Source organism: Panulirus ornatus, chromosome 5 (genome assembly GCF_036320965.1).
Source record: "Panulirus ornatus isolate Po-2019 chromosome 5, ASM3632096v1, whole genome shotgun sequence".
Taxonomy (NCBI): Eukaryota; Metazoa; Arthropoda; class Malacostraca; order Decapoda; family Palinuridae; genus Panulirus; species Panulirus ornatus.
The window spans coordinates 13,070,134-13,192,029 of record NC_092228.1 but is presented as its reverse complement, the minus strand read 5'-3'; the positions used below and the strand labels follow the sequence as shown (position 1 = coordinate 13,192,029).

The 121,896-nt window shown below is 37.1% G+C and overlaps 4 protein-coding genes and 1 long non-coding RNA gene across 8 annotated transcripts in view; 2 read left to right on the top strand and 3 right to left on the bottom strand.

The window, feature by feature from the left end:
* The first annotated feature begins 291 nt into the window (after window positions 1-291).
* Non1 (nucleolar GTP-binding protein 1) lies at window positions 292-35,767 on the top strand. Of its 2 annotated transcripts, none has more exons than XM_071661619.1 (11): window positions 292-365; window positions 1,288-1,362; window positions 1,548-1,718; window positions 24,366-24,684; window positions 24,856-24,971; window positions 25,142-25,333; window positions 27,941-28,105; window positions 29,474-29,606; window positions 30,809-31,017; window positions 33,828-34,238; window positions 35,447-35,767. In XM_071661619.1, exons 2-11 carry the CDS (start codon window positions 1,315-1,317, stop codon window positions 35,597-35,599), a joined length of 1,917 nt encoding a protein of 638 aa, XP_071517720.1. In that variant the 5' UTR covers window positions 292-365; window positions 1,288-1,314; the 3' UTR covers window positions 35,600-35,767. The 2 variants fall into 2 exon arrangements, with proteins under 2 accessions (XP_071517720.1, XP_071517719.1); XM_071661618.1 differs by lacking the exon at window positions 292-365 and adding an exon at window positions 1,104-1,130.
* LOC139748577 (uncharacterized) lies at window positions 29,613-52,156 on the bottom strand. Of its 3 annotated transcripts, XR_011712773.1 has the most exons (5): window positions 49,315-52,154; window positions 47,645-47,776; window positions 42,952-43,288; window positions 36,875-37,164; window positions 29,613-30,740 (listed from the first exon to the last, which is right to left on the bottom strand). It is a non-coding gene; the product is annotated as an uncharacterized lncRNA (long non-coding RNA). The 3 variants fall into 3 exon arrangements; XR_011712774.1 differs by lacking the exon at window positions 29,613-30,740 and having other exon boundaries at window positions 35,895-37,164; window positions 42,952-43,315; window positions 49,315-52,156; XR_011712772.1 differs by lacking the exon at window positions 29,613-30,740 and having other exon boundaries at window positions 35,895-37,164; window positions 49,315-52,152.
* On the top strand, window positions 44,288-62,057 carry LOC139748576 (alpha-(1,3)-fucosyltransferase C-like). The gene is made up of 6 exons (XM_071661620.1): window positions 44,288-44,838; window positions 45,778-46,969; window positions 49,978-50,084; window positions 56,668-56,758; window positions 60,403-60,544; window positions 61,238-62,057. The coding sequence occupies exons 2-6, from the start codon at window positions 46,905-46,907 to the stop codon at window positions 61,958-61,960; spliced, it is 1,128 nt and encodes a 375-aa protein (XP_071517721.1). The 5' UTR covers window positions 44,288-44,838; window positions 45,778-46,904; the 3' UTR covers window positions 61,961-62,057.
* A 12,380-nt stretch (window positions 62,058-74,437) lies between these two features.
* LOC139748574 (protein Spindly-B-like) lies at window positions 74,438-99,328 on the bottom strand. Its single transcript, XM_071661617.1, has 12 exons — window positions 99,277-99,328; window positions 97,204-97,380; window positions 91,038-91,214; window positions 88,951-89,118; window positions 87,672-87,851; window positions 86,881-87,090; window positions 85,543-85,704; window positions 84,681-84,745; window positions 82,042-82,232; window positions 81,222-81,410; window positions 80,893-81,041; window positions 74,438-74,721 (listed from the first exon to the last, which is right to left on the bottom strand). The coding sequence occupies exons 2-12, from the start codon at window positions 97,369-97,371 to the stop codon at window positions 74,590-74,592; spliced, it is 1,791 nt and encodes a 596-aa protein (XP_071517718.1). The 5' UTR covers window positions 97,372-97,380; window positions 99,277-99,328; the 3' UTR covers window positions 74,438-74,589.
* Window positions 99,329-119,975: 20,647 nt separating this feature from the next.
* LOC139748573 (endothelin-converting enzyme 2-like) overlaps window positions 119,976-121,896 on the bottom strand; it is a 665,699-nt gene continuing 663,778 nt past the window's right edge. Inside the window, exon 17 of the mRNA XM_071661616.1 lies at window positions 119,976-120,996. Coding sequence (XP_071517717.1) covers window positions 120,894-120,996 — 103 coding nt within the window. The 3' untranslated portion in view covers window positions 119,976-120,893. The remainder of the gene's footprint in view (window positions 120,997-121,896) is intronic.

Sequence of the window (121,896 nt, the reverse complement as noted above, 5' to 3'; positions counted from 1 at the left end):
TACATTGTCCTCTTACATACCATTTTTATTTTGCGTGTATCATTCTCTCACCGAGTTGGTAGTTCACTTCCCCTGAAAGTTCGTAATCCCCCCACCCCCCTCCTTTTCCCCTTGGAAAGTTTTGAATTTTCCCTTCTCCCTCCCTTGACCAAAATTTTGATATTTGCATGTGCATGGAAAGATGATAATTTAGAGAGAGAGAGGATGGGGGTATTGATTTTTCGAGGGAGAGGGTGGGCGGGTGTGTTTGTTGTCGTCATTTGTTCGCTGTCAGACTTAACCGCTGACGAGCCTGTACGCTGGGACTGTTTGCTACCCAGTAATCTTGCAAGTTCCACGAGGTAGTAACATACATGGATAGATAGGTAAGTTTTGATCGCAAACGTGGCTATTTACACATTTAGGTCAGTCATTACATTATTTCTGGCTTAGACATGAGACTCTAGTTCTCTTTATACCTGATCAGACGTAGGGAGGTCTGTTTGTATGTGTGTATCGAGTACTTTTAACAGCTTTTTGGTATCATGGAATTCTCGTAAGGGGTTTTGTAAGACATTAAGTGCCAAAGGAAGTTTAACACCTGAATCAGTGTAGGATGGTTATTTACTTACCTTCAACATCCTTATTGTTCGAATTTTGGATTTGTTTTTACTATCGTCACGAGACTGAGAGATACAATACTTAACATATGGAAGTGTTAGTATGGTAGATAGAGACGGTAAATGCCATGGGAACGTGATTACTATCCTTTTTTTTTATCTTGAAATCTAATTCTTTTGTAGGCAGGGCTGTGAAAGTAATTATGGGATTATTTGTGAAAAAGTTAGTGCTTTACTGGTGGAACCTGGTCTTCCAAAACACAGCACATATTGCACAACACAATCTACGTATAACTGCCCATTGCACTATAGTTACACTTAGGCCACCCCGAGCACACATACCCAACGTGTGCCAATAATGGTACACCTGAGGACAGATTGTCATTGATGAGAGCCTGTGACAAGCTTAATTTGGGGGAATCTTCACACCAGTATGCTTAAGTGCAAGAACTTCTTAATACCACTATAAACTAAGAAAATGTAATAATGTAACTACACATCTTTATAAGTAATGGAGACATGTGGAACAAGGTTAGTTTGTTTAGGAAGCTGCTACTAAGTAGTTGGTTGGGTTTGTGCTTATATTGACCTCTTGGTGATTGTGAAAAGGTGCTTCCTAAAAATATATAATGCACCTTTTTTGCACGTATATTATGATTCTATTACAATTTTGATATTTTTGTTACAGATTCAGCTCCTAGAACAACATTTAAAGATGTCACACTACAACTTCAAAAAGATTACATGTGTTCCAACAGCTAAGGTGATTTGATGTTTGAATTGTATATTGTATTGAAGTGAAATGTGAATAACCAGTTTTGTTATATATGTGTACACATATATTTATAATACTTCATCGTCCATATTTTTATTGGAATGCAATGTATTTCAGTATTCAAGTATGTTGAAATTTCTGAATGACATCATCAGGTATAATGTATGTTTCAGGACTTTACAGACATCATACTCTCCAAGACACAACGAAAGACGCCTACAGTTATTCACAGGCACTTTAAGATATCTCGCATACGTGCTTTTTACATGAGAAAAGTAAAATACACTCAGCAGAATTTCCACGACAGGTTATCAGCAATTCTAACTGAATTCCCCAAATTAGAGGTAAGTCTGGTTGTACTATAACTGCTAAAATTTTTCTATTGAGGAATTGATTCTTTGGAAAGCTTTAAGAGAATCTTTATGACTTCCAGGAGTTAGAAACCTCTAACCTCTACTTTCCAGTAAGGTTCTTGCCTCCTGCTTGCTACTCAGCCATTCTTAGATAGTGACATTAGGTTGCCCTGAATATGATTTCTTTCCAATTTATTTTTTCTGAACTGAAGCAGGGCATATGAAACGTCAGGGGTAAGCTATGGAAATGTCTGTGGGGCCTGAATGTGGATAGGGAGCTGAGGTTTTGGTACATTACACATGACAGCTAGAGAATGAGTGTGAGTGGATGTGGCCTTTTTTGTCTGTTTCCTGGCACTACCTTGCTGATGCAGGGGGTGGCGTTGCTGTTTCCAGCAGCGCCGGGAATGGATAAAGTCGAGCAAGTATGAATATGTCAACATGTGTATATATTTTTTTTTTTTTTTTTTTATACTTTGTCGCTGTCTCCCGCGTTTGCGAGGTAGCGCAAGGAAACAGACGAAAGAAATGGCCCAACCCCCCCCCCCCATACACATGTATATACATACGTCCACACACGCAAATATACATACCTACACAGCTTTCCATGGTTTACCCCAGACGCTTCACATGCCTTGATTCAATCCACTGACAGCACGTCAACCCCGGTATACCACATCGCTCCAATTCACTCTATTCCTTGCCCTCCTTTCACCCTCCTGCATGTTCAGGCCCCGATCACACAAAATCTTTTTCACTCCATCTTTCCACCTCCAATTTGGTCTCCCTCTTCTCCTCGTTCCCTCCACCTCCGACACATATATCCTCTTGGTCAATCTTTCCTCACTCATTCTCTCCATGGGGATAGGGGAGAAAGAATACTTCCCACGTATTCCCTGCATGTCGTAGAAGGCGACTAAAAGGGAAGGGAGCGGGGGGCTGGAAATCCTCCCCTCTCGTTTTTTTTTTTTTTTTTTTTTTTTTTTTTCCAAAAGAAGGAACAGAGAAGGGGGCCAGGTGAGGATATTCCCTCAAAGGCCCAGTCCTCTGTTCTTAGCGCTACCTCGCTAATGCGGGAAATGGCGAATAGTATGAAAAAAAAAAAAAAAAAATATATATATATATATATCTATGTGTGATTTTTTTGAAAAATAGATTTTCTTGAAATTTTCAGCATAGATACTTTTATGTATGCTGAATACGAATCTGTTATCAAAATCTCAAAATTTAGATAATCAGTCAAGTAATTAGCATTTAAATTTTATAATTAGTCCAGGTGCTAATTAAACGGTTAATGTTATGAATTACAGTCTTTTGACACCAAATACTGAAATACCATATGAAATAACTTCTATACACAGATTTTCATTAAAATCTGAGTAAGTTGAAAATCTGAGCAAAAAATCCAAGACTATATAGCCTAGGATTTTTCTTGATTTTTTTGAAAAAATAGATTTTCTTGAAATTTTTAGCATAGATACTTCTGTATATGCTAAATACGAATCTGCGGTTAAAATCTAAAAATTCTTGTAATTAGTCGAGTAATTAGCATTTAAATTATATCATAATTAGTCCAGCTGCTAATTAAACGGTTAATATAATGAATTACAGTCTTTTGACACCAAATACTTAAATACCATATAGAATAACCTCTGTACACAGATTTTCATTAAAATCTGAGGAAGTTGAAAATCTGAGCAAAAAAATCCAAGGCATATATATATATATATATATATATATATATATATATATATATATATATAGCCTTGGATTTTTCTTGATTTTTTTGAAAAAATAGATTTTCTTTAAATTTTCAGCATAGACACTTGTGTATGCTGAATACGAACCTGTGGTCAAAATCTAAAAATTCGTATAATTAGTCAAGTAATTAGCATTTAAATTTATAATTAGTCCAGGTGCTAATTTAAAGGGTTAATATTATGAATCAATCTTTTGACTCCAAAAACTTAAATACCATATAAAATAACATCTATACACAGATTTTCATTAAAATCTGAGGAAGTTGAAAATCTGAGCAAAAAAAATCCAAGGCCTTGGACTTCTCTTGATTTATTTGAAAAATAGATTTTCTTGAAATTTTTAGCATAGATACTTCTGTATATGCTGAATACGAATCTGTGGTGAAAATCTAAAAATTCGTATAATTTGTCGAGTATTTAGCATTTAAATTTTATCATAATTAGTCCAGCTGCTAATTAAACGGTTAATATTATGAATTACAGTCTTTTGACACCAAATACTTAAATGCCATATAAATTAATATCTATACACATATTTTTATAAAAATCTGAGAAAGTTGAAAATCTGAACAAAAAGAATCCAAGGCTATAGTCTACTTTTTTTTTATGAAAAAAATATATTTTCTTGAAATTTTCAGCACAGATAGGGTTAATATTATGATTCACAGTCTTTTGACTCCAAATACTTAAATGCCGTATAAAATAATATCTATACACATATTTTTTATAAAAATCTGAACAAGTTGAAAATCTGAACAAAAAAAATCCAAGGTTATACCCTTGGATTTTTTTTTATGGAAAAATAGATTTTCTTGAAATTTTCTTCATAGATACGTTTGTGTATGCTGAATACGAATCTCTGGTCAAATCTAAAAATTCTTATAATTAATCGAGTAATTAGCATTTAAACTTTATTATAATTAGTCCAGGTGCTAATTAAACAGTTAATATTATGAATTAGTCTTTTGACACCAAATACTGAAATACCATATAAAATAACATCTATACACAGATTTTCATTAAAATCTGAGGAAGTTGAAAATCGGCAAAAAAGATCCAAGCCTAGGATTTTTCTTTATTTTTTTGAAAAAATATATTTTCTTGAAATTTTTAGCATAGATACTTCTGTATATGCTGAATACGAATCTGTGGTTAAAACCTAAAAATTCTTATAATTAGTCGAGTAATTAGCATTTAAATTTTATTATGACTAGTCGAGGTGCTAATTAAACGGTTAATATTATGAATTAAAGTCTTTTGACTTGAAATTCTTAAATACCATATAGAATAACATATATACACAGATTTTCAATAAAATCTGAGGAAGTTGAAAATCTGAGGGAAACAAATCCAAGGCTATATCCATGGATTTTCCTTGATTTTTTGAAAAATAGATTTTCTTTAGATTTTCAGCATAGATACTTTTATGTATGCTTAATAAGAAACTGTGGTCAAAATCTAAAAATTCAGATAATCAGTCGAGTAATTAGCATTTACATTTTATCATAATTAGTGCAGGTGCTAATTAAGGTTAATATTATGAATCACAGTCTTTTGACTCGAAATACCTAAATACCATATAAAGTAACATCTATACACAGATTTTTATTAAAATCTGAGGAAGTTGAAAATCTGAGCAAAAAAAATGCCAGGCTATATCCTTGGATTTTTCTTGATTTTTTTGAAAAAATAGATTTTTTAAAAATTTTCGCATAAATACTTTTGTATATGCTGAATACGAATCTGTAGTTCAAATCTAAAAATTCGTGTATTTAGTCGAGTAATTAGCATTTAAATTTTTAATTAGTCCAGGTGCTTATTACAAGGGTTAATATTATGAATAATTGTCTATTGACTGCAAATACTTAAATGCCATATAAAGTAACATCTGTAAACAAATTTTCATTAAAATCTGAGGAAGTTGAAAATCTGAGCAAAAAAAAAATCCAAGGCATGGATTTTTCTCGATTTTTTTTTTGAAAAAATAGATTTTCTTTAAATTTTCAGCATAGACACTTTTGTATATGCTGAATACGGATCTTTAGTCAAAATATAAAGATTCGTATAAGTAGTCGAGTAATTAGCATTTCCATTTTATCATAATTAGTCCAGATGCTAATTAAAAGGTTTAATATTATGAATTACAGTCTTGTGACACCAAATACTGAAATACCATATAAAATAACATCTATACACAGATTGTCATTAAAATCTGAGGAAGTTGAAAATCTGAGCAAAAAAATCTTGGATTTTTCTTGATATTTTTGAAAAAATAGATTTTACTGAAATTTTTACAATAGATACTTCTGTATATGCTGAAAAGCAATCTCTGGTCAAAATCTAAAAATTCGTATAATTAGTCGAGTAATTAGCATTTAAATTTTATAGTCCAGGTGCTAATTACAAGGGTTAATATTATGAATCAGTCTTTTGCTTCCAAATACTTAAATACCATATAAAATAACATCTGTACACAGATTTTCATTAAAATCTGAGGAAGTTGAAAATCAGAAAAAAATCCAAGGCTTGGATTTTTTTTATTTGAAAAAATAGATTTTCTTGAAATTTTAAGCATAGATGCTTTTGTGTATGCTGAATACGAATCTGTGGTCAAAATCTAAAATTTCATATTATTAGTCGAGTAATTAGCATTTACATTTTATTATTAGTCCAGGTGCTAATTAAGAGTTAATATTATGAATCATTGTCTTTTGACTGCAGATACTTAAATACCATATAAAATGTTATCTATACACAGGTTATCATTAAAATCTGAGGAAGTTGAAAATCTGAGCAAAAAAAATCCAAGGCTATAGCCTTGGATTTTTATTTTTATTAAAAATATATTATTTTGAAATTTTCAACATATATACTTTTGTGTATGCTGAATACGAATCTGTGGTCAAAATCTAAAAATTCGTATATTTATTCGATTAATTAGCATTTACATTTTATTATAGTGCAGGTGCTAATTAAAGGGATAATATTATGAATCACAGTCTTTTGACTCCAAATACCTAAATACCTTATAAAGTAACATCTATACACTGATTTGTATTAAAACCTGAGGAAGTTGAAAATCTGAGCAAAAAAAATGCCAGGCTATATAGCCTTGGATTTTTCTTGATTTTTTTTTTAGAAAATAGATTTTATTTAAAATTTTAGCATAGATACTTCTGTATATGCTCAATACGAATCTGTGGTAAAAATCTAAAAAATCGTATATTTAGTCAAGTAATTAGCATTTAAATTTAATAATCAGTTCAGGTGCTAATTACAAGGGTTAATATTATGAATCACTGTCTCTTGACTGGAAATACTTAAATCCCATATAAAATAACATCTGTACACAAATTGTCCTTAAAATCTGAGGAAGTTGAAATTCTGAGAAAAAAAATCCAAGGGTATCCTTTTATTTTTCTTGATTTTTTGAAAAAATAGATTTTCTTTAAATTTTCAGAATAGACACTTTTGTGTATGCTGAATACGAATCTTTAGTCGAAATCTAAAAACTCGTATAATTAGTCGAGTAATTAGCATTTACATTTTATTATAATTAGTCCAGGTGCTAATTAAAAGGGTTAATATTATGAATCACTGTCTTTTGACTGCAAATACTTAAATGCCATATAAAATAATTTCTGTACACCGATTTTCATTAAAATCTGAAGAAGTTTTAAATCTGAGGGGAAAAAAGATCCAAGGCTATAGCCTTGGATTTTTCTTGATTTTGTTGAAAAAATAGATTTTCTTAAAATTTTTAGAATAGATACTTTTGTATATGCTGAATACGAATCTGTGGTTATAATCTAAAAATTCGTATAATTAGTCTAGTAATTAGCATTTAAATTTATAATTAGTCCAGGTGCTAATTACAAGGGTTAATATTATGAATTACAGTCTTTTGACTCCTAAACTTGAATACCATATAAAATAACATTTGTACACAGATTTTCATTAAAATCTGAGGAAGTTGAGAATCTAAGCAAAAAAAAAAAAAAAAGATTCCAAGGATCCTTGGATTTTTCTTGATTTATTTGAAAAAATAGATTTTTTGAAATGTTCAGCATAGATACTTTTGTGTATGCTGAATACGAATCTGTGGTCAAAATCTAAAAATTCGTATAATTAGTCGAGTAATTAGCATTTAAATTTGATAATTAGTCCAGGTGCTAATTACGAGGGTTAACATTATGAATCACTGTCTTTTGACTGCAAATACTTAAATACCATATAGAATAACATCTGTACACAAATTTTCATTAAAATTTGAGGAAGTTGAAAATCGAGTAAAAAAAAATCTAAGCCTTGGAATTTTCTTGATTTTTTTTGAAAAAATAGATTTTCTTGAAATTTTCATCATAGACACTTTTGTGTATGCTGAATACGAATCTTTGGTCAAAATCTAAAATTTCGTATATTTAGTCGGGTAATTAGCATTTAAAATTTATAATTAGTCCAGGTGCTAATTAAAAGGGTTAATATTATGAATCACAGTTTTTTGACTCCAAATACTTAAATTCCATATAAAATAACATCTATACACAGATTTACATTAAAATCTGAGGAAGTTGAAAATCTGAGCCAAAAAAAAAAATCCAAGGCCTTTCATTTTTCTTGATTTTTTTGAAAAAATAGATTTTCTTGAGATCTTTAGAATAGATACTTCTGTATATGCTGAATACGAATCTGTGGTTAAAATCTAAAAATTCGTATAATTAGTCGAGTAATTAGCATTTAAATTTTATAATTAGTCCAGGTGCTAATTACAAGGGTTGATATTATGAATTACAGTCTTTTGACTCCAAATACTGAAATACCATATGAAATAACATCTATACACAGATTTTCATTAAAATATGAGTAAGTTGAACATCTGAGCACAAAAAAACAAAAAAATCCAAGGGTATATCCTTGGATTTTTCTTGATTTATTTTGAAAAATTAGATTTTCTTGACCTCTTTAGCATAGATACTTCTGTATATGCTAAATACGAATGTGTGGTTAAAATCTAAATATTCGTATATTTAGTCGAGTAATTAGCATTTAAATTTTATCATAATTAGTCTAGGTGGTAATTACAAGGGTTAGTATTATGAATCACTGTCTTTTGACTGCAAATCCTTAAATACCATATAAAATAACATGTGCCCAGATTTTCATTAAAATCTGAGGAAGTTGAAAATCTGAGCAAAAAAAGATCGAAGGCTATAGCCTTGGATTTTTCTTGATTTTTTTTGAAAAAATAGATTTTCTTTAAATTTTAATAATAGATACTTCTGTATATGCTGAATACGAATCTGTGGTTAAAATCTAAAAATTCGTATAATTAGTCGAGTAATTAGCATTTAAATTTTATAATTAGTCCAGGTGCTAATTACAAGGGTTGATATTATGAATTACAGTCTTTTGACTCCAAATACTGAAATACCATATGAAATAACATCTATACACAGATTTTCATTAAAATATGAGTAAGTTGAACATCTGAGCACAAAAAAACAAAAAAATCCAAGGGTATATCCTTGGATTTTTCTTGATTTATTTTGAAAAATTAGATTTTCTTGACCTCTTTAGCATAGATACTTCTGTATATGCTAAATACGAATGTGTGGTTAAAATCTAAATATTCGTATATTTAGTCGAGTAATTAGCATTTAAATTTTATCATAATTAGAAAAAAAAAAAAAAAAAAAAAAAAAAAAAAAAAAAAAAAAAAAAAAAAAAAAAAAAAAAAAAAAAAAAAAAAAAAAAAAAAAAAAAAAAAAAAAAAAAAAAAAAAAAAAAAAAAAAAAAAAAAAAAAAAAAAAAAAAAAAAAAAAAAAAAAAAAAAAAAAAAAAAAAAAAAAAAAAAAAAAAAAAAAAAAAAAAAAAAAAAAAAAAAAAAAAAAAAAAAAAAAAAAAAAAAAAAAAAAAAAAAAAAAAAAAAAAAAAAAAAAAAAAAAAAAAAAAAAAAAAAAAAAAAAAAAAAAAAAAAAAAAAAAAAAAAAAAAAAAAAAAAAAAAAAAAAAAAAAAAAAAAAAAAAAAAAAAAAAAAAAAAAAAAAAAAAAAAAAAAAAAAAAAAAAAAAAAAAAAAAAAAAAAAAAAAAAAAAAAAAAAAAAAAAAAAAAAAAAAAAAAAAAAAAAAAAAAAAAAAAAAAAAAAAAAAAAAAAAAAAAAAAAAAAAAAAAAAAAAAAAAAAAAAAAAAAAAAAAAAAAAAAAAAAAAAAAAAAAAAAAAAAAAAAAAAAAAAAAAAAAAAAAAAAAAAAAAAAAAAAAAAAAAAAAAAAAAAAAAAAAAAAAAAAAAAAAAAAAAAAAAAAAAAAAAAAAAAAAAAAAAAAAAAAAAAAAAAAAAAAAAAAAAAAAAAAAAAAAAAAAAAAAAAAAAAAAAAAAAAAAAAAAAAAAAAAAAAAAAAAAAAAAAAAAAAAAAAAAAAAAAAAAAAAAAAAAAAAAAAAAAAAGTAATTAGCATTTACATTTTATTATGATTAGTGTAGGTGCTACTTATAAGGGCTAATATTATGAATTATAGTCTTTTGACACCAAATACTGAAATACCATATAAAATAACATCTATACACAGATTGTCATTAAAATCTGAGGAAGTTGAAAATCTTAGCAAAAAGATTTACACTTTCATTAAATGTGAGAGTGTAAAATCTTAGCAAATAAAAAAATCCAAGGCTTTAGCCTTGGATTTTTCTTGATTTTTTTGAAAAATTTTCTTGAAATAATCAGCATAGACACTTTTTTGTATGCCGAATACGAATCTGTGGTCAAAATCTAAAAATTCCTATAATTAGTCAAGTAATTAGCATTTAAATTTAATAATTAGATTTGGTCCTAATTAAAATGGTTAATATGAATCACAGTCTTTTGACTCCAAGTACTTAAATACCATATATAATAACATCTATACACAGATTTTTCATTAAAATCTGAGGAAGTTGAAAATCTGAGCAAAAAAAAAATCCAAGGCAATAGCCTTGGATTTTTCCTGTTTTTGTTTTTTTGAAAAATTAGATTCTCTTGACATCTTTAGCATAGATACTTCTGTATATGCTAAATACCAATGTGTGGTTAAAATCTAAATATTCATATATTTAGTCGAGTAATTAGCATTTAAATTTTATAATTAGTCCAGGTGGTAATTACAAGGGTTAATATTATGAATCACTGTCTTTTGACTGGAAATCCTTAAATACCATATAAAATAACATCTGTACAAAGATTTTCATTAAAATCTGAGGAAGTTGAAAATCTGAGGGAAAAAAATCCAAGGCTATAGCCTTGGATTTTTCTTGATTTTTTTGAAAAAATAGATTTCTTGAAATTTTTAAAATTGATACTTCTGTATATGCTGAATACGAATCTGTGGTTATAATCTAAAAATTCGTATAATTAGTCGAATAATTAGCATTTGAATTTTATCATGATTAGTCCAGGTGCTAATTACAATGGTTAATATTATGAATTACAGTCTTTTGACTCCAAATACTTAAATACCTTATAAAATAACATATGTACGCAGATTTTCATTAAAATCTGAGGAAGTTGAAAATTTGAGCAAATAATGCTCAGATTTTTATTGATTTTTTTTGAAAAAATAGATTTTCTTTAAATTTTCAGCATAGACACTTTTGAGTATGCTGAATACGAATCTTTACTCAAAATCTAAAAATTCGTATAATTAATCGAGTAATTAGCATTTACATTTTATTATAATTAGTCCAGGTGCTAATTATAAGGGTTAATATTATGAATCACTGTCTTTTGACTGCAAATCCTTAAATACCATATAAAATAACATCTGTACACAGATTTTCATTAAAATCTGAGGAAGTTGAAAATCTGAGGAAAAAAAATCGAAGGCTATAGCCTTGGATTTTTCTTGATTTTTTTGAAAAAATAGATTTTCTTGAAATTTTTAGAATTGATACTTCTGTATATGCTGAATACGAATCTGTGGTTATAATCTTAAAATTCGTATAATTAGTCGAGTAATTAGCATTTAAATTTATCATAATTAGTCCAGGTGCTAATTACAAGGGTTAATATTATGAATTACAGTCTTTTGACTCCAAATACTTAAATACCATATAAAATAACATATGTACGCAGATTTTCATTAAAATCTGAGAAGTTGAAAATCTGAGCAAAAAATGCTCAGATTTTTAAATTGATTTTTTTGAAAAAATAGATTTTCTTTAAATTTTCAGCATAGACACTTTTTTGTATGCTGAATACGAATCTTTAGTCAAAATCTGAAAATTCGTAAAATTAGTCGATTAATTAGCATTTACATTCTATCATAATTAGTCCAGGTGCTAATTAAAAGGGTTAATATTATGAATCACTGTCTTTTGACTGCAAATCCTTAAATACCATATAAAATAACATCTGTACACAGATTTTCATTAAAATCTGAGGAAGTTGAAAATCTGAGGGAAAAAAATCCAAGGCTATACTATAGCTTTGGATTTTTCTTGATTTTTTGAAAAAATAGATTTTTTTTGAAATTTTTAGAATTGATGCTTCTGTATATGCTGAATACGAATCTGTGGTTATAATCTAAAAATTCGTATAATTAGTCGAGTAATTAGCATTTGAATTTTATAATTAGTCCAGGTGTTAATTACAAGGGTTAATATTATGAATTACAGTCTTTTACTCCAAATACTTAAATACCATATACAATAACATATGTACGTAGATTTTCATTAAAATCTGAGGAAGTTGAAGATTAGGGCAAAAAATGCTCAGATTTTTATATATTTTTTTAAATTTAAATAGATTTTTTTAAATTTTCAGCATAGACACTTTCGTGTATGCTGAATACGAATCTTTAGTCAAAATCTAAAAATTCGTATAATTAATCGAGTAATTAGCATTTACCTTTTATTATGATTACTCCAGGTGCTAATTAAAAGGGTTAATATTATGAATCACTTTCTTTTTACTGGAAATACTTAAATGCCATATAAACTAACATCTGTACACAGATTTTCATTAAAATCTGAGATAGTTGAAAATCTGTGCAAAAAAAAAATCGAAGGCTATAGCCTTGGATTTTTCTTGATTTTTTTGAAAAAATAGATTTTCTTGAAATTTTTAGAATTGATACTTCTGGATATGGTGAATACGAATCTGTGGTTATAATGTAAAACTTCGTATAATTAGTCGAGTAATTAGCATTTAAATTTTATAATTATTCCAGGTGCTAATTACAAGGGTTAATATTATGAATTACAGTGTTTTGACTCCAAATACTTAAATACCATATAAAATAACATGTACGTAGGTTTTCATTAAAATCTGAGAAAGTTGAAAATCTTAGCAAAAATTCTCAGATTTTTAATGATTTTTTTAAGTAGATTTTCTTCAAAATTTTAGCATAGATACTTCTGTATATGCTGAAATTCGTATAAGTAGTCGAGTAATTAGTATTTACATTTTATAATTAGTCCATGTGCTACTTAAAAGGTTTAATATTATGAATCTTTGTCTTTTAACATCTGTACACAGATTTTCATTAAAATCTGAGATAGTTGAAAATCTAAACAAAAAATCGAAAGCTATAGCATTGGATTTTTCTTGATTTTTTTGAAAAATTAGATTTTCTTGAAATTTTTAGAATAGATAATTCTGTATATGCTGAATACGAATCTGTGGTTTTAATCTAAAAATTCGTATAATTAGTCGAGTAATTAGTATTTAAATTGTATCATAATTAGTCCAGGTGCTTATTACAAGGGTTAATATTATGAATTACAGTCTTTTGACTCGGTTTATATTATGAATTACAGTCTTTTGACTCCAAATACTTAAATACCATATAAAATAACATATATACAGAGATTTTCATTAAGATATAAGTTGGAAATCTGAGTAAAAAAGAAATCCAAGCATATAGCCTTGGATTTTTCTTGATTTATTTCTGAAGAAATAGATTTTCTTGACCTCTTTAGCATAGATACTTCTGTATATGCTAAATATGAATGTGTGGTTAAAATCTAAATGTTCGCATATTTAGTCGAATAATTAGCATTTAAATTTTACCATAATTAGTCCAGGTTGTAATTACAAGGGTTAGTATTATGAATCACTCTCTTTTGACTGCAAATCCTTAAATACCATATAAAATGACATCTGTACACATATTTTCATTAAAATCTGAGGAAGTTGAAAATCTTAGGGAAAAAAAATCCAAGGGTATAGCCTTGGATTTTTCTTGATTTTTTTGAAAAAATAGATTTTCTTGAAATTTTTAGAATTGATACTTCTGTATATGCTGAATACGAATCTGTGGTTATAATCTAAAAAATCGTATAATTAGTTGAATAATTAGCATTTGAATTTTATAATTAGTCTAGGTGCTAATTACAGTGGTTAATATTATGAATTACAGTCTTTTGACTCCAAATACTTAAATACCTTATAAAATAACATATGTACGCAGATTTTCATTAAAATTTGAGGAAGTTGAAAATCTGAGCAAAGAATGCTGAGATTTTTATTGATTTTTTTGAAAAGATAGATTTTCTTTAAATTTTCAGCATAGACACTTTTGAGTATGCTGAATACGAATCTTTAGTCAAAATCTAAAAATTCGTATAATTAGTCGAGTAATTAGCATTTACATTTTATAATTAGTCCAGGTGCTAATTAAAAGGGTTAATATTATGAATCACTGTCTTTTTACTGCAAATACTTAAATGCCATATAAAATAACATCTGTACACAGATTTTCATTAAAATCTGAGATAGTTGAAAATCTGAGGGAAAAAAAATCCATTTTTGAAAAAATAGATTTTCTTGAATTTTTTAGAATTGATACTTCTGTATATGCTGAATACGAATCTGTGGTTATAATCTAAAAATTCGTATAATTAGTCGAGTAATTAGCATTTAAATTTTATCATAATTAGTCCAGGTGCTAATTACAAGGGTTAATATTATGAATTACAGTCTTTTGACTCCAAATACTTAAATACCATATAAAATAACATATTTACGCAGATTTTCATTAAAATCTGAGAAAGTTGAAAATCTGAGCAAAAAATGCTCAGATTTGTATTGATTTTTTTTAAAAAGTAGATTTTCTTTAGAATTTTAGCATAGATACTTCTGTATATGCTGAATACGAATGTGTGGTTAAAATCTAAAAATTCGTATAAGTAGTCGAGTAATTAGCATTTACATTTTATAATTAGTCCAGGTGCTAATTAAAAGGGTTAATATTATGAATCACTGTCTTTTTACTTCAAATACTTAAATGCCATATAAAATAACATCTGTACACAGATTTTCATTAAAATCTGAGATAGTCGAAAATCTGAGCAAAAAAATCGAAGGCTATATAATGCCATATAAAATAACATCTGTACACAGATTTTCATTAAAATCTGAGATAGTCGAAAATCTGAGCAAAAAAAAATCGAAGGCTATAGCCTTGGATTTTTCTTGATTTTTTTGAAAAAATAGATTTTCTTCAAATTTTAATAATAGATACTTCTGTATATGCTGAATACGAATCTGTGGTTAAAATCTAAAAATTCGTATAATTAGTCGAGTAATTAGCATTCAAATTTTATAATTAGTCCAGGTGCTAATTACAAGGGTTGATATTATTAATTACAGTCTTTTGACTCCAAATACTTAAATACCATAGAAAATAACATCTATACACAGATTTTCATTAAAATATAAGTAAGTTGAAAATCTGAGCTAAAAAAAAAAAAAAAAATCCAAAGGTATATCCTTGGATTTTTCTTGATTTATTTTGAAAAATTAGATTTTCTTGACCTCTTTAGCATAGATACTTCTGTATATGCTAAATACGAATGTGTGGTTAAAATCTAAATATTCGTATATTTAGTCGAGTAATTAGCATTTAAATTTTATCATAATTAGTCCAGGTGCTAATTACAAGGGTTAATATAATGAATTACAGTCTTTTGACTCCAAATACTTAAATACCATACAAAATAACATATGTACGCAGATTTTCATTAAAATCTGAGGAAGTTGAAAATTGAACAAAAAAGGCTCAGATTTTTATTGATTTTTTTGAAAAAATAGATTTTCTTTAAATTTTCAGGTGGTAATTACAAGGGTTAGTATTATGAATCACTGTCTTTTGAATGCAAATCCTTAAATACCATATAAAATAACATCTGTGCACAGATTTTCATTAAAATCTGAGGAAGTTGAAAATCTGAGGGAAAAAAATTTAAGGCTATAGCCTTGGATTTTTCTTTATTTTTTTGAAAAAATAGATTTTCTTGAAATTTTTAGAATTGATACTTCTGTATATGCTGAATACGAATCTGTGGTTATAATCTTAAAATTCGTATAATTAGTCGAGTAATTAGCATTTGAATTTTATCATAATTAGTCCAGGTGCTAATTACAATGGTTAATATTATGAATTACAGTCTTTTGACTCCAAATACTTAAATACCTTATAAAATAACATATGTACGCAGATTTTCATTAAAATCTGAGGAAGTTGAAAATCTGAGCAAAGAATGCTCAGATTTTTATTGATTTTTTTGAAAAAATAGATTTTCTTTAAATTTTCAGCATAGACACTTTTGAGTATGCTGAATACGAATCTTTAGTCAAAATCTAAAAATTCGTATAATTAGTCGAGTAATTAGCATTTACATTTTATTATAATTAGTCCAGGTGCTAATTATAAGGGTTAATATTATGAATCACTGTCTTTTTACTGCAAATACTTAAATGCCATATAAAATAACATCTGTACACAGATTTTCATTAAAATCTGAGATAGTTGAAAATCTGAGCAAAAAAAAATCGAAGGCTATAGCCTTGGATTTTTCTTGATTTTTTTGAAAAAATAGATTTTCTTGAATTTTTTAGAATTGATACTTCTGTATATGCTGAATACGAATCTGTGGTTATAATCTAAAAAATCGTATAATTAGTCGAGTAATTAGCATTTAAATTTTATCATAATTAGTCCAGGTGCTAATTACAAGGGTTAATACTATGAATTACAGTCTTTTGACTCCAAATACTTAAATACCATATAAAATAACATATTTACGCAGATTTTCATTAAAATCTGAGAAAGTTGAAAATCTGAGCAAAAAATGCTCAGATTTGTATTGATTTTTTTTAAAAAGTAGATTTTCTTTAGAATTTTAGCATAGATACTTCTGTATATGCTGAATACGAATGTGTGGTTAAAATCTAAAAATTCGTATAAGTAGTCGAGTAATTAGCATTTACATTTTATTATAATTCGTCCAGGTGCTAATTAAAAGGGTTAATGGTATGAATCACTGTATTTTTACTTCAAATACTTAAATGCCATATAAAATAACATCTGTACACAGATTTTCATTAAAATCTGAGATAGTCGAAAATCTGAGCAAAAAAAAATCGAAGGCTATATAATGCCATATAAAATAACATCTGTACACAGATTTTCATTAAAATCTGAGATAGTCGAAAATCTGAGCAAAAAAAAATAGAAGGCTATAGCCTTCGATATTTTTTAATTTTTTTGAAAAAATAGATTTTCTTCAAATTTTAATAATAGATACTTCTGTATATGCTGAATACGAATCTGTGGTTAAAATCTAAAAATTCGTATAATTAGTCGAGTAATTAGCATTTAGATTTTATAATTAGTCCAGGTGCTAATTACAAGGGTTGATATTATTAATTACAGTCTTTTGACTCCAAATACTTAAATACCATATAAAATAACATCTATACACAGATTTTCATTAAAGTATGAGTATGTTGAAAATCTGAGCAAAAAAAAAAAAATCCAAGTGTATATCCTTGGATTTTTCTTGATTTATTTTGAAAAATTAGATTTTCTTGACCTCTTTAGCATAGATACTTCTGTATATGCTAAATACGAATGTGTGGTTAAAATCTAAATATTCGTATATTTAGTCGAGTAATTAGCATTTAGATTTTATCATAATTAGTCCAGGTGGTAATTACAAGGGTTAGTATTATGAATCACTGTCTTTTGCCTGTAAATCCTTAAATACCATATAAGATAACATCTGTTTACAGATTTTCATTAAAATCTAAGGAAGTTGAAAATCTGAGGGAAAAAAAAAGGCTATAGCCTTGGATTTTTCTTGATTTTATTTGAAAAAATAGATTTTCTTGAAATTTTTAGAATTGATACTTCTGTATATGCTGAACACGAATCTTTGGTTATAATCTTAAAATTCGTATAATTAGTCGAGTAATTAGCATTTAAATTTTATAATTAGTCCAGATGCTAATTACAAGGGTTAATATTATGAATTACAGTCTTTTGACTCCAAATACTTAAATACCATATAAAATAACATATGTACGCAGATTTTCATTAAAATCTGAGGAAGTTGAAAATTGAACAAAAAATGCTCAGATTTTTATTGATTTTTTTGAAAAAATAGATTTTCTTTAAATTTTCAGCATAGACACTTTTGAGTATGCTGAATACGAATCTTTAGTCAAAATCTAAAAATTCATATCATTAGTCGAGTAATTAGCATTTACATTCTATTATAATTAGTCCAGGTGCTAATTAAAAGGGTTAATATTATGAATCACTGTCTTTTGACTGCAAATACTTAAATGCCATATAAAATAACATATGTTCACAGATTTTCATTAAAATCTGAAATAGTCGAAAGTCTGAGCAAAAAAAATCGACTGCAAATACTTAACACTTGGATTTTTCTTGATTTTTTTGAAAAAATAAATTTTCTTGAATTTTTTAGAATTGATACTTCTGCATATGCTGAATACGAATCTGTGGTTAAAATCTAAAAATTCGTATAATTAGTCGAGTAATTAGCATTTAAATTTTATAATTAGTCCAGGTGCTAATTAAAAGGGTTAATATTATGAATCACAGTCTTTTGACTCCAAATACTTTAAGTAAATACCATATAAAATAACATCTATCCATAGATTTTCATTAAAATCTGAGGAAGTTGAAAATCTGACAAAAAAAATCCCTTGGATTCTTCTTGATGTTTTTGAAAAAATAGATTTTCTTGAAATTCTTAGCATAGACACTTCTGTATACGCTGAATACGAATCTGTGGTTAAAATCTAAAAATTTGTATATTTAGTCGAGTAATTAGCATTTAAATTTTATCATGATTAATCCAGGTGCTAATTACAAGAGTTAATATTATGAATCACAGTCTTTTGACTCCAAATACTTAAATACCATATAAAATAACATCTGTACACAGATTTTCGTTAAAATCTGAGGAAGTTGAAAATCTGAGCAAAAATCTGTTTCGTGGTGCTACTTTGCTAATGTGTGAAACAGTGACCATCTATAATGAACAAATGAACGAGTATGAAGAGAGGAAAGTGATTGGTTCCCATCAAATGGTGGTCTGGGCAGGGGTGTGTGATGTCCCCATGGTTATTTAATTTGTTTATGGATGGGGTTGTTAGGGAGGTAAATGCAAGAGTTTTGGAGAGAGGAGTGAGTATGCAGTCTGTTGGGGATGAGAGGGCCTGGGAAGCGAGTCAGTTGTTTTTCGCTGATGGTACGACTCTTGTGGCTGATTCGAGTGTGAAACTGTGGAAGTTGGTGACTGAGTTTGGAAAAGTGTGCGAAAGGAGAAAGTCAAGAGTGAATGTGAATAAGAGCAAGGTTATTTAGGTTCAGTAGGGTTGAGGGACGAGTTAATTGGGATTTAAGTTTGAATAGAGAAAAACTGGAGGAAGTCAAGTGTTTTTGATATCTGGGAATGGACTTAGCATGGAAGTGAAAGTGTTACAGGGTGAGAGAGGGGTCGAAGGTTCTGGGAGTGATGAAGAATGTGTGGAAGGAGAGAACGTTATCTTGGAGAGTAAAAATGGGTATGTTTGAAGGAATAGTAGTTCCAGTAGTTTTATATAGTTGCAAGGTATGGGCTGTAGATAGGGTTGTATGGAGGAGGATGGATGTGTTGGAAATGAAATGTTTGAGGACAATATGTGCTGTGAGATGGTTTGATCGAGTAAGTAATAAAAGGGTAAGAGAGATATGTGGAAATTAAGAGGCTGTGGTTGAGAGAGCGGAAGAGGATGTGTTGAAATGGTTTGGACATATGGAAAGAATGAGGAAAGGTTGACAAAGAGGATATATGTATCAGAGGTGAAGGGAATAAGAAACTGGAGACCAAATTGGAGGTGGAAGGATGGAGTGAAAAAGATTTTGAACGATCGGAGCCTGAACATACAGGACGAAAAGAGGCGTAGAAGGAATAGAGTGAATTGGAACTATGTGGTATACTGGGGTTGAAGTGCTGTCAGTGAACTGAACCATATATGTGTGAAACGTCTGGGATAAACCATGGAAAGGTTTGTGGGGCTTGGATGTGAATAGGGAACTATGGTTTCACTGCATTACACATGACAGCTAGAGACTGAGTGTGAATGAATGTGGCGATTTTTGTCTGTTTTCATGGCGCTACCTTGCTGAAGCTGGAGGTAGTAATGCTGTTCCCTGTAGGGCAAGGTAGCGACAGGAATGGATGAATGCAAGCAAGTATGAATATGTACATGTATATATATGTATATGTCTGTATGGGTATGTATATGTGTGTATATGGGTATTTATGCCCACGTATTCCCTGCGTGTCGTAGAAGGCGACTAAAAGGGGAAGGAGCGGGTGGCTGGAAATCCTCCCCTCTCGTTTTTTTTAATTTTCCAAAAGAAGGAACAGAGAAGGGGGCCAGGTAAGGATATTCCCTCTAAGGCCCAGTCCTCTGTTCTTAACGCTACCTCGCTAATGCGGGAAATGGCGAATAGTATGAAAAAAAAAAAATATAAGCATATGAGAGGATGGGCCATTCTTCATTTGTTTCCTGGCGCTACCTTGCTGACGCGGGGGACAGTGATTATGTATAATAGAAATATAATACGTATGTATATATATATATATATATATATATATATATATATATATATATATATATATATATATATATATGTATGTATATATATATGTGTATATTATTTATTTATTTATTTTATTTTGCTTTGTTGCTGTCTCCCGCGTTAGCGAGGTAGCGCAAGGAAACAGACGAAAGGATGGCCCAACCCACCCACATACACGTCCACCCACGCAAATATACATACCTATACATCTCAACGTATACATATATATACACACACAGACATATACATATATACACATGTACATAATTCATACTGTCTGGCCTTATTAATTCCCATCGCCACCCCACCACACATGAAATAACAACCCCCTCCCCCACATGTGCGAGAGGTAGCGCTAGGAAAAGACAATAAAGGCCACATTCGTTCACACTCAGTCTCTAGCTGTCATGTAATAATGCACCGAAACCACAGCTCCCTTTCCACATCCAGGCCCCACACAACTTTCCATGGTTTACCCCAGACACTTCACATGCCCTGATTCAATCCATTGACAGCACGTCGACTCCGGTATACCACGTCGTTCCAGTTCACTCTATTCCTTGCACGCCTTTCACCCTCCTGCATTTCAGGCCCCGATCACTCAAAATCATTTTCACTCCATCCTTCCACCGCCAATTTGGTCTCCCACTTCCCATTCCCATTCCTTCCACCTCTGACACATATATCCTCTCTGTCAATCTTTCCTCATGCATTCTCTCCATTTGGCCAAACCATTTCAAAACACTCTCTTCTTCTCTCTCAACCACACTCTTTTTATTACCACACATCCCTCTTACCCTTTTATTACTTACTCGATCAAACCAACTCACACCACATATTGTCCTCAAACACCTCATTTCCAGCACATCCACCCTCCTCCGCACAACTCTATCTATAGCCCATGCCTCACAACCATATAACATTATTGGAACCACTATTCCTTCAAACATACCCATTTTTGCTTTCCAAGATAACATTCTTGACTTCCACACATTTTTCAACGCTCCCAGAACTTTTGCCCCCTACCTCACCCTAGGATTCACTTCCGCTTCCATGGTTCCATCTGCTGCCAAATCCACTCCCAGATATCTAAAACACTTAATTTCCTCCAGTTTTCTCCATTCAAACTTACCTCCCAATTGACTTGTCCCTCAACCCTACTGTACCTAATAACCTTGCTCTTATTCACATTTACACTCAACTTTCTTCTTTCACACACTGTACCAAACTCAGTCACCAGCTTCTGCAGTTTCTCACATGAATCAGCCACCAGCGCTGTATCATCAGCGAACAACAACTGACTCACTTCCAAAGCTCTCTCATCCACAACAGACTGCATACTTGCCTCTCTTTCCAAAACTCTTGCATTCACCTCCCTAACAACCCCATCCATAAACAAATTAAACAACCATGGAGACATCATGCATCGTTGCCGCAAACCACCATTCACTGAGAACCAATCACTTTCCCCTCTTTCTACTCATGCACATGCCTTACATCCTTGATAAAAACTTTTCACTGCTTCACAACTTACCTCCCACACCATATATTCTTGATACCTTCCACAGAGCATCTCTATCAACTCTATCATATGCCTTCTCCAGATCCATAAATGCTACATACAAATCCATTTGCTTTTCTAAGTATGTCTCACATACATTCTTCAAAGCAAACACCTGGTCCACACATCCTCTACCACTTCTGAAACTACACTGCTCTTCCCCAATCTGATGCTCTGTACATGCCTTCACCCTCTCAATCAATACCCTCCCATTTAATATCCGAGGAATACTCAACAAACTTACACCTTTGTAATTTGAGCACTCACTCTTATCCCCTTTGCCTTTGTACATTGGCACTATGCAAGCATTCTCCCAATCCTCAGGCACCTCACCATGAGTCATACATACATTAAATAACCTTACAAACCAGTCAATAATACAGTCACCCCCTTTTTGATAAATTCCACTGCAATACCCTCCAAACCCGCTGCCTTGCCGGCTTTCAGTGTACTTTATCGCTTTCTCCCGCATTAACGAGGTAGCGCAATGAAACAGACGAAAAAATGGCCCAACCCACCCACATACACATGTATATACATACACGCCCACACATGCACATATACATACCTATACATTTCAATGTATACATACATACATACACAGATGTACATATATACACATGTACATATTCATATTTGCTGCCTTTGTCCATTCCCGTTGCCACCCTGCCACACATGAAATTGCATCCTCCTTCCCCCAGCGAGGTAGAGCTAGGAAAAGACAAAAGGCCACATTCGTTCTCACTCAGTCTCTAGCTGTCATGTGTAATGCACCGAAACCACAGCTTCCTCTCCACATCCAGGCCCCACAAAACTTTCCATGGTTCACCCCAGACGCTTCACGTGCCTTGGTTCAATCCATTGGCAGCACGTCAACCCCAGTATACCACATCGTTCCAATTTACTCTTTTCTTTGCACGCCTTTCACCCTCCTGTGTGTTCAGGCCCCACTCGCTCAAAATCTTTTTCACTCCATCCATCCACCTCCAATTTGGTCTCCCACTTCTCCTCGTTCCCTCCACCTCTGACACATATATCCTCTTTGTCAATCTTTCCTCACTCATTCTCTCCATGTGACCAAACTATTTCAATACACCCTCTTCTGCTCTCTCAACCACACTCTTTTTATTACCACACATCCCTCTTACCCTTTAATTACTTACTTGATCAAACCCTCTCACACCACATATTGTCCTCAAACATCTCATTTCCAACACATCCCCCCTCCTCTGTACAACCCTATCTACATCCTTTGCCTTGCAACCATATAACATTGTTGGAATCACTGTTCCTTCAAACATACCCATTTTTGCTCTCTCGGATAATGTTGTCGCCTGCCACACATTCTTCACCGCTCCCAGAACCCTCGCCCCCTTCTCCATCCTGTGACTCGCTTCTACTTCCATGGTTCCATCCACTGCTAAGTCCTCTCCCAGATATCTGAAACACTTCACTTCCTCCAGTTTTTCTCCATTCAGATATCCATCCCAATTAACTTGTCTGTCAGCCTTACTGAACCTGTTAACCTTGCTCTTATTCACATTTACTCTAAACTTTCTCCTTTCACACACTTCACCAAACTCAGTCACCAACCTCTGCAGTTTCTCACCCGAACCAGCCACCAGCGCTGTATCATCAGCGAACTGACTCACTTCCAAGCCCTCTCATCCACAACAGACTTCATACTTGCCCTTCTTTCTAAAATTCTTGCATTCACCTGCCTAACCACAGATGGACTGCTGGCATTCTGCCAACAAAACATGCAACTCATCTTTTGTAACACTAGATTTATCTGCTGTATGCACTAGCCTTGCCTTACAGGTAAATAGTTGGATCATTAGACCGAAGTAGTAGGAAGGATGGGAGCATTAGGTAGAAGTGGTAGCTTGGGAACATTTGGCAGGAGAAATAGGTGGAAGTAGTTGGTAGGAACATAAGGTAGGAGCCTCTGAAAACGCTGCATTGTCCTCTGCCAGTGGCCTTTTAAGGGTTAGGCAGTAAAGGCTGTTAAGTAGTTCACCAGTAATGGAGACTTCTGCCTTAGCCACCCCCTTGAGGGAGTTCACGAAGGGAATAGGCATCAGACATATAGGTAGATAGATAGCTTTGACATTTACTTTGCCATGTTTTATGAGACTGTGCATAAATAACTTAACATGGTTTAGAAGTACAATAATGACGTCTTGAGTGACAGTGTTTGTATGATTATTAGAACTTTTGGAAGTTTATTAACAGTTGGTACATGAGATAACAAAGAAAGAAATTATGAATTGAAATGCATTGTAGTGGACAATTTTATAAAAAAAGATTTATGACATCATGCTTGTCTAAGATTTGGGTGTTTTGTTTGGTGGATTGAGGGACTTCATGTGAGGAGTTTCATATTGCCATTATTTTTTGCAGGATCTACATCCTTTCTATGCTGATTTGTTGAACACACTCTACAATAAAGACCATTACAAGCTTTCCCTTGGTCAGTTAAACATAGCCAGGCATCTCATAGACAAAGTTGCAAGTGATTATGTGAAGCTTCTTAAGTATGGTGACTCACTCTACAGATGCAAACAGTTAAAGATAAGTGCTATGGGACGTATGGCCACCATAATTAAGAAACAGGGGCCACCATTAAAGTATCTTGAGGATGTTCGGCAGCACATTTCAAGGCTGCCTTCAATTGACCCCAATACGAGAACACTGCTCTTGTGTGGCTGTCCAAATGCAGGTGAGACTTTAAGAATTGAAGCTGATAATCTTTTGATTGTATAATGCTGATGGAGCATTTTAGATTTTGAAATACATGTTATAAGAAGGATATTAAGAATGGTTGTATTTTTTTTGTGACTAGGAAAATAATTTTATCAGAAAACTTGTCAGGTTGGTATCTTTTTAACAGGTAAATCATCTTTCATCAATCTTGTAACTCGTGCTGATGTGGAAGTTCAGCCTTATGCCTTTACCACCAAATCTTTGTATGTGGGCCACACGGACTATGAGTACCTTAGATGGCAGGTTTGTAGTATTTAATAAACAGGTTTTTTATTGATGTAAATTTTAGTTAGGTTTGTTATACTGTTGAAATTTGATACTTTACCTGTAATATTAGTATGAAACTTATTTAGTTAAATGATAATGCATCATAGCTCAAGTATATCTTATCTTGTATGCTTTATCAATTACAGGTTATTGATACCCCAGGAATATTAGATCGTCCTTTTGATGAGATGAACACCATAGAGTTGCAGGCCATCACAGCACTGGCACACATTCGTGCATCTGTTATCTTCTTTTTAGATATATCCGAAACATGTGCTGTAGAGATAGAGCAGCAGATGAAAATTTTTGAGAGTATAAGACCACTGTTTTCTAATAAGGTGAGTTCTAAAACTCCCAGAACCTTCACTCCCTCCCCAGCCCTGTGACTCTTTTCCACTTCCATGGTTCCATTCACTGCCAAATCCACTCCCAGATATCTAAAATGCTTCACTTCCTTCAGTTTTTTTCATTCAAACTTACATCCCAATTAACTTGTCCCTCTACCCTATTGAATGTAATAACCCTGTTCTTATTCACATTTACTCTCAACTTTCTCCAATCTCACACTTTTCCAATCTGTGTCACCAACGTCTGCAATTTCTCACTCAAATCAGCCATTAGAGCTGTATCATCAGCGAACAACAACTGACTCACTTCCCAGGTCCTCTCATCCCCAACAGACTGCATACTTGCCCCTCTCTCCAAAACTCTTGCATTTACATCCCTAACCACCCCATCCATAAACAAATTAAACAACCATGGGGACATCACACACCCCTGCCGCAAACCAGCATTCACTGGGAACCAATAACTCCTCTCTTCCTACCCGTACACATGCCTTACATACTCGGTGAAAACTTTTCACTGCTTCTACTAACTTACCTACCACACCATATACTCTTAAAATCTTCCACAAAGTATCTCTCATCAACCCTATCATGTGCCTTCTCCAGATCCATAAATGCTACATACAAATCCATCTGTTTTTCTAAGTATTTCTCACATACATTCTTCAAAGCAAACACCTGATCCACACATCCTCTACCACTTCTGAAACCACACTGCTCTTCCCCAATCTGATGCTCTGTGCATGCGTTCACCCCTCTCAATCAGTACCCCTCCATATAATTTCCCAGGAATACTTAACAAACTTATGCCTCTGCAGTTTGAACACTCACCTTTATCCCCTTTGCCTTTGTATAATGGCACTATGCAAGCATTCCACCAATCCTCAGGCACGTCACCATGATCCATACATACATTGAATATCTGTACCCACCAATCAACAACACAGTCACCCCCTTTCTTGATAAATTTTACTGCAATACCATCCAAATCCACCGCCTTGCCGGATTTCATCTTCTGCAAAGCTTTCAATACCTCTCCCAGACCCTCTCACTTTGCCCACCACCCTGACCAAAACACCCTATATCTGCCACTCTGTCATCATACACATTCAACAAACCTTCAAAATACTCACTTCTCACTTTATCACTACCTGTAATTACCTCCCCACTTGCCCCCTTCACCAATGCTTCCATTTGTTCTCTTATACACGTTTTTTACCTCCTTCCAAAACTTCTTTTAATTCTCCCTAAAGTTTAATGATACTCTCTCACCCCAACTCTCATTTGCCCTCTTTTTCAACCCTTGCACCTTTCTCTTGACTTCCTGCCACTTTTTTTATATACATCTCCCAGTCATTTGCACAACTTCCTTGCAATTATTGTCCAAATGCCTCTCTTTTGTATTTCATTAACAACTTTACTTCTTCATCCCACCACTCACTGCTAATCACTTACTAATCTGCCCACCTTTCTCATACCTCATGCATCTTTTGCACATGCCAACACTGCTTCCCTAAATACATCCCATTCCTCATCCACCCATCTCACGTCAGGTGCTCTCACCTTTTGCCTTTCTACACTCAATCTCTCCTGGTACTTCCTCTTAAGAAGTCTCCTTTCCAAGCTCACATTCACCACTATCTTCTCCCAACATTCTCTTCTTTTTTGAAAACCTCTCAGCACATTAACATCCAAAAGTTTTTCTTTTACACGCTTATCAGTTAACACGTAATCCAATAATGTCCTTTGACCATCTCTCCTCCTCACATATGTATATCTTTCCTGTTAAACCAGGTATTCCCAATCACCAGCCTTTTTTCAGCACACAAATCCAGAAGCTCTTCACCATTTCCATTTACAACAGTGAACACCCCATGTACACCAATTATACCCTCAACTGCCACATTACTCACCTATGCATTTGATAAGTTTCAAAAATATCCAAAAATCAGGTGCAGACATTAGATTCATTCTGTTCTAAGATTCTTTTAAACTTAACAGTGTTCCAAATGCTGTAAGCTTTCTTAAATGCATCAGTATCTGTTTTGGTCTCGATCGTGTTTTCATGAGGGTGGTTGGGGACATCAAAAGCATATCCATTTGCTTGCAATTTGGGTACTCAGTATATAAGGCCTGAAAAATACCTAAGGTCATACATGCATTCTTATGGTCCTTGTAATTACTGACGTAAATAATATTGAATGAAAAAGCGATTGTAGAATTTTTTATTTTAAAACCAGTAGAATTGCAAATTAGACTTGAGAGGATTTTGTCAATAAGCATGAATTAATTGATATTACCTAAGTATTTTATGCATTTTACATGGGATCTAGAGAGTGGGTGTGTTCAATTGAGGCTAATGTTCTGTTCCTGATTTTACCTCACCAAGGTGGGAGAAGCAGTTGTTTATACAAAAGTTACAAGGACACTACCATATTGAAGAATATTTTCTTAGTAAACATTTGATCATTTTCAATCAAAGATGTTATGCAGATTGGAGTAGATTATTTTGAAGAGGACATAAGTTGATTGCAGTAAAATGAATATGCATTAGTAGAGGAAGCAATGAATGTAATTTTATCCTGTTTTATGTTTCAGCCTTTGATAGTAGCATGCAACAAGATAGATGTAATGACCTTGGAGGATCTGGCCGAGAAGTTTCCTGAAAAGCGAGAGATGGTTGCTGAATTAGAGCGTGATGGTATCCCAGTTTTGGAGATGTCTACCTTCACACAGCAGGGTGTTATGGAGGTTAAGAAGGAGGTGAGCATGAGTATCTGTTTAAGAATGATGGGAATGAGAAGTACTGATTTTGAGGCAAATGTGAAAATTGTATTTAAGGATATTGTGAATTTTAAGAATGCAGTAGGTAAAGAACATGGTGAGTTTTAAGGAATGAAAGAGGATGTATTGATTGGAGTTCTAGGGAAAAAGATGTGTGCATGTAATATTGTTTTAGGAAAGTCTAATGATAAAAGAAGTTTGGATTTAAGAGAAGGCATATAATAATGTAATAAGAAAGCATTTTAGGAAGTTTTGACTCTGTATGGTGTACATGGAAGAATTTTAAAAGCTATGATGCTATAATAGAAGTTGTACATTTGTGATAGTGAGTGGTGGTTTAACTGAATGCTTTCAAATTAATGTGGGAATGCATCTTTGTTGTGTAATGACACTATATTTATTTAATGTCAGAGGATAAGGTATTCATGAGGTGAGAGTTAAGTGGGGATGATTGACCATGGAGAAAAGATTGGAGTTTTATATGCAGATGCTACTTTGTTGTTAGCTAAATCAGAAGATATGGAAGGAGTTGGGTTCTGTTTCAGTCATATATGTAGGAGGTGCATGCATGCTGAAAGTGAATGCAAATAATTGTAAGAAGGGATGGGAGATGTGAGTGTAGTATTGGTGTGTATGATTAAAAACTAGTTCTGGTAATCATGTTTAACAAGAATGGTAATAGAGGAGTTGAAAGTAGAGTGATGCAAGTAAAAAATTTGGAGGTACAATGAAAGCACATATGATTGGGAAGAATTTAAATGTAAATCATGTACGAAGCTTGCATGAAGGAGTAATTTTCTTAGCAATGACATAAGGATGTGAAACCCAACTATTTGTAGATCACAATAGGCTAAAAGTAAGACAAGTATAGATAGATAACTTACATTCTGTCATTTGGATATATAAGGATTAGTAAGAATGGGAGTAAGGATCAGAAGGATATTCAGATTGAAGTAATAATTAGAAAATTTTGGCCATGGTAGAATGTATGGGAAATGATGTATTTATCAAGAAGATATACATATAATGTGCAAAGTACAAGATGTAGGCTGTTGAATAGGTGGATAATTACTGTCAGAAAATTGTTTAGGGCTAAAGATATTTCAGATAAAGATGCTAGAGAAATTACTGGGGATTAGATACCGTGGAAGTCCATTATTTATTATTACACTCTGGACATGGGTTGAGGATGTATATGATGATTTTTTTGGAGGCCTTATGTACTTGTTCCTACCCATCAAAGTGGGCTTGCAGTAATGGCAATAGGGAGATAGATAGATAGGTACAAAGATGATTTTGTAAATATTGTCAAGTTACTGTGAATCACACACTCTACATTCTTATTAGGCTTGTGACCTCCTGTTGGCACAGCGTGTAGATACAAAGATGCGTACAAGGAGAGCAGATTCTATACTAAACCGTGTTCATGTAGCAATGCCTGCACCACGAGATTGGAAACAACGCAAACCTTGCATTCCTGGTAAGTCATTAGCTATATTGAGTTGTTTTTGATATATTAAGGTATATAATATTTGTGCTTAATGTTACCAATTTGGGACTTTTTTCACCAGCTCTTGACTTTTTGTGATAATATTACCCCACATCAGCTAGTTTAATAGTTTCTCTTAAGTTTGTATAATGTCCTGTCTTTAGACTCCTTGAAACTGCTACATATCATGCAAAAGATTTGATCATCGGGTTGGCTATCTATTATTCAGTAAGCTCTTTCCTTCATTTAACTCAGGAAGATGCTCATGAATAAATTATCTTGGATTGCTGTACATATCTTCACATTTTAGTGTAACAACATCCAGTACCTTTGTAAAGATATCTTTTCAGTATGACTGAATCATTTAGTTTTCTTTACATTGTTAGGGATCATAATGATAATAGTATTCATGATAATCATCATCTATCTCTATCTTTGATGCCCATTACATCTGGGAACTCCTTTCAAAAGGGTGGCCACAGCAAAAGAGTCTCCACATACCATTAACATGATGATAGTGATAATGATGAAAGCTTATTTGCCATTGTAAAACTATGCAGAAATTTAGGCTCTGGTGTGCTGTACAACAGTTTGGCTCTTCTTTCCTCTGGGTTTACATGTTTAAATGGTCTAGGATATCATAATTTTTGCTTAACCACTTCCCACACAATCTTCAGTGCTCTTAGAACCTTCGTCCCCTCACCCACCTTATGGCTTGCTTCTGCTTCCATGGTTCCATTTGCTTCTTTATTTGTTGAGATAACTTAGATGTACAGCAACTTTGTAATTCATTATGTAATATTTTCTGAAATATTAACTTTTGAAACAAAATATTTTGGGTGTTGCTTTTTCTGTCTCTATACATTTCAAGTTACATTGAAAAAAATAATTTTTTTGAGACATGTTCTGAAAGAAAAATGGAAAGGACTTGAATTAAATGATATGTAAATATTGGTTATAACAACAGTTTTATTAGCACAAATAGATGTTCTTGGCCAGACGGCATGGTAATGGGGCTCATGATGGTTCATGTATGAGCCAGATACTGCTGCTTCCTTATGCTAATCCTCATACAGGTATATTGGCTAAGATGCTGTTCTTTGTTCCTTCCTTATGCTTCCCCATCTGTTATGTATGAAAAACATGTATCTATTTAGTTGCAATAGTAAACTCAGAATCAGTATTGTTGTCAGAATCTGTTCTAAAACATCGTCAAGAGATGCAAGAAGGCCACAAATCCAAGAAACTCGAGCGACATATAGAAGAGGAGTTGATGGATGACTACAGTCTTGACCTCAACAAAAATAAAGATCTGGAGAATGATGAATGGAAGTATGACAAAATTCCACATTTCTGGAATGGATACAACGTGGCTGATTTTGTTGATCCTGATGTCGTAACGGTAAATAAATCCATTGTCATATATATTCCCTTTTTGTATTTGGGTTGAATTTATAATTCTGAAATCTATGATTTGGTGGATGGTTAGAGGGGATAAACTGCAGGTTGTTGTAGTTTTGTCTTAGAAAAATACAAGGATTTCCAAATAAGTAAAGGCCTAGAGTTCTGGTTGAGTATCTTTTGTAATTCATCTCTTACCTGCCATCCTTTTTTATTTTTTACATACCATACATTGAGATAGAAGCTATGGAACTATTTCATAGGAAGAGTGTTGAGTCAAATTATAGAGAGGAGTTTGTTGTCCTGGACATCCACCATCTGCTTAGTCATAGATTTTTTGTTTTTTTTAAAGATCATACCCTAGTTAATGTGTCAGTATTACGAAATATATGTATGACTTTACTTGCTCCACTTTTATGATTTTTTTAATTAAAGAACCCCACAACCTATTTTAATGGGGCTCTTGCAGTTTCAAGCACGACAGTCTGCACCAGGAAAATGATGGACTCAATTGTAGTGAGAAGTTCCTTAACAAGATTGTACTCCTTGTCCATTGATATAATGTCACTGAAGATGATTTTCCATGTGTGGTGTAACTTCATGCTGGCAGACTCTGGCAGCACGTTCTACATTTATTGTGAGTGAAGAGTCACCTTCAGCAGGGATTTGCCTTTGTCAGAAGATGAAAAGGAGTACAGTCTCATCTGGGACCTTCCCACTTCAGATGAGTCCACCATTTCCTACCTTCTCATAGGAGGACAGCCCTGAAGCTGCAGGAGCCCTATAAAAGGGGTCCCAATTTTGTATGATAAGTATTTTCATATTTGTTTAGTTTCCTGCATAATAAAGTAGTGCCATGAACAGATTAAGAATGGCCTCATAGTTGTTCTCTAATTCTCATGTATAATTACTGAAATCAAAGCCCTCTATCCATAGACAAACACCACAAACTTCTTTGGTTTTGCCTGACCACTTCGTATGCCCTAGTTCATTGCCTATATTCCACATACCAGGCTTCACACCCCTTTGCTTTTTCAGACCCTGATTACTGAAACTTTCCTCACTATCCTACCATCTTCAGCACCCCCTGGCCTCTCTATTTCTGAAGTATATACCCTCTTCATCAACCTACCACACTCATCCTCTCCATTTGACTTGCCTTTCCCACTCCAAAAATCTTGCATTCACTTCCCTCACTACCTTATCAAATTAAACAGCCATAGTGACATCATACACCCCTGCCGCAGACCCACCTTAATTTGAAACCATTCGCCTTCATCTCTGCCTACTTGTGCACATGCTCTACTGTCTTGAGAAAAACTCCTCACTCCTTCTAATAGCTTTCTTCCCTCTCGCTATATATTTGTAACACCTTTCACAAGGCATCTCTATCAGCCGTGTCATGTGTTTTCTCCAGATCCATTAAGTGCCAAATCTATTTCAGAATCCTTCTCTCTATATCTCACACTCATTATTCAAAGCAGAACCTGAAACCACATTGTTTTTCCCCAGTCTGATGCTTTGTTCATGCTACCACCTTCTAAGTCACCACCCTTCCATACAGTGTACCAGCTACTCTCCAATAGACTTGAACACTCACTTTTATACCTCTTGCTTTCTATACAGGCATTTTAACAATCCTCAACAACCTCAGCATGATGCTTAGACACAAAAATCTTAATTAACCAATCAGTAACATGGTTACCTCCTTACTTAACAAATTTAAATGCAGTATCATCTCTTCCTGCCACATGTCATCTTATGATGTATGACTTTCACCATCTTTTCTCTGCACTAAACCATTTGCCATGACTCTCCCACTTTGCATACCACCCTGACTTAAACTCCGTACATCTACCTCCCAGTCGTCAAGACAAATTCAGCAATCATTCAAACTATTTACTCCATCTCCTCTTTGCCACATCTTTGCTTGTTACTTCCAATTTGCCACCTTCACTGATGTCCCCCTTTTTTTTTTATTCTCATTCCAAAACATTCTTATTTTCCCGATAAGCTTATTTGTTCATCTCATTTTCCTCATAAGTTTGTTGTTATATGCTCATCCCAGCTGTCATTTGTCTTCTTTGTAAGCTCCTGGTAGATAGCAGTTATTAAACAGCCATTGACCAGGGAGGCATTTTACTAGTACAACTCACCTGGATATCAGAAGGGTTAGTGACAGCTTCATAGTGAGCCAGCACTTTAGTGGTTGTCAAGTTGCACTCATCTGACCCAGGTAGTTGTCTATATTCTTTCTGCCTCACCCATACATGGTCTGACTGCATTCCATTGACAAACATACAATCTCTATTTCACATATTTGGTAGCACTTAACTTACACTACTGTACATGCATAGTTATGTATCTCTCTTTTTAAACCTTGTACTCCCAATCACCAGTGTTTTTAAGCACACATCCCCACAAGCTGTTCACCATTTCCATTCATATTATTGAATACCTCATTCAAATCACCCATCATAATGTTTGTTCATTTTCCACATTAGCAAAGTTGAACCAGGAGCTGATGAAGAAATAGTGTCATGCACTCTCTAGCTGTCATGTATAATGCATTGAAACCAGAGCCTGCAGATCTTTCTCTAGTTTTCCCTGATTGTTTCAAATGCCCAGGTTCAGCACTTCAAGTTGTCCCCTTTATACAACATCACTCAATTTGCTCTGTCCTCTGCATGTCTCACATCCATTTGCAGGTTCAGAACCCTTAACCAGTTGATAGTAATGATGATGAATACCACTGTGTTACTGCAAAAGAGTGTGTCTTTTAATGTAATGTACTATTATATCTTCCAACAGAAATTAGAGGAACTTAAAGCAGAGGAAGAGGCTCGTGAAAAGGCTGGTTTTTATGATTTTAACATAGAGGAAGAAAGTGAGGAAGTTAAAGAAGTACGTAGACTAGCCAAGAAGATTCGGGAGAAGAAAATCATCAATGCTATTAAAGCCAGAATTAATACTCCTAAAGGGGGTGCTGCTGTGTCACGTGTCACAAAGAAGCGTGAACGTGAAAGATCTGTATCTCGACTGAGATCAGAGTTTGAGGAATTAGGAGTAGACATGTCTGATGTGAGGGGATGTGGCTTTACACGTACTAGGAGTACATCAAGGTCACGTCCTCCTCTGAAAAAAGCACGGTTAGACTCGGAAGGTAGAGTGCGATCAAGTTCCAAGACTCCCCGTGATCAATCTGGAGTGAGAGATTCCAAGGTATGCAGTTCTCAATGTTCCTTCTTTGTTGCTATTTTTAATCAGGTTACTACGTGGTGTAGGAGGCAAGTTGCTAGAAGCAGTGAAAAGTTTTTACCAAGGATAGAAGGCATGTGTATGAGTAGGAAGAGAGGAGAGTTCACAGTGAATGTTGGTTTGTGGCAGGGGCGTGTGATATCCCCATGGTAAATTCAAGAGTTTTGGAGAGTATTCTGTGTGTTGGGGATGAGAGGTCCTGGGAAGTGAGTCAGTTGTTCACCAATGGTACAGCTCTAGTGGCAGATTCAAGTGAGAAACTGTTGAAGTTGGTGACTGAGTTTGGAAAAGTGTGTGAAAGGAGAATGGTGAGATTAAATGTAAGAGCAAGGTTATTCATTTCACTAGGGTTGAGGGACAAGTTAATTGTGATGTAAGTTTGAATGGAAAAAAATTGGAGGAACTGAGGGGTTTTAGATATCTGAGAGTGGAATTAGCATTAGATAGAGCAGAAGAGGGTGTGCTGTCAGTGGATTGAATCAAGGCATGTGAAGCGTCTGGGGTAAACCATGGAAAGCTGTGTAGGTATGTATATTTGCGTATGTGGACGTATGTATATACATGTGTATGGGGGGGGGGGTTGGGCCATTTCTTTCGTCTGTTTCCTTGCGCTACCTCGCAAACGCGGGAGACAGCGACAAAGTATAATGAAAAATAAATATAAATATGGAGAAAATATTGACAAAGAGGGTATTAGTTTCAGAGGTACAGGGAAAAGTGGGAGACCAAATTGGAGGTGAAAGGATTAAGTGAAAAAGATTTTTAGCGATCGGGGGCCTGAACATGCAGGAAGACGAAAGCCATGCCAAGAATAGAGTGAATTGGAATGATGTGGTATACTGGGGTTGACATGCTGTTAATGGATCGAACCAGAGCATGTGAATCATCTGGGGTAAACCATGGAAAGTGAGTTGTGGTTTTGATGCATTACACATGACGGCTAGAGACTGTGTGAATGATGTGGCCTTTTTTTTTAGGAATGGATGAGGGCATCAAATATGAATATTTACATATGTATGTGGGTGGGCTGGGCCATTCTTTTGTCTATTTCATATCTGTAAGACCCTCTGAAATACTGGAGATATCCTTTTTTCAATATTTATGAAGATTGAGATTCCTATGTACCAAAAGTGATGTATGTTTATGATTTTTTTTTTTTTTTTTTTTTGCAGATGGCAAACAAGATGAAGAAGATTGGCAGGAAGGCACAATCTCAACTTAAGAGAACAGGTCACACAGGTGAAGCTGATCGGCGCATCTTTAACGTTAAACCAAAACATCTCTTAACTGGAAAGCGAGGCCTTGGCACAACTAATAAAAGATAATTTGTGAAAGGAATTTTTGTACATGTTGCAGAAAATTGCCTGAGAAGCTTTGGCTATTGTTTGATTACAATGTGCTGGATCTTTCCTATACTTATATGTAGGTAAATGATTAGTTACATAATTAAAGCAGGAGACAGCAACAAAGTGTAATAAAATAATAGTCATAAATTTTGTATCATTTTCATAATTCCTTTTTATATACACCCTCCTCAAATCATAGTTTGAGGAATATTTTTTTTTTATATTTAACCTTAATTCCCAAAATCTATTCATGGGTAATAACATTAGAAAATTGTATGAACAATGATTCCCAACTCAACACGTTAGTTTTTATATTTCACACATAAATGGAAATGCCTGAAGCTCCTTAATTCTTATAATGAAAAAATTTAGTTCCAAACTCCTAGCATGTTTATTAAATGCAAGTTTTTCACCAGAAACTATGGATTACTTTCCTTTAACCAAACACTATTATTAAACAGTAGTTATTAGGCAGAATAAGAATGGGGGCTTAGTGATTGCTTTATAGTAACCCAGGGCTTCAATGGCTAAGTTGCACTCTGTCCAGAAACATAAAATCTCTCCTTGTTACACTTTAACTCGTATAGCTCATTCTTTGTAGTTAAATTTTCCTGCATTGAGCAATATGTGCTAGCCCTGCCTCTTAGCAAAGTGATATGAGGTTAGGTAGACACATTAGGTTGTAGTAGTCAGTAGGAGCCTCTGCAAACACTGCACAGGAGTTGCCCTTTTCCAGTGGCCTATTAAGGGGTGAGGCAATAAAGACTATGAAGCAGCTTGGAGTTCAATAGTTATGGAGACTTTTAGCCATGGCCACCCCCTTTAGGGAGTTCCCAGAGGGAATAGGAATCATAGATAGATTAAATAAAGTAAATCACATCTACAATTCACATTATATATGGTAAAATAAATATATAATCAACACAATACGGTGGCCACAACTAGTCTCCATAACTTGAACACCAGTGATGTGTCTTATCCTTTAGTGACTCGTCCTTAAAAGGTCACTACCAGAGGCAACTCTAGAGCAGGCTTTAAAGAAATGTTTCTACCAACTACTACCTAAAGTTCCAACCTACTAATACTACTACCTGATGCCAATGTCTAATATACCTATCACACAGCACTCACTGCAGGAAAATGTAGAGTAGCAAAGAATGAGTTATGCAAATTAAATGTCAACTGTTATGTGTGACAAGGTGAGATTTTATGTTTGTGGACAGTATTCATTCTTTAAGTGACAAATCATCACACCTGGTTCCAAGTATTCCAAGCTAATTTTCATTGCTGCATCTAGAATTGTAAAATCTTAATTTTCTGGATGATCGTTGCTCCCACTATGATCTCAAACAGCTGAAAAACTCGAATCCAAAGTGATCCACACTGACTTCGAACTGGAGCTTTGAGTATCCAAAAGTATTAAGCCCTGCAGCAACAGATTTTGTCATCCTGTATCTTGAGCAGGAAGAGTTAAATAAGTGCCACAATTAATTTTTTCACTCCTTATTCACAATCTTTTGATATCTTCACCTCATTATCAGAATCTGCAATGACAAATATAATTAATTAGCTGATTACAGCAAAATCACATGTACATTTTACTTCAATGTTTAATACAAATATAAACAATCACAATACTTCATCCTCATCCGCTTTTTCCCACATCAGCGAAGTAGTTCTTGGAACAAAGAAAAGGTATTATTATTTATATCCATCCTCTTGTGTAATCAACCAAAACCACAAACAGGACCCAAAGGGAAACAGGAGTCAAGCGGGGAGTGCTCATCCTCCTCGAAGATTATGACTGGAGTGTCTGAATGCGTGTGGATGTAACCAAGATGAGAACAAAGGAGAGATAGGTAGTGTTTGAGGAAAGAAACCTGAATGTTCTAACTCGGAGTGAAACGATGCTCAAGGGTAAAGGGGAAGAGTGGTTTGGGAAAGTCGTGGGAGTGTAAGAAAGTAAATTTTAGGTTGATTTAGGTAAAACAGTGGATGGAGAGAGATGGGTGATTATTGGTGCCTAAGCAACTGGTCATTAGAGGCAAGTGTTTTGGGAACAGCTTGAGTGAGTATATTAACAGCTTTGATGCACAAGACTGAGTTATAGCGATGGGTAATTTAAATACGAAGGTGAGAAATGTGGCACTTGAGGGTATAATTGGTGAGCATGGAGCGTTCAGCACTGTAAATAGAAATGGTGAAAAGCTTGTGGATTTGTGTGCTGAAAAAGGACTGGTGATTGAGATTACCTGGTTTGTTTAAAGAGATACACATAAGAATATCATTAAGTTTTAGGGAGAATAAAAAGATGTTTTGGAAGGAGGTAAATAAAGTGCGTAAGACAAGGGAGCAAACGGGAACTTCAGTGAAGGGCGTAAATGGGGAGGTGATAACAAGTAGCGGTGATGTGAGAAGGAGATGGAATGAGTATTTTGAAGGTTTGTTGAATGTGTCTGATGACAGAGTGGCAGATATAGGGTGTTTTGGTCGAGGTGGTGTGCAAAGTGAGAGGGTTAGGGAAAATGATTTGGTAAACAGAGAAGAGGTAGTAAAAGCTTTGCGGAAGATGAAAGCCGGCAAGGCAGCAGGTTTGGATGGTATTGCAGTGGAATTTATTAAAAAAGGGGGTGACTGTATTGTTGACTGGTTGGTAAGGTTATTTAATGTATGTATGACTCATGGTGAGGTGCCTGAGGATTGGCGGAATGCGTGCATAGTGCCATTGTACAAAGGCAAAGGGGATAAGAGTGAGTGCTCAAATTACAGAGGTATAAGTTTGTTGAGTATTCCTGGTAAATTATATGGGAGGGTATTGATTGAGAGGGTGAAGGCATGTACAGAGCATCAGATTGGGGAAGAGCAGTGCGGTTTCAGAAGTGGTAGAGGATGTGTGGATCAGGTGTTTGCTTTGAAGAATGTATGTGAGAAATACTTAGAAAAGCAAATGGATTTGTATGTAGCATTTATGGATCTGGAGAAGGCATATGATAGAGTTGATAGAGATGCTCTGTGGAAGGTATTAAGAATATATGGTGTGGGAGGCAAGTTGTTAGAAGCAGTGAAAAGTTTTTATCGAGGATGTAAGGCATGTGTACGTGTAGGAAGAGAGGAAAGTGATTGGTTCTCAGTGAATGTAGGTTTGCGGCAGGGGTGTGTGATGTCTCCATGGTTGTTTAATTTGTTTATGGATGGGGTTGTAAGGGAGGTAAATGCAAGAGTCCTGGAAAGAGGGGCAAGTATGAAGTCTGTTGGGGATGAGAGAGCTTGGGAAGTGAGTCAGTTGTTGTTCGCTGATGATACAGCGCTGGTGGCTGATTCATGTGAGAAACTGCAGAAGCTGGTGACTGAGTTTGGTAAAGTGTGTGGAAGAAGAAAGTTGAGAGTAAATGTGAATAAGAGCAAGGTTATTAGGTACAGTAGGGGTGAGGGTCAAGTCAATTGGGAGGTGAGTTTGAATGGAGAAAAACTGGAGGAAGTGAAGTGTTTTAGATATCTGGGAGTGGATCTGTCAGCGGATGGAACCATGGAAGCGGAAGTGGATCATAGGGTGGGGGAGGGGGCGAAAATTTTGGGAGCCTTGAAAAATGTGTGGAAGTCGAGAACATTATCTCGGAAAGCAAAAATGGGTATGTTTGAGGGAATAGTGGTTCCAACAATGTTGTATGGTTGCGAGGCGTGGGCTATGGATAGAGATGTGCGCAGGAGGATGGATGTGCTGGAAATGAGATGTTTGAGGACAATGTGTGGTGTGAGGTGGTTTGATCGAGTAAGTAACGTAAGGGTAAGAGAGATGTGTGGAAATAAAAAGAGCGTGGTTGAGAGAGCAGAAGAGGGTGTTTTGAAATGGTTTGGGCACATGGAGAGAATGAGTGAGGAGAGATTGACCAAGAGGATATATGTGTCGGAGGTGGAGGGAACGAGGAGAAGAGGGAGACCAAATTGGAGGTGGAAAGATGGAGTGAAAAAGATTTTGTGTGATCGGGGCCTGAACATGCAGGAGGGTGAAAGGAGGGCAAGAAATAGAGTGAATTGGAGTCATGTGGTATACAGGGGTTGACGTGCTGTCAGTGGATTGAAGCAAGGCATGTGAAGCGTCTGGGGTAAACCATGGAAAGCTGTGTAGGTATGTATATTTGCGTGTGTGGACGTGTGTATGTACATGTGTATGGGGGGGGGGGGGGGGGGGCATTTCTTTCGTCTGTTTCCTTGCGCTACCTCGCAAACGCGGGAGACAGCGACAAAGTATAAAAAAAAAAAAAAAAAAAAAAAAAAAAGACGAGAACAAATGGGAACATTGGTGAAGGGGGCTAATGGGGAGGTAATAACAAGTAGTAGTGATGTGAGAGGGAGATGGAGTGAGTATTTTGAAGGTTTGTTGATTGTGTTTGATGGTATAGTGGCAGGTATAAGATGTTTTGGTCAAGGTGGTGTGCAAAGCGAGAGGGTCAGGGAGAATGATTTGGTAAAAAGAGAAGAGGTAGAGAAAGCTTTGCGGAAGATGAAAGCCGGCAAGGCAGTGGGTTTGGATGGTACTGATGGAATTTATTAAAAAAAGGGGGTGACTGTTGTTGACTGGTTGGTGAGGATATTCAATGTATGGTTCATGGTGAAGTGCCTGAGGATTGGCAGAATGCATGCATAGTGCCATTGTGCAAAGGCAAAGGGGATGAAGGTGAGTGTTCAAATGACAGGTGTATACATTTGTTGAGTATTCCTGGGAAATTATATGGGAGGGTATTGATTGAGAGGGTGAAGGCATGTACAGAGCATCAGATTGGGGAAGAGCAGTGTGGTTTTAGATGTAGTAGAGGATGTGTGGATCAGGAGTTTGCTTTGAAGAATGTATGTGAGAAATACTTAGAAAAACAAATGGATTTGTAAGTAGCATTTATGGATCTGGAGAAGGCATATGATAGAGTTGATAGAGATGATCTGTGGGAGGTAAGTTGCTAGAAGCAATGAAAAGTTTTTACTGAGGATGTAAGGCATGTGTACGAGTAGGAAGAGAGGAAAGTGATTGGTTCCCAGTGAATGTCGGTTTGCAGCAAGGATGCATGATGTCTCCATGGTTGTTAAATTTGTTTATGGATGGGATTGTTAGGGAGGTGAATGCCAGAGTTTTGGAGAAAGGGGCAAGTATGCAATCCGTTGAAGATGAGAGGGCTTGGGAAGCAAGTCAGTTGTTCGCTGATGATACAGCACTGGTGGCTGATTCGGTGAGAAACTGCAGAAGATGAGTTTGGTAAAGTGTGTAAAAGGAGAAAGCTGAGAGTAAGTAAGAATAAGATCAAGGTTATTTGGTTCAGTAGGGTTGAGGGACAAGTAAATTGGGAGGTGAGTTTGAATGGTGAAAAACTGGAGGAAGTGAAATGTTTTAGATATCTGGGAGTGGATTTGGCAGCGGATGGAACCATGGAAGTGGAAGTGAGTCACAGGGTGGGGGAAGGGGCAAAGGTTCTGGGAGCATTGAAAAATGGGTGGAAGGCGAGAAAGTTATCTCGGAGAGCAATAATGGGTATGTTTGAAGAAATAGTGGTTCCAACAATGTTATATGGTTGTGAGGCATAGGCTATAGATAGGGTTGTGCGGAGGAGGATGGATGTGTTGGAAATGAGATGTTTGAGGACAATATGTGGTGTGAGGTGGTTTGATCGAGTAAGTAATGAAAGGGTGAGAGAAATGTGTGGTAATAAAAAAAAGTGTGATTGAAAGACTAGAAAAGGGCGTATTGAAATGGTTTGGTCAAATGGAGAGATTGAGAGAGGAAAGATTGACAAAAGGGATATATGTGTAAGAGGTGGAGGGAACAAGAAATGGGAGACCAAACTGGAGGTGGAAGGATGGGATGAAAGGCACTAAAGGAATAGAGTAAATTGGAACAATATGGTATACAGGGGTTGACGTGCTGTCAATGGATTGAACCAGGGCATGTGAAGCGTCTGGGGTAAACCATGGAAACTTTTGTGAGGCCTGGATGTGGAAAGGGAGGGTGAAGGCTAGAGACTGAGTGTGAACGAATTTGGCCTTTTGTCCTTTTTTAGTGCTACCTCGCGGGGGGAGGAGGGATGCTATTTCATGTGTGGCGGGGTGGTGATGGAAATGAACAAAGGCAGCAAGTATGAATTATGTACATGTTTAGATAAGTATATGTCTGTGTATGTATATATATGTATACGTTAAAATGTATAGGTATGTATATGTGCGTGTGGACGTGTATGTACATGTATGTATACGTTAAAATGTATAGGTATGTATATGTGCATGTGTGGACGTGTATGTATATACATGTGTATGTGGGTGGGTTGGGCCATTCTTTCGTCTGTTTCCTTGCGCTACATCGCTAACGCGGGAGACTGGAAAAGTATAATAATAAAAAAATTGAGTAGGAGAGATGGTCAAAGGGCATTTTTGGATTATGTGCTAAATAATAGGCATATAAAAGAAAGACTTTTGGATGTTAATGTACTGAGAGGGGCAGCTGGAGGCATGTCTGATCAATATCTTGTGGAGGCAAAGGTGAAGAGTTGTAGAGGTCTCCAGAAAAGAATAGAGAATGCTGGGGAGAAGGAGAGTGGTGAGAGTATGTGAGCTTCGAAAGGAGACTTGAGTTAGGAATTATCAGGAGAGATTGGGTTTAGAATGGCAAAAGATGAGAGCAAATGACGTGAGGGGAGTGGTTGAGGAATGGAATATATTCACGGAAGCAGTGATAGCAAGCGCAAAACACACATGTGGCATGAGAAAGGTGGAAGGTGGGCATATTAGAAAGGGTAATGAGTGATGGGATGAAGAAGGAAGGTTGTTAGTGAAGGAGAAAAGAGAGATTAAATGGATATTTTGGATGGAGGTAAATAACATAAGACAAGAGAACAAATGGAAACATCGGTGAAGGGGAAAAGTGGGAAGGTAATAACAGGTAGTGTTGAAGTGAGGAATTGGAGTGAGTATTTTGAAAGTTTGTTGAATGTGTTTGGTGACAGAATGGTAGACATAGGGCGTTTTGTTTGGGAGGTGTGCGAAATGAAGGTCAGGGAAAATGGTTGGTAAACAGAGAAGAGGTAGTGATAGCTTTGCGGAAGATGAAATCCGGAAAGGCAGCAGGTTTGGATGGTATTGCAGTGGAATTTATCAAAAAGAAAAAAAATGAGTACACTAAAAAGAGCAAAAGCGAGACAGGACCAAAAGAGATATAATCGTGGAAACTGTACAAATCTTAATAATTTCTATTTATTTTTATCGTATATCATCAAAACATTATTTCAACATATTTCCATGATTTACAACTATCGCCTAAATTGATACTGTTCAACACAAAAGGTAAGACTTACCAGTCCTCCTCAGGTGTTTTTGAAATCACAGTGTACGTTATAAGAAGAACATAAAGAGCCAATTTCCAGACAGTTTTAATGTGGAGCCATTAACTGCCTCATCACAGGTATTTGTATGTAGTGATTGTAACTATTTCTTCGGTCCAGGACTGTCTTGAGCAACGAACTAGCCTGTGTTCCAGCAATATCTATCATTCACACACGCCTCATAGGTGTAGTGAATGGCGTTATGTACGTCACGCAAGCAACAGGCCACTTGGGATAAAGATCATGAGTTCGAATCCTGGTCGCGGTAACCGGTCCACAGTCCATCCACCTGTTCACCTCCTCCTAGGCCCTAAGGGATGGCCGATAAAATGGATACCTGGTGTTGAATAGAGTAAAATAAACTCACACACACACACATATATATATATATATATATATATATATATATATATATATATATATATATATATATATATATATATCTTTTCTTTCATACTATTCGCCATTTCCCGCATTAGCAAGGTAGCGTTAAGAACAGAGGACTGGGCCTTTGAGGGAATATCTTCACCTGGCCCCATTCTCTGTTCCTTCTTTTGGAAAAAAAAAAAAGAAAAAGAAAAGTGAGAGGGGAGGATTTCCAGCCCCCCGCTCCCTTCCCTTTTAGTCGCCTTCTACGACACGCAGGGAATACGTGGGAAGTATTTTCTCCCCTATCCCCAGGAAGGATTATATATATATATATATATATATATATATATATATATATATATATATATATATATATATATATATATATATATATATTCCCCTATCCCCAGGAAGGATTATATATATATATATATATATATATATATATATATATATATATATATATATATATATATATATATATATATATATATCTTATCCCTGGGGATAGGGGAGAAAGAATACTTCCCACTTATTCCCTGCATGTCGTAGAAGGCGACTAAAAGGGGAGGGAGCGGGTGGCTGGAAATCCTCCCCTCTCGCTTTCTTTTTAATTTTCCAAAAGAGGGAACAGAGAAGGGGGCCAGGTGAGGATATTCCCTCAAAGGCCAAGTCCTCTGTTCTCAACGCTACCTCGCTAATGCGGGAAATGGCGAATAGTATGAAAAGAATATATATATATATATATATATATATATATATATATATATATATATATATATATATATATATATATATATATATATATATATAAGGTTAAGGTTAAGAGACGAGGAAACACCCAGTAACACAAATAGTAATAACACTATCCTTACAAGACATCTCTTCAAGTCCATCAGCCTAGAAGTTTTCAACAAGCGTTCTCGAGACTGATCTCTAACGTCTCTTTATGGTAAATTCTTACTGAACTCATGCAGGTACCTATAAACAAATTTGTCACACACGAAAGAAATTCTCTTTTGTTGTAGAGACCAAATGCTTTACATAAATGTGTTCACCATCATCCATAGGAAGTCAACTCCTCTTATCCCAAACTAATATCAGTCACTAATTCAACACATGCAGCACAAATTTAATCAGACTATTCCTCCCTCTTTTAACAGATATACCGAGTTATACCATTTTAGCGTACACGAGTCTTCCTTAACATCCATTTTAGACTTCCGTTTTCTATGAACATACACCCAAAGGGCATGCTGACGTTTAAACACCTGAGAGGAAAGTTGAGAGGAAAATGACACAAATATATCAATAATGTTCATATCATCAGCATCTACCCTGGGAGAATATTTTGTTCATGATTCTATCAACACAACAATATAAGTGGCATCTGGAATAAGTATTCAAGAGCAAGTCCACCATCTTTCCATAGATTTCCGTATTTCAAACACCTGTAAAATAATCGTAACAAAGGAAGTTAAAAGGTCAAAGGTAAGTGAAGTGCTACTGTTGGAAGACTATCTGCAATGGGAGAAAAAGATGCGTTTTGTGTATACGGGAACACGAACAAACCACCTTTATATAAGGAACAAGCCACCATCATATATGAACAGTCTTTATCATTTCACTACCAATTATACTGTCGTTATAAGGATGAATTCCTTTGGAGTGAGATTTTTCGTCATCCGATAATAAAGCTCCAAAAGCGACATATAATGTGTAGGGTAACCACAAGCAGAAGTCAGTTAATTCGTCAATATAAAGAGTGTATAATTATTGAGGGGGTATGGGGCTACCGATGCACGAACAAGGGGAACAGCTTGTGGTGCTGTACGCTGAAAAAGGGGCCAGTGACAAGGAATAATGAGTGCAAAAAAGTAATGCAAACGGGATTCTTTGGATGTTGCCAGTGGCCAACGAATAATGTGGCAACAATGGTGGTTTCAATGAAATAAAAAATAATGAATCGTATAACCTCGAAATAATTTTCCTATCTGCTCCTCAGTTGTCGCGGCACTACCTTTAGAATTACTTTTATATTTGTAAGGTTTTCAGCATGAGGGGGGCCAATGTCAATCTTCTGTCAAAAAGTTTTCCTTCTCAATATGGAAGGGAAATATCTATCTGTAATACAAAACCAGCTGAACACGATGTAGGGGAATGTCCCTCCAGACAACCAAACACGTTTTTAGATGGGCAGCATATAACACTCATGTCACCCGAATCAAAATTTGGTGTTTTTTTTTTTAAATCCTATCAACAAATGTCTTTTCATGACTACTAAACAATTTTGTTTCAGAATTTGCCACACTCAGATAAACAAAGCATGTCGCCTTGGTTTAGTTCTGACCTAATATGCATTTGTAAGGTATGACTTTGCATGGCGAACTAGTTGGCTGGTAAATGAAAAGAGTATTCTTATTTTCACAGGTCAAGGAAGGTGTCATCTGTTGTTGGCAGTCCTGTTTCATGTGGCACCAGCAGCTACCCCAGTGCCAGCATCTATCAAATCTCTAACATACCACAGCACTAGCAGCCAACACCTCACCATTTACTGCACTACCAGATAATAACTCAAAAGGAACCACCATAACATTACCAATCACCACAGCACCGGTACATACCAAAACATGAAATTCCAGGAGACAGAAAAATTAAAAACAAAGCATTGTTTATGATACCTACCACTACCACACAAGCAAGTACCAAACAATACCAACTTTCTATGAACCAAAAGGTATCCCAGAGCACTAGAAAACATCCTAATTGCAGTAATACCACAGTTCTAACGAGAGTTAAAACTACAACAAAACTGCCACACCAACGAAACAACCAAGGTACAAGCACCTGCAAAAGTACAAACAGTTACAACACTACAAGCTTCTACAGCACCAGTAACTTTCACAGTATTGTACTATCAGCATTTATCACATCATAAGCTACCATGAAGCAAGCAACTACCGAATCCCCAACTTCTGTTACGGCATGAACAACCACCTACATGTACCCCATCATTTACCGTAACCACGTCACTGAGCAGTATCAGTTACTGTATCAACAACACTACCATAATAACTACCAAAGCACCAAGAAAAGTCAGAACATCAAAGTACCATAGACTGTACCAGCAACAACTAAAGCATCAATACTACCACAATATTAGCCACCATAGTATTATCAACTTTCAATTACTCAGTATCCAGAACACTGGCAATAAATATACAGTCCTACTACCTTCCTCATCACCATCAACATTTGCCACAACTCCAAAATTATTGCAGTAACAACAGGGGCCACAACAACTACTACAGCCACAGTACCAATAACAATCATATCTATCAACGACCACAGGACAAGTGACTAGACCACAATCTTTCTACCATAGGACCTGCACCTATCACAGTATCAGAGTCTATTATGGCACACCATCTACACTAGTAGTAGCAACTGTTACAGTTCTAGCATCAATATACCAACAACCACCACAACACCACCTAATACCTAGCAGCAGCAACCAGCACCACATACCTTGCCTAGTCGTTACCATCATCTCCAAAATGCAGTCCTTAATCCCACTGTGGTGTTTGGGCCTAATGGCTCTTACAATATTTATCATACTCAGGTAAGTTGTTCAACAGAATAAAACTGGTAGTGTCACCAAGAATGATTTTGCATAAAGGCAAATCTCAGTTTCAGTCCATCATTATTCAGAGTGGATGGCAAGAGACTATATTCAGTTTCCATCATACTAAGCAGTGGTCTTCAATTAAAGTATCTTATTTGGCTTAATCACTCTCTGTAATGTTCTTTATCATGTCACTGCTTTTTAAATACTGTTTTGTAATCAAGCTTTAACATAAAAACCTCTACAATGCACTTGAACTATATTTATCTGGTCTTGATAATGCACTGCAGCTGTCTTTACTTGTGACATTAAAAACTGATCTATATCATCCTTTGCATTCTCATTACTTAAGTCAGAGTACTCCATCCGCTTTTAAATATCATATGTCAATGGAAGAAATACATAAATAGAAAAAAGCCTAAACAACTCTTAAATCCAAGGCTGGCCTTACGTAAGAATGACCTAAGTCCTTGTTTTTCTTGTTTTTTCGCTTATTTGTACGGTATGGGAAGGAAGTTTTAAATCTGTAGGCCTCCATCTCTTAAACTTTCCCTGATACTACATACCTTTCAAAATTTCAGTAAACCTTTACAATTAACAATTCCATACATCCACTACTTTGACATTAAAAAAGTACTTCAAATCTTTTCTAACATTTTTAAACAAGCTTACCTTCTTGCTATGGTCTCTTGTTCCTCTATCTTTGGACCTCAAATAGGTTTAGAAATTTGAAGGTTGAGATCATGTTACCCTTTACTCTTCTCTCTTCCACAGCGGGCAAATTTTGTGGTCTTTATCCTCTCACTGTAATAAAGCACTGTCTTTGAGAAACTGCTAAAATTAGTGTCTGAGTTTGGAAGAATGTGTGAAAGGAGAAAGATGAGAGTAAATGTGAAAAAAGCAAGGTTTAGCAGGGACAGGATGTGAGTTTTCATTATACCTGAGAATGGACATGGCAGCATATGGAATCATGGAAGCAGAACTGAGTCATAAGAATGGCGAAGGAGTGAACGTTCTATGAGCTTTGAAGAATGTTTAGAAAGAGAGGTCATCATATGGGAAAGCAAAAATGGCTGTTTGAAGGTATGGATGCATGGCATTGGCTGTATATGAGAATGTGCAGAGGAGGGTGGATGTATTGGAAATTGATTGTTTGACGACAATATGTGATATTAGGTAATAAAAGGGCACTGAAATCACCCACTTTCAGCTCCTTCCAATATTTCCACTGATGATCACATATCTCTCATAGTCTACTTTCATTCTCATCCAAATCAGTGTGGAGCTCACTTTCTAACACCACAGAGGCATTTGCCAATTTATTTCTACATAATATTATATATATATATACAATAAGGGCAGACAAATATGAATTATGTACATGTGTATATATGTATATGTCTGTGTGTGTATATATATGTATACGTTGAGATGTACAGGTATGTATATTTGCGTGTGTGGAAATGTATGTATATACATGTGTATGTGCAGTTTCTCACATGAATCAGCCACCAGTGCTGTATCATCAGCGAACAACAACTGACTCACTTCCCAAGCTCTCTCATCCACAACAGACTGCATACTTGCCCCTCTTTCCAAGACTCTTGCATTCACCTCCCTAACAACCCCATCCATAAACAAATTAAACAACCATGGAGACATCACACACCCCTGCCGCAAACCTACATTTACTGAGAACCAATCACTTTCCTCTCTTCCTACACGTACACATGCCTTACACCCTCGATAAAAACTTTTCACTGCTTCTAACAACTTGCCTCCCACACCATATATTCTCAATACCTTCCACAGAGCATCTCTATCAACTCTATCATATGCCTTCTCCAAATCCATAAATGCTACATACAAATCCATTTGCTTTTCTAAGTAATTCTCACATACATTCTTCAAAGCAAACACCTGATCCACACATCCTCTACCACTTCTGAAACCACACTGCTCTTCCCCAATCTGATGCTCTGTACATGCCTTCACCCTCTCAGTCAATACTCTCCCATATAATTTACCAGGAATACTCAACAAACTTATACCTCTGTAATTTGAGCACTCACTCTTAACCCCTTTGCCTTTGTACAATGGAACTATGCAAGCATTCTGCCAATCCTCAGGCACCTCACCATGAATCACGCATACAAATGTTTATATTCATACCTATTTGCCTTCATCCATTCCTGGTGCTACCCTGCCCCACAGGAAACAGCATCGCTACCCCCTGCTTCAGCAAGGTAGCGCCAGGAAAACAGACAAAAAAAGCCACATTAATTCACACTCATCTCTCTATCTGTCATGTGTAATGTACCGAAACCACAGCTCACACAGACCTTTCCATGGTTTATCCAAGGCATTTCACATGCCATGGTTCAGTCCATTGACAGCACGTAGACCCCGGTATACATCATTCCAATTCACTCTGTTTCTTGTAGATTTCTGTGGGTTAGGGTGGCTTTTTAATTAATCAATAAATATATAGCCCAATCTAATCTGGTTTACTCAACACAGAATATTAACTTTTTCTTCAGACATCAGAATAAAGAAAATATTTTTATAACTTTTTGCATCATCATCATTACTTGTAGAGGATAAGTTGATAGATCAATGAAATTGTAGCAACACAAGTAAAGAATGAAAAATCTTATACTATATGAATGTTATCTATGTATGCTTAGCTTTTGATACTTGAGCTGGGGTGAAAATATTTATATGTACAGAATAAAAGAGGGACTTACCATTTGAGATCTCACCAAATAAAAAATGATACCTCATCTGGACTGCAATACAGAATTATCATTATTTAAGATAAGATATAACCATCTTTCAGACAATAGTATATTAACAGCATCAATCATTTCTGATGGCAATCATCCCCGTCAGGCTAAAATATTCTCTCAGCAATATGAAAAATTATGGTAATGTCCACAAATATTCCATCACTGAAAATATAATGGAATACCAGTATCAATCAACAATAACTTTTCAACCCTCAGACTGCAACACATCATCAACCAAAGTGATCACTGCCAGAGGATAATGTACCCTTACAGTAGAAGACACAAGAGCTCTTCCTCACATCCAGACACTTCCTCATATTCAGGTACATAATTCAAGCATTCCTCTCTGTTTTCATTCTAATTATCAAATGATCTAAGAATCTCTTTTCCAGGGGCTCTTAAGTTTCAAGCATGTACTACAATTGGCATCTGACAAAGTATGGACTCCTTTGGAGTGAGAAGGTCTTTGAAGAGATTGTCTTTGTTAGAGGTGACTTTTCACTCTTGGCATAACCACATTAGGCCGAGTTTGATAATGTTGTATTCCTTTCTCTGATTCAAACATGTAAAATGTGTATTTTCTTCCTGTACAGTAAAGTGAACTGAGCACAATTATTCTTGCAAACCATGTTTCCTGGGAAATCTGCATATCTTAATAATGTGTTTTTCTTCAATCTTAAAACTAAAGCAAATGATTCCTCTCTATTTCTCCTTCATTAACTTTGGTCATGTGCATACATATATATTCTTTGTCTCTCCCCATGCTTTGCAAAAATCTATCTGGCATTTTCTATTTTCATAGTATATACAAATTAGTAATGCTTTAAGACCTACCTAGAAATGTATGTTTTTGAAGGAGAAAAACCACTTCTCCACCAAAATAAATGCCTTATTAGCACCTGAGCAAGCTTTTGCTGGGTAGGGGGGCTAAAACACTATTTAATTCCAAAATATCAGATGAATATACAAAGATATACCCACTTAAACTATCATAAAACATGAAAATGGCAGGACGCATTGTCAATACAGCAACCCATCCAGGTCAATACTGTCAGGACACAAAGGTGAGGTTGAGACCTGTGACTTTCCACTCACATTCCTTCACTGTTAGATAATGACTCTTCCTTGAGTCTATTAATGTTTGGAATCAAAATTTGGATTTTCAAAAAGGGGAAATGAGTAAGGAAGGGTAAGGAAAATAAATGGATGCTCACAGACTGCTTATGGAAGAAAAATGTTTAATCATCCTTCAAAACCTACATTTCTCACTTTGAACAATAGGAGCATATGAAAACACAGCCATTTGAAGGAAGTGAGACTAAAGGAAAACCTAATCCAAACTAGAGAAAAGACCTACCTCTGATGACAACAAACTCCCATTCTGGACCATCCTCACTGACAGTGGCATACTCAAATTCACACACACCCATCTCTCTGGTATGCTACGTTTCCACAAATTCAACAATATCAGGTGCACTTTCCCTTGAATTCCAGCTCTTTACCACCAACTATTAATCCACTACTTGAATACATTACTCACACACACACACACTCTAGTCATTTTGAGCTTTCATTGATATACATACTTTTTCTAAATGAAAATGTCTAGGATGACTCTAAAATGAAGTAAGTGAAAAACAAGAAAAAAAACTGGTTCAGATTGCTGTCACAACAAAGTTTAAGACATATTTATATTTGTGGCAGATAATGCCAGTGTTGCCCTCATGTACAGTCATTCTTGAGATACAACAAAACTACTCAAGATTCATGTCACAGAAAATCAAAAAAAAAGACAAAACTACCATTTACCATTCCCTTGGAATGAAAGATAAGAAAGTGAAGACACTGCAAGCTGACATCCAGCTGACCTACACAGTACCTGTCAGTCAGTATAAATGAATATGAGTAGAAGGTCACTATTCTTGCCTCATTTCTCTTCCATGAAGACATAGGCCTGGACAGGTTGCTGTAATGTCACAGTCCTGGAAAAAAGAATTTGCCTTTCTCATACGATTTATGATGGCCAAAGGGGATGACTCTTCATGGATACCCCTCTTTTTGGTGAGGTTAACACAGTATTCTACTGCCAATGAGCACGTGTCAACTCAGACACTCACATGGCTTTATTCAAACACAAGAAATTAAGATATGTTCCCAAAATGAACATGAAATCCCCCAATTATTTCAGCTTCTTGCACTGGAAATTAAGCAAATATCTTTGATAAGATATTGTTATATGCTGACCATTTCTGATTAATTGAAATATCTTTAGAGTGAAGACATGTTTTAAGCACAAATAATTCATAAAATCATTTAACAAAGACTGGAAACTGCCATACTATGAATCCCGACACTGATGATACAGCGCTGGTGGCGGATTCATGTGAGAAACTGCAGAAGCTGGTGACGGAGTTTGGTAAAGTGTGTGGAAGAAGAAAGTTAAGAGTAAATGTGAATAAGAGCAAGGTTATTAGGTACAGTAGGGTTGAGGGTCAAGTCAATTGGGAGGTGAGTTTGAATGGAGAAAAACTGGAGGAAGTGAAGTGTTTTAGATATCTGGGAGTGGATCTGTCAGCGGATGGAACCATGGAAGCGGAAGTGGATCATAGGGTGGGGGAGGGGGCGAAAATTTTGGGAGCCTTGAAAAATGTGTGGAAGTCGAGAACATTATCCCGGAAAGCAAAAATGGGTATGTTTGAAGGAATAGTAGTTCCAACAATGTTGTATGGTTGCGAGGCGTGGGCTATGGATAGAGTTGTGCGCAGGAGGATGGATGTGCTGGAAATGAGATGTTTGAGGACAATGTGTGGTGTGAGGTGGTTTGATCGAGTAAGTAACGTAAGGGTGAGAGAGATGTGTGGAAATAAAAAGAGCGTGGTTGAGAGAGCAGAAGAGGGTGTTTTGAAGTGGTTTGGGCACATGGAGAGAATGAGTGAGGAAAGATTGACCAAGAGGATATATGTGTCGGAGGTGGAGGGAACGAGGAGAAGAGGGAGACCAAATGGGAGGTAGAAAGATGGAGTGAAGAGGATTTTGTGTGATCGGGGCCTGAACATGCAGGAGGGTGAAAGGAGGGCAAGGAATAGAGTGAATTGGAGCGATGTGGTATACAGGGGTTGACGTGCTGTCAGTGGATTGAATCAAGGCATGTGAAGCGTCCGGGGTAAACCATGGAAAGCTGTGTAGGTATGTATATTTGCGTGTGTGGACGTGTGTATGTACATGTGTATGGGGAGGGTTGGGCCATTTCTTTCGTCTGTTTCCTTGCGCTACCTCGCAAACGCGGGAGACAGCGACAAAGTATAAAAAAAAAAAAAAAAAAAAAAATATATATATATATATATATATATATATATATATATATATATATATATATATAATCATTATTATTCTACTTAATCGCCGTCTCCTGCATCAGCGAGGTAGTGCAAGGAAACACACGAGAAATAGCCCAACCCCCCCTACGTACACATGTATATACACAAACGCCCACACATGCACATATACACACAATAGAGTGAATTGGAACGATGTGGTATGCCAGGGTTGATGTGCTGTCAATGGATTGAACCAGGGCATGTAAAGCATCCGGGGTAAACCATGGAAAGTTTTGTGGGGCCTGGGTGTGGAAAGGGAGCTGTGGTTTCGATGCATTATGCATGACAGCTAGAGACTGAGTGTGAACAAATGTGGCCTTTGTTGTCCTTTCCTAGCGCTACCTCGCACACATACGGGGGAAGGGGGTTATCATTTTTCATGTATGGCGAGGTGGTGACGGGAATGAATAAGGGCAGACTATGAATCATGTACATGTGTATATATGTATATGTCTGTGTGTATATATATATGTATACGTTGAGATGTATAGGTATGTATATGTGCGTGTGTGGACATGTATGTATATACATGTGTATGTGGGTGGGTTGGGCCATTCTTTCGTCTGTTTCCTTGCGCTATCTTGCTAACGCGGGAGACAGCGACAAAGTATAATAAATAAACATGTATCATACTTAACCGTCATCTCCTGTGTTAGCGAGGTAGTGCAAGAAAACAGACAAGGAATGGCCCAACCCACCCACATACACATGTATATACATAAATGCCCACACAAGCATATATACATTTCACTGTATACATACATATACATGCACAGACATATACATATGTACATATCCATACTTGCTGCCTTCATCCATCCCCGTCTCCACCCTGCAACACACGAAATAGCATCCCCCCTCCACAAGGCAGCGTCAGGAACAGACAAAAAAGGCCACATTCACTTACACTCAGTCTCTAGCTGTCATGTGTAATGCACCAAAACCATAGCTCCCTTTCCACATCCAGGCCCTACAGACCTTTCTATGGTTTACCCCAGACTCCTCACATGCCCTGACAGCATGTTGACCCTGGTATACCACATATTTCCAGTTCACTCTATACTTTGCATGCCTTTCACCCTCCTGTATGTTCAGGTCCCGATCACTCAAAATCTTTTTCACTCCATCCTTCCACCTCCAATTTGATCTCATACTTCCCTCCACCTCTGACACATATATCTTCTTTGTCAATCTTCCCTCACTCTTTCTTTTCATGTGTCCAAACCATTTCAACACACCCTCTTCTGCTCTCTCAACCACGCTCTTTTTATTGCCACACACACACACACACACACACACACACATATATATATATATATATATATATATATATATATATATATATATATATATATATATATTTTTTTTTTTTTTACTTTGTCGCTGTCTCCCGCGTTTGCGAGGTAGTGCAAGGAAACAGACGAAAGAAATGGCCCAACCCCCCCCCCGCCATACACATGTATATACATACGTCCACACACGCAAATATACATACCTACACAGCTTTCCATGGTTTACCCCAGACGCTTCACATGCCTTGATTCAATCCACTGACAGCACGTCAACCCCGGTATACCACATCGCTCCAATTCACTCTATTCCTTGCCCTCCTTTCACCCTCCTGCATGTTCAGGCCCCGATCACACAAAATCTTTTTCACTCCATCTTTCCACCTCCAATTTGGTCTCCCTCTTCTCCTCGTTCCCTCCACCTCCGACACATATATCCTCTTAGTGAATCTTTCCTCACTCATTCTCTCCATGTGCCCAAACCACTTCAAAACACCCTCTTCTGCTCTCTCAACCACGCTCTTTTTATTTCCACACATCTCTCTTACCCTTACGTTACTCACTCGATCAAACCACCTCACACCACACATTGTCCTCAAACATCTCATTTCCAGCACATCCATCCTCCTGCGCACAACTCTATCCATAGCCCACACCTCGCAACCATACAACATTGTTGGAACCACTATTCCTTCAAACATACCCATTTTTGCCTTCCGAGATAATGTTCTCGACTTCCACACATTCTTCAAGGCCCCCAGAATTTTCGCCCCCTCCCCCACCCTATGATCCACTTCCGCTTCCATGGTGCCATCCACTGCCAGATCCACTCCCAGATATCTAAAACACTTCACTTCCTCCAGTTTTTCTCCATTCAAACTCACCTCCCAATTGACTTTACCCTCAACCCTACTGTACCTAATAACCTTGCTCTTATTCACATTTACTCTTAACTTTCTTCTTCCACACACTTTACCAAACTCAGTCACCAGCTTCTGCAGTTTCTCACATGAATCAGCCACCAGCGCTGTATCATCAGCGAACAACAACTGACTCACTTCCCAAGCTCTCTCATCCCCAACAGACTTCATACTTGCCCCTCTTTCCAAAACTCTTGCATTTACCTCCCTAACAACCCCATCCATAAACAAATTAAACAACCATGGAGACATCACACACCCCTGCCGCAAACCTACATTCACTGAGAACCAATCACTTTCCTCTCTTCCTACACGTACACTTGCCTTACATCCTCGATAAAAACTTTTCACTGCTTCTAACAACTTTCCTCCCACACCATATATTCTTAATACCTTCCACAGAGCATCTCTATCAACTCTATCATATGCCTTCTCCAGATCCATAAATGCTACATTTATATCATTTATATATATATATATATATATATATATATATATATATATATATATATATATATATATATATTTTTTTTTTTTTTTTTATACTTTGTCGCTGTCTCCCGCGTTTGCGAGGTAGCGCAAGGAAACAGACGAAAGAAATGGCCCCCCCCCCCCCATACACATGTACATACACACGTCCACACACGCAAATATACATACCTACACAGCTTTCCATGGTTTACCCCGGACGCTTCACATGCCTTGGTTCAATCCACTGACAGCACGTCAACCCCTGTATACCACATCACTCCAATTCGCTCTATTTCTTGCCCTCCTTTCACCCTCCTGCATGTTCAGGCCCCGATCACACGAAATCCTTTTCACTCCATCTTTCCACCTCCAATTTGGTCTCCCTCTTCTCCTCGTTCCCTCCACCTCCGACACATATATCCTCTTGGTCAATCTTTCCTCACTCATTCTCTCCATGTGCCCAAACCATTTCAAAACACCCTCTTCTGCTCTCTCAACCACGCTCTTTTTATTTCCACACATCTCTCTTACCCTTACGTTACTTACTCGATCAAACCACCTCACACCACACATTGTCCTCAAGCATCTCATTTCCAGCACATCCATCCTCCTGCTCACAACTCTATCCATAGCCCACGCCTCGCAACCATACAACATTGTTGGAACCACTATTCCTTCAAACATACCCATTTTTGCTTTCCAAGATAATGTTCTCGACTTCCACACATTCTTCAACGCTCCCAGAATTCTCGCCCCCTACCCCACCCTATGATTCAGCGGCAGGGTGAAGGATAGTTGTATCACACATATACAGCATCTAATCAGTTCTTTACCTTTTTCCATATGCAGCTGATGAATTCAAGGATGCTTTTTTTGCTCCAGTGTTGGAGGCTTACCAGAAGGCATCTGAGCACTCCTATGTCCAGCAACCACAACGCAGGTACCAGTCACCATCCTTTCATAATTCTTCCTCAACTAGAAAACAATGTGCCACTGTCTGCCATGATAGCTTACTCCTACACTGCCTCTTTAGGTATGACTTTAGAAGAGATGCATATAAAATCAGCAGCTAACACTATCACTCAAAAGATGCTTACAGTATCATTGAAAAAACTTGCTCTTATGTTCTGATAATTAACATCAAATTATCCAAAAAAATTATGCTCACATTCTGACAAATGCTATATCACTCATCAGTTTTAAAGATTCACCAAAAATCCAATTTTATGTCATTTGTGTCATTTGGTGGGTCAGTTGTAAAACTAAATAATATTCAACCAAAGAGAGACAGGTGAGGAAATAACAAATGTTCATGCATACTTACTATAGTGCTCTACCAATTCACCATATTATATGTAACACATAAAGACTGACGACATTAAGGCAGCCTCAGTGTGGGGGTTTATCAAAAGCCAAAATAATATTTTAGTCATCACCTAATAGGAAATATCAAGAAAAGTATGGGAGGGAGGAATGTAAGGACAGGGATAAGTGGAGACCTTTGCTGTCGCCACCTCCTTGACAGGAGTTCCTAGAGGGCATGGGCATCAGAGATATAGATAGATAGACAGACATTACATGAAAAGTGAAGGTAAAAAAAGAGCAAGCTTGCCTTATTTGGTGCTGTGCAGACATTTAAAGTTCATGTACTTTCCAGTAAAGTGCTTGCTGCATTATCACAGCTGACATGACAGATTATGTCATCTCCTTGGCACCCCACTGACCTACATGTTTAGGTTCTGCTACTCAAACATGTACATATTTTCATTTTATAATGGTAAAATACTTCACATATTTGAAAATCTTTGTAACATGACACCCAGTGAATAATAGAAAATGAACTCATAAAATGTTTCACTACACATCACAGGATTCTTACATATGGCATATTTATATAAATTTCAGATATGTTGCTTATTCATTGTTTAAATTACATAATTTTTAGATACACACAATATTCAAATTTTATTCACTCCACAATGACCTAGGCCATCTTCATAAAAGCCTGCCACTACTTGTTCTAGAACATTCCATTCTTATTTCCTCTACATCACAAACAAAATAACTTTCTTACTTTGACCGAAATAATGTTCAACATCCACGAAATCAATTTTGACATGATTAGTGCCCTAGAGCCAACCACCAATTTGTTGGGCCAAGCACACGTGGCTGCACAGTAAGTTGCAGAAATCAACCGAACACAGTTGGAGGGGACAGGGCCATACTTTTTCCCCATGTTATATGGGTACCTGACAGTAACATTTTTTCCTAATGCTAATTATAGTTGCTAGTGACAAGGCATTTCTGTATACCAAAAAAAGCACACCTCCGAATTTATCTGAGGGCGGGAAGGGCAACACATAAAAGTACAGTTGCAGAAGTCAAGCTGAAAACAAAAAACTACATCTGCAAAAGTAGTAATTAGCAAGCAAACTTATAGCAAGAGCAAACCTCAAGGCATACATTAGAGTACTTGTGGATGGGTGCAGTGGGTGAGTCTATACTACCAGCCCCTCTCATCTCCTTTGAGGCTATACATGTGGAAACATAAGACCCATTCTATTCCAAGTAACAATAAGTTGTTTGGGTTCATTTGTACTCGAACTACATCTTATAGACAACAGTGGTTTCAAAAAAGCTTTCTCTGACATTCAGCAAAATCTACTTCCAAGAGAGCAAGAAAAAACCTTCAAGACAAAACTGAAAATTCTTCAGTGTTTAACTTGTAGCTAATTGGCAGCAGTTGCTGCACGTTTGCTTATCATTAAGTCAGTGATTTACACCATGGAGAAAAATGAGCAAAAGTCATGGCTTTTTTGCCTTGGCTTCTGTTACTGTCTGAAACTTCCTTCTTTAATCTCATGTTCAGTATTTACACATTTGGCACTTTTTCTGTGTCTTCTGTTGTTGCCTTCTTTAATTCTGTTCCATAGTTTAGAGTGTGGTATCAAACAAAATGGGCAACTGACTGGTCATCAGTAACTTACCATCAAGGTAACTCTCATGATATATCCAAACTGGCATTATTATAGAATGAGTACCATATCTTGCATGAACATTTTTAGGTTAACATAAGTTTATTCTATAGGACACTAAAGTCTTTTCCACAGCCTTCTTCAGACTCTCAACAGCTGTCTTCATTTTTACATTTCTTTCTGACTCTTAGTTTCATAAATGTACCATCATAAAGTGATGAAGAATGTAGCTTATCAGTGAGTGCAATTTTTTCGTTAGAACAGTCCTTTTGCACATGCCTCTAGCTCAGACAACCTCTACATAACCCTTCTCTTCCGTATAAGGCCTTTCCTTTAGTTAATCTTGAGTATTTCACAGTTGTCTACATTATGGGATTCTTTATGTAAATGAAACAATATCTCCCTTGGGGCACTCCATGTTTCAGAATTACCTTAGCTTCTCTTGACTATACTGCAAAGTCTGCAAGGCCATAACTTCTGCTCTTACTATCATGTATCATATCTCTGTGTACATAAACTTCGTAATCAGAGTCAATGTCCTAATTCATGTGAACATTCGTTATTGGGGGTTAAATGCAATTCTAGATTATTTCTTCTAGAATTTCCAAAATTCATGACTTAATTTATAAGTGATCTAGAAAACTGAAAAACACCACCATTAACAGTTTGGGCTTATGCTTCACAGCATCTTTTACGAAGAGCCTTTATCAAGGAAACAACCAATAATCCTTAAATCTAACATCTCCACTCATCCGACCAGCAGGTTGTCAACAGGTTTCCTTTCTTTTACGGTGTAAAGATGTAACTTAGAACAATGACATACCGTAAAACAAATGAAGATTGCCCTAAGTTATGACAGATGATACTATCTACCAGAACTCCCATCTTAAGTCTACACAGCTCCAATTCAATAAAACAAGTTTCCTTCTAAGTATGGTGGCACTGACATTTCCAACATATGTAAATGCTGATGACATGTAAAGAAATACAAACATTATCATTTACATTTTGTTTGAGACAGGAAAGTGGAAGAAAAATACACATATGACAACTAGCTCTCTCTTTTGTAGGAGTTTGAAATCTGTATTGACATACGATATCTTTAACATGCTAATAGTACTTGCCTCTGATGTAAGAAGCTTAAATATTTTGGGATAATTTAAAAATTTTCAAAATTCAAGCCCAAGTTTCCCCAAAAATCTTTCTATTTTGCTGAGCTTTCTCTACACCTTTAATTCTTCCCCTTTGCATAACTCTGCTCTCGACTTCAGTATTCCATCATCCTTACTAATCATGTTCCCTATATAATTAAACTTATTTACAATTTCATCCAACTGATAAAACTGTGATAAGTTACCTCTTTTTAAAACAAGAGTATTGCTTTTATTTGCATTTAGACTCAACATCCTCCTGCAAACACCATTAAGGTGACCGAACATGCTATGCAACTCCATTTCTGAATAAGCTTAATGAATAATATCATATGCATACAGTGTGGCTCATCAGTGCATTGCTATCATTCAATCCTACTCTCTTAATGCCCCATGCATGGATATTATCATTAAGTCGCCTGCATCATCCTAATGTACTAATTATCTTTATGTTTCAGATTTAGGTCTGGTCACATTCCAAATGTAGTCATGTATGTCAACAAGATGTATGTAGATGTTGACTGGTATTACATGCACATGTTAGACATCATGGATGGCCAATGTCCACTCCCTTGTACTATCACTCCAAACATCAGCCAAGTAAGCCTTTTATCATGTTAACAACATCACTCTCAAAGACTATTTCTATTTAAAATATCAAGATCAAAATAGGGAAATATTAAGTCAAAGCAACAGATTGATAGTTAGACTGGTTACCCTTTCAAGGATGAAAGAAAAGTTGTTCTTTAGTAAGAACTGTGACAGAGTAGCAAGCCCATGCTCAAGTTCAAAAGCATGCTCCCTCAAAACACAAGGACTGCCATTGGGTCCATAAACCTCATTTGTATTTGGAGAGGTGACTATACTTAAAAAGAGGGATATTGGGAAAATGGTAAGGTGAGTAAGAGGTAAGTAAACTTCTCCTCTCATTAAAAAGCTGTCATATACATCATCCAAACTTTGTCTCCCACTCACTTAACACTGGACCAGACCATAACAAAGGTAATTATGTTTTCTGATTTTTTTTTTTACTTTTGCTTTCAAATCTATCATACTGACTTGTTTTCTCACAGACAGGATTGAACATGGTATGGTATACCACTGTTTAGGGGCTAAATACTTCTCTATTGTTTGAGATTAGGGAATAAATGATGAAGAACAGCAAATCAATACAGAAAGGCATATCAAGTTAAAAAATTCTCTTTGATAACATGCTCAATAATTATGATACTGTTTGTTTGACATTACTGTAGATTTATGTCATAACAACTGAAGTGCTCCTTTTACACACAGGTGAAGACTGCGGATGCTGTACTGATACACTTACTAAGTGTAGAAAGCCCAGATACACTGTCAAAAGACTTGGGTACACGTGACCCATCTCAGCCCTGGATTATGTTTGAACCAGAGACACACTTAAAGGGAAATGTAATGTTTTATAATGATTACAAGTCTCTTAATGGTATCTTCAATCGGACAATGCACTACCGTCAAGACTCTGACATCTTGCTGCTGCATGGCTTCATTGTTCGTCGTGGCAAAGATGCAAGTTTACTACCTCCAACATGGCGTCGTCAACCCGAATTACGACAGAATAGCAATACACGAAAACTTGCTGTCGCATTTGTCTCTAATTGCCATGATGACAGTGGCAGGCTAAAGTATATTGAAGCGTTAAAGACATATGCCCCAATTGATGTTTACGGCAAGTGTGGGGACAAGAAGTGTGGACATTCCTTGTATACCCACCAGGGATACAGAATTGATGAGGAACCCTGCATGCGATACGCAGGACAGAATTATCTCTTCTATCTGGCATTTGAGAATGCCTTGTGCAAAGACTATGTAACAGAAAAGTTATACAACCTGCTATACTACCCCTTGGTTCCAGTAGTTTTAGGAGAGGCCGATTATTCTGTCCTGCTCCCTCCACACTCTTACATCAATGCCCGCCATTATACACCTCAGCAACTTGCTCAAAGGTTACAGCATTTGGCTAACCACCCAAAGGTATAACTCTTTCAAGAGTCAGGATGCCTTGAATGTTCATTATGACATTTTGCTGCTATCATACCTCCATGTCTACTTCATCCCTCAAGTTGTCTGCCTTTTTTCATATATTCGCATCCTTACTTGTTAGCCACTACTGTTATACCTAAGTCATAAGCTTTAACTATTTACCTCATCAACTTTACTAGTCAGTTTCACCTAGCTACACATCTAGAGTCTGGCAATCAGTTACTTTCTATGGTTGATACTATCAAATTATTCCCTTGGCCCCAAAGATTAGTCACAATTTACTTCATTACTTTCATTGGTCAGCCTCATCTAAGTACTTCATAATCTCCACTAGTCTGCAAAGTTCATTCTACTCTTCAACTTCATTTTTTGACAATTATCTTTGTTCAGCTTCAGTCGTGTATTATATTTAATGGTCACCCTCATTCTAAGCCTCATCTTAACTTGGTAACACCATCCATTTTTTCCCCTCAGGTTTACAGTTCAAACCCAATTTGTCTATTTTATTACTTCAATGCTTACTTTCCTCTTTTACTTTTACTGTTTACCTTCATGCCTGTTTTATTACCATTTCATTTGTTCTGCTGTTCAAACTTGATTTTTGGCAATTATCTTTGGTCAGCATCAGTTATGTGTCATATTCAATGGTCATCCAAATTATATGCCTTATCTTCTTAACTGGATAACACCATCCATTATTTTCCCTCAGGTTTACAGTTCAAACCCCATTCATCTACATCATAGCTTACTTTCCTCTATTACTTTTACTGTTTACCTTCATGTCTGTTTTATTATCATCACTTCCACCTCATTTATCTCCTTCAGTCATTTCTGTTTCAGACTCTTCTGTGTTATTTCTTTAGTCAAGCCTCAAAGATATGCTTTATCACTGATGGTTGACCATATTCATTTACTTTATCACTTTCACTGATCAGCAACATTCATCATCCATTTATTTCACCAGCTACACTGCTGAACCTCATCTGTCCAGGTTCCCTTGACTTGTCAGCCTTATAAATGTACTTTATCACCTTTGATGGCTAACCTTTTTAATCAACATCATCCACTTGCTGCATTGCCTGTAGAGGTTAGCCTTAGCTGTCTAATTCACTTCATCTTCAGTGGCTAGTTTTCTCTGTGCATTTCCATCATCTCTTTTGATCAGCCTCATTTATCTATCTATATCTCTGATGCCTGTTCCAATTGGAACTCGCTCAGAGTGATGGCCACGGCAACAGAGTTTCCATCACTAAAGAACTCAAGTGCCTCTTTTTAGCCTTTAGTGCCTCACCCTTAACAGGCCACTGGCAGAGGGCAGGTCTAGCACAGTGTTTGCAGAGGCTCTTACCTAATATTCCTAATGACTACTTCTATCTAATGCTCCTACCTTACTATTTCTACTTAATGTTACTACCTAATGCTCCAGCCTAAGTCTTCCTACCTACTACTTCTATCTGCTGCTCCTACAATTTTGCCAAAAGGCAGGGCAAGAAGACAGTGCTCACCGCAGGAAAATCTAGTTACGAAGAATGAGCTGCGTGAGTTAAGTGTTGTCAAGTGATATATATGATAAGGAGAGATGGTACATTTGTGGACAGAATGCCAGTAATCCACATGTTAGTGAGGCAGAAAGAAAAGAGCTACTTGGGTCAGTGGAGTGCAACTTGACAACCACTAAAGTGCTACCTAGCAACTACTACCTCATTTATATACAGTGCATCATTACCTTACTGGTCAACACCATCCACCACCCATCTGCTCCATCAGCTATGTTGCTCAGCTATGTTGTTATCTCCTCTGGCCAGCCACGAGCCACTATTTTGCAGTTCATTGTTATACATCTTATGGTCACTCTCATCTGTCTCCATTATTAAAATCACTGGTCAGCCTCAATAATAACATTTCATCACTCATAATGGTCACTCCTATCTGTCACCATCCTTTAGGTTCAGTCCATCGGTAAGGCTCCTGTGTGCATGCTTCATCACCTTCTCAGCCTTTTGTTAATGTATTTCATTATCTATATCAGTTACTTGCATGTAATTTCTTACCATTAATCTGTCTCATGTCCTTTAACACCCCATATACTGGCTTCATGTACTCTATTACCTCCACTGATTAGTCTGATCTCCCCATCTACTCTGTTGTTCAGCTTCATGATATTCATTTCCACTGGTCAGCATTATCTATTCCATCACTACTACTGGACAGCCACACCTTATACTTTACCTTCATTCATCAGCTGCACTTACTCCACAGGTGATCTTCATCAATTTCATCTATAATGGTCAGTCTTACTTTATCTCTTTCATCACATTATATAGGTATGTTTGAAGGAATAGTGGTTCCAACAATGTTGTATGGTTGCGAGGCGTGGGCTATGGATAGAGTTGTGCGCAGGAGGATGGATGTGCTGGAAATGAGATGTTTGAGGACAATGTGTGGTGTGAGGTGGTTTGATCGAGTGAGTAACGTAAGGGTAAGAGAGATGTGTGGAAATAAAAAGAGCGTGGTTGAGAGAGCAGAAGAGGGTGTGCTGAAATGGTTTGGGCACATGGAGAGAATGAGTGAGGAAAGATTGACCAAGAGGATATATGTGTCGGAGGTGGAGGGAATGAGGAGAGGTGGGAGACCAAATTGGAGGTGGAAAGATGGGGTGAAAAAGATTTTGTGTGATCGGGGCCTGAACATGCAGGAGGGTGAAAGGAGGGCAAGGAATAGAGTGAATTGGAACAATGTGGTATACTGGGGTCGACGTGCTGTCAATGGATTGAATCAGGGCATGTGAAGCGTCTGGGGTAAACCATGGAAAGCTGTGTAGGTATGTATATTTGCGTGTGTGGACGTGTGTATGTACATGTGTATGGGGGGGGGGGGGGGGGGGGGGGGGGGTGTATGAGTAGGAAGAGAGGAGAGTGACTGGTTCCCAGTGAAGGTTGGTTTGCAGCAGGGGTGTGTGATGTCCCCATGGTTGTTTAATTTGTTTATGGATGGGGTTGTAAGGGAGGTAAATGCAAGAGTCCTGGAAAGAGGGGCAAGTATGAAGTCTGTTGGGGATGAGAGAGCTTGGGAAGTGAGTCAGGTGTTTGCTAATGATACAGCTCTGGTAGCTGATTTGTGGGAGACTGCAGAAGTTGGTGACTAAATTTGGAAAAGTGTGTGAAAGGAGAAAGTTGAGAGTAAATGTGAATAAGAGCAAGGTTATTAGGTTCAGTAGGGTTGAGGGACAAGTTAATTGGGATGTAAGTTTGAATGGAGAAAAACTGGAGGAAGTGAAGTGTTTTAGATATCTGGGAGTGGATCTGTCAGCGGATGGAACCATGGAAGCAGAAGTGAGTCACAGAGTGGGGGAGGGGCAAAGGGGCAGAGGTTTTGGGAGCAATGAAGAATGTGTGGAAGAAATAATGTTATCTCAGAGAGCAAAAATGGGTATGTATGAAGGAATAGTAATTCCAACAATATTATATGGTTGCAAGGCATGGGCTATGGATAGGGTTGTACAGAGGATGGTGGATGTGTTGGAAATTAAATGTTTAAGTGCAATATGTGGCATGAGGTGGTTTGATCGAGTAACGTAAGGGTAAGAGAGATGTGTGGAAATAAAAAGAGCGTGGTTGAGAGAGCAGAAGAGGGTGTTTTGAAATGGTTTGGGCATATGGAAAGAATGATTGAAGAGAGATTGATGAAGAAGATATATATGTGTCAGAGGTGGAGGAGACAAGAAGTGGGAGACCAAATTGGAGGTGGAAAGATGGAGTGAAAAAGATTTTGAGTGATCGGGGCCTGAACATGCAGGAGGGTGAAAGGCATGCAAGGAATAGAGTGAATTGGAACAATGTGGTATACCGGGGTTGACGTGCTGTCAGTGGATTGAATCAAGGCATGTGAAGCGTCTGGGGTAAACCATGGAAAGCTGTGTAGGTATGTATATTTGCGTGTGTGGACGTGTGTATGTACATGTGTATGGGGGGGGGGTTGGGCCATTTCTTTCATCTGTTTCCTTGCGCTACCTCGCAAACGCGGGAGACAGCGACAAAGTATAAAAAAAAAAAAAAAAAAAAAATATATATATATATTATATATATATATATATTTTTTTTTTTTTTGCTTTGTCGCTGTCTGCCGCGTTTGCGAGGTAGCGCAAGGAACAGACGAAAGAAATGGCCCAACCCCCCCCCCCCCATACACATGTATATACATACGTCCACACACGCAAATATACATACCTACACAGCTTTCCATGGTTTACCCCAGACACTTCACATGCCTGATTCAATCCACTGACAGCACGTCAACCCCGGTATACCACAGCGATCCAATTCACTCTATTCCTTGCCCTCCTTTCACCCTCCTGCATGTTCAGGCCCCGATCACACAAAATCTTTTTCACTCCATCTTTCCACCTCCAATTTGGTCTCCATCTTCTCCTCGTTCCCTCCACCTCCGACACATATATCCTCTTGGTCAATCTTTCCTCACTCATTCTCTCCATGTGCCCAAACCACTTCAAAACACCCTCTTCTGCTCTCTCAACCACGCTCTTTTTATTTCCACACATCTCTCTTACCCTTACGTTACTCACTCGATCAAACCACCTCACACCACACATTGTCCTCAAACATCTCATTTCCAGCACATCCATCCTCCTGCGCACAACTCTATCCATAGCCCACGCCTCGCAACCATACAACATTGTTGGAACCACTATTCCTTCAAACATACCCATTTTTGCTTTCCGAGATAATGTTCTCGACTTCCACACATTCTTCAAGGCCCCCAGAATTTTCGCCCCCTCCCCCACCCTATGATCCACTTCCGCTTCCATGGTTCCATCCGCTGCCAGATCCACTCCCAGATATCTAAAACACTTCACTTCCTCCAGTTTTTCTCCATTCAAACTCACCTCCCAATTGACTTTACCCTCAACCCTACTGTACCTAATAACCTTGCTCTTATTCACATTTACTCTTAACTTTCTTCTTCCACACACTTTACCAAACTCAGTCACCAGCTTCTGCAGTTTCTCACATGAATCAGCCACCAGCGCTGTATCATCAGCGAACAACAACTGACTCACTTCCCAAGCTCTCTCATCCCCAACTGACTTCATACTTGCCCCTCTTTCCAAAACTCTTGCATTTACCTCCCTAACAACCCCATCCATAAACAAATTAAACGACCATGGAGACATCACACACCCCTGCCGCAAACCTACATTCACTGAGAACCAATCACTTTCCTCTCTTCCTACACGTACACATGCCTTACATCCTCGATAAAAACTTTTCACTGCTTCTAACAACTTTCCTCCCACACCATATATTCTTAATACCTTCCACAGAGCATCTCTATCAACTCTATCATATGCCTTCTCCAGATCCATAAATGCTACATACAAATCCATTTGCTTTTCTAAGTATTTCTCACATACATTCTTCAAAGCAAACACCTGATCTACACATCCTCTACCACTTCTGAAACCACACTGCTCTTCCCCAATATATATATACATATATATACACATGAAACCATGGAAAGCTGTGTAGGTATGTATATTTGCGTGTGTGGACGTATGTATATACATGTGTATGGGGGTGGGTTGGGCCATTTCTTTCGTCTGTTTCCTTGCACTACCTCGCAAACGCGGGAGACAGCGACAAAGCAAAAAAAAAAAAAAAAAAATATACACATGGATATATTCAAACTTGCTTGCTGTCACTCATCCCAACACCACCACACCCGACAGGAAACAGCAAAAATGCATGAAAGAAAAAAAAATAACAGGGAACAAAGAAAGGCTACATTAGTTCACATCCATAATCAAGCTGTCATGTGTAATGCACCGAAACCACAGTTCCCTATCCACATGCAGGTCCCTAGGATGCTTCCATGGTTCACCCCAAATGTTTCACATGCCCTGATTCGGTCTACTGACACCATGTTGACCCTAGCACTTTGGCCTGCTTGAAAAGCATCTTCCCAGAAAAGCTTACACCTTCATTACATGGGAGCTTAAACCACTTCATTTTTTTTTTTTTTTTTTTTGCCGGTCTCCCGCGTTTGCAAGGTAGCGCAAGGAAACAGACGAAAGAAATGGCCCAACCCACTCCCATACACATGTATATACATACGTCCACACACGCAAATATACATACCTACACAGCTTTCCATGGTTTACCCCAGACGCTTCACATGCCCTGATTCAATCCACTGACAGCACGTCAACCCCGGTATACCACATCGATCCAATTCACTCTATTCCTTGCCCTCCTTTCACCCTCCTGTATGTTCAGGCCCAGATCACACAAAATCTTTTTCACTCCAGAACTTTTTTAAAGGGGAAGTAAATGTTTTATAGTTGTGTTACTGGAGTGATAGTTTTCATACATGGTGCTTTGACAAGAAAATAGTGAAATTGGAAAAAATGTAGCTTAGACATTGAAGCTTATTGATACGGAGTGGTTAAACTGATGAGAACTACTATTGACGTTTGTGTAAATAAATTATACATTTCCCTTTCCATAGCCAGAGGTTGAACCATTATGTGACATTCATTTTTTCATTTCATTTCAAGCTAGAAGTTTCAGTTTTCTAAATTATTTCTTACATTTTTCATATGTATATGTGTGTGTGTGTGTGTATATGTGCTTATGTATGTGTATGTATGTATATATGTATGTATGTATGTATATATATATATATATATATATATATATATATATATATATATATATATATATATATATATATATATATTTTTTTTTTTTGCTTTGTCGCTGTCTGCCGCGTTTGCGAGGTAGCGCAAGGAAACAGACGAAAGAAATGGCCCAACCCACCGCCATACACATGTATATACATACGTCCACACACGCAAATATACATACCTACACAGCTTTCCATGGTTTACCCCAGACTCCTCACACGCCCTGATTCAATCCACCGACAGCACGCCAACCCCGGCACACCACACCGATCCAATCCACTCCACTCCTTGCCCTCCCCTCACCCTCCTGCATGTTCAGGCTCCGATCACACAAAATCCCCCTCACTCCATCCTTCCACCCCCAATCCGGTCTCCCACCCCTCCTCGCTCCCTCCATCTCCGACACATACATCCTCTTGGTCAATCCCTCCTCACTCACTCTCTCCATGTGCCCAAACCACCTCAAAATACCCTCCTCTGCTCTCCCAACCACGCTCTCCCTATTTCCACACATCCCTCTCACCCCCACGTCACCCACTCGATCAAACCACCCCACACCACACACTGTCCCCAAACATCCCACCTCCAGCACATCCATCCTCCTGCGCACAACTCCATCTACAGCCCACGCCCCGCAACCATACAACATTGTTGGAACCACCATTCCCTCAAACACACCCACCTTTGCTTTCCGAGACAATGTTCTCGACCTCCACACACTCCCCAAGGCTCCCAGAACCTCCGCCCCCTACCCCACCCTATGACCCACCTCCGCCTCCACGGTTCCATCCGCTGCCAGATCCACTCCCAGATAATTAAAACACTTTACTTCCTCCAGTTTTTCTCCATTCAAACTTACCTCCCAATTGACTTGACCCTCAACCCTACTGTACCTAATAACCTTGCTCTTATTCACATTTACTCTTAACTTTCTTCTTTCACACACTTTACCAAACTCAGTCACCAGCTTCTGCAGTTTCTCACATGAATCAGCCACCAGCGCTGTATCATCAGCGAACAACAACTGACTCACTTCCCAAGCTCTCTCATCCCCAACAGACTTCATACTTGCCCCTCTTTCCAAAACTCTTGCATTTACCTCCCTAACAACCCCATCCATAAACAAATTAAACAACCATGGAGACATCACACACCCCTGCCGCAAACCTACATTCACTGAGAACCAATCACTTTCCTCTCTTCCTACACGTACACATGCCTTACATCCTCGATAAAAACTTTTCACTGCTTCTAACAACTTTCCTCCCACACCATATATTCTTAATACCTTCCACAGAGCATCTCTATCAACTCTATCATATGCCTTCTCCAGATCCATAAATGCTACATACAAATCCATTTGCTTTTCTAAGTATTTCTCACATACATTCTTCAAAGCAAACACCTGATCCACACATCCTCTACCACTTCTGAAACCACACTGCTCTTCCCCAATCTGATGCTCTGTACATGCCTTCACCCTCCCAATCAATACCCTCCCATATAATTTGCCAGGAATACTCAACAAACTTATACCTCTGTAATTTGAGCACTCACTCTTATCCCCTTTGCCTTTGTACAATGGCACTATGCACGCATTCCGCCAATCCTCAGGCACCTCACCATGAGTCATACATTAAATAACCTTACCAACCAGTCAACAATACAGTCACCCCCTTTTTTAATAAATTCCACTGCAATACCATCCAAATCTGCTGCCTTGCTGGCTTTCATCTTCCGCAAAGCTTTTTCTACCTCTTCTCTGTTTACCAACTCATTTTCCCTAACCCTCGCACTTTGCACACCACCTCGACCAAAACACCCTATATCTGCCACTCTATCATCAAACACATTCAACAAACCTTCAAAATACTCACTCCATCTCCTTCTCACATCACCACTACTTGTTATCACCTCCCCATTTGCGCCCTTCACTGAAGTTCCCATTTGCTCCCTTGTCTTACGCACTTTATTTACCTCCTTCCAGAACATCTTTTTATTCTCCCTAAAATTTAATGATACTCTCTCACCCCAACTCTCATTTGCCCTTTTTTTCACCTCTTGCACCTTTCTCTTGACCTCCTGTCTCTTTCTTTTATACGTCTCCCACTCAATTTCATTTTTTCCCTGCAAAAATCGTCCAAATGCCTCTCTCTTCTCTTTCACTAATACTCTTACTTCTTCATCCCACCACTCACTACCCTTTCTAATCAACCCACCTCCCACTCTTCTCATGCCACAAGCATCTTTTGCGCAATCCATCACTGATTCCCTAAATACATCCCATTCCTCCCCCACTCCCCTTACTTCCATTGTTCTCACCTTTTTCCATTCTGTACTCAGTCTCTCCTGGTACTTCCTCACACAAGTCTCCTTCCCAAGCTCACTTACTCTCACCACCCTCTTCACCCCAACATTCACTCTTCTTTTCTGAAAACCCATACAAATCTTCACCTTAGCCTCCACAAGATAATGATCAGACATCCCTCCAGTTGCACCTCTCAGCACATTAACATCCAAAAGTCTCTCTTTCGCGTGCCTGTCAATTAACACGTAATCCAATAACGCTCTCTGGCCATCTCTCCTACTTACATAAGTATACTTATGTATATCTCGCTTTTTAAACCAGGTATTCCCAATCATCAGTCCTTTTTCAGCACATAAATCTACAAGCTCTTCACCATTTCCATTTACAACACTGAACACCCCATGTATACCAATTATTCCCTCAACTGCCACATTACTCCCCTTTGCATTTAAATCACCCAACACTATAACCCGGTCTCGTGCATCAAAACCACTAACACACTCATTCAGCTGCTCCCAAAACACTTGCCTCTCATGATCTTTCTTCTCATGCCCAGGTGCATATGCACCAATAATCACCCATCTCTCTCCATCATCTTTCAGTTTTACCCATATTAATCGAGAATTTACTTTCTTACATTCTATCACATACTTCCACAACTCCTGTTTCAGGAGTACTGCTACTCCTTCCCTTGCTCTTGTCCTCTCACTAACCCCTGACTTTACTCCCAAGACATTCCCAAACCACTCTTCCCCTTTACCCTTGAGCTTCGTTTCACTCAGAGCCAAAACATCCAGGTTCCTTTCCTCAAACATACTACCTATCTCTCCTCTTTTCACATCTTGGTTACATCCACACACATTTAGGCACCCCAATCTGAGCCTTCGAGGAGGATGAGCACTCCCCGCGTGACTCCTTCTTCTGTTTCCCATTTTAGAAAGTTAAAAAAATACAAGGAGGGGAGGATTTCTGGCCCCCCGCTCCCGTCCCCTCTAGTCGCTTTCTACGACACGCGAGGAATGTGTGGGAAGTATTCTTTCACCCCTATCCCCAGGGATAATATACATATATATATACACATACACCCACATACACACACACACACACATATACACACACACACACATACATATATATACATGTGAAAAAATGTAAGAAACAATTTAGAAAACTGAAACTTCTAGCTTGAAATGAAATGCAAAAATGAATGTCACATAATGGTTCAACCTCTGGCTATGGAAAGGAAATGTTTAATTTATTTACACAAACGTCAATAGTAGTAGTATATATATATATATATATATATATATATATATATATCCCCTGCGTGTCGTAGAAGGCGACTAAAAGGGGAGGGAGCGGGGGGCTGGAAATCCTCCCCTCTCAATTTTTTTTAATTTTCCAAAAGAAGGAACAGAGAAGGGGGCCAGGTGAGGATATTCCCTCAATGACCCAGTTCTCTGTTCTTAACGCTACCTCGCTAATGCGGGAAATGGCGAATAGTTTGAAAAAAAAAAAAAAAAAAAAAATATTAGTATATATATATATATATTATCCCTGGGGATAGGGGTGAAAGAATACTTCCCACACATTCCTCGCGAGTCAAACCACTTCATAAGTGCACTAATTCTGTACTAGCACCTTTCAAAGTTTTCCAAAACTTTAAACTTTTCTGGCTTTCATTTTCAGCAAAAAATTGATAATAAATAAACACTGTTAATTAGCTTGGTCTACTTGCTTTGTATTTCTGCCACTATTGTGAATAGGTTTTGGAGAGGGAGATAATGATCGACAATATGCTAATAACAGCAAATCTTAGTATACACAGGGTTCCCACTCTTTTACTGACATAAAATTCAAGGCATTATCCAGGATATTTCCAGGATCTTCTATAATGTCAATAACTTGTTTTGGACTCAAATAAAAAGCCCTTTCAATTTTTAAAGATTCAATAATTTTAGCATTAGCTATTTCCTTGCAACATTCATCCGTAACTTCTTCTGAAAATTGTTTCTCTCTTGTTAAAGTTCTTGGTTCCAATTCAATGCTAACTAAACGCTTTGAAAGTAAACATGCGATATTTATAAAAATTTCGCAATCTTTGAACGTATTTGTATTTAACAATATTGCATTGGGAAAAAAAGAATTTAATCCAATCTGAGTCAATAAGAGTTGACTTGGCAAATAGGAAGAACGTTTTTTTAAAAAAATTGGCCAGCACGATCATTATTAACCACTGCTTTCATTACTCCATAACAGATGTGAGCAAGCGCTATCGAGACTGCGATTTCAGTTCGATTCGTACCATACAACTCGCCCCACAAAAAAGCCGCAATGTAGCAATAAAGTATATTCAGGGTACGAAAGCGAGGGATGAATGAGGCCCAAGGGAAGTAACCTTTTCCTAACTTCCGTTTCAAGGGTTTTCCCCTGACATTTTCAATTGTACGCATTTTCCAGGCCTTTTCCCGGCCGGGAGCACCTCAAATAAAATTCCTGGGTTTTTCCCATTTTCCCGGTGGCGTGGGAACCCTGTTAACAGGGTAGTAGCATCCTGGCTCATCACAGAGAGGCCTCCATGGGTTACCATTACCTTAGGGCAAGCCTGGCATAAATCACTCAGCTCATCAGTAAAACTGAAGTATGACACAAGCATGACTTGTTTCCCTTACTTCTATTCTTTTAATTATCTTTTTCGAAAATGGTGTTTCTCAAAAGTCAAAAATAATATATAAAGGCACAGCCTGTACAGGAAACCAAACACTTTTCCATTATTTTTCACTAAAATCACCACTTTCAGTGATAAAGTGAACTATAAGCATCTGAATCATCACCACTACCCTTGTATAAAGTATCAAAGTTGCTTTCATCATCATCATCATCAGGGCCATATACTCTCAATATTTCCTTAAGTTCTTATATTTTCAAGCTACACCTCACTTTACAATTCATTTGATAAAGTAAGGCATTGTGATGCCATATACACCCTACCTGCGAGTAGTGCAAATCATTCCGAAGCAGTGGCAGTACCCACATGGTAGGACTATAACAGCTTAAGAAAAAACAAAAAATCATCTAGTGCTGCACACAGCTGACACTACCTACTGTGATGGATTGAAAATTGACTTCAACTCAAAAAGCCTTTTCCTATTCTCAATTCCAGCAGGGACCCAATAACCACTCTATCATACTCGCAACTGTATCTTCACCCACCCTTGTGTTCACATCCCCTCGTACTATAATTTGATCAACTGCATCAACACTGCAAATGCATTCAATCAGCTTCTCCTGAGGTGAGCTTTTTCTTCACTTCTCTCACTGCCTAGTGCAAAAGCACTAGCAACCACTTGCCTCTCACTGACGACTTTCTCTCTAACCCAGATCAACCTCAAACTCACTTCTTTGTACTTATCTGATGGTCCCAAAGATCTTTTCACACACATGAAATAGGAAAAAAATCATCTAAAATATATAAACATTTATATGTTTACAAAGATCAAAATTATCATAGTCCTTTAGAAACACTTCTTAGAAATATCAAAAGATAGACTTAAAATCCTTTGGTTATGACGAAAATGACTCCTAAATGTGACTACAATCAATAAAGTTTACACCCTACTGCTGCTTGCATTCCTCTTGATGCCCTCCACTAGTAACCTTGATTAAAGGGGCCTCCATTTTCCTCAGCATTTTCTTTCTTTCAATCTTCTTCACACCATCTTCTCTTTTCATCTGGGTGTTTTGAACCTATACAGAGCAGACAAAATACTTAATTAATACTTCATCTTACCAGTTACTGTATGCAAATTTTAACAGATGCCCACTCCTTACCTACATGATTTGAAGTTCTGCACTGCCTATAATTTCATATCAGATGATCAACACAACTTTTGAATGACAACTTTGTAGCAATCCAATAGTGAAATAGATATGATTCAAATTAGATGATCTTTTATAAATATTTCATGCATAATGAAGATTATAGAAATGCAACTGACAGTTACACACCAGCCATATCTTTAAAATTTGCAGCTTAGGAACTCAGTGACTAATCTATAGACTGTTACCATAGGATCTAAGGGCCCTTACATAGCTCTCAAACTGAATATATTCACTTCCTACTTTCTAACTACAAATATATCAATCAACCTCTTCTCTACCTTGTTATTATGGTATCTGTACCATATGTACAGCAGCATAAATTTGTTGAGTATTCCTGGGAAATTACATGGGAGGGTGTTGATCATGAGAGTGAAGGCATGTACAGAGCACCAGATTGGGAAAGAGCAATGTGGTTTCAGAAATGGTAGAGAATGTGTGGATCAGGGGTGTGCTTTGAAAAAAATGTGTGAGAAATACTTAGAAAAACAGATGGATTTATTTGTAGCATTTATGGATCTGGAGAAGGCATATGATAGGGTTGATAGAGATGCTTTGTGGAAGGTCTTAAGAGTATATGGTGAAGCAGTGAAGAGTTTTTACCAAGTATGTAAGGCATGTGTATGAGTAGGAAGAGAGGAGAGTGACTGGTTCCCAGTGAAGGTTGGTTTGCAGCAGGGGTGTGTGATGTCCCCATGGTTGTTTAATTTGTTTATAGATGGGATGGTTAAGGAGGTAAATGCAAGAGTTTGGAGAGAAGGGTGAGTATGCAGTATGTTGGGGATGAGAGTGCCAGGGAAGTGAGTCAGGTGTTTGCTAATGATACAGCTCTGGTAGCTGATTTGTGGGAGACTGCAGAAGTTGGTGACTAAATTTGGAAAAGTGTGTGAAAGGAGAAAGTTGAGAGTAAATGTGAATAAGAGCAAGGTTATTAGGTTCAGTAGGGTTGAGGGACAAGTTAATTGGGATGTAAGTTTGAATGGAGAAAAATTGGAGGAAGTGAAGTGTCTTAGAAATCTGGGAATGGACTTAGAAGTGAATGGAACCATGGAAGCATAAGTGAGTCACAGAGTGGGGGAGGGGGCAAAGGGGCAGAGGTTTTGGGAGCAATGAAGAATGTGTGGAAGAAAATAATGTTATCTCAGAGAGCAAAAATGGGTATGTATGAAGGAATAGTAATTCCAACAATATTATATGGTTGCGAGGCATGGGCTATGGATAGGGTTGTACAGAGGATGGTGGATGTGTTGGAAATTAAATGTTTAAGTGCAATATGTGGCATGAGGTGGTTTGATCAAGTAAGTAATGAAAGGGTAAGAGAGATGTGTGGAAATAAAAAAGAGTGTGGTTGAGAGAGCAGAAGAGGGTGTGCTGAAATGGTTTGGGCATATGGAAAGAATGATTGAAGAGAGATTGATGAAGAAGATATATATGTGTCAGAGGTGGAGGAGACAAGAAGTGGGAGACCAAATTGGAGGTGGAAGGACGGAATGAAAAAGATTTTGAGCAACTGGGGCCTGAACATACAGGAGGGTGAAAGGTGTGCATGAAACAGAGTGAATTGGAACAATGTGGTATACTGGGGTCGACGTGCTATCAATGGACTGCACCAGGGCATGTGAAACATCTGGGGTAAACCATGGAAAGGTCTGTGGTTTCGGTGCATTACACATGACAGCTAGAGACTAAGTGTGAACGAATGAGGCGGCCTTTTTTGTCTGTTTCCTGGTGCTACCTTGCTGAAGCAGGGGGTAGCGATGCTATATCCTGTGGGATGGGGTAGCGACAGGAATGGATGAAGGTAAGCAAGTAGGAATATGTACATGAGCATATATGTATTTGTCTGTGTATGTGTATGTACATGTGTATACGTTGATGTGTATATGTATGTTTATGTGTGTTTATGTATATGTTTATGTATCTGCTGGAAATGAGATGTTTGAGGACAATATGTGGTATGAGGTGGTTTGATCGAGTAAGTAATGTAAGGGTAAGAGAGATGTGTGGAAATAAAAAGAGCATGGTTGAGAGAGCAGAAGAGGGTGTTTTGAAATGGTTTGGGCACATGGAGAGAATGAGTGAGGAAAGATTGACCAAGAGGATATATGTGTCGGAGGTGGAGGGAATGAGGAGAGGTGGGAGACCAAATTGGAGGTGGAAAGATGGGGTGAAAAAGATTTTGAGTGATCGGGGCCTGAACATGCAGGAGGGTGAAAGGCGGGCAAGGAATAGAGTGAATTGGATCGATGTGGTATACCGGGGTCGACGTGCTGTCAATGGATTGAATCAGGGCATGTGAAGCATCTGGGGTAAACCATGGAAGGTTCTGTGGGGCCTGGATGTGGAAAGGGAGCTGTGGTTTCAGGCATTATTACATGACAGCTAGAGACTGAGTGTGAACGAATGGGGCCTTTGTTGTCTTTTCCTAGCGCTACCTCGCACACATGAGGGGGGAGGGGGATGTTATTCCATGTGTGGCGAGGTGGCAATGGGAATGAATAAAGGTAGACAGTATGAATTATGTACATGTGTATATATGTATATGTCTGTGTGTGTATATATATGTGTACATTGAGATGTATAGGTATGTATATTTGCGTGTGTGGACGTGTATGTATATACGTGTGTATGAGGGTGGGTTGGGCCATTTCTTTCATCTGTTTCCTTGCGCTACCTCGCAAACGCGGGAGACAGCGACAAAGCAAAATAAATAAAATAAATATATATATGTGAGTATATGAGTGGATGGGCCTATTCTTCATCTCTTTCCAGGCACTACCTCGCTGACACAGGAAACAGCAATCATGTATAATAATGATAATAATAATAATAATAATAATAATAATAATAATAATAATAATGATAATAATAATAATAATAATAATAATAATAATAATAATAAAACAGCAAATTGGAGACCAAACTGGAGGTGGGAAGATGGAGTGAAAAAGATTTTGAGTGATCGGGGCCTGAACATGCAGGAGGGTGAAAGGCATGCAAGGAATAGAGTGAATTGGAACAATGTGGTATACCAGGGTTGACGTGCTGTCAATGGATTGAACCAGGGCATGTGAAGCGTCTGGGGTAAACCATGGAAAGTTTTGTGAGGCCTGGATGTGGAAAGGGAGCTGTGGTTTCAGTGCATTATACATGACAGCTAGAGACTGAGTGTGAACGAATGTGGCCTTCGTTGTCTTTTCCTAGCATTACCTCGCACACATGTGGGGGGAAGGGGTTGTCATTTCATGTGTGGCATGAATGAATAAGGGCAGACAGTATGAATTATGTACATGTGTATATATGTATATGTCTGTATGTGTATATATATGTATACGTTGCGATGTATAGCTATGTATATGTGCATGTCTGGACGTGTATGTATATATATATGTGTACATGGGTGGGTTGGGCAATTCTTTCATCTGTTTCCTTGCGCTGCCTCACTAACGCGGGAGACAGCGACAAAGTATGATAAAGTAAATAAATAAAAACAGCAATCATAATAATAATAATAATAATAATAATAATAATAATAATAATAATAATGATAATAATTTGTTCAAAATACAGCATGTACTTTATCCTTATATCCCTTTCCTTTCATATTAAGTCGCCTTTTCCCCGTGTTTTCGAGGTTGTGCCTGGAAACATACTAAGAAAGGCCACATCCATTGATATCCATACTCAAGTTGTCATATGTAATGCACTGAAACTACAGCTCCCTATCCAAATCCACGACATACAGACCTTTCCATGGCTTACCCCGGATGCTTCACTTGCCCTGTTTCAGTCCACTGGCAGCATGTCGACACCAGTATACCACATCGTTCCGGTTCACTCTATTCCATACATCCCTTTCATTCTCCTGCATGTTTAGGCCCTAATTGCTCAAAATCTTTTTTGCTCCAACCTTCAATCTCCAATTTGGTCCCCACATTCTCCTTATTCCCAACACTTTGAAACGTATAACCTCTTTGTCGACCTTTCCTCACTCATTCTCTCCATATGTCCAACTATATTTCAACATATCCTCTTCTGCCTGCTCAACCACACTCTTTTAGTTACCACACATCTTTTTTACCCTTTCATTACTAACTCAATCAAACCACCTTACATAACATATTGTCCTAAAACGTTAAATTCCCAACACATCCACCTTCCTCTGTACAACCCATGCCTTGCATCCATATAATACTGTTGGGACTACTATTCCTTCAAAACATACCCATTGTGCCCTCCCAGATAACAATCTCTCTTTCCATGCCCTCTTCAGTGCTCCCAGAACTTTTACCTCCTCTTTCCACCCTATGAATCACTTCTGCTTCCATGGTTCCAGTCACTGCCTTGTCCACTCCCATTTCTTCCCATTTCTCTCCATTCAGATTTATGCCCAAACTAACTAGTCCCTTGACCCTACTAAACCTGATAACCTTGCTTTTATTTAAATTCACTCAACTTTCTCCTTTCACACACTCTTCCAAACTTAATCACCAAGTTCGCAGTTTCTCACTCAAATGTGCCACCAGTGATCATCAGCAAACAACTGACTCACTTCCAAGGTCCTCTCATTGTATTTACCTCCCTCACCAACCCATCCATTAACAAATTAAACAACCATGGTGACCTCACACACCCCTGCTGCAGACCAATCTTCACTTGGAACCATTCACTCTCCTTTCTTCCTACTAAAACACAAGCCTTACACGTTGCCAAGCATTGATTTATTACCTTTTCAGAATATCAGTATTACATTAGCAAGTTTCCAGCCCTCAGGAACATTTCTTGTAACAAGTGTCTTATTGGAAATAGCAGCCATGGGCTTACTATCTCATTTTTTGCCTCTTTCAGAATCCTCTGATAAGACTATCTGGGCTTGCTGTTTTATTTACTCTCATTTGATTCAGTGCCAGCAGATATCTTCATCTTTTTTTTTCAATATGCTGCAATACATTTTTCCTGCTTAGCAATGGATCGAGCTTCTGGACATGAGTTGTACCCTCAGTGGTAAATACAGAATAAACATGCAAAGAAGTTTAAAATCTTTGCCTTGGCTTTGTTGTCTTGAATTACATCACCATTTTCTGCACTTAATGGTCCCATTGATTGGGTAATGGCTGTCTTGCTTCTAATACAACTATAAAACTCCTTAGGGTTTCTGCAGTTATTTTCAGCAATATACGCTTCACACTGATGTTTGCACTGATGTACAAGTCTTAGTTTCTTTACACAGATTTATGTAATTTACTGTCTTGCTGTTGGTTGTTTGTCTCTTAAGTTTCTTATGTATTACCTTCTTAAATGAAAGCAGTTTATGTTACTGCTCCATCAATTTGGCTTTGTTTTGAAACAAGAACATCTTATATGCAATGACATGTACTCCCTCCCCTGCTTTGAAAGTATCAATGAATGTTTCCTATCTACATCTATATCGTTTTCATTAACAAAATCATTTCATGTTTGCCTGTCAAAAGCAGTGCAAAGATCACTGATATTTTCACATCTAAAATCTGGTATTTTTTGCAACCTTCATGTTTAACAGCACTGTCTTGAATAAAGTTTCCATAATTTGTAATTAATGGCCTAATTAATTGGGCAATGAGTCTTATTTCTAACATAACTATGAAACTCTTTAGGGATGAAAGAGGGTCCATGTGGAAAGAGCTACAAATATATGTGGTAAATGGAGACTTAATGAACTGAGGAGCATTAGCCAAGAGAGTGGACAGGATGGGAGAAGGGTGAGTGGTACCAGGTGAATGAGTCTGCATCAAAGATATAGCTCACACTAATCTGAAGGAAAAAAGTGAGGAGGGAACGGTAATATCTTTACCTTAATTCCCAGGTACATGTGTTGTACTATGCCGACCTTTATTCCCAGGTATATGTGTTGTACTGTGCCAATTCAGTACAGCATCTTTGTTTAAAATCAATACTACTGAGCTAAAGCCATCAGCCTCAACCCTGAATGCTGGTAAAAAGACTTAATTCCCTGGATGTAACTGCTACTGTACTACTCAAAAAGTATCTCTAAACACATACTTGACCATCATATTCTTGAACAGCAACAGTTTCAGTCATATGTACAGATTTCTTAGTTTTCTTCTTCTGTTCTTGCTCAGATGGTAACGCAACCTTTTCATTTTCTATGGTTCCACTTCCAATGGTATTCACATTTCCATGCACCGAACCTACAAAAAGTAAAAGTGATATTTATCATTTAGTGAAGACTTTCCTAAGACTGGTATATCAATAGTTTTAACCAATGCCTATGTTTCATTATCATAAGTAGTGCATTATCAGTAACAATGTTAATTTCTCAAACAATAGGAAATATTCTGATAAATGCAAAGGAAAATATGAAACATTACCTTCTAAACATTTACTCATATTTTTTACTTGCACATCAATTTCTTGCATCGTTTTCGGGTCTACTAACTTTTCTTTCAGTGATATAATCTCTTTAGGTGTTGAACTTTGAATTTTTTCTGATGGAGATGTAAGTTTCTCAAAGCCGGGAATTTTTTCTTTCACCATTTTTACTTCCTTAAAATCAGTGCCTGAAATTTTCAAGATTATATGAAGTAGCAGTCATCTGTAGAAATAAAAAAGTACCAGATCAATGTTCTTATTGTTTCTTACTTACAATGTGGGTTTTGATAATTGATTTTTTTTTTCTCTCTATAACAGTGACTCAAGTATGAGCTATATCACCTGGGAATAAATAGGTCAGGACCTTCTAATCCTGATCATTTCTTGTGAGGAAGCCCCAGCCTCCACTTATACTTTGCAAACCACCCAAACATGATCACAGATACACACTTGCTCAATACAGGAAGGGAGGATTTCCAGCCACCCACTCTTGCCCCTCTTAGTCACCTTTTATGACACACAGGGAATACTACCCATGCATTCCCTGCATGTTGCTGACGGTGGAAGCAGGTGGCTGGAAAGCCTCCCTTCCTGTATTACTTTGCAAAAGAAAGAAGAGAGCAAGGAGCTATGTGAAGATTTTTTACTCTAAGGTTCTGTCATCTGTTTTTGTCACTACCTTGCTCTCACAGGAAATGAGCACATGCGAAAAAAAAATATGAATAAATAAAGTCTGTGAGGGATTTTGTTGGGTTTGTTCTTATACTGTTGGAGGTATGTTCACCGAATAAAAATATGATGCTCTATTGTCAAACTAACCTATTTTCTCGCCCTTCTTTGCTGCCATCTCTTCTAATCTAACCCGCAGTGTGATTGCTTCAGCATTGACGGCATTCCTGGCAGCTTCAGCCTGGTGAAGCTTTCGTTGCAACTGTAGTATACGATCGCTTAATACTACTTTGTCAAACTGTGCTGTATTTAGGGCTTGGTCAAGATCACAAACTTTTTTTCTGCGTAAAGAAAAGAAAAATTCTTATTACTGAGAAATTCACTTCAAACAGTGAATAAAACAACAAATAAATTTAACTCATCATGTGAAATTGTACAGGTATATGAAAATCAGCAGTAACAGAAGAGGTTTCCAGTAGATATGTTTGAGATCTTAGGTAGAAGTAAAGATAACTGTTCCAGCATTCTCCTGAACTAGAGGGAAAACTAGTTTTGCATACAAGATACTCATTTCTGTACTTAAAACAGTTGCAGGGACATGTGCACTATTTTTGTACTAAAGAAATATTAAGGTAGTAGTATTGGTAGGTAGTAGCTGGTAGGTGGTAATATACCTCGGAAGTATATTACCAGTGCTACCCAACTGAATATTGGGAGGATGAGTAACACCTGCATAGTGCGGCAGCACTTCAGTGGCTGTCAAAGTGAACTTCTCTAACCCTGGTTGCTGTTTTTTCTTTCTGCCTTGCCCACAAGTGGAAAACTGGCATTCTGTCTTCAAACATGCAATCTTTTCATAACACTTGACTCACACAGCTCATTCTTTGTAACTCTAGATTTTCCTGCAGTGAGCACTACCTAATGCTCCAGTCTAATTTTCCTATCTACAATTTCCATGTATTGCTCCTACCATTTTGCCAAAAGGTAGGGCAAGCACATAGCACTCACCACAGGAAAATCTAGAGTTAAGATGACTGAGATGTGTGAGTAAAGTGTTGTCAAGTGCTATGTGTGACAAAGAGATATTGTATGTTTGTGGAAAGAATACTGGCAATCCAAGCGTGGATGAGGCAGAAAGAAAAGATGGCTACATGGGTCATAGGAATGCAACTTGACAACCACTGCAATGCTGGAGCCATCACTACCCCTCCTGATACTAAGGTGGGTAGTACTGGTAATGTACCTCCCTGGTCAGTGGCTGCCTACCAACTACTACCTAATACAACATGCAAAAAATTTTGCACAGATAACAGGGGAGACTACTTATCTTTAGAGGAACATTTTACATATATTTTTTCAAAGTACTATATGTATATATTCCTAATTAGTCAATCTTTTTTTATCTGCACAAATTTAGTATCAATCACACATACTTTTGAAAAATGCTTATAAAACTGTTCATACATGATCTGATAAATATGAGGAGAAAAAAAAGAAAAGACAAGAGGAAGAAGGAAAGAAGTGGGTGAAGACAGGAAAGGTGAGGAAGGAGGAGGGGCAGGAAGGGTACTGGGTGAGGGATACATAGGATGGGATGGGAGGGGAAAGAAGGATGAAACAGCAAACAGATATGACCCACAAAAAAAAGATGGCCTTCCCACTTCCAAAAAGGAATATTGTATATGTCCAGACCATGACATACCTGTCTAAAATTGCAATGGTACACTACAATTTCAGTAGCTGAGTAGGCAGCCAATGACCTGGGAGGTATATTACCATTATTACCCACCTGGGTATCAGGAGAGTTAGTGACATCTGCTTAGTGAGCCAGCACTTTAGTGGTTGTCATGTTGTACTCTTTTCTGACCCAGGTAGCTGTCTTTTCTTTCTGCCTCACTAACATGTGGACTACTGGCATTCTGTCCACAAACATACAATCTCTCCTTGTCATATGTAACACTTGACAACATACAACTCACGCAGCTCATTCTTTGTAACTCTGGATTTTCCTGTTATGAGCACTATGCGCTAGCCCTGCCTTTTGGCAAAATGGTAGGAGCAGTAGGTAGGAAGATCTAGGCAAGATTATCAGGTAGAAACATTAGGTAGGAGCAGTAGATAGAATTAGTCATTAGGAACATTAGATAGGAGCCTCTGCAAACACTGCAGTAAACTTGCCCTCTGCCACTGGCCTGTTAAGAGTGAGGCACTAAAGGCTAGGAAGCAGCACTGGAGTTCTTTAATAATGGAGACTGTTGCTGTGGCCATCCATCTGAGGGAGTTCCAACTGGAACAGGCATCAGAGATACAGAAAGATAGACAGATCAGGGCCTGATATTTAGGGCCATAAAAGCTTTATGCCTACAGCACATACAATTAATCTGTAACCTTGAAGTCTAGTGGCATTTAACCTCACTATGTCACTGTTAAAGAGGGATTGGTAATGTTTCCAAAAATATTTATGCATTATGATTAAAGATTGATATTTTACTTCTTGGTTATTACTATAGTGATCCTCCACTTACATAACTTGGTGTCCAAATGTGCCAGTTCTTCAACGTACAACTCTTATCTAGGTTTCAAGATTCAGCTAAACCATCATATAGGAAGTCAGCAGCTTGTCTGTATTTAATCACCTAATCAGATATCTCAACATTCATTCTAAAACCTTCACTAAGAAAACTCCAAGCCTGCTTGAAATTTCCCACCAATTCCATTCAACAAGGTACAGATGCAGATGAGTAATCAATAATACTGAATAAAGAACACTGAAAATTCTATTTACTTACTGGCTCTCTGTATACATATGTCTGAAGAGATTGTTTATATCCTGCCCATCACCAGCTATTTCTACCTGTAATGAAAATAATATTAACACCTATATGACAATACAAAGAAGTTCAAGCAACTAATTACTAATTTTGAATTCCTTTCCAAATACTTATTTCTTTTTTGTATTTCATACTTCTTGATCCTCTTACATAAACCTAAGCTGAAAAATTACTGCTGGCAGCATTCATACCATCCTGACACATAAATGCATATAATATATCATAAGTTTCCCTTAACAAAGTAATGCAAGGAACAGACAAAGAAATGGCCTCATTCGCCTACATCCCTTCTCTAGCTGTCGTGTGCAAAACATACTCTATCTAGGGAATGCAGCCCTTCTGCATGCTCTGGCCCCAAGCACTCAAAACCTTTTTCATTCCATCTTTCCACCTCCAAGCCTATTCAGACCTGACATAACAGAACTAGTTCAATATATCTGATGACTGTCAGAGTGACCCACACTTACTATCACCAACAACTGCTCTGATAAGTCTGTTCAAAAACCCTGCTGGTATGGCACTAGCACCACATCTTGAGTTTTCCTCTTCATTTCACCATGAGTAGCTCTAATTTTTTCCACTTTAATAAATATGGTCCTGTGTTGCTAATCTGAACTACAGTGTCTTTCTTGGAACTAAAGACTTCAGTTCTTGGTTTCCTTTTCTTGTCATACATTAGTTTGATACATTCCTTTCATCTATTCCTTGTTTCTTTCTGTGCTGATGAACACCCTAAAGCTAATACGTAATCACTTTATATAAGCTCTAACATAAAAATAAAATCTTTCTGAGTTTCAACAATATTCAGCATATTACCTACCTTAGAAAGAGCAGTGTTTGTCTGCTGAGCTTCTAGATCCTGACACCGTTTTGTAAACATCTCCAGCTGTGTCCTTGCAGAAGCTAATGACTCCTCCAAATGATTCATATATTCATTATCTACTTTACTGTTATTCATACTTAATAAGGATGCCAGCTGCAGCTGAAATAAGAAAATAAATAAAGCTTGAAAAATATTTTCTTATAAATGTGAACATCTCTTTGAATTATCTATGAAATACCCCTTAAGCTGTTTCATTAATTTCTACATTACAGTGCTGCTTAATATCGAATTTGTCAAAGTAATTAAAAATATTCAAGGGTTGCAACCACATTTTCCCTTGAGCATGGTTCATTTTGTGGCTGCTACTGCCTCCTGTAACTCATGTCAATTACTTCACATTCTATGCTTGGTTACTCTCTGTTGGACCTTCCTTCCCATATGTACTAGTCTTGGGTGAGGTGATCATGCCAGTGATAGGGGAAAAAAAAGTGCAAAAGCCCTGAAAGCCTAAAACTTTCACAATTTCATCAGGAGTACATTTTCAGGTAAGAAATAATGTGACTGAATATATTCACTTAGAGAAGGGTTGTTTGAGCAAAATAAAAAACAAACGACATCTGCTAAGTTCTTAATTGCATGTCAAGCAGAAGCCATTATTAAATCTACAGGTCTCACCTGGGGTGATCTTAATGGAGGGGGAAGAAAAGAATGCAGACAAAGCAAATGATAATCACTTTCACAAATTCATCAAGTGCAAATTTTTGGTTGAGAAACAATTAACACTAACTGATGCATAATAACATGTGACACTGTGAATGTATTCACAGTTGCACACACACACACACACCTTCTACCACCAAAAATATGTGGTAGGAAAGACACCATGGAAAGCATTTAGTCTGCAAGACAAGATGTAAATTCATTACTGAAAAATCTTTTAATCCAGATAAGGTACAAAACCTAATGAAATCTTGTCAAATGTACTCATAGTGTGCAAGATGCTGAAATAGGCTACATGTGATGAAAAAATTTATGGAAGAGGCAGAAGTATCAAAGAAGTGAAATCAAGGAAATGTAATGTGGACCAAAGCAAATTTATCTTTTTCTCTTATTGCTCCTATCCAGTTATTGAACATTAGAATATGTAGCAGTATTTGTAAAGTTTTCCTTCATATGGTAATGAACTGGTTGACATGACAGTTGAAAAGACAAGCAGGTGTGTAAAGCAAAGGATGATGGCAGTGTCATGGGATAATGGAAATAATAAATGGTATCATATCAAGAGAAATGAAATTACATGATTTATGCATTTCCTTGACAAACAATATCACAAACCTTCATTTTACTAATCTGCTGAGTTTTCAAGTCACACTGTTTCTTAAGCACATTGTAGTTTGTCTTGTAACTTAGCAGTTGTTTCTCCATGGCCTGCCTCTGATCTTCAACCTCAGCAAATAAAGAGTTTCCCTTTTTGGCTGGATCTGTCTCACCAAGCTTCAGACTCTCAATCTCCATCTTTAATTCCATTATCTCTTCCTTGCTTTTCTGTAAATACAATAACTAAATAAATGCTTATTCAAGAATTTACAAATCCCTAAGTTTTATCATTAATAATTTTATCATACAACCACAGGACCTCCTTAACATGATCCAACTGCTTTAAGGCTAAGCTATAATTAGATGCAAGGCAAGTCACTGCAATGTTCTCAGAGGCTCCTACCTAATTTTCCTACTGACTAATGCTCCTGCTTAATGTCCCTACCTATTACTTCTACCAGAAGTTTCTACCTGATGCTCCTACCTACTACTTCTATATATTGCTCCTACCATTTTGCCAAAAGGCAGGGCAAGCACATAGTGCTCATCACATGAAAATCTAGAATCTACCGTTAAGACTTATTTTCATTGTTTCATTATGCTATCCATCATTTATGGGTATTCAGCTTGACCAACAGGTTCATAATGTAACACATATAAAGACATTTGCAATACCCAAACCATTCTGAGATTCTACGAAGTTCACCTGTAAAATACATACATTAAAAAAGTAAGCCAGTTGGGCTTAATTACTGAGCAGCATTATCATACTACAGTCTACAAATAAGCCTTAAGAAACAAATTCTTACCTCCAAAGCATTAAAATATGATGTGCTCTGACATTCACTCTCTTCAAGGTTTGCTTCTAATTTTGCAACATTCTTTTCTGCTTGGAGTAGTTTATGCTTATCAGTCTTGATCTGAGCAGTGAGGGATGATACTTTTAGCTCTAGTTCTTGTTTTTCACATGTCAGTGTCATAATCTGACTCTGAAATATATCAATAAAAGATGTCAAAACAGCATAATTTCTTTTAATGACTGTGTGCTTAGCATTGCAAGAACAGCTTTGCAATGATTCAGACCAAAGATGAAAGAAGAATGGAATTCAGAGAAAAGTATAGTTTCACTGCCAATATGCTCTATCTCTAATGCAAGAGCAATCAAACCATACAAGTAAGTACAAAGATCTGATTGAAGAAGGGGTGCAGGACCCTATCCCAAGTAAAACAATCTTGGTCTACTAGTCAACAGAGAAGTACAGTCCCAGAGAAAGTCATTAAAGAAGTTGCACACAAGAAGGCCTGAGTTCTCCCAAAGCACCAAAGTTGGCATACCACAGAGAAGCACAAGTGTTAAGCATGCCTCCCCCTTCTCCCTGTCTCATCTACTTATAATACACATTCTCCCTGTGACCTCTCCTCACTAATTTCACACATTCTCTCCAAATGTCTAAACCATTTTGGCATATCCACTTCAGCAACTCTAAAACATGCTCTTTTCATTACTACATCTCTATCTCACCCTTTTACACCATACACTGTCCTAAAATGTTTCCTTTTGAACACATATTACCAGCATATGAGCATCAGCATGGGGCTTTCACACATTCCCACAACTCCTTCACTTTGTGTGCTGAGTGAATCATTATATTTTTTTTCACTGTTGTGGAAGTCTTCATTCATCCTAGTACACTAAACTTAAAACTGAGGATGCACTCCAAAATTCCATTGAAAAGATACACTCCCATTTTTTTCTTCTTCCTCTTGACTTACGTCTTCAAGATAATTCCTCAACTGCAATGGTTTAAACTTCTACTCCAGGTGCTTTCTCATGATGCTAATAACCAAACTATATAAATATGTGTACCTCCTATCAAGTCTTTACAATGACGCTAACTCATCTAAATTCCACAATTTCCTTCCTTCTGAAATAAAGTAACCATATGAGTGAAAGTATTCTACTCAATATAAAACTGTCTCAGACCATATATGCTAGGACTTTCTACAACACGGATTTATTCCTCTGTTTATCAATTCTAAGGTCTAAAAGATAAGCATAATTTCAGTTTATGTTATGGAAATACCAACCTGCAAAGATGCTGTTGTCTCATCAGTTGACTGCTCATGAATGGAAGAATTGCACATGTCAAGTCTCTCTTGGGCTTCCTTAAGTTGTGCCTCTAAGAGAACCACATACTCTTTACTTTGACTGGCTTCAATATGTAGGCTTTCTATAGTTGTTTCTAGGTTTGACACCTGAAGACAGTGAAATTGTCCTTATTTTGATAAAGTAACTCATCAAATATCTTTTTTTGAAATTACAAGGAAATCATAATTCCTTCATATAAAAGCATGTAACTAGTGCATCTAACATACAGGAACTGGATAAAACTGTAGTGAAAGCTTATCTAAAAATGACTCTAAAAAAAATGCATTTCTAATACAGGTACACCATCAAATTTCCAGTAACTGATGGTTTGGCACCTCCTTTAGTCCGGTTAAAAAAATTACGTGAAGAACATAAAATTACAACAGCCACCAGACTAGTTTACTGGGTGGCCACAGATGGTGTTTTGTGTAGGGGGTGTTTATTTACATTCTTTACACTGCACTTGTTGGTGGTGCTACCACAATTCAGTAAGATTCTTAGCTTATTTTGCTTAAATTCAACTGTAGCTATGGCTTTCTAAGACATATGAGAATGTCAGTCATGGTGTCAACACAAACACCAGTCTACATCAATCCAAGATAAAGTAGAATTGTTGAAAAAATGGACCATGGTATTTTGGTGCATAAGCTGTGTGACATGTACTGTATTGGTTCACCAACCATTTATGATATAAAGAAGCAGAGGGAGAAAATATTGAAATTCTATGCAGAAAATGTTTCCAAGAAGCAAATGATGATAAGAAAAACTACGAAAGATGGTAAGAGTACTGAGCACAATCGAGTGATGATGGAATGGTTTCGACAGCATCGGAGCAGACTTGTCAGGTAGCATGATAATGGACCAGGCTAGGTTGTTCCATAAAGAACTTAAATTACAACATGAGCATGACTATAGTGAAGGATGACTTCAATATAATATCTATTCAATTCAATATTTGTTTAATCTAAATTTCTAGCAGTCCATGGTATACTTTAGACACAAGGAAGATGTATAATTAATGGGTTAGAGGTGTGTTGATGAATTATTGTATAAGACCACGGTTGGTTTGGCAAAATGGTGAATCCGGCAAGGCTTTGGAACCAAGAGAGCCAGAAAATCGGTGGTGTACCTGCATTTCTGCTTTTGTAAGCAATTAAATGAATTAAAAAATATGTCATTAAAGAAATCCCAATCATATAATTTAGTCTTACTGACACAAACACAATACAGTGTAGATTCAGCTTAAAGTTTTTAAGAATAAATGACTTCTATTCAGGATGTAAGAATTCTATAATCACATCTATATGACTGGGCAGCCTACCTAAAAGAGACTCAAGCTTTTCCATCTCAAATGACTTGCCTTTAATCTATCCACTCTTTTGTTCAACTAACAATAACCCCATCACCCAATGCAATGGCGTGCTTAACAGCAAGTAGCACATCTGCCAGCCATTTAGTTAAATATGTCTATCTGATATCACAATACAAGGATGGTTGGGCAACTTCAGTTTTTTCCACCATATAACTCACACATTCACTCTATACAAAAGTCTCCAAAAATCACCCTGCATCCTCTACACTGATGGTTATAAGTCTGACTTAAGGGGATTCCATCATCAGTACTAAACCTTTGCCAAGTTTTGACAGTATTTACGAGACATTGGAAATAACTAGTGGTCCAGGTAGACTTTACAAAAACATGACGTTATACTGCAAAAGAGGAGTCATAACATACTTTTGGCTTGTGTATCAATTGTATTTTGCAAGTTATCACCTTAAGGGATAAGGTTAACAGCTAGTTAACCATGCCAATGAGTTAAAAGATTCTATGGAATTCAGTTTGCATTTACTAAGCAGACCTTGACTGTAAATATTCATTGAAAATAATCAATGCCTGATAGTGAGATTACTCTGTTTCATAAAATCTAAACTACCTAGTGTTGTGTGTTCCAGGAATGTCTTGTCAAATACATATATTACAGTGCTACGCTTTAAATGGTAGTTAACTATTCTTAAGGGAAAATACCTTTTTAGCATTTTTCTGAAGTTCTTGCTCATGGCACTGAGTTGCTTTAGCCACCAAAGACTGTATCTGTTGATTTTGTTGCTCACGAAGCAGCTCTATCTCTCGTGCCAAAGAATGTTCTGTTTGTAATTTGGCCTCTAGCTTCAAGCCAATGCAATGTTTTTCCTGTTCAAGAACCTGTAAGAAGGAATTAACCATCTTTTAGCAGCCAAATTGTATTCAACCAAAAATTAATGGAATTAATTAGCATTTACCGTATAATGTACAACTAAAAATCAGAGTAATGTACCCAATTGATATCTTTCCATATCATTGCTGTTACTGATTTGTTCCACAATTCCAAGTGTTAAAGACCTAAATCAGTACTGTGCAAGCTTTTTTTTCTAAGATCTTGTGCTGGTTCTAGGAATCAGATCAGTGAAGCAGGTGCCATTTGCTGGCAAAATGAAAAGAGGATGGGTGATAACAATGAGGATGGTCAACATACAAATACAAAAAAACAAGGGAATACAAAGGCAAGCAGATATGAAAATACAAAGAGATGAGGTTACACCAAAAGGTGTAAAGGTCGAAATCTTTTGCATTTCACCTGAACATGAAACCGATAAAATCATCCCTGGCAATTCACTTAAGAAAAATGAATATCAATATTTCAGATGCACTAACACTACACATAGATTAATGTACCTTGAAATAATGTACTAAATAATGAGCCCCCAAATTATGAAAGGTGTGAAACAAGTATGAGATTACAAACAGGATGAGCTAAAAACACTGGTCTTCTAACCCCAATTGATGATTTGTTTGCAAGGATTACATGGAATTCTCTTTTCAATAGAGTTTATCTATTGAGGGCACTCTGAACTACTAATCATATATTAAAGTTATCTAACAAAAAGCATAACCCCATCATCTACATCAACCAAAAGATAGTAAGAGTCCTCCTGCCAAATAAGTGCACTTGTCTGTACCTGAAAATGATGGAGCAATGAGATAATAAATCAACAAATACCTACATTATCATGGGTAAACAGATTTTTGGTTATCTTAGTGCATTTAAGTAACAGGAAAGTCATTTAAGCAATATATTTGAAGTTTGGAACCTATATTGTATGTTACTATGATGGGGGAGAGAGAAAGAGTGAATTGGAATGCTATGGTACACCGGGGCCAATGTGCTGTCAATGGATTGAACATGGGCATGTGAAACGTCTGGAGTAAACCATGGAAAGGTCTGCGGGGCCTGGACGTGGAGAGGGAGTTATGGTTTTTGGTATTTTACACATGACAGATAGAGACAGAGTGTGAATGAATGTGGTCTTTTTTCTGTTTTCCAGAACTTGGCCAGTACAATGCTTAGGGTGATGTAGGTTTTCTATTTCATTAATAATAATGGCCATCCATTCCAGTGATAATTCCCTTTTAATTATCATTTCCAAAAAAAAAATAAATAAAATAATCCTTTCCCACATTCTAAGGCAAGAAATTACATACAAACCAATCTTCCATATATATATATATATATTTTTTTTCTTTTCTTTTAAGCTATTCGCCATTTCCCGCATTAGCGAGGTAGCGTTAAGAACAGAGGACTGGGCCTTTGTGGAAATATCCTCACCTGGCCCTCCTCTGTTCCTTCGTTTGGAAAATTAAAAAAAAACGAGAGGGGAGGATTTCCAGCCTCCCGCTCCCTCCCCTTTTAGTCGCCTTCTACGACACGCAGGGAATACGTGGGAAGTATTCTTAATCCCCTATCCCCAGGGATAAAATATATATATATAAAATATATATATATATATTGCGAGGCGTGGGCTATGGATAGAGTTGTGCGCAGGAGGATGGATGTGCTGCAAATGAGATGTTTGAGGACAATGTGTGGTGTGAGGTGGTTTGATCGAGTGAGTAACGTAAGGGTAAGAGAGATGTGTGGAAATAAAAAGAGCGTGGTTGAGAGAGCAGAAGAGGGTGTTTTGAAGTGGTTTGGGCACATGGAGAGGATGAGTGAGGAAAGATTGACCAAGAGGATATATGTGTCGGAGGTGGAGGGAACAAGGAGAAGAGGGAGACCAAATTGGAGGTGGAAAGATGGAGTGAAAAAGATTTTGTGTGATCGGGGCCTGAACATGCAGGAGGGGGAAAGGAGGGCAAGGAATAGAGTGAATTGGAGCGATGTGGTATACCGGGGTTGACGTGCTGTCAGTGGATTGAAGCAGGGCATGTGAAGTGTCTGGGGTAAACCATGGAAAGCTGTGTAGGTATGTATATTTGCGTGTGTGGACATATGTATATACATGTGTATGGGGGGGGGGGCCATTTCTTTCGTCTGTTTCCTTGCGCTACCTCGCAAACGCGGGAGACAGCGACAAAGTATAATAAAAAAAAAAATAAATATATATATATATATATATATATTTATATATATATATATATATATATATATATATATGTATATATATATATATATATATATATATATATATATATATATATATATATATATATATATATATATCCTACATTCACTGAGAACCAATCACTTTTCACTGCTTCTAACACTGGTTCTAACACTGGTTCTCAGTGAATGTAGGATTGCGGCAGGGGTGTGTGATGTCTCCATGGTTGTTTAATTTGTTTATGGATGGGGTTGTTAGGGAGGTGAATGCAAGAGTTTTGGAAAGAGGGGCAAGTATGAAGTCTGTTGGGGATGAGAGAGCTTGGGAAGTGAGTCAGTTGTATGATACAGCGCTGGTGGCTGATTCATGTGAGAAACTGCAGAAGCTGGTGACTGAGTTTGGTAAAGTGTGTGAAAGAAGAAAGTTAAGAGTAAATGTGAATAAGAACAAGGTTATTAGGTACAGTAGGGTTGAGGGTCAAGTCAACTGGGAGGTAAGTTTGAATGGAGAAAAACTGGAGGAAGTAAAGTGTTTTAGATATCTGGGAGTGGATCTGGCAGGGGATGGAACCATGGAAGCGGAAGTGGATCATAGGGTGGGGGAGGGGGCGAAAATCCTGGGAGCCTTGAAGAATGTGTGGAAGTCGAGAACATTATCTCGGAAAGCAAAAATGGGTATGTTTGAAGGAATAGTGGTTCCAACAATGTTGTATGGTTGCGAGGCATGGGCTATGGATAGAGTTGTGCGCAGGAGGATGGATGTGCTGGAAATGAGATATTTGAGGACAATGTGTGGTGTGAGGTGGTTTGATCAAGTAACGTAAGGGTAAGAGAGATGTGTGGAAATAAAAAGAGCGTGGTTGAGAGAGCAGAAGAGGGTGTTTTGAAATGGTCTGGGCACATGGAGAGAATGAGTGAGGAAATATTGACCAAGAGGATATATGTGTCGGAGGTGGAGGGAACGAGGAGAAGTGGGAGACCAAATTGGAGGTGGAAAGATGGAGTGAAAAAGATTTTGTGTGATCGGGGCCTGAACATGCAGGAGGGTGAAAGGAGGGCAAGGAATAGAGTGAATTGGATCGATGTGGTATACCGGGGTTGACGTGCTGTCAGTGGATAGAATCAGGGCATGTGAAGCGTCTGGGGTAAACCATGGAAAGCTGTGTAGGTATGTATATTTGCGTGTGTGGACGTATGTATAAACATGTGTATGGGGGTGGGTTGGGCCATTTCTTTCGTCTGTTTCCTTGCGCTACCTCGCAAACGCAGGAGACAGCAGCAAAAAAATATATATATTATTTATTATTTCTATTATACTTTACATATATTATATATATATATATTTTTTTTTGCTTTGTGGCTGTCTCCCGCGTTTGCGAGGTAGCGATATATATATATATATATATATATATATATATATATATATATATATATATATATATATATATATATTTTTTTTTTTTATACCTCGTCGCTGTCTCCCGCGTTTGCGAGGTAGCGCAAGGAAACAGACGAAAGAAATGGCCCAACCCACCCCCATACACATGTATATACCTACGTCCACACACGCAAATATACATACCTACACAGCTTTCCATGGTTTACCCCAGACGCTTCACATGCCTTGATTCAATCCACTGACAGCACGTCAACCCCTGTATACCACATCGCTCCAATTCACTCTAGTCCTTGCCCTCCTTTCACCCTCCTGCATGCTCAGGCCCCGACCACACAAAATCTTTTTCACTCCATCTTTCCACCTCCAATTTGGTCTCCCTCTTCTCCTCGTTCCCTCCACCTCCGACACATATATCCTCTTGGTCAATCTTTCCTCACTCATTCTCTCCATGTGCCCAAACCACTTCAAAACACCCTCTTCTGCTCTCTCAACCACGCTCTTTTTATTTCCACACATCTCTCTTACCCTTACGTTACTTACTCGATCAAACCACCTCACACCACACATTGTCCTCAAACATCTCATTTCCAGCACATCCATCCTCCTGCGAACAACTCTATCCATAGCCCACGCCTCGCAACCATACAACATTGTTGGAACCACTATTCCTTCAAACATACCCATTTTTGCTTTCCGAGATAACGTTCTCGACTTCCACACATTCTTCAAGGCTCCCAGAATTTTCGCCCCCTCCCCCACCCTATGATCCACTTCCGCTTCCATGGTTCCATCCGCTGCCAGATCCACTCCCAGATATCTAAAACACTTCACTTCCTCCAGTTTTTCTCCATTCAAACTCACCTCCCAATTGACTTGACCCTCAACCCTACTGTACCTAATAACCTTGCTCTTATTCACATTTACTCTTAACTTTCTTCTTTCACACACTTTACCAAACTCAGTCACCAGCTTCTGCAGTTTCTCACATGAATCAGCCACCAGCGCTGTATCATCAGCGAACAACAACTGACTCACTTCCCAAGCTCTCTCATCCCCAACAGACTTCATACTTGCCCCTCTTTCCAAAACTCTTGCATTCACCTCCCTAACAACCCCATCCATAAACAAATTAAACAACCATGGAGACATCACACACCCCTGCCGCAAACCTACATTCACTGAGAACCAATCACTTTCCTCTCTTCCTACACGTACACATGCCTTACATCCTCGATAAAAACTTTTCACTGCTTCTAACAACTTGCCTCCCACACCATATATTCTTAATACCTTCCACAGAGCATCTCTATCAACTCTATCATATGCCTTCTCCAGATCCATAAATGCTACATACAAATCCATTTGCTTTTCTAAGTATTTCTCACATACATTCTTCAAAGCAAACACCTGATCCACACATCCTCTACCACTTCTGAAACCACACTGCTCTTCCCCAATCTGATGCTCTGTACATGCCTTCACCCTCTCAATCAATATCCTCCCATATAATTTACCAGGAATACTCAACAAACTTATACCTCTGTAATTTGAGCACTCACTCTTATCCCCTTTGCCTTTGTACAATGGCGCTATGCACGCATTCCGCCAATCCTCAGGCACCTCACCATGAGTCATACATACATTAAATAACCTTACCAACCAGTCAACAATACAGTCACCCCCTTTTTTAATAAATTCCACTGCAATACCATCCAAACCTGCTGCCTTGCCGGCTTTCATCTTCCGCAAAGCTTTTACTACCTCTTCTCTGTTTACCAACTCATTTTCCCTAACCCTCTCACTTTGCACACCACCTCGACCAAAACACCCTATATCTGCCACTCTATCATCAAACACATTCAACAAACCTTCAAAATACTCACTCCATCTTCTCACATCACCACTACTTGTTATCACCTCCCCATTTGCGCCCTTCACTGAAGTTCCCATTTGCTCCCTTGTCTTACGCACTTTATTTACGCACTTTATTTATACACACATATATATATATATATATATATATATATATATATATATATATATATATATCCCTGGGGATAGGGGAGAAAGAATACTTCCCACGTACTCCCTGCGTGTCATAGAAGGAATAGAGAAGGGGGCCAGGTGAGGATATTCCCTTAAAGGCCCAGTTCTCTGTTCTTAACGCTACCTCGCTAACGCGGGAAATGGCGAATAGTTTGAAAGAAAGATATACATATACATATATATATATATATATATATATATATATATATATATATATAGAAAAATAATGGGAATTAATATGAGCAAACATAAAATCATTATACCTAACAATAATTCCCTTGGCAATAAGATAATCACAACATATGTAACCACTTATTACAACCACTGACCTCAATCATGGCTGCATACTCTTTTATTGTGTCCTCAAGCTTAGTATGAAGCTCATGATTCTCATCTAGAAGCTGTTTCCCATACATAGCAGCAGTAATGGTGTTCTTCTCTGCTTCATCCAGACGCTGCTGGAGTTCAGCCAACTTTAAGCTCTGATCTCCACTCATTGTGTGAAACTGTGTGAATATGTAGAAGTAGATTTGTGGTTAGACTGATAAAACATATCTAAAGACAAAAAAATTATACCAGGAGGAATTTTCTGAGTAAAGGACAAGATACGCAACAAAGTACATTTGGTACCTGCCTAACACTGGAGATGCATTCTAGGAAAATATAACTTAATAAAATCATTAAGCAGCATGTCATAGAGGATTCAATGGGATATGGGGAATAATGTTTCTATGGGAGATTTCTAAACCTAATTTGGAAAAAGAAAATCAAAATGCTGGTACACTATCAATCTAAGTTTTCACAAAATTAAAAATGGGGCATAGTTTGAAAAAGCACAATAACATGGCAAAACTACTTTTACGTGAAGATCTAACAGATAAACTGAGGTTCTGGTGACCAGCATCAAAAGGCCTCAAAATCTTTAACTTGACCTCCTACTCTTCTTTTTTTCCAGAGGCACAAGACTCCACTCATATGTTGTAGCTCATACATATTATTACAATGAAAGAATATGGGTTGTATATCCACCATAACTCAAGTGAGTCAAGCTTAATCAACTCCAAACTCTCCCTGATACACAACCGAATATCATTCAGTATAAAAATATAGCCTAGATTTAAGCTCTGCAAATATTATTACATTCTTTAGACACTATACAAACTTTAAAAAAAATCACATATCTATCTATCCAAAGTCAATAGTGATGAGAAGAAAAAACAGACTTTTCCCATTTTGTGATTGGGATATTCTTCTGTATGCAGATGTGAAAACACAAAGCCCTGGCCCACCAGTCAACAAGTGATCCACCTCTGCCCAAGTGTTGCAAAATGCCATGTAGGAAGGCTAACCTAACCCAAAGTCCAAGCAACACTAATCCTGCATCATGCATCATTAAACACATAGACACTGCTCTGGCAGGGGCACTTCAAGGATAAGGCAGAGCAATAACCTATGAAACGCCATGGAACAATACGGATCCATGTATTTTCTGCTATAGAATTTCAAGACTGAAAACTGCTGCCAATTAAATTTCCCCCATATTTTTCTCAGTCACCAGCACATTCCACTGAGCAAGCAGAAGCAGGCAAAAAAAGCATAAATACTGTCATCACTTATGTTTATGGCAGAATATCCCTAGTGCCCTTCTTGTTCCGTTCTACTAAGAAATAATTTCAAACAATGGTAGGAATTTTGATGATTACAACTTTGGCAAATAAATGGACAAAATGACGACCAAAAAAGAGCATATGGACAGCAAATCACCTATATGGTTTGGTTGTTTTGTAATGTGCTTGTGGGATTTTCTTCATAAACACTAAAGCTTGGTTAGGTAAGGTCTTCATCATAAAGTTATGGATGAAAAAAATTTAATACCATTATTCTTCCTTTTACCGAATGGTACTATACTAAATGGAACCATACCCACTACTTTATAAGTTACACAATCGGAAAAGAACATACCTTTCAAATACAACCCAGAAAAAGAAATATTTATGCAAATTTGATATTTCTGTATAAAACCAAAGAAATACATTACGTTCACTTACCTCAATACATTCCTCAAGTGACACTTGATACTTTCCAAAATAAAACACCGCAGGATTATTTTTTTATTCTTTAGACATTGCAAACTATGCATTTATCTCCCCATGATGTTGGTAAATATAATCCTCGTTATACGTCCCAGTATAAACCACACAAGTAGAAACTTTACAAGACAGTTAATGGCCCACATTTCCTTCCAGTTCAAAGAGCTGCCTCCATCCTAACCAAGATCTAATAATTTGAACTTACAGTTTATTATAACTTACCCCGTCCATTACTAATTGGCTTTCTAATAAATGCTTGCTTAGTTCTACAGATCAAGGAACGCTGTTATGCTTTAAAAATTAATAAATTACCTTAAAACTGGCGCTCACGAGAACCTCCAATGTTTTTGTTTTCAAATCTCGTGCAGCACTTAACGAATGACAAAAAAAGGGTGATATAAAAAATATATATCTTTCAATCAATATATCCAGCTAAAATATACCATAATATTTCATTAATTAATAATTGATGCTGATTTCTGGAAATACGATTACTTCTATGAATTTTAGTATTGTATATAAATGTATTGGCTCTGGCTTTGGCTTCGTCAACGGCTTATCGACGCATTGAGAATCACACCCGCAATGATTGATATGTATATATGTATACTAATAAGCGAAATACGGTGTAATACTTTGTATATAAACGCATTCAATCATAAAATATAAACAAAAATCGTGCATATATTTGCACACTTTGAAAAGATATTGACATTTATATAATTGAAAAGAGACATTCACATTGACAACATTTTGACTTCGAGACGTCAAGCTATAAACCATGAAGACATGGTCAAAAGCAAAAATATATATTTCCTTGACATTTTAGGCCACAACCTGCAGAGTTTCAGAAAAAAATATATTATAGACTTTCACAGATTTAGAAATTTATTTTTTGTTACTCTTAAAGTCCTTGAGGTTTGACATCAAAGGTTGATTTCAAATGTCCATAACTTACCAGACTGAGAGAGAACAATTTTCACCGACTATTGATTGCTAATATTTTCTCTTGAAATGAAGGAATAATTCTCGCCAGACTTGTTCATTTGGTAGTATCTTAGATTCTTAGATTCATTCCACTCCCATACTTTCCTCCTCTTTTTTTTGTAATAATTGGATATTTAAAAAACAGGCCTGCAATGAGATTACATCTTATTTTGGATATTTTGTGATCAATGTGGAAAATGTTAACACCACTGCTAAAAGATAAACTATTAGCCATTATTGTGAAGCTAGTTTTTTTTTTTTTTTTTTTTTTTTTTTTTTACAAAACCAGTTAAAATTAGGACTAGGCCAAGTTCAAGATAACGAACATTGTAATGATACCTCTATATCTCAAAAATATACACATACACACTATCCTGTACCATAGGTAACTAACCTTGATTATCACTGCTCCCACTTATTTCCTAAAGCCTCTGCTAGATTACAACGTAAGACTCAATAATGACGCCCGTTATCACACTGAAATCATCCCCACTGATCATAATATCCCACAGGTTGTTAGGCATTACGATAGGTATTTACAACGAAACCTAGACGGTGCTGGTAGTACCCATGGTTTTCACGATGACCTGAGTAAGGTCAATTACCTGGGCAACGACACTTCCAAACACAGAACTATCAGCCATAAGATCTTATGGTCCTTTGATTTGCTGAAAATTCAAGAACAGATGTTATAAGTCTGATTTGTAAGCCAGTCTCCTAACTACTATAAACTAGCTTCATTATGACTGCAATATGCTTGTGTGTGATGTAAGACACTGGTATAACCAAATGGTCTACTTTCTCTTGGTTTCTTTTCTCACTGATGAAATAGCAAGTTGATTACTAATTGGGCTTACCTGCGCGTAGCCTCAAAACCATAATTCACAGAGCATGAATAAAAACCCTTCAGAGCTTATTGAGGGAACCAACATAAAATATCATGGAAGAACCACTTTTTTTTTTTTTTTTACACATATGGTGACTGTATTGTTGACTGGTTGGTAAGGTTATTTAATGTATGTATGACTCATGGTGAGGTGCCTGAGGATTGGCGGAATGCGTGCATAGTGCCATTGTACAAAGGCAAAGGGGATAAGAGTGAGTGCTCAAATTACAGAGGTATAAGTTTGTTGAGTATTCCTGGTAAATTATATGGGAGGGTATTGATTGAGAGGGTGAAGGCATGTACAGAGCATCAGATTGGGGAAGAGCAGTGCGGTTTCAGAAGTGGTAGAGGATGTGTGGATCAGGTGTTTGCTTTGAAGAATGTATGTGAGAAATACTTAGAAAAGCAAATGGATTTGTATGTAGCATTTATGGATCTGGAGAAGGCATATGATAGAGTTGATAGAGATGCTCTGTGGAAGGTATTAAGAATATATGGTGTGGGAGGCAAGTTGTTAGAAGCAGTGAAAAGTTTTTATCGAGGATGTAAGGCATGTGTACGTGTAGGAAGAGAGGAAAGTGATTGGTTCTCAGTGAATGTAGGTTTGCGGCAGGGGTGTGTGATGTCTCCATGGTTGTTTAATTTGTTTATGGATGGGGTTGTAAAGGAGGTAAATGCAAGAGTCCTGGAAAGAGGGGCAAGTATGAAGTCTGTTGGGGATGAGAGAGCTTGGGAAGTGAGTCAATTGTTGTTCGCTGATGATACAGCGCTGGTGGCTGATTCATGTGAGAAACTGCAGAAGCTGGTGACTGAGTTTGGTAAAGTGTGTGGAAGAAGAAAGTTGAGAGTAAATGTGAATAAGAGCAAGGTTATTAGGTACAGTAGGGGTGAGGGTCAAGTCAATTGGGAGGTGAGTTTGAATGGAGAAAAACTGGAGGAAGTGAAGTGTTTTAGATATCTGGGAGTGGATCTGTCAGCGGATGGAACCATGGAAGCGGAAGTGGATCATAGGGTGGGGGAGGGGGCGAAAATTTTGGGAGCCTTGAAAAATGTGTGGAAGTCGAGAACATTATCTCGGAAAGCAAAAATGGGTATGTTTGAGGGAATAGTGGTTCCAACAATGCTGTATGGTTGCGAGGCGTAGGCTATGGATAGAGATGTGCGCAGGAGGATGGATGTGCTGGAAATGAGATGTTTGAGGACAATGTGTGGTGTGAGGTGGTTTGATCGAGTAAGTAACGTAAGGGTAAGAGAGATGTGTGGAAATAAAAAGAGCGTGGTCGAGAGAGCAGAAGAGGGTGTTTTGAAATGGTTTGGGCACATGGAGAGAATGAGTGAGGAGAGATTGACCAAGAGGATATATGTGTCGGAGGTGGAGGGAACGAGGAGAAGAGGGAGACCAAATTGGAGGTGGAAAGATGGAGTGAAAAAGATTTTGTGTGATCGGGGCCTGAACATGCAGGAGGGTGAAAGGAGGGCAAGAAATAGAGTGAATTGGAGTCATGTGGTATACAGGGGTTGACGTGCTGTCAGTGGATTGAAGCAAGGCATGTGAAGCGTCTGGGGTAAACCATGGAAAGCTGTGTAGGTATGTATATTTGCGTGTCTGGACGTGTGTATGTACATGTGTATGGGGGGGGGGGGGTTGGGCCATTTCTTTCGTCTGTTTCCTTGCGCTACCTCGCAAACGCGGGAGACAGCGACAAAGTATAAAAAAAAAAAAAAAAAAAAAAAAAATGGTTTAATCTGATGTCGTCGCCCGATTCAAGCTGGGATATACATACAATGCATAACGGTGTCTAATAATGTATTAAATGCCAATATGTATGTATAAATATATATTTACCCAAGTCATTACTACGTAAACTTGCAATTCTACACTAGATCACTTCTACACTAGATCAATTCTACACTAGATAAGGTTATAGAGTTACGTATTTGGACTCTCATATGCGACAATGAAGTGCATTATATGAGCGTTTGAGGTCGACCAGAAGTTATTCTCATAATCCCCAAATCAATAAAGATGAAATAACTATGTTCATAATTATGTCTAGACTTTGCTAAATTTCACGCATATGGATTGCATCAACAATTAAATGCAGTCAGGTAGTTTAATAGGTAAAATTTTTTTGATAAAGTGGGTAATTATGCTAACCTCCAAAAACGGGACAGGAAACAAAGTGGGACGTAGTTCAAAACTGGGACAGTCCCGCCGAAATCGGAACGTCTGTTCATCTCACATTTCTGTGGGAGGCAAGTAGTTCTTTCCCAGACATTTTCCTCCCCTTGAGGATCCTTTCATTTAACAGCTAGGATACTATATCCCTTCAAATACCAGACATAACCTGCGAATCATCTCCGACTGATGTCAATTCTGGTTCAGCTGGCGACAGCAGCACGTCCTTGTGGTAAAAAAAAACTTTTTTCCTACAGCTGTGTTGATCACTGCAATAACTTACCGAAAGACATAGTGAGTGCTAAGATTGGTGAAGTTAAGTCTAAAAGTACCTTCAAAAGTCGATTAGATAAATATCTCATGAATAAACGCAACACCTCATCCTTGCCTGATAAAGGTGTTTTCAAGGCACACTTGGGTCCTCTTTTCTAATGCTACGGCAGAATGTGTCCTCATGAAAACGCTACCCTTCTTTTAACTTGGATAAACTGTTGCCTTGCGCTTCATTGAAGTGTGATATGACCTGTCTGTGGTGGTGTCTAACGGTATGTTGCATTAGTTTCCTCGCTATCGCAATGGCAGTCTTGGATGAGACAAAGTTGCCTCTAATGGACATCTCAAAGAGATTTCCTGTCATCACCGTAGCATTCACAACAAACACATCCTTACTAGATAGCCTAAGCAACTGTTGCTTACAAGTTTTGTCTTAGATTCTCGATTTAATGTACCCCAGTACACATCCAGTTGTATGTTTCTTTCATCCATCAAGGTTAATGTAAGGTCTTTTGATACATCATTTTAACTTTTACGGTAGACTCACTCAAAACCCTGTACAAAAAACTGATTTATGTCATGTCTGTGCAGACGGATTTTTTTTGTATATATATATATATATATATATATATATATATATATATATATATATATATATATATATTTATTTATTTATTTATTTTATTCATTTTGCTTTGTCGATGTCTTCCGCGTTTGTGAGGTAGCGCAAGGAAACATACGAAAGAAATGGCCCAACCCACCCCCCAACCCATGTATGTACATACACGTCCACACACGCAAATATACATACCTATACGTCTCAATGTACACACACAAACACACACACATATATATATATATATATATATATATATATATATATATATATATATATATATATATATATATATATATATATTTTTTTTTTTTTTTTTTGCTTTGTCGCTGTCTCCCGCGCTTGCGAGGTAGCGCAAGGAAACAGACGAAAGAAATGGCCCAACCCACCCCCCTACACATGTATATACATACGTCCACACACGCTTCACATGCCTTGATTCAATCCACTGACAGCACGTCAACCCCGGTATACCACATCGCTCCAATTCACTCTATTCCTTGCCCTCCTTTCACCCTCCTGCATGTTCAGGCCCCAATCACACAAAATCTTTTTCACTCCATCTTTCCACCTCCAATTTGGTCTCCCTCTTCTCCTCGTTCCCTCCACCTCCGACACATATATCCTCTTGGTCAATCTTTCCTCACTCATTCTCTCCATGTGCCCAAACCATTTCAAAATACCCTCTTCTGCTCTCTCAATCACGCTCTTTTTATTTCCACACATCTCTCTTACCCTTACGTTACTTACTCGATCAAACCACCTCACACCACACATTGTCCTCAAACATCTCATTTCCAGCACATCCATCCTCCTGCGCACCACTCTATCCATAGCCCACGCCTCGCAACCATACAACATTGTTGGAACCACTATTCCTTCAAACATACCCATTTTTGCTTTCCGAGATAATGTTCTCAACTTCCACACATTCTTCAAGGCTCCCAGAATTTTCGCCCCCTCCCCCACCCTATGATCCACTTCCGCTTCCATGGTTCCATCCGCTGCCAGATCCACTCCCAGATATCTAAAACCCTTCACTTCCTCCAGTTTTTCTCCATTCAAACTCACCTCCCAATTGACTTGACCCTCAACCCTACTGTACCTAATAACCTTGCTCTTATTCACATTTACTCTTAACTTTCTTCTTTCACACACTTTACCAAACTCAGTCACCAGCTTCTGCAGTTTCTAACATGAATCAGCCACCAGCGCTGTATCATCAGCGAACAACTGACTCACTTCCCAAGCTCTCTCATCCCCAACAGACTTCATACTTGCCCCTCTTTCCAAAACTCTTGCATTCACCTCCCTAACAACCCCATCCATAAACAAATTAAACAACCATGGAGACATCACACACCCCTGCCGCAAACACACACGCAGACATATACATATATACACATGTACATAATTCACACTGTCTGCCTTTATTTATTCCCATCGCCACCCCGCCACACATGGAATAACATCCCCCTCCCCCCTCATGTGTGCGGGGTAGCGCAAGGAAAAGACAACAAAGGCCCCATTCGTTCACATTCAGTCCCCAGCTGCCACGTAATAATGCCCGAAACCACAGCTCCCCCTCCACATCCAGGCCCCACACAACTTTCCATGGTTTACCCCAGACGCTTCACATGCCCTGATTCAATCCACTGACAGCACGTCGACCCCGATATACCACATCCATCCAATTCACTCTATTCCTTGCCCGCCTTTCACCCTCCTGCATGCCCCAATCACTCAAAATCCTTTTCACTCCATCTTTCCACCTCCAATTTGGTCTCCCACTTCTCCTCGTTCCCTCCACCTCCGACACATATATCCTCTTGGTCAATCTTTCCTCACTCATTCTCTCCATGTGCCCAAACCATTTCGAAACACCCTCTTCTGCTCTCTCAAGCACTCTCTTTTTGTTTCCACACATCTCTCTTACCCTTACATTACTTACTCAATCAAACCACCTCACACCACATATTGTCCTCAAACATCTCAGTTCCAGCACATCCATCCTCCTCCGCACAACTCTATCCATAGCCCACGCCTCGCAACCATACAACATTGTTGGAACCACTATTCCTTCAAACATACCCATTTTTGCTTTCCGAGATAATGTTCTCAACTTCCACACATTCTTCAAGGCTCCCAGGATTTTCACCACCTCCCCCACCCTATGATTCACTTCCACTTCCATGGTTCCATCCGCTGCCAGATCCACTCCTAGATATCTAAAACACTTTACTTCCTCTAGTTTTTCTCCATTCAAACTTACCTCCCAATTGACTTGACCCTCAACCCTACTGTACCTAATAACCTTGCTCTTATTCACATTCACTCTTAACTTTCTTCTTTCACACACTTTACCAAACTCAGTCACCAGCTTCTGCAGTTTCTCACATGAATCAGCCACCAGCGCTGTATCATCAGCGAACAACAACTGACTCACTTCCCAAGCTCTCTGATCCACAACAGACTTCATACTTGCCCCTCTTTCCAAAACTCTTGCATTCACCTCCCTAACAACCCCATCCATAAACAAATTAAACAACCACGGAGACATCACACACCCCTGCCGCAAACCTACATTCACTGAGAACCAATCACTTTCCTCTCTTCCTACACGTACACATGCCTTACATCCTCGATAAAAGCTTTTCACTGCTTCTAACAACTTGCCTCCCACACCATATATTCTTAGTACCTTCCACAGAGCATCTCTATCAACTCTCTCTCTGTATATATATATATATATATATATATATATATATATATATATATTTATATATATGGGAGCAGGAGGCTGGAAATCCTCCCCTCTCATTTTTTTTTTTTCTTTTTTTTAATTTTCCAAAAGAAGGAACAGAGGGGGACCAGGTGAGGATATTCCACAAAGGCCCAGTCCTCTGTTCTTAACGCTACCTCGCTAATGCGGGAAATGGCGGATAGTTTAAAAGAAAAAAGAAAAAAATATATATATATATATATATATATTCACACATTGTTACTGAATTCTGCTTGTATGTGTTTACAGTTCAAGCAGGAAGTCATCTTTGATAAGGCTGCATCATTGTCAGCAGAAGAAAAAAGTACATTCTCCTAAAGGACTGTATCACTTTTAATGAGACCATCTTGTATAGTATTGATTGCAGCCTTTATACAGAAGTAGCACCATGAAAGGGGTCCCGAGGTTGTGATAATTGATAATAATGATTATGATAATGATGTAAGAGTAATAATGACTACTATTATTTTCATTGCTATTATTATTATTATTATTATTATTATTATTATTATTATTATTATTATTATTATTAGGCTCCAGAAGGTTTATGCTACAGCAGGAAAATTATTTATTCTTTTGGAGCAAAAAGGTGCTAAGCAAGATTATTCCTTTCCCTCCTTTGGCAATGATGCAGGCCCACCAAAGGTGTCTCCTTGCATGTGGTGTAAGCACTGGCAAGTGGAATCCAATAATTCCTTAATGATTATATATATATATATATATATATATATAATAAAAGATATATATATATAGGGAGCGGGGGGCTGGAAATCCTCCCCTCTCGTTTTTTTTCATTTTCCAAAAGAAGGAACAGAGGGGGCCAGGTGAGGATATTCCAAAAAAGGCCCAGTCCTCTGTTCTTAACGCTACCTCGCTAACGTGGGAAATGGCGAATAGTTTAAAAAAAAAAAAAAGAAAAGAAAGATATATATATATATATATATATATATATATATATATATATATATATATATATATATATATATATATATATATATCCAAGACTACCCTAACTGGCACCCAAGACCTTCCTGAAAGCTTCTTCATCCCAAGGATGCTATCTTTCAGCAGCAGAGAAATGCATGTTCCTTTGGAGAAAAAAGTTTTTTGACAAGTCTGTATACCAACATTCACTGGAAACCAATAACTCTCCTCTCTTCCTCCTTGTACACATGCCTTAAATCCTTGGTAAAAACTTTTCACTGCTTCTAGCAACTTACCTCCAGCACCTTATACTCTTACAACCTTCCACAAAGCATCTCTATCAACTCTTTTATAAGCCTTCTCCAAATCGTTAAATGCTACATATAAATAAGTCCATCTGTTTTTCTAAGTATTTCTCACATACATTCTTCAAAGCAAACATGTGATTCACACATTCTCTACCACTTCTGACGCCACACTGCTCTTTCCCAGTCTAATGCTCTGTACATGGTTTCACCCTTTCAATCAATACCCTTCCATATAAATCCCCAGGAATACTCAACAAACTTATACCTCTGTAGTTTGAACACTTACCTTTATCCCCTTTGCCTTTGTACAATGGCACTATGCATGCATTCTGCCAATCCTAAGGCACTTCACATTAATCATACATACATTGAGTATCCTTATCAACCAATCAACAACACAGTCACCCCCTTTCCTAATAAATTCTACTGCAATACCATCCAAATTCACCGCCTTGCCGGATTTCATCTTATACAAAACTTTCACTACCTCTTCTTTCTTAACCAAACCATTCACCCTGACCCTCTTACTTCACATCCTACCCCAACTGAAACATCCCATATCTGCCACTCTGTCATCAAACACATTCAACAGACCTTCAAAATACTCACTCCATCCCATTCATCACTACCTGTTATTACTTCCTCACTTGCTCCCTTCACTGACGTTCCCATTTGTTCTTGTCTCACACACATTATTTACCTCCTTCCAAAACATCTTTTTATTCTCCCTAAAGTTTAATGATACTCATCCTAACTCATTTGCCCTCTTTTTCAACCCTTGTACCTTTCTCTTAACCTCCTGCCACTTTCTTTCATACATCTCACATTCATTTGCACTCCTTCCTTGCAAGTATCACTCAGATGCCTCTCTTTACTCTTTCACTAACAACTTTACTTCATCCCACCACTCACTACCCTTTCTAATCTGCCCACCTCTCATCATTCTCATGCCACATGCATCTTTTGCACAAACCATCACATCACTGCTTCCCTAAATATGACACATTCCTCACCTGCTCCCCTCACATTTGCTCTCACCTTTTGCCATTATACACTCAATCTCTCCTGGTACTTCCTCACACAAGTCTCCTTTCCAAGTGCACTTACTCTCACCACTCTCTCCTTCCCAACATTCTCTTTTCTTTTTTGAAAACTCCTACAAATCTTCACCTTCGCTCCCACAAGATAGTGATCAGACATCCCTCCAGCTGCCCCTCTCAGCACATTAACACCCAAAAGTCTCTCTTTTACACACCTATCAATTAACACGTAATCCAATTATGCCCTTTGACCATCTCTCCTACTCACATACATATACTTATGTATATCCCTTTTTGAGCCAGATAATCCCAATCACCAGTCATTTTTCAGCACACAAATCCACAAGCTCTTCACCATTTCCATTCCCAACACTGAACACACCTTGTACACCTGTTATACCCTCAACTGCCACATTACTCACCTTTGCATTTAAATCACCCATCACTAAAATCTGGTCTCATGCATCAAAACTGCTGACACACTCACTCAGCTGCTCCCCAAGCACTTGCCCCTCTCATGATCTTTCTTCTTATGACTAGGTGCATAAGCACCAATAATCACCCACCTCTTTCCATCCACATCAGTCTAGATTTACTTTCTTACACTCTATCATATACTCCTGCTTCAGGAGTAATGCTACTCCTGCCTTAGCTCTTGTCCTCTCTCCAGCCCCTGACTTTACTACCAAGACTTTCCCAAACCCCTCTTTCCCTTTACCCTTAAGCTTCATTTCATTCAGAGCCAGAACATCAAGGTTTCTTTCCTCAAACATACTACCTATCTCTCCTTTCTTCTCATCTTGGTTACATCCACACACATTCAGACACCCAATCTGAGCCTATGAGGAGAATGAGCACTCCCTGCTTGACTCCTTTTTCTGTTTCCCCTGTCAGAAACTGAAATATAAGCATGGTAATGTCAAGACAGATGACTGACCCTTAGAGGAAAAAAATAATGTGGTCCTCCCTTCCTTTCTTTGGTTGAAAAAGTTATGCAAGAAGGGAGGATTTCCATCTCCTCCGTCTCCCACCCTTGTCACTTACTAAGTGCAGGAGATACTTGGGCAGTTTTGGGTGCCAAGCATGTAGAGGTAGAATTGTACTGGGAGAATTATTCAGTTTGGGATAGGGGGATCTGTGAGTAGAGGTTACTGAGGTGTGGGGCAAGGGTATGCTTTATATTTCTACTTACAGGTTGATGGTTACGCATACTGTATGTATGTATGTACATGTGCAGTAAATGCAAACAAACTCTGCTTCCTTAAGGTTACACTGTGAGTGAAGACAACTGACGGTGAGTCTGTATCACTGGCATATGCTGAAAGAAGAAAGTACTCATCAAAGAACTTCTTGTTCCAGAGTCCATTTTATCACTGCTACTTTGTACTGCTGTCTTGGAGGTACAGGAACCCCTTGATCATTGAAAAGGGATTCCTGGGGTTATATAATAATAATATATTATATATATATGTATACATATTCTACCTGCCAAGTATAATGTCCTGAAACCAGAGCCAGTAATCCACAAACAGGCCCTACAGACTTCTCCATGGTTTCCCCTGACCACTGTATGCCCCAGTTCAGCCCACTGACAGCATGTTATTCCCTGTAAATCATTTTACTCTAATTTGCTCTATCCTATGCATGCCTTACACCTAAATGTATGCTTAGACCCCAGGTACTTAAAATCGTATTCACAACATCCTTCCGCCCAGTTTGGTCTCCTCTTCTCCTTGTTCCCTACATATGTCCTAACCACTTCAGCTCTCTTAACAATCCTCTACTTATTGCAACATCTCTCACGTACCCTATCATTTCTTATTTGCTCAACACTCCCCACACAACATACTCCTCAAAAATTTCATTATCAACACATTTACAACTGCTGTTTCACATAATTTTAATCTTGGTAAATAAAAGCACCATAAAATTCAACAATTTATTCTATGTACAAAATTTTTATGTACTTACATGTAGGAACCTGACATCCAGGAAAGGTCATTAACATACAAAAATATGAGGAGCATTGAAGGTAAGGGGTTTGAAATGCTTGTGGCCTTGTTGTCGTTGTGTTGTCCAGGAGGTACTGGCCTAAAATATAATGTTACACAAAAGAAACCAATATTCTAGCCAGCGTGATAATAATATACACCCAGAACTTTAAGTTTCTATCAATCCTAAAGGAATAATTCAACATGAAATACTGGATATATATACTTTGCACAGTTTCAATATATCATTCGTGTTAGAGATCTATTTTCAAAACATATGGTACTTCTTTCCTGCTTACTTTAACTTTTCTAAAATCACTCTTCATTATTCATTAATGAAAACCACATACTATTGAAGTTGTAGAATGAAACTTACCAAGAGCAAACCAGCTGTCATTCAGCAGAACAGAGTATATTAATTCAACAAACTGCATGGCGATAATTACGAAGTAACAGTGAATATATCTGAGGCAGTTGTGTCCAATGTAACTTAGTTCAATTGTACAGTAAACTTATTCACTTAATGCCTTTCTCTTTACTGATAATATAAAGGGACTCAACCGTTATTACAATCACCTGCATACTGAATAACCTAATCAATATAAATATAATGAGGAGTCACTACTCAGGAATAAGACAACTCGAAACTAGTATTCTCATAATTATGGAGATATTTTCAATATATGGTTTAAAAGTATAAAACAATGGAGTGCCAAAACTATGAATATTCTTTTGTAACTGGCTGTTCCCATAAAGAGATGGCTACCACACGGTCTGTATGATGATCAATCACTGATACTTCTATCTATTGGTTATTCCTTGAAAATGCTACTACAGGCCATTTTTTATTACAAATTGCATCTGTATCAAATACTTCTTGTGATGAGTATTTGTACCTGTCAATGTATTACTGTGCAATCATGATGATTTCCAAACTGATTTATCTAAAAAAACAAAACTAAGACAATCTGCTATATTCTAATCACTACTATGTCAACTTCAAAGTGCCACAGCAAGATGTCAGCATCTGATATGATTTACAATAAAAGACTCTAGTTTTAAAAATCTTCATGTTGCTTCACAACTTAAGAGTAGGGCTATTAGACTGAACAAATGAAAGTTATAAAGATGGCATACAATGAAAGATAAAAGGGTCAGAACTTAGGTCACTTTCAAGATATCAATATGAAAATATTTATCCAGCTTATGCCACATATTGGTAAATGCAAGAAGTAAATTCTGAAACTGAGATACCAGTGAGAATGATAAAAACCTTGCTGTCAATCTAGTGGTAAAAAAAAGAAAAGAAAAAGCATATATATACATATTTTCTCTAAAGGATGTTAAAGAGTTTGGAGGTTCCAGGAGAGGTCAGTCTAGTTCGTATTTAGTGGGCATGAATAATACAGTAGTGAAGCAAAGGAAAGGGCTATCACTGGACAGCACAATCTTATGTCATCTATTTGCCTGTAATACCTACAATGAAACAAAACTACAAGGAAACCATTCATGCACTGTTACAGGATAGGTAGAGCATGGATCCAGCATTCTGAAGTCAATCAATCTGTGCCTCTCCTCCTGGCACAGCATAAAACTAGATTTGACAGGAATTTTTTTTGTTCCATAATAACAGTATATTTCCTACAGTTTATGAGTGCAGATAGAAAACTCTTGTATTTCCTATATCTTGCACTGAAGGACCTGTGTTTATAATGGCAGTGGAAAAGATGATTCGTGAATTCACTTGTTCTATCTACTGAAATAGTATGCAGCAAATCTTTTACGTAACAATTCAAACATTGTGGACTAAATGCTCTTCCTTCTCTTTGTTGTAACCCAAAACAAGATGGATGGTCACTCAATGTTCGAACCACTTTCTTCTTTAGGCACTGGATATGTTTGTTCCTTTTCACATATAAGAGAAAGTGACATCTATGTGTTATCATGTAGCTTAACAAACATATCATATTTCCTTTAAGTAATACAATCAGCATATCCCTATTGCTACTGCTATTTACCATATATACACAAAACTCATTCTCATAAATGGTGGATCACTGGATATAAGTTTTCATGTTGTAGCTATATTCACTTATATTGTGGTAATATAAAGTTCTTACAATCTATGATGATGTCAGTGTTGAAAGTAAAACAAACTTTTTGATTTCAGTTGGAGAATGACATGAAAATTCTGAGGGTGGAAAATGCTGGTTCATATATAATACAAAGTTAAAGATTAACCAACTTTTGACTAAAAATTTGCCAATCAAATGTTATCAAAAGAATACCATATACATGATCGTATAAGTCACAGTTCAGTTATAATATTTGTAACTACAAAAAGGGAAACTCAAACCAAACTTACTTTAGAAAGTTTACAATAAAGTTTCTGCAAATTTATTCTGCTTTACTGAGTAGGTTCCATAGATCTCAGCTGAAGAAACGTCTATGATCTGGTAAGAGTAAGATCCTCAGGATTCCATTAATTTTAAAATTCTGATATTCTGTTAAGAATTTCTACTATCATTTTAACTGGGACAGACTGTCAGTTGTAGAATATCTTACAATATCAAGTCCAGTATTCTGTTGATGGAAAACTCTTAAACTTATTTCTTTCAAAGAAAATATTTAGGTTTAGACCAATACCTCCATCATAATGAGAGTTGAAGCATTAGGCAATTTCAGAGAAGGTTGTGAAATATTAAGTACATATCTACTACATGTGCCTATTGTGGAGAAAGATCAATACAGTCTTGTTTTCTATGCAAAACAGAACAGATTATTAGGCGACATCCAAACAATATACTCCTATAAAACAACACTATTTACTATGTATCAGTAATTTGAACTTGGGGTTAGCTGGAAAGTATTAGTTTCTATTCAACAAGACTGCATATCAAACAAAAATTCTACTTTTAAAAGGTCCATGAGTACAATTCCACCATAGGATGAAATAAATATTGTTCACAAGTTTTTCATAAGTTTACCATTCATGGGAAACTTCATTCGAGTATATTCTAGTTCTGCTTCCTGTTGTAAAGGAAAACATTGAGTGCTACAATGGATAAGAGGTGTAGCAAACAGATTCTTTAACTAATCAAACTAAAGATAGTAAATGACAAACTGGCTTTCATTAATATACACAGATTATGCATTCAATGTTAAAAGAATAAATTGTTAAGAAATAAAAATAAATCCTAAATAAAACCAAAAGAAACTGACTGCTATGGGAAAATGACTCAAAATTACTGTAAATTACAAAAATATTTTTTGTATCTTTTTTTTTTTATACTATTCGCTACTTCCCGTGTTAGTGAGGTTGCGTTGAGAACAGAGGACTGAGCCTTTGAGGGGATATCCTCACTTGGCCCCCTTCTCTGTACCTTCTTTTGGAAAATTAAAAACGAGAGGGGAGGATTTCCAGCCCCCCGCTCCCTTTTGTATCATATTACACCAAAAAAAAAAAAGACAAAATATACTCATATGCTTAATAACTTTAGCTTTAGATAATGATAAAACGATGTTTACAAACTTATCATTCAATAATACACTATCAACTAAAGCAAAATGGAAAAAAGAACTATAATTACTGCTACACACACACACACACATATATATATATATATTTTTTTTTTTTTTTTTTTTTATACTTTGTCGCTGTCTCCCGCGTTTGCGAGGTAGCGCAAGGAAACAGACGAAAGAAAGAAATGCCCCCCCCCCCCCCATACACATGTATATACATACGTCCACACACGCAAATATACATACCTACACAGCTTTCCATGGTTTACCCCAGACGCTTCACATGCCTTGATTCAATCCACTGACAGCACGTCAACCCCGGTATACCACATCGCTCCAATTCACTCTATTCCTTGCCCTCCTTTCACCCTCCTGCATGTTCAGGCCCCGATCACACAAAATCTTTTTCACTCCATCTTTCCACCTCCAATTTGGTCTCCCTCTTCTCCTCGTTCCCTCCACCTCCGACACATATATCCTCTTGGTCAATCTTTCCTCACTCATTCTCTCCATGTGCCCAAACCACTTCAAAACACCCTCTTCTGCTCTCTCAACCACGCTCTTTTTATTTCCACACATCTCTCTTACCCTTACGTTACTCACTCGATCAAACCACCTCACACCACACATTGTCCTCAAACATCTCATTTCCAGCACATCCATCCTCCTGCGCACAACTCTATCCATGGCCCACGCCTCGCAACCATACAACATTGTTGGAACCACTATTCCTTCAAACATACCCATTTTTGCTTTCCGAGATAATGTTCTCGACTTCCACACATTCTTCAAGGCCCCCAGAATTTTCGCCCCCTCCCCCACCCTATGATCCACTTCCGCTTCCATGGTTCCATCCGCTGCCAGATCCACTCCCAGATATCTAAAACACTTCACTTCCTCCAGTTTTTCTCCATTCAAACTCACCTCCCAGTTGACTTGACCCTCAACCCTACTGTACCTAATAACCTTGCTCTTATTCACATTTACTCTTAACTTTCTTCTTCCACACACTTATATATATATATATACATATATATATATATATATATATATATATATATATATATATATATATATATATATATATATATATTTTCCCTGGGGATAGGGGATGAAGAATACTTCCCACGTATTCCCTGCGTGTCGTAGAAGGCGACTATATATATATATATATATATATATATATATATATATATATATATATATATATATATATATATAGCATGGGAAGTGAGTCAGTTGCTGTTCGCTGATGATACAGTGCTGGTGGCTGATTCATGTGAGAAACTGCAGAAGCTGGTGACTGAGATTGGTAAAGTGTGTGGAAGACGAAAGTTGAGAGTAAATGTGAATAAGAGAAAGGTTATTAGGTACAGTAGGGTTGAGTGTCAAGTCAACTGGGAGGTAAGTTTGAATGGAGAAAAACTGGAGGAAGTGAAGTGTTTTAGATATCTGGGAGTGGATTTGGCAGTGGATGGAACCATGGAAGCGGAAGTGAATCATAGGGTGGGGGAGGGGGCGAAAAGTCTGGGAGCCTTGAAGAATGTGTGGAAGTCGAGAACATTACCTCGGAAAGCAAAAATGGGTATGTTTGAAGGAATAGTGGTTCCAACAATGTTGTATGGCTGCGAGGTGAGGGCTATGGATAGAGTTGTGCGCAGGAGAGTGGATGTGCTGGAAATGAGATGTTTGAGGACAGTATGTGGTGTGAGGTGGTTTGATCGAGTAAGTAATAATAGGGTAAGAGAGATGTGTGGTAATAAAAAGTGTGGTTGAGAGAGCAGAAGAGGGTGTTTTGAAATGGTTTGGTCACATGGAGAGAATGAGTGAGGAAAGATTGACCAAGAGGATATATGTGTCTGAGGTGGAGGGAACGAGGAGAAGTGGGAGACCTAATTGGAGGTGGAAAGATGGAGTGAAAAAGATTTTGAGTGATCGGGGCCTGAACATGCAGGGAGGTGAAAGGTGTGCAAGAAATAGAGTGAATTGGAACGATGTGGTATACCGGGGTCGACATGCTGTTAATGGATTGAACCAGGGCATGTGAAGAGTCTGGGGTAAACCATTGAAAGTTGTGTGGGGCCTGGATGTGGAAAGGGAGCTGTGGTTTCGATGCATTATTACATGACAGCTAGGGACTGAGTGTGAACGAATGGGGCCTTTGTTGTCTTCCTAGCGCTACCTCGCACACATGGGGGGGAGGGGGTTGTTATTACATGTGTGGAGGGGTGGCGATGGGAATGAATAAAGGCAGACAGTTTGAATTATGTACATGTGTATACATGTATATGTCTGTGTGTGTATATATATGTATACGTTGAGATGTATAGGTATGTATATTTGCATGTGTGGACGTGTATGTATATACATGTGTATGTGGGTGGGTTGGGCCATTCTTTTGTCTATTTCGTTGCCCTACCTCGCTAACGCAGAAGACAGCGACAAAGGAAAATAATAAGAAAAAAAAAGTTAGCAAGGTAGCTAGCTCAGTCCTCTGTACTTAACGCTACCTCACTAATGTGGGAAATGGCAAATATGTATGAAAAAAAATAATATGGTGATTAGCACAGAAGCTCAAATCCTGCTCAACCGAAATACAAATTCCCAACAGAAACAAAGCATTTTGGAAAAAATTTAACCAATTCCATGGCCACAAACAAAAAAATAACAGAGGTCAACTCTCTCAGGGTTTTGGTATGTGTGTTGCATACAATCAAATATCACCCTCTGATGGTTTTCACACACATTTTGCATATGAAGTATTGTAATCAAAATGTTGGCTTGGCTACATATCCTTGCCATTCACATGTTATATGCGGTGCAGGTAAAAAACAGGAAGTTTCAATCATACACATTAAAAAAAATTCTTTAGACGATTTCAAGTACAAATATCATTCGAAATAAATTCCAGATGAATTTTTCAGGGTCATTTTGAAAAAAAATCTATCTCCATGAGACTGCATAAATACAGCATTAGTGTGAAGTACCTGAACAAGATCCCTAGACCCTGGGTAGATGCAAAGGTCATCTAGCCCAGTACCCTGAAAGAATTAAGTATATCTGCACATTCTGATGGTTTGGTAGGGAGCAAATATTCCAACAATACAGTTGATCATAACAGAAATACATCATGTTTAGGTACAAATCTATATGACTTGAAGTAACCTGCATCAGTGTATTAATCATAATGTATTTCTATATAAGGAAAACATGTTGCATACATAAAGAACAAAGAGAAAATGGCATTTTTAACAGCTGAATTAAGCAAGGTTCTCATGAGGAAACTGATGAATCCAACTGAAATAGGCGTAGCACTGTGTCGGATCAGTTTTAGACAAATCTTGCAAACTTAACTCTGCTATTCACCACTAAAAAGAGTAAAATAAAAGAGATATAACTCTAGCCTTTTTTTTTTTTCTTAATAATGGTTGTGTCCTTAGATAATCAACTAGAAAACTTATTGTTTTATTAATAAATGTTGATATAACATTTCTGATACAAAATTTTTTTAGCTTAAGCATGTTATTAATTCAAAATGCAAAATATTCATCTAAAAGAATATAATCAAATAGCAAACAAGATGCCTTAAGAGTAATATACTTGGGTTCCCTTATTCAATCAAAAGACGATCACTTGAACTGTTATCACAGGGATAGGTCAGACGTGTTAACCCAATACAAGGTCTCCATTTAAATGACAACATGCCTCAAAGAGAATAATGGATGGATCATAGCAATAATACATTAAATAAAATAATCCTCATTAGAATCAGATCATTATCTTTAATGTACTCATGATCTATCATCAAGCCTTTCAGTTAATGTAATTAATATTACATCTCATGACAAATCCCTATTCACGAGTTAACTGAGTTATTCAACAAAGGCAAAAATGCAAATGCATACATCTTCCAGGGAATATTTACTTTTAGAAATATTATCCTGATCCTTACCCATCCTTCTCAAACACACAAAAGTAAGAAGTTAGTCGGTCAGAGAGTATGTGGGCCAGCAGAAGGGCACTGGAGTTATACAGACAATACGTCATCCCAACATGATATATTTTGTACAACTCACAGTAATAAGTAGTATAATCAGTGTGACAACAAACTGATGTCAAGCTCCATTCAACAATATAAAAAATTATACTTCGGTATCCAGGCTTGATATTAACATCATATAAATACACAAAACTTCACTTTCCTCTCCATGTGTACTTTGTGAGTTGCAGTATAGAGCTTAATGTTTAATCAATGCACACTGACAACAAAACTGCAAACAATTTAAAAGGTTAAAAAGCAGTTTTCTAAACAAACAGAATACTACATATACTCTATATTCAAATATCTTTTTGCATCCTTATCCATTACCTACAATATCAATACAATATAATTTTGCATGTGGTATCACAGCCCATAAAACCATTAATTGGCTATTTCCATTTTGTGTAAAGCTATCTACTTATATCTGCTAATCATACACAATTATTTACAATAATCAAAGAAACTATTTGGTGAGATGCAGTAAGTTCTTCATACTCAGAGAAAGATATAAAAAAATATCTATTAAATGACAATGAAATTAGACATTTGACAATATGCCAAATCTTACCATCTGCATTTCACAAAATAACTCTATTATTCTGCACACACGTAATAAAGTCTACAAACAATAAAACATGAAATATATATATATAAAAAAAACTCATTGCTTTTGTCATATACAAAAGAAAAGCTATCCCCATTAAATTTCCTAATTTCATTATTCATCTGTTATCAACAAGTTTTCTCACACCACTGGCAACCTCTTATCAAAATTCCTTTTCATACCAATACATACATACATCTGTAAAGCTTCGAGTTTTAATAATAATGACCTTCCCATCATGGTTTGTAAGGTTTTTACTGCTTTATATGGGAAAGTGTAACCTAAATCACATGGAAGAGTTGCCTCAAATGGCTCAGTCATATTTCTAATATTTCATTATAAGGATAACTGCTACAACTAAGTCATTATGCAAATACCCTGCATATCAATCAGCTTGTAAGTCCCCACATAGTTCTCAACTAATCATGGATTAGCAAAAACAACAGCAGGAAAACAATGCCATAAAAACTCAAAACTACAAATGGATTACAAACTTAAGTATTCCTGTAACCTAGCTACATGTAAAACTAAACTGTAGTTCCTTTATCTCCTTTGCATGTGCTAAGTTTGCCTGATTACAAGTCATATTGTAAATACAGAACCCTTTTGGTAAATGCAACTCACAAAGAATTAGAAAATATACTTTCAATAAATTCCTGGTATAATTAAAATAAAATACTGCTTTCCATAGTGTTATGCTACAATGAAGTATAGTATGAAGACTGTATAATTTCAAGATACAACAGTGGATGGTTAACAGCATTCACAACAGGAGCTGAAAACAAGGCTCCATCACAAATTCACACCAACTTCTCATCCACACAACCCATGATTATAATAATGGACCCTTAAAATGCTTGTAGTACAAAAAGCAGTGGCCATATTTGCTCTGCCATTTTTTTTCTTTTTTTAGATAGACTGTGTTTGTAAACAGAGCTTTTCCCCATTTCACAATAAAATAGCTTCAGTCAAGCAATATTTTAACCAAAAATGGAGGAAAAGCTAGAGGGACAACCACAATCAATATAAAAATATATACAATGAACACAGCTTTAATTCTGTTAACATAAGCTACTGAAAACTGTAGCCCTTAATTACTGTACATGGTAGCTATTAAAGTGCTGTCTTTGTTTCAACTTTCATTCATTGCACATTTCTTTCCAGTTCTCAGAAATAAGAAATTTCTTTCTAAAATTAAAATTTATAATTTCTCATAGTACAAAAATCTACGGTCTAAATCTACTCTACTGGACATGTTTCAGAGAATATTCCTCTTCCTGGGATAAACACACAATCCTGACTTAACAAGCAGGCACTCTCTGAACACAAGTGAAGGATTTGGGAAATGGGTGACATTAACATCATCAATCAAGACTTGAATATTTAGTACCAAAATGGTGATACTTTCCTCTTCCAATTACAAGCATTAAATGCTTCGCCCTGTGAAAAAGGAGGAACCCAAAAGTAAACAGGTAAAATCTGATTTACCACTACTATTGTAACAGTGTCTAAAACCAGGGTTTCTGTATTCTGTGAATATATCATTTTTTTAAACATATTGTTTCTCTACAAAGATGTTTACTCCCAAATGTTACATTTATAAAGAAATTCTAAATTATGAAAATCATCTTTCCTCTAGGGGAAAAAAGAAAAGCCATGAGGTACAGGAACTTCAAATACCTTGAGGATGTGGTAAATACCACTCATATAATCAAACCCTTCATCTCCTCTGAATTCTACAGTCACAGAGATAAAAGATACAGGTACTCTGAAGGTCAGTGGAGCTGGGCACAAAGCCGATGTGGAGAGTGTTGGGAGTCCTTGGAGCAAGAGAATACTCGGCTAAACTCTGGAAGTTGAACAAGTACAGCTTCCAACCTGAAAACATCAAAAAATTGCTTTCTTTATAAATATTCAAAGATTTATGATAATGCCTATTTTGAGTTAGGAAAAGCCAACCTATCTTGTTTTATGGGGGTTGATTCTTTCAAGATTGGGGCTTACTGAATCATATTTATGACCAGTGAAGAGGAAATGTGGCCATATGCTATCACTGCATCACTAAAATGGCTAAGAAGTGGCATTGGAGTTCACTGTTTATGGAGATTCTATTGCTGTGGCCACCCTTCTTGAGCGAGTTCCAGTTGGAACAAGCATCAGAGATATAGATAGACACATATTTTTGTTTCTTGTGCCACTATCTGAATTCATATTTGCATTTTGGAATTAGAATAAGTTTCTGTATGTTGCTGGTATCAATATTTTACTTTGGAAACAGCAGCAGAGTTAAGTTACCCAAAGAAAAATATGTTGGGATGACAGTGCCTGCCCAGTGCCTACAACTGTCCTGTACAATCTAAACAAATGAGATTTTGCAGGGTTCAGATGATGATAACAGCCATATATCATATTTGAACATATCTGGACACCATGAGGAATGATTCTGAATAATAATGACAATATTCTAAGTTCTTGAGGCAACAATGTTGAAGGATATTACTGTGGAACCCTGCCTGCTTCAAATGGTCATGCAAAACATCTTTGTAAACATGGCAATTGTGGTATTCAAATGAGACTTAATACCTGAATATAATTCAACCTCTTAAACAAAATCATGAATTTCACAGTGCATCAGAAAAATGATATTTTTCATGTAAACAAAAGATAATCTCTCTCAAGAAACAAAAGAATATCATGTGCAAAAAAGGGGAAAAAAAAACTTACCAAAGGATAAATAAAAAAATTTCGGTGGATACGTATTTGCTGAGATGATGCTGA

Bases quoted from the DNA above. Each gene is read 5' to 3' on its own strand.
- LOC139748574 (XM_071661617.1), bottom strand. From the start codon at position 97,371: ATGAGTGGAGATCAGAGCTTAAAGTTGGCTGAACTCCAGCAGCGTCTG. The intron at 91,215-97,203 runs GTCAGTGGTTGT...TCCTTCTTACAG, and splicing joins AGTATGCAGCCATGATTGAG to GTTCTTGAACAGGAAAAACA. The intron at 81,042-81,221 runs GTAATGTTTCAT...TACTTTTTGTAG, and splicing joins TATGAGTAAATGTTTAGAAG to GTTCGGTGCATGGAAATGTG.
- Non1 (XM_071661618.1), top strand. The intron at 28,106-29,473 runs GTGAGCATGAGT...CATTCTTATTAG, and splicing joins TTATGGAGGTTAAGAAGGAG to GCTTGTGACCTCCTGTTGGC. The intron at 29,607-30,808 runs GTAAGTCATTAG...TATTGTTGTCAG, and splicing joins ACGCAAACCTTGCATTCCTG to AATCTGTTCTAAAACATCGT.
- LOC139748576 (XM_071661620.1), top strand. From the start codon at position 46,905: ATGCAGTCCTTAATCCCACTGTGGTGTTTGGGCCTAATGGCTCTTACA. The intron at 46,970-49,977 runs GTAAGTTGTTCA...TTCAACCCTCAG, and splicing joins ACAATATTTATCATACTCAG to ACTGCAACACATCATCAACC. The intron at 50,085-56,667 runs GTACATAATTCA...TTCCATATGCAG, and splicing joins AGACACTTCCTCATATTCAG to CTGATGAATTCAAGGATGCT.